At 44.8% G+C, this 142,819-nt stretch overlaps 3 protein-coding genes, 1 long non-coding RNA gene, 2 other non-coding genes and 2 pseudogenes across 12 annotated transcripts; 3 read left to right on the top strand and 5 right to left on the bottom strand.

The window, feature by feature from the left end:
• Nucleotides 1-55,672: 55,672 nt before the first annotated feature.
• Nucleotides 55,673-55,744, bottom strand: TRNAE-CUC (transfer RNA glutamic acid (anticodon CUC)). The gene has a single exon. It is a non-coding gene; the product is annotated as a tRNA-Glu (tRNA).
• Nucleotides 55,745-56,009: 265 nt separating this feature from the next.
• Nucleotides 56,010-56,116, bottom strand: TRNAL-CAA (transfer RNA leucine (anticodon CAA)). Its single transcript has 2 exons — nt 56,079-56,116; nt 56,010-56,055 (listed from the first exon to the last, which is right to left on the bottom strand). It is a non-coding gene; the product is annotated as a tRNA-Leu (tRNA).
• Nucleotides 56,117-70,710: 14,594 nt separating this feature from the next.
• LOC119242688 (syntaxin-17-like) lies at nt 70,711-71,962 on the bottom strand (annotated as a pseudogene).
• A 2,067-nt stretch (nt 71,963-74,029) lies between these two features.
• LOC119243250 (uncharacterized) lies at nt 74,030-82,836 on the bottom strand. Of its 2 annotated transcripts, XR_005124670.2 has the most exons (4): nt 82,798-82,836; nt 82,286-82,399; nt 75,389-75,457; nt 74,030-74,327 (listed from the first exon to the last, which is right to left on the bottom strand). It is a non-coding gene; the product is annotated as an uncharacterized LOC119243250 (long non-coding RNA). The 2 variants fall into 2 exon arrangements; XR_005124671.2 differs by lacking the exon at nt 75,389-75,457.
• Nucleotides 80,737-81,346, top strand: LOC119243248 (translationally-controlled tumor protein-like; annotated as a pseudogene).
• Nucleotides 82,837-83,389: 553 nt separating the features above from the next.
• ZNF692 (zinc finger protein 692) lies at nt 83,390-96,085 on the top strand. Of its 6 annotated transcripts, none has more exons than XM_037508907.2 (12): nt 83,390-83,471; nt 84,095-84,293; nt 84,522-84,553; nt 84,852-85,106; nt 85,595-85,643; nt 85,736-85,861; nt 86,153-86,374; nt 86,462-86,542; nt 86,630-86,708; nt 87,975-88,089; nt 90,629-90,728; nt 90,854-96,085. In XM_037508907.2, exons 2-12 carry the CDS (start codon nt 84,118-84,120, stop codon nt 91,140-91,142), a joined length of 1,524 nt encoding a protein of 507 aa, XP_037364804.1. In that variant the 5' UTR covers nt 83,390-83,471; nt 84,095-84,117; the 3' UTR covers nt 91,143-96,085. The 6 variants fall into 6 exon arrangements, with proteins under 6 accessions (XP_037364804.1, XP_037364802.1, XP_037364805.1 ...); XM_037508905.2 differs by having other exon boundaries at nt 84,095-84,320; XM_054694251.1 differs by lacking the exon at nt 83,390-83,471 and adding an exon at nt 83,550-83,565 and having other exon boundaries at nt 84,095-84,320.
• On the bottom strand, nt 92,818-94,090 carry ZNF672 (zinc finger protein 672). The gene is given in 4 exon segments (XM_037508319.1): nt 92,818-93,065; nt 93,068-93,327; nt 93,329-93,710; nt 93,713-94,090. Coding segments are annotated over 4 exon segments (1,242 nt in total). The 5' UTR covers nt 94,065-94,090.
• A 16,972-nt stretch (nt 96,086-113,057) lies between the features above and the next one.
• Nucleotides 113,058-133,494, top strand: SH3BP5L (SH3 binding domain protein 5 like). Its single transcript, XM_037508904.2, has 7 exons — nt 113,058-113,153; nt 113,610-114,213; nt 120,315-120,377; nt 120,538-120,666; nt 122,148-122,309; nt 123,786-123,959; nt 124,527-133,494. The coding sequence occupies exons 2-7, from the start codon at nt 114,031-114,033 to the stop codon at nt 124,995-124,997; spliced, it is 1,182 nt and encodes a 393-aa protein (XP_037364801.1). The 5' UTR covers nt 113,058-113,153; nt 113,610-114,030; the 3' UTR covers nt 124,998-133,494.
• Nucleotides 133,495-142,819: the final 9,325 nt, after the last annotated feature.

Here is a 142,819-nt window from a genome sequence, read left to right as displayed (position 1 = left end):
TTCAAATGATTCATTTTTAATAGAACAGGAATAACAATGGGGGAGTTTGCAAGGTAAAACAAACAGGGTCAGGAAAAAAAAGGAGCTGGCTTCTAGTTATCCTCTCCCAGTGAAGTCATGTGGATAGCAGACAGCACTTAGTTCTCTCAGCAACAATATGGGACACAGATAGAGTCTCGTCATGCAGGGAAGTTCACCTGAACCTTGGTGTCCAGGAATTCTACAGGGAGTTATTCACAGAGATATGATAAACTGCCAGAGTGGCCAGCCTTACTTTCCAATCCCTTCAGAGTTTAAGATGATACCACATGACCCAAGGCCCAAAACAGAAATCATTTTGCCATAAATAATCTGGGATAGCCCAAGCTCCAGATAAACAAAGACGCCTTAACAGGCAGTGTATTTTAAGGACTTAAAGGATGCCTCCCAGGAGGCAGGCAAGGTCTTCTTTGGAGTAAATAGGGCTTAGACATTCCCCACCTACTGAGTCAAATGCTAACTGCAAACTCCTCACAAAGAGTTTAGAAGTTTATAGGATCTCCCTGGTGGCACAGGGGGTTAAGCACAGCACTATGAAACTAGCCACAGCTTCTGCAGTGTGAGTTCAATCTCCCTGCAGGCCAGGGAGCTACCCACATGGCGCAGCAGACATCTACTGACTCGCCACTGCTCCTCTCAGTGGTGTATTTCAGTCTGCCTATTCTGTTCCCCACTGTCTCTGGTGAATCCTCTCACCCCCTGCACCTCTGGCCTGTACCCCAGTTCTTGTATGCATAAATAATCTTTAAAAAAGAGTTTAGAAGTTTTCATTTTGTTGATCATCTCCTATAAAAATACAAATTATAAAGACTTTGGTTGCAAGGAGTTGGACTTTTCTTCAAAAGTATCTTTTAAAAGTATCTTAGACCATTCTCTCATGACTTCAAATTAGAGTGCACATTTCTTAGTAAGCAATAGAGATGATAAATTGCTGAATCAATCATCCTCAAAATTTACATGGGGAAACCTAAAAAGCGTAATCCATATTCTATACTCATAATTACAGAGTTTCCCAGAAATGTCTGTAGCAAAGTATGTCCAGCTCCTGAAAAATTATGCATAAGGCTGATACACAGAGGAGACAGTGTGGGTATTGCAAGCAGTATTTTCCCACTTTCTAGTCATGTAGTCAGCATAATCAATACTTTTAACAATGAAATGGAAAACAAAACAAAATTTCAGATCATCATGCCAGCAGAGATTCTGCACAGCTCTTAACTTACGTGATTCTGCACAGCTCTTAACCTATATGAGTTTGTTTGTATCTGTGTGTGTGACCATATGTGAGAATGTGTGGTTTGTGTGTGTGGTCTGTATAGCTCGTGTGTAGTATTTGATATGTCTATGATATATGGGGGAGGTGGTGTGTACATGGCATGTGGTTTGTGTGGTGTATGTGTATAGTATGTGGTATACATACTATAAATGTGTAATGTGTGTGGTGAGTATGTAAATAGACTGGGTCCTTTCACAACATGATTTAGTCTCATTGCCCTGCAGTTGGTTGGAGGCAGCATGGTGTCTGATGTAGGCCTGTACTCAGGACAGAAGCCTGGACATGAATCTTGGCCCTGCTTCTCAAGAGCTTTGTGATCTTGAGCAAATTTCTTGATCACAATAGCTCTCAACTCTTTATCTAAGAATTGTGAACATAACAATTGTAACTACCTTGTAAGACTGGCATGAGAATTGACTAAAACTAATTAAGTGTAACGTTCAGTATTATTCTTGGCTCAATGTCATTTATTTTGTTCATTTATCATTCTAATTACTGCTATTATTATTATAGTCGTGATCAAAAATGTTTGAGAACCATGTATTTAGAGAGCAAAATTGACAAAGCCAAAGCCAGTATATTCCATTGGACCAGCCACCTCACTGAACCCCTGAAGAAGGCATGGGGGTTTTGCTCAGTCCAGACCCCATGGTGGAAAGCCCCCCACTGCACTGAGTGTACAGACTCCCCAAAGCAACAGCCAACCACTCACACAGGCTAAAAAAGGCTAGAAATTGCTCTTATGGTGGTGAATTTCCCCCACCATTTCCTAACTCAAAACCTATCTTTTCTAATAAAGGTTAGTATCATTAATAATAACATGTATGGAAAACAGGTACCCCCCGAGTAGAACCCACCATTCCTTCTGTGGAATTCTTGCCAAAAATACATGTCATCACCAAACAATGAGAAAACAGTCAGTCAACAAACATGAACTTAGGCCACAACATGGTGCTTTTAAGAGTGTCAAAGTTATAAAAGAAGAAAAGACTGTGATGCAGAGAAACTAAGAGGACATGTCATTCAAATGCAGGGAGGGATCCTGTGAAGTCAGTGAAAAAGCTTATGAAATGTGAGATCTGTGCTTTAACTTCCTTATTTTGACAACTGTACTATTCATATAAAATGCTAGCATTAAGAGAGGCTGGTTGAAGGATACACCTTTTTTGTTATTTTGGCAACTTTTTGTTCTATATGAATATTTTCTAAATAGTAAGCATATATGTAGTGTGTATGTGTGCATGACTATGAATACAGACATATATTAACATGATCCATCTTGATTGAATCAGTTGCCAAGTTATCAACAAACCACAGGGTTTTACTCTCTTGAGACTCTGTGATTAGTCTGGTTTTTGAAAAAATATGATTCTTCCATTGTAAGTTCCCTGTTGAATGCTTTCATTATCACAGAAAAGTAAATATCATTTTTTTAAAAAGTTTTCTATTGAACCCTCCAGAGAACACTCTAAGTGACACTGGTTAATGAGACTTATTATGGTGATCCCTCAGCCCCTGCCAGTATTCCCTATTCCCAGAAGGCCAGGTTCAGGTCTCACAGCCACACATCAGTTCACAAACTGCCGTCTCCTCAAGTGCAGACAGTTAAGTGGCAAGAGTTCAAGATGGCAAGGTGCTTTTACCTCCATAAATATACTTCTCCAACATGGAAACCATATCTACCATCACCTATCTCCCATCCTAAATCTTGGGAAAATATTGTTCCTCTCTTCAATTTTTCTTTTTCTTCAATAACTGAGTCTCTGTAATTTGAATTCAAAGAGATCAAACTTTCAGATGGAGCAGAAATTCTCTGGAGACCTGAAAGTAATGAATCCCTTGCTACCAAATAAACAATTATCCTCATTTCTTGGAAAAGAGAATAATTAGTCCCAGAAGTAAGAACTCATTAGGTGATTTAGGTGATCACATAAGAATTGATACAAACAACAGTATTTTTATTAATGGATGTATACTCAAATATCAAACTAACAATAATTTATACATGCATATTATTTATAATTCAATCCTCAATCCTCTATCCTTATATTAATAAACTGTAAGGCATTCCTGAGGAAATCTGGCTCATAGCAGCCATCCCAGGCATTTTCTTCATCACTTGCCAGTTTGGACATGGAACAAATTAATGCAAATTAGAGGTAACCTCAGCGAAGCCTTTAGCAGCTACTGTTTACACAAAATACTTTAAGACAGATTATTGGAGGGGGCACATTGTACTTTGATGTACACATATCAAATAAAATTTGGGGCCTCCCTGGTGGCCTAGGGGTTAAGACTCAGCGCTGTCACCGCCACAGCCTGAGTTCAATCCCCCGTCAGGGAGCTAACCCCTGTATGGCACAGCAGACCCCTCCTGTCTCACCCACCACTCCCCTCAGCAGTGTATTTCAGTCATTCCACATTTTCTGTTCCCCACTCTGTCTCAGGTGAATCCTCACCCCCCCCACACCTCTGGCCTATACCCCAGTTCTTTTATAAATAAATTAATAAATAAATCTTTTTAAAAAATTAAAAAAAAAAATAGTACATGAACACAATACTTAGAATACATACATAAATAATAGCATATCAATACAATAATATTTATTAAAATAAAGAATACAGTGCAATAGTAAATGTATTTATATGTAATTATATAATTATAGATAATAAAAATTATTTTTATAAATTTATCTTTATAATATACAAATAAAATTATAAATGAATATTTGCTTGTTTCTTTATTTCAGGCAAGACAGAAAGCAGAGAAGGTAGTGTGTGTCATCTGCTCCTCCATTAAGCACCCTGCCCTAACTCCAAAGGAAACCAGTCAAAATTTGTAATTGTTTCTAATTCCTGATATTAAACCATACCACATAGTTTTATTTTGGGGGGGAAAAGTGTGTGTATTACCATTTGATGGCTATTTCTTAACTTGAATATTCATTTAATGTTTTCAGTGACTTCTCTCCATGTCAATAAATTTAGTTCTACATCATCATATGTAAACTTAAAGCTATGCTAATCATTTTATATAAAGGAATCTATCCCATTATTTCATTCATAATGATTTATTTAACAAATCCTCCAATGGATGGATCACAACTTTCCCAACTTTCTCTTATAAATATAATGCTTTCATGAATTGAATAATGATTTCCCCAGAATAAATTCCTGGAAGTTTATTGTTGAGAGGAAGCAAATGTGTTTTCTTAAAGGTTTTACACATATATCAAATATATTACCAAATTGCCCTCCCAAAAAGTTATGAATTACCTGCCCCAAAAAGTTATGCCAATTATTTTTTTTACAAGCGCAAATCCCTTTCTTAAAATGGTTCCAATTTTAATTTGTTTTTTAATATTTTCTTTGCTCATTGTATTTATTTTATGAGTTGGGAGTTCATTTTTAAGTTACTTTGTAAAAACAGCTATGTTAAGAAAATTTCTTTGCTGTGAATTACACACTTAGGGTAAATGATTTTCAGGCTTTTCTGCCCTCAGCCATTAGGATTGCCCTGCCTGACGGGGCACCTGCATTTTGTTACATTGTTATATTCAGTTGTATTATTTACTTCTCTGGTCGGTGGCTGCAATATTGATATATTCACCAAGAGAAGCAAAGGCAGGAGAGAGGTAAGAGAGAAGGAGAGCACGTGAGAGTCCAGAAAGAGTGAAGACTTGCCAGGGGCTGGCTGGCCTCCTGCCCTGTGCCACCCTCCCGCCCTGTAACTGGTTGCTGCGTTACATGTAAAAGCCTGAGAAAGCCACGGAGGGCTCCAGGACTCTCCCTTACAGGTCTGGTCTGCTCAGATCATAGAAAACCTGCTCTGTGCCTTCCTGGTACTACACACATGTACCCTTTTATTTTGTTTATGCTTGGGTTTGTACACTGATTTCTAATATGTTATTTCTAATTTGTTCTTTCTAAGAACAATCTTTCTTGTATGTTCTTATGTAGTCAATTTTTTGTTTATTTGTTTTATTTAATGGTTAATTGGTTAATCTTATAATTGGTTTATCATATAAAACAATTCACCTATAATTTTAACTAGTACTTTTGCAGTTTCCCTTTTACTTTTATTTTCATTTGCAATTTTAGATAGGAGTATTCTGGTAAGCTCATATTGGTAATAGAGTTTTTATTCTGTTCAAGTATCATAGCAATAGCCAGAGCAACTAGATAACAAAATTTCATTGACATTATTTTTTAAAAAAATTGACAAGGTAGCTCTATTGTCGGGGCCCAGACCTGAGGCCCAGACCTGAACATCCCAGTTCTTGCCTGAAGTAGGTACTGAATGTTAGCTCCAGGGAAGGTTTCAAGTTTCCTATTGTGATGACTGACCCCTTCCCCCTGCTTGCTCCTTGTGGCTTGTTTGCATTGGTGGTCTCTCCTTGTTCGAGATAACGAGACCTCCCCTCTGAACCCTATATAACCTTGTACACGTTCCTGAATAAATGAGACTGGCGATGATCCTGGCTTTGTCTCCACTCCTCGCGTACCCCTGTCCCATACCAAGCCCCTGCTTCCTCCCCTGGGTACCGCGTTGATCTGCCTGTCTGGCCCGGACACTCTGTGAACCCAAATACCAGTGGTGAAGACAAAATACTAGTCAAAACACCAGCGCAGTATCAGAGGCTGTAAAGGGATGTGAGAGGATATACACAACTTGAAAACAGGAGAACCACAAAATTGCCAACAGGTGTACTGGGAAGTTTGGCAGTTTGAGAACAGCCAGTGAAATTGGAAGGGATGATAGTGATTGTCCTATGAAAGACTAGGGACAATTAGGACATGCCCAGAAAACATGAAGGAATAAACCTTGCAGGAAAATATTTCCTTAAGTACATCCAGAAAATAACTTAATATTTCTTGCATTCCCTCCACCCTTGAAGAATGTGGGAGGCTTGTTCCCTGAGCAACAAGCTTCAACCTCTATCATCTACAAAATCTTCCCTACTTTCTGGCCCACCATAGTCTGATGAGCATAGCCACTAGACTTTATAGCTACTGTAAAGAATACTCTGCTGAAAGAGACAATAACAAAAACAAAGAGAAACCCCACCGACTGGGAGAACATTTTTGCACACAACACTAATGATAAAGGACTGATCACAAAAATCTGCAAAGAGCTGATGAGATTCAACAACAACAAAGAAAATAATCCTGTCAAAAAATGGGCAGAAGAGCTAAAAAGAAACTTCTCTGAAGAGGAAATGCAAATGGCCAACAGGCATATGAAAAAACGTTCAACATCACTTGTAATCAGGGAAATGCCAATCAAAACTACCATGAGATACCATCCTACACCAGTGAGAATGGCACATATTAAAAAAACTAGCAACAACAAATGTTGGCGAGGATGTGGAGAAAAAGGAACTCTCCTGCACTGTTGGTGGGAGTGCAAACTGGTCCAACCACTATGGAGAGCTGTGTGGAGATTTCTGGACCTACTAAACACAGAGCTTCCATATAATCCAGCAATTCCACTCCTGGGTATTTACCCAAAGGACACAGAAACATCAATTCCAAAGAACACCTGCACCCATATGTTTATAGCAGCACAATTTACAATAGCTAATCTTTGGAAACAACCCAAATGCCCAAAAATAGATGATTGGATCAAGAAGATGTGTTACATATACACCATGGAATATTACTCAGCATTCAAAAAGATAAACACATGCAATTTTCAGCAACATGGATGGTGCTGGAAGGGATCATGCTCAGCGAAATAAGCCAGAAAGAAAAAGAAAAATACCGGATGGTCTCACTCATAGCAGGAATCTAGAAAACTTAAATAAGGGACCAGGAAAATGAATAACTATAAGAAAGTGAAAATCAAAATCAATAAAAAACTATGAACCAGAGACACTCTATGGAGGGTGGGGGGCGGGGAGGGGAGGAATTGGGGTCAAAATAAGGGTGTTTAATTGTATGGGGAATATAAAAATAAAATTAATTTAAAAAAAAAAAGAATACTCTGCTGAACCTGAATTGTGCTAACATACGTGGAGCTGATGCCAGCTAGGTTGGTGGTCCCAAATGGTACACACCACTTCTCCTCATGGCCTCTCTAGGCTTATCTCTTCTCCTAGTCTACTGCAGACCTGTAAGAATACCAACCCTATTGTAGTGACAGGAGGACACGGAGCAGGATATCTATGATCCGAGCAGACTAGGATAAAGGAGTAATCCTGGAGCCCCTGGTGGCTTTCTCAGGCTTTTATTAAGCTTTACATGCAGTGTGGCAAACAGGTACCAGGCAGGCAGGGGTGCCGGGTGGCCAGGAGGCCACTAGGCCTCCAAGCCCCCAGCAAGTCTTCACTCTGGGCTTCTCTCTCTCTCTCTCTTTTAGCTCTCTTTCTCCCCTTCTCTCTCCTGCCTCTCTCCTGCCTCTCCTTCTCTTGGTGACTATCTCAATACCCCTCCCATAACCCCAGAAGTAAACAAGATAGTTTGCAACAATGTAACAACTGCAGGTACCCCATCAGGCAGGGCAATCCTAATGGTGGGAGGGCAGAAAAGCCTGAAAACTATTTATCCTACACCTATCTTCCTAAAAGAACTCCGATTATAAGGGGCATGGAGTTGACATACCTGGAGGTGTGGGCAGTTAGCTTGGTGTTCCCTAATGGCATTCTCTGCCCCTTTATAGATTCCCATGGCTTCCCTGAGCCCTACTGTACTATAGTCAGGTGAGTTCCACCTACTTTAAGGAATGCGGACTGATGGGCAGGTGCTGAGCTAATGTACCTGGGACTGCTGACAGCTAGTGTGGAGGTTTTGAGAAGCATTCACCCATACTGTCAGGTTCCCCTTCACACATGACCCACTGCAGCGAGACTAACATGCACCTACCAAAAATATTCCATATTGCTGGGTGGGTATTGGGCTAATGGCCCCTGGGGCTGCTGGTGGCTAGCTTGGAAAACCCAGAAGCAAGAGCCTATTTCTGTGTTTGTAGGCATTTGGACAGTCTAAATAATATGCAATCTGCAACATTTCATAGTACCTGCCTGTGACCCAAACCTATATTCCCCTGGCCACTCTCATGCCAGAGCATCAGGGGAAAGACACATCCAGCAAAACCTGTGGAGATCAGAACTAGGCTACAGGTGAAGAATGAATGGCAGTTTGGTGTTTCTGGGAGAACAATACTAGTGGTGTGTCTTGATCAGCCTTGGCCATAAAGTAATTGCAGATCCCTTCCTTGGCTCAAGCAACTGAGGGCACCAGGGGAGGCTTATGCTCTTGCAACCTATTACAGCAATTTGCACAATCCCCACACCACCAGCCATCACCCTGAATAATTGGTCCATAGACCACCATGCCATGACACTTGAGTTTGAGTCAGCCTAATTTCTAATGAGGTTTCAACTAAAAAAATGAAATAGAATAGAAAGCACAGCATCCAGGACAATATTATTTGCCAATACCGTGTGACCTGCCATCATAATGCAAGATTTTCACAGCAAGACTTGGAAGGAAAACAGTCTAGCTGAATCTACAGATATACTCACACAGCATCAAACAAAATGAGGAAACAGAGAAACTCACCCCAATTTATGGATCAAGACAAATCCCTAATACAACAGAATTAACCAAACTACCAGGAGATTTCAGAGCAATAGTATTTATGGTATTTCAGGAATTAGGAAAAAAGTAGATAAACAAAATGAGAAATAAGAACAGATAAAAAGCTCAAAACACAAGTAACATAATAGAGTATACAATAGTTGTACGTAAAAATACAATAGAGGGGCTCACTTTTGGATTCAATGAGGTTGAGGAGTGAATTAGTGAAACAGAAGATAGGGTAGTTGAAACTATTCAAACTGACCAAAAAGAGACATATATTAATGAAATAAAAAGCTCAAAACACAAAAAGCTCAAAACACAAGTAACATAATAGTGTATACAATAGTTGTACGTAAATATACAATGGAGGGGCTCACTGTTGGATTCAATGAGGTTGAGGAGTGAATTAGTGAAACAGAAGATAGGGTAGTTGAAACTATTCAAACTGACCAAAAAGAGACATGTATTAATGAAATAAAAACAACACATGAAATTTATGGGACAGCACCAAGGGATAAAAATGCATGCCATAAAAGTTTCAAAAGGAGAAAAGTAAGAGAAAAAAGGCAGAAAATCTTATGGAAAAACAATAACTGAGAACTTACCAAAAAAAAGGGAAGGAAATAGTTATCCAGATCCAGGAAACTAAAAGCATTCCCGATAAAATAAAACAGATGCATTATAATTAAATTACACTTAGGATAATTTTATAATTAAATTATGCTTACTATAATTTAATTAGACATATTAAAGTTAAAATATCAAAAATTGAAAAGAAAGAGAAACCTAGAATCCAGGCAGAGAAAGCCAAAGAGTGAAATGTAATGGAACACCTGAGTATTACAGATTTCTCAGAAGAGACCTTACAGGCCAGAAAGGAATGTTACAAGCACTTCTATTTAAAAAAAATTTAAAAAAAACTACTTTATTTTTTAAATTATTTTTATTAAATTTATTTATTTATGTTTATTTGAAGTATTATTAGGATAGTCCCATGAGGTATTGCAACAGGGTGGTCCCCAGGAAAGGGGGAGGTTCCCTGCCCCACCCAAGGGAGGGTGGAGCTGAGCAGCAAGAGAAGAAGCTGGAAGAAGAGACTAAGGAAGGAAGGAAGCAGGATGGAGCCAGGAGACCTGGAGGAGGCGCATGGAGCCTAGAGACACGTAAAGAAACTGCACTTGTCTTTTGGTCGTGGACTGGGTGACACAGATGTGGGTGAGACCCGTGGGGAGGTGACCATGGCAGCTTTTATCTTGATGTTGATTTTGCTCTTTTCCTTCCGGGCTTGTCCGGTTGTTTGTGACCCTTTGCTGTGGGTCCCCACTGGAAGATGCTTTAGACTTTTAGCAGGCTTTGGGGCCTTGTTCTGGGCCAATCCCATTTGGATGGACTTTTACCCACGAGGGGATGGGTAACTTTGGGTGCTTCATTTAGAAACTAGACTCTTTGCCTTACCTGTATTGTTTCCTAGTTTAATTAAAGTTCCTTCCCATTAAAGTCTCCTATGTTTTGTGTTGATGCGGCGGATGGCAGAACCCATGTAGAATAGGCAGGTTTGCAGGGTTTGGGCTGACCCTCTCCCTGTCCTATAACAGATTTGGCGACCACTAACTTGTCACATTTTCTCTCCCCTTGATACCAACACAGCATACAAATAGTGGTAGTAATTTTTGCTACTTATCTTAGAGTCTGTTTTTGCATAACTTCCATAGGGATTTTGTCTGTTTTAACAAAAAAATTGGACGTGAGTTTGATTGTGTGGCTTTGTGTGGAGTTCTTCCAAAAAGTTGAAAAAGAGCTGAACCAAGAAGAGGAGAACCTGTTTGCCTTGTTTGTAGGGTTCGAGACCTCCAAAGAAGGTGAGGAAGCTTGCCCCCATTGGCAGGACTGGACAACCCGGCCAACGAAAATGCCCTGGTACCCTCGAGAAGAGGAAAGCCCAGGTGGAGTCTGATGAGACCAACTTTATACCTGAAGCCTGCATCGACCAGATGCCAACGGTTCGCTCTGATCCTGTATGGAATATTTCAACAAAGCCAGCTAAAATTGCTGTTAGTTATTTCTACTCTGTGATTTTATGCAAAAATAGAAAAATGGTTTAAAAGTAGATTTAATTTGCAAACTTTTGCTATGCTGTTAAAGTTTGGGATCAAGGTTGAGAAAATTCGTTTTTGCATAAGTTGAACCATTTTAATGTTTTTTTCCCTGTGATTTTGATATATTTGCTATCTTGTTTTAGCCAATTCTCCAGATTTTTTTTTCTTTTGGCTTGGATAATGGACTATTTTTAAGTAATGAAACTGTCATAGTGGACATTCATGGACAATGCTGCTGACTAATTGTTGCTTCTCTTACACACATTGTAACCCTGAAAAAAAGACTGTCTCCTAAGACTACACCCTGAGATTGTGCCACCATAGATATGGTGGAATAAAAATTAAAAGGGGGGATTGCAACAGGGTGGTCCCCAGGAAAGGGGGAGGTTCCCTGCCCCACCCAAGGGAGGGTGGAGCTGAGCAGCAAGAGAAGAAGCTGGAAGAAGAGACTAAGGAAGGAAGGAAGCAGGATGGAGCCAGGAGACCTGGAGGAGGCGCATGGAGCCTAGAGACACGTAAAGAAACTGCGCTTGTCTTTTGGTCGTGGACTGGGTGACACAGATGTGGGTGAGACCCGTGGGGAGGTGACCATGGCAGCTTTTATCTTGATGTTGATTTTGCTCTTTTCCTTCCGGGCTTGTCCGGTTGTTTGTGACCCTTTGCTGTGGGTCCCCACTGGAAGATGCTTTAGACTTTTAGCAGGCTTTGGGGCCTTGTTCTGAGCCAATCCCATTTGGATGGACTTTTACCCACGAGGGGATGGGTAACTTTGGGTGCTTCATTTAGAAACTAGACTCTTTGCCTTACCTGTATTGTTTCCTAGTTTTATTAAAGTTCCTTCCCATTAAAGTCTCCTATGTTTTGTGTTGATGCGGCGGATGGCAGAACCCATGTAGAATAGGCAGGTTTGCAGGGTTTGGGCTGACCCTCTCCCTGTCCTATAACAGTATTACAATTGTAGTGCAGCCATCACCAAAACACCCATGGTCAACCATTAAAGTCACTGTGCTTCCTTCTTTGTTCTTACCTCCCTCATCACTCTGCCCCCATCTTGGTGCTCTGTTTTGTAGTCAGCTATCAAGGATTAGTTTTCTTTTTTTTTAAGATTTATTTATTTATACAAGAACAGGGGTACAGGTCAGATGGGCGGGAGGGTGAGAGAATTCACCAGAGAGAGCGGGGAGCAGAACAGGCAGACAGACTGAAGACACTGCTGAGGGGAGCAGCGGGTGAGGCAGGAGAGGTCTGCCACTGTACCGACCCACGGGATTCGTAGGCACGAAAAGAGAAGGGCTGAGGATTGAAATGAGGGGCTTGAGAAAACTTGACACTAGCAGATGCTTCTTTATTTTTTCTCTCTCTCTTTCTTCCCTGGCCTTCTCTCTGCTCACACCTCTCTCTTCGCCTCACGCCTCTGTCGTGGTTCTCCTCTTATATCCTGGTAGCTCCTCCCCCCCCCCCCCCCCCGTTCCTCCCAGTCGCATGTGATTTACAGGAAAAACCTGTGTTTTCTCAGAAGGCGAAACGGTAAAGCGAAACTTAACTGATGGCACATGTTGCGCAACACTGCGCATGCTCCGGACATGCCACACTATGTGGCAGACCTGGCTGGCCGGGAATCAAACCCGCATTGCAAAGGCTGCGGACAGCTTCACAGCACAGCGCTCAACCTGCTGAGCCACCAAGGAGGCCCTCAAGGGTTGGTTTTGAAGCTTGTCTTTATCTGACTCTTAGTTTAGTTATTTTATATTCCACATACTAGTGACATCATCCAGTATTTCTCGTTCTCCTTTTGAATTATTTCATTTCACATCATCCCTTCCATCTCCAACCATATTGCTGAGTTTATCTTTTTTGATCACTTAGTATATCCCAGTTTGTTTATATACCACATCTTCTCGATGCACTCATCCCTTTGGGGGCACTTAGTTGGTTTGATATATTAGCTATGGTAAATCGTACTGCAATAAACATGGAGAAATTGGTTTGTGTTTTCTTTTGTTGTGTTGCCTTTGGTTTTGGTATTAGAGTAATGTTGGCTCACAAAGAGTATTTTCAATTTTTTGGAAGATTTTAACTAAGATAAGCTTTTATTACTCTTTGTAGATTTGGTAGAATTCACTCATGAAGCCATTTGGCTTGGAATCTTGTTTTTTGGGGGAGAGTTTTGATTACTATTTCAGTTTCCTTCCTTGTGATTGGTTGTCAGAGTTTCTATTTTTTCCCTGTCAGTCTCAGATGATTGTATAATTCTAGAAATCTGTCCATCTCTTCTAGGTTATTTATTGAATTTGTTAGGGTATAGGTGTTCATGGTAATCTCTAATTACCTTCTGAATTTCTGCAGCATCTGTGGTAAGTTCTCTTCTTTCATTTTTGATACTATTTATTTGAGATATTTTCCTTATTTTCTTGGTAAGCCTGCTGGAGGTTTGTCTATTGCTTTTTTTTTTTTTTTCCAAGAACCTACTTTTGGTTTCCTTGGTCTTTTAGACTGTCATTTAAATTCCAATTCATTTACTTCTGCCATGATTTTTATTCTTTTCTGGAGGCTTTTGGATTTCTTTATTTTTCTTTTTCTATTTCCTCAAATTGAGAGAGATTATTTAAGCTCCTTCTTGTTTCTTGATATGGGGCTGGATTACTACACATTTCCCTCTTGGTACTGCTTTACTTCACCCCATAAGTTTTTTTTTTTTTTTTTATGTCTTAGGTTAATATGTTTATTTTTTTTAAATAATAAATTTTATTTTTATATTCCCCATACATTTGCAACCCCCCATTCTGACCCCAATCCCTCCCCACCTGCCCCCCACTACCCAAAAACTGTCTCTGGTTCATAGTTTTTTGTTGATTTTGATTTTCACTTTCTTTTTTTTTTTTTAATAATAAATTTTATTTTATATTCCCCATACAATTGCAGCCCCCCCATTCTGACCCCAATCCCTCCCCTCCCGCCCCCCGCCCCCAAAAAGTGTCTCTGGTTCAGAGTTTTTTGTTGATTTTGATTTTCACTTTCTTATAGTTATTCATTTTCCTGGTCCCTTATTTAAGTTTTCTAGATTCCTGCTATGAGTGAGACCATCCGGTATTTTTCTTTTTCTTTCTGGCTTATTTCACTGAGCATGATCCCTTCCAGCGCCATCCATGTTGCTGCAAATTGCATGTGTTTATCTTTTTGAATGCTGAGTAATATTCCATGGTGTATATGTACCACATCTTCTTGATCCAGTCATCTATTTTTGGGCATTTGGGTTGTTTCCAAAGATTAGCTATTGTAAACAGTGCTGCTATAAACATAGGGGTGCAGGTGTTCTTTGGAATTGATGTTTCTGTGTCCTTTGGGTACATACCTAGGAGTGGAATTGCTGGATCATATGGAAGCTCTATGTTTAGTAGGTCCAGAAATCTCCACACAGCTCTCCATAGTGGTTGGACCAGTTTGCACTCCCACCAACAGTGCAGAAGAGTTCCTTTTTCTCCACACCCTCGCCAACATTTGTTGTTGCTAGTTTTTTTAATATGTGCCATTCTCACTGGTGTAAGATGGTATCTCATGGTAGTTTTGATTTGCATTTCCCTGATTACAAGTGATGTTGAACGTTTTTTCATATGCCTGTTGGCCATTTGCATTTCCTCTTCAAAGAAGTTTCTTTTTAGCTCTTCTGCCCATTTTTGGACTGGATTCTTTTCTTTGTTGTTGTTGAGTCTCATCAGCTCTTTGCAGATTTTTGTGATCAGTCCTTTTTCATTAGTGTTGGGTGCAAAAATGTTCTCCCAGTTGGTGGGGTTTCTCTTTGTTTTGGTTATTGTCTCTTTTGCTGTGCAGAAGCTCTTTAATTTGATGTAGTCCCAGCTGTTGATCTTTGCCTTCACTATCACTGCTTTGGGTGATGTGTCTGTAAAGATGTCTTTGATGTGCATATCACGTAGTGTTTCTCCTATATTTCCTTCTATGTATTTTATGGTTTCAGGTCTTATGTCTAGTTCTTTAATCCATTTTGAGTTGATTTTGTGTATGGTGTGAGGTAGTGGTCAAGCTTCATTCTTTTGCATGTAGCGACCCAGTTTTCCTAGCACCATTTATTGAACAGACTTTCTTTGCTCCAATGCATAGTCTTTGCTCCTTTGTCAAAGATTAGTTGATCATAAATCTGTGGGTTTATTTCTGGGTTTTCTATTCAATTCCATTGGTCTGTATGTCTGTTCTTGTTCCAGTACCATGCAGTTTTGATGATTATGGCTTTGTAGTATAGTTTGAAGTCTGGGAGTGTGATGCCTCCATTCCCTTCTTTTTTTTTTCAGGAGAGTTTTTGGCTATTTGGGGTTTTTTTGTGATTCTATATGAATTTCATCAATAATTGTTATATTTCTTTGAAGAATGACATTGAAATTTTGATTGGAATAGCATTGAATCTGTATATTGCTTTGGGTAGGATGACCATTTTAATAATGTTTGTTCTTCCAATCCATGAGCAGGGGATGTCTTTCCATTTCTTTGTGTCTTCTTCTATTTCTTTTAACAGTGTTTTATAGTTTTCTTTGTATAGGTCCTTTACCTCTTTTGTTAGATTTATTCCCAAATATTTGATTTTTTTTGTTTCGATAATAAAAGGGATGGTTTTTTTTATTTCTTCTTCTTCAGATTTATTGTTTGTGTATAGGAAGTCTACTGACTTTTGCGTGTTGATTTTGTATCCTGCCACTTTACTGAACTGATTGATGAGTTGAATTAGTTTTTCTGTGGAGTTTTTGGGGTTCTCTATGTATATTATCATATCATCTGCAAATAGTGATAGTTTGACTTCTTCTTTTCCTATTTGGATTCCTTGTATGTCTTTCTCTTGTCTTATTGCTCTGGCTAGGACTTCCAGTATTATATTGAAAAGCAGTTCACCCCATAAGTTTTGGATGCTTCTGTGCTTGTTCTGATTGGCATCAAGATATTTCTTAATTTTTCTTTAATTTCCTAATTAATTTCTTTCAGTCATGTATTGTTCAGTCTCCATGTGTTAAAGGCTTTTCCTGCTTTATTTTGATAGTTAATTTCTAACTATCTGAGAAGATGCTAGGTATAATTTCAATCTTTGTAAATTTGTTGATATTTGTTTTGTGTCCCAGAATGTGGTCTCTACTAGAGAATGTCCCATGAACACTTGAGAAAAATGTGTATTCTGCTTTTGGTAGGGTGCAGTGTCCTGTAAATATCTATAAGGTACACAGGATCTTACACTTTGCTTACAGCTATTATATTCCTGTTTATTTTCTGTCTAGTTGACCTGCCCTTTCGTGAGACAGGTGTTAAAGTCTCCTACCACAATATGTTTCTTCCAGTGTTTCTTTTCTGCTCCTTCATTTGTTGTATCTACTCTAAAGAGTGGCATCTGGTCACTCTAGCACATGCTCTGGCACGGTCTTGCAATCTCACCAGTCTTAGTGGACATTGCTGGGGTCTCACAGGAGGTCGTGAGACCTGATGGCCTGGTAAGCTGTTAATGGGGTCTTATGGGAGGTTGTGAGATCTCTTCCACTCTGGCATAGGATCTGGTGTTGGTCCAGTTCTCACCATTCTGGGAAGGTGCTTGCAGGGTCTTGGTGAAGTTTGTGAGGTCATTCGCCACTCTAAATTCCTTACTTTAGAAACAAAAAAGACTCTAAAACCAGAAAATATGGGTGGGGGTGGGGACTGGTAGGGAGCTCAAGATGAACATGCTTTTAGTTTAAGACAGGTTGTAAGTATAGAAATAGACACACACACACACACACACACACACACACACACACACATATACCCCACATGGGAATCTAACAACAGAAATACCTAGAAGAAACAGAAAACAATAAAAATAAGATCTAGAAACTATACACAAGGTAGCTTTCAAAATACACAAGAACAGAAGAAAAGAAAAAAGAACAGAAACAAATTACAAAACAATAAGAATACAAATAGCAAAATGTCAATAAATACATATATATCAATAATTTTCCTAAACATCCATTACCTGAACTTATCAATCAAAAGGTACAGAGTTACTAGATGGATCAGAAACAAAAAGCAAATTTCTGTTGTTACTGGGAGACCAATCTAAGATTGGATAAATGTAGGCTCAAAGTAAAAGATTAGAAGTTAATCATACAAGCAATGGTACCCTCTTCCCCAAAAAAGGCTGGAGTTGCCATACTTTTATCAGATAAAATAGACTTTCAACTAAAGAAAGGTAACAGATATAGATAGACATTACATAATGATTAAGGGAATATTAGATAAGGAAGACATAATTCTCACCAGATATAGTCAAAAAATGAAAGAGCATCAAAAATAACTAAAATAACTGTTAACAAACCTAAAGTCAGACATTGACAACAATTTGAAAGTGTCAGGGTACTTTAACACCATATGAAAAACCTTAATTTTTTATTTTTTTATTTTTATTTTTTAAAGATTTATTTATTTATTTATGCAAGCACTGGGTACAGTCAGAAGCACAGGAGGGTGAGAGAATCACCAGAGCCAGAGCAGGGAGCAGAACAGGCAGACAGACAAAGTACACTGCTGAGGGGAGCAGCGGGCGGCAGGAGAGGTCTGTGCGCCATAAGGGACCCTCGCCTGGCAGCCAGGGATCGAACTGGCACTGCAGAGGCTGCGGGCAACTTCGCAACCCAGTGCTCAACTGCTGCGCCACCGGGGAGACCCCTGAAAAACCTTAAATAAGGGATCATACCAGAAGAGTTTAATAAACATTTATAAGGCATTCTACCTCATAAAAATGTGAATACACAGTTCTCTCAAATGCACATGAAATATTCTCAAATAATGACCACAAGTGTTGGGTCACAAAAGAAGTGCCAACAATTCAAGAAAATTGAAATCAATTCCATCAAATCAAACTATAAATCAACCACAAGAAGAAAGCAGGAAAAATCTCAAATAAATAACATGCTAGAAGATAACTATTGGGCTAACAAAGACATTAAAGGAGAAAGTGAAACATACCTGGAGATGAACAATAATGAATATATGAGCTCTCAGAACTTATGGGATACAGCCAAAGCAGTACTAAGTGATAAGTATATAGCCATACAGGCCCACATCAAGAAACAGGATGGCTCTCAAAAAAAAAAAAAAAATCCATTTTACACATTAAGAGACTAAAGAGAAGAGCAGGCAAAATACAAAGGTGGTTGAGCAATGGAAATAATAGAAATTACAGCAAATATAAGTGAAATAGATAGCAAAAAGACCATAAAAATATCAATGAAATATGGAGCTGGGTCTTTGAAAAGATAAATAAAATAGGTATCTTTAGCTAAGCTCACTAGGAAAAATACAGAAGACTCTAATAATTAGAATCAGAAATAAAGGCAAGATTACAACAGACATCACAGAAATACTGATGATCATAAGGGTCTATTAGAAACATATTTATGCTAATAAATTTGATAATTTAGAAGGAATGAACAAATCCTAGACACATAAAACCTCTCAAGACTGAATCATGAAGAACATAAAATTTGGCTAGCTAATTACAAGCAAGGAAATTGTAAGTAATCAACAGTTTCCCAAACACAAAGCCCAGAATCTGACGGTTTCTCTAATGAATTCTACTAAACCTTAAAAGACTAACTAATACCTATCTTCAAACACTTCCAAAAAATTGGAAGTGTTTTTATGAGGCAACTTTACCCCGACATTAAAAGCAGACAGGGACAACTTTACCCCGACATTAAAAGCAGACAAGGACATCATACATGAAAAAGAAAACAACAGACCAACACCCTTGATGAATAGAGATGTAAACTACTCAAAAAAATGTTAGCAAATGATTGGACTAAATGATATCAAGGGCCTCCCTGGTGGCGCAAAGGGTTAAGACGTAACCTTTGAAGCTGTCTGCAGTCTCTTCAGCTTGAGTTCAATCCCCGGAGCTACCCACATCATGCAGCAGACCTCTCCTGACTCACCCGCTGCTCCCCTCAGCAGTGCACCTCGGTCAATCTGCCTATTCTGTTCCCCACTCTGTCTCTGGTGAATCCTCTCACCACCCCCCCGACACCTCTAGCCTGTACCCCAGTTTTGTATGCATAAATAAATAAATCTTTTAAAATAAATAAATAAATGATATCGAAGGAGATTTCTTGCTTTGCTCCATGGAGGATATCTGAAAGTCCTGACTGACATGACACCAGAGCATCCCTTGGGGCAAAATTGGAGTGGCTCTGGCAAATCACATACCACCATAGACTACACTGGAACCATTACACACCCCTTGACTGGACAACAATAAGCTCGGTTCTCTGGAAGCCTATGGAGACCATTAGAGACCAATTAAAAAAAAAATCATGAATTGCTGAAAATGAAGTTGTACAAATCTAAATGTTACTATTAGAGACAGATATTTTTAAAATGTGGAAATCTAAAGCAGAAAAAAAAATAACACATAGTGTCTTGAGGCCTCAAAGAAATATTTTATTACAAGAATTGAGCAATTCTCCATAATCTATCAACAAAGACAGAAGTTTTTATTTTCCTATCAGATACAGAGCTCAAATTGTTGGTAAGGAAATTCAAAGAAATAGAAAAAAAAACAACAACACAGAAAACCTGATAAAAAAGACTCACCAAAACAAAACAAACAAATGACCTAAGAAATAAAATTAATGAACAGAAAATAAAAATTGTAGTTTTTAAAAAAGAAAAAAAGAATACAGGATGTAAAAAGAACAATAGAAGAGAAAAAAATCTGGAGAAAGTTATGGAAGCAGAACAGGCCAAACAATCAAATCACTGACTTCAAAGATAATAATGCATAAAGGGACCAGGTGGCAGATGCAATAGAGATTAAAAAAAAAGGAAAAGTAATAAAGACACACTTAAATAACAATCTAAAACAATTAGGAAAGGTGATATAAGAATAATTACTACAAGCAATGGAATGATGTATTCAAAATAATTAAAAGTAAAATATTTAAAAGTAAAAATTGTCAGCCAAGAATATTATATCCTGTAAGAGAATCCTTGATATATTGAGAAACAAAAGCCTTGAGAAATAAAGGCCTTCATAGACAAAAAGAAGCTGAAGGAGTTTGTCAACACTAGGACTCCCTTACAAGAAATGTTGAGAATAGTTCTCCTATCCAAATCAAACAGAATAAAATTCATACACACACACACACACACACACACACACACACACAAAGAAACCTGAACAAGGAAATAGATAGGACCAGAGAACTAGAGACAAAACATAAGGAGCAGACCCTTACATATCAATAATCACTCTAAATGTAAATGGACTGATCTTACCAATCAAAAGGTACAGAGTGACTTGTTGGATCAGGGAAAAACAAACAATAACTCATCTTTGTCTCTAGGAGACTTATGTGAACTCCAAAAAAATACAGACTCAAAGTAAATGATTGGAGACAATTCTACATCCTAACGAGACTTGCCCCCCACCACAAAAAAAAAAAAAAAAAGATGGGACAGTCATACTTAACACATAAAATAGACATGTGGCTAAAAATGGTAAGAAGATACAGGGATGGATATTATATAGGGACCACACAGGGATTATTATAGGGATGGCGTAACACTTATAAATGTACATGAACCAAAAGAAGTACCAAAACCTATTAAGATGACTACCAATAAATCTAAAACCAGACAATGGCACCATAAAAGTAATAGCAGACCTCAAAATCTTAATATCATTAATAAATGGATCAACTAAAAGAAAATATATAAGCTTTAAATGAGGAATTACACCACATACTTAATTGGTATTCACAGAGCACAGCACCCCCCTAAAAGCTAAGTACACATTATTCTCAAACGCATATGAAACATTCTAAACAAAGACCACACGTGGGGTCACAAAATGAGTGTCAGTAAATTCATGAAGATTAAAATCATATTAACTTCCCTGGCCGTAATGGTACCAAACTAGAAATCAACCACAAGAAGAAAGCTGGAAAAACTACTGATATGTGGAGACTGGACAACATAATTCTGAATGACTATTGGTTGATGAAGAAATCAAAATAGAAATTAAAAATACCTGAATAAAAATGAAAATGAAGACATGAGACACCAGTACTAAAGAGGTGTAGCAAAAACAGTATTGAGAGGGAACAATAGAGGCCCTCATTAAGAAATAGGAAGTATCTCAAATAAATAATCTAATCTTAGAAAAGGGAAACCAACAAAACTAAAAGCCAGGGGAAGAAAGAAAATAATAAAAAATTAGAGCAGAAATAAATGAAATAGAAATTAAATGTATACTCATAAAGGGAAGGTTCCCAAGAGGATAAAAGTGAAAAAACTCTAATCATTATAATCAGAATCTAAGAAGAGACGTGACAACCAAAATCTCAGAAATACAAAGTCATAAGAGACTACTAAAAACATCTATATACCAATAAATTGAATAGCCTAAAAGAAATGGACAATTTCTTAGATGCATACAACCTTCTGAGACCTTAACAGGAAGAAATATAAAACCTGAACAGATCAGTTACAAGCAAAGATACTGAAATAGTATTAATGTAGTCTCCAAATTAAAAAAAAAAAAAAGAAGAAGAAAGACAGAAAGCCCAGGACCAGATGATTTCACTAGTAAGTTTACCAAACCATCAATGATGAGCTAATATCACTTCTTCTCAAATGCCCCCAAAAATTCAATAGGAAGGAAAGCTTTTGAACACATTTTATGAGGCCATCCTTAATCTGATACCAAAAGCAGACAAGAACATTGCACACACAAAAATACTACAACCCAAGATCCCCGATGAATACAGATGCAAAAAAATACTCCATAAAATCCCAGCAAGTTGAATTCCACAATACAGTAAAGAGATTATGCATGATAACCAAGTGGAATTTATTCCAGAGAAACAAGCATGGTCCAACATCCATAAATCAATCAATGTAATTCACTAATTCAAGAAAAAGGAAAGATTAAAATCATATGAGCATGTCAATAGATGCAGGAAAAGCATTTGCTTAGATTCAACATCCATTTATGATAAGACCCCATGAAAATTTGGAATAGAAGGAATATTCCTTAACATAAAAATGCTATATTTCAAAAACCCATAGTTAACATTCTCAATAGTAAGAAATTGAAAGCTTTTCCTCTAAGATCAGGTATAAGACAAGAAGCCCAATCATGCCACTGCTATTCAACATAGTATTGGAAGTCCTATCTACAAAAATTAAGCAAGAGAAAGTTTAAAAAAAAAAGAACCCAATTGGAAAAGAAAAAGTGGGTAGCTCTCCGTCCTACCCACCTTTCACTATCCAGCTGTCTCTTTTTTCCTTTCTCCTTTTCCTAATAAACCTGTCCTTTTAAAATGGAAAAAAAAAGTATAGCTCTCATTTTGTAGATGATGATAATATACATAGAATATGTCTTTGATTAGAAAATTACTTATTAGAAACAATAAATATGTAAAGTGGTAGGCTACAAAATTAATTTACAAAAGTCAGTTGCATTCCTATATGCAAACAACAAACTAGAAGAGAAAGAAATCAAGAAAACATCCCATTAACTCTGCATCAAAAGGAATTAAAATACCTGGGAATTAACTTAACTAAGAAAGTCAAACAATGTTCTGTGAAAACTATGACATCATTAAAAGAAATGTAAGACAAAAGGAGATGGAAATATATCTCCTGCTCAGGGACTAGAAAAATTAACATTTTTAAATAATCATCTTACCCAAAGGAATATAGACTCAATACAACCCCTGTCAAAGTTTCAATGATATTCTTCAAAGAAATTGAGCAATGTTACTGAAATAGCAAAGTGATCTTGACAAAAATAACAGAGGTTTTACACACCTAGACTTTAATCTATACTATGAACCTATAGTAATCAAAATAGTATGGTATTGGAAGAAAAATAGACATGTAGACAAGTAGAATAGAGAGCCTAGAAATAAGCCTCTGTGTGTGTGTGTATATATACATATGTGTGTGTATATATATATATATATATATATGTGTGTGTATATATATATATATATATATATATATACACACCTTACATGACAAAGGAGTCAAGAATATATATTAGAGAATGGAAAGTCTCTTCAAAATGGTGTTGGGAAAGCTGGATAGTCACATGCAAATGAATTAAACTCAACCACTCATTCTATATATAAAAATAACTCAAAATTGTTAAAGTCTTGGAAGTAAAACCTGAAATCATAAAATACATAGAAGAAACAGACAAAAAACCCCCACAGCATTGGCTTCAGTGATGTTTTTGCCACTATCACTAATGATACACATTTGCCACTATCTACTATTGATACACAAAATGGATGAATCTCTCAATGTTAAGCAAAACAACCCCAAAGGATACATACTATATTACTCCATTTGCACCGCTAGACTAAAATCTGTTATTATTTTTATTATGAAATTGATACCGGAATTGTCAGGCCTAGTCTCCTAGCCAGGAACAGATCCCAGGCTGCAGGGGCAGCGTTGAGCCCCAGCCACTAGAGCCCCACGGGTTGGTGTTTCACGAAGCCGCAGCAGGAACTTCGCGGACTCTCAGGCAAGCAAGCGAGAAGAGGCAGGTTTGTTTAGAGAAAGAAAAAGTTTATTGAGGAGAAAAAGAACAGAAATAAAGTGGGACTCCCAGGCCATGAAACCAGGCCTGGGAGGGGCAAGGAAGCCAAAGTGGAGTCGTGTCTCAGGGAATATAGACCTTCTTTCCCTAATTATTCTAAAGCTCCACCAGTCCTTTTGTGATTGGTTAGTTCTGCGCTGTTTCACTTAATTTGCTACTGAGTGGGGGATCTTCACATTCCTTATCTAACAGCTTTCTCTTTCCCCATTTGTTACTTCTTTATCTTTATGGCCCAGTCCTCTGGATGAGCATCCCTGCATTGAAGTTAAACAGCTGCCCTTCTAACTTGTCCATAAATTAAACCACTCTCCATTTCTCCAATCTCCGCCTCCCTTTATCACCTGAAAGAAACCAAGGCCAGCGTTAACAATGTTGTCCTTGGTCCTGGGATGTTTGTTTTTCCAGGTGGAATTAGTTACATTCCTTTTGTTGCCCTTATCTCTGAAGCCTTCCTCAATTCTCCGAGGTCCCCTCCTGCAGTGTCCCTAAAACTGCCTAATTTCTAGCTTGCCCTGTGTCTCAAAATAAAACAGAGATCCAGAAAACCAGTAAGGGGAGTGGGGGCATGGATGGCAGGATGGTTTGACACAAAAGGGTATGGAGACCTCTGGAGACCTCGGGAGGGCTGGAGAGGTGCGGGCTGCACATGTATAGCTCAGTGGCCAGCCTCCTTCTGGGCACCTACCAAGAAGTGACCTGAGGTGAATGAGTCCCCAGTGCAGGTGGAGAGGATTCTGCACACAGTAGGAAAGGCATTGGACAGACATGGTGCCTGCTTGTAGGCGGAGGCTGGGGGATGAGTGCTCCCTCACAGCTCTGTAAATGGACTCAAAGATAATGCTGGAGGCACCAAGGGTACTGCAGGACAGGCTGAAGCTATGGAAAGAGCTAAAGATGCTGCAGGAGCACAGGAGGTGGTCAAGATACTCAAGATAAATTGATGATGCAAGAACACGTGAGACCTGGAGGATGAGCACACAACCTGTGAGGCAGCACTCATCAGAGAAGTAAGAGGACCCATATACAGCATTCAGAGATCACCCAGCGGTGACACAGAGATAAAACTGATAGTGTAAGGTAAGGTAAAAAAATATTAGGCTTTTCTGCCACTCCTGCCATTATAGTTGATGATGGATCCCTGCGATCCTGAATGCATGCCTGATGGCGGACACCTGGAGTAGGGTATGCGCATATGTAGATGGGATTCACCTGGGCTAAGACTTGACTTATAAGGGCAGCATCACGGGGACTCCAGCGGAAGATCGAAAGCCAAAGAGAACACCAGGAGGAAGAGCAGAGCAAAAAGAGCAGAGAAGCAAAGGCCACAGAGAACCCAGAGAGCCCAGAAAGAATGAAGACTCGCTGGGGGGTAGGAGACCTGCCAGCCTCCTGGCACCCCCAGGCCCCTGCTTGCCGTGTACCTGGTAAATCCCAATAAAAGCCTGCAAAAGCCACTGAGGGCTCCAGGACTCCCTCCTTCACCCATCTGCTCGAATCTTAGAGAACCTGCCCTGTACCTCCCTGCCACTACAACTGGCGTAAGTTGGCAAGATAATCCGATGCAGTCAGGTGTGGAGCCCTCTGAAGATCTCAGGAGGAACTGAGGAGTAGCAGACTGAGCCTGTGACAATACTGGATGCGTCATGGCAACACAGGTGTAGGGCAAAGAAAATGTCAGGTTTTTCTGCCCTCCCGCCATCAGGATAGATGATGGATCCTTGGGGTCCTGAATGCATGCCTGATGGCGGCACCTGGAGTAGGGTGTGGACCTAGGTAGGTGGGATTCACCTGGGCTAAGACTGGGCTTTCAAAGGTGGCGCCACAGAGACACCAGTAGAAGCTGAAAGAAAAGCCGAGAAAGAAGCAGCAGAAGCTGAAAGAGAAGCAGAGAAGCAGCAGAACGAACGGAAGAGCAGAGAAGCAGAGAGAACGCCGGAGAGCCCAGATAGAGTGAAGACTTGCTAGGGGCTGGAAGGCCTGCTAGCATCCTGGCCCCCCAGCACCCCTGCCTGCTGTGTACTGGGTAAATCCCAATAAAAACCTGCAAAAAGCCACTAAGGACTCTGACTCCTCCTTTACCTGGTCTGCTGGGTTAGATAACATGCACTGTGTCCCTTCCTGCCCTTACAACAGGAGATGGACAAGGCCCAGGAGCTGCGGGAGGAGACCTCACCCGGAGGAGGAGATGCCCATTACGAGCAGCCCATGACCCCTGAGGCAGCAGAATCGCTGGTAAGAAAGAGACCATGATTCAGAGCTTGCCCAGTGTTGACACATGAAAAAGACTAATGAACTTGGAGTGACAATCCCCTAGAAGGAGGAGGAATCTTTGGCAGGTTAATGCTCTGTTTTGGAGACCCTGGGGGTGGATGGTATTTTTTGTAAACTCCAGGAGATAAAAATCAAGGCATGGCTGTTGGGCCTTGGTAGAAGAGCCCAGGCATCTGAGGGAGGAAGCCCTCACCTAATTTTCTGCAGCCAGGTAGAGGAGATGTATCAAAATTTAGAAAGGCAAAATCTGGTGCTGAGACTGGGAAGCCCTGAGCAGCTGTTAAGCAGCCTAAGTATGCTAAAGAAGGCCAGTGAGTCTCTTAAAATCATCTATGGGTGATACCCTGTTCATTGTTGAGGGTGAGGAGCTGAGGAACCCGTCTCTGGGGCACAGAGGGGAATGTGGCTTGTGGTGAATCCCAGAGCCAAAGAGGTCAGGACCCAAGAGAGGCCACATGTGGAGCTTGTATCCATGTGATATCGGAATTGTCAGGCCTAGACTCCCAGCCAGGAACAGATCCCAGGCTGCAGGGGAGGCACTGAGTCTCAGCCACTAGACCACCACTGGTTGGTGTCTCACGAAGCCGCAGCAGGAAGTTTGCAGATGCTCAGACAAGCAAGCAAGAAGAGGCAGGTTTGTTTAGAGAAAGAAAAAGTTTATTGAGGAGAAAAAGAACAGAAATAAAGTGGGACTCCCAGGCCAGGGAACCAGGCCTGGGAGGGGCAAGGAAGCCAAAGTGGACTTGTGTCTCAGGGAATATAGACCTTCTTTCCCTAATTATTCTAAAGCTCCACCAGTCTCTTTGTGATTGGTTTGTTCTCGGCTGTCTCACTTAATCTGCTACTGAGTGGGGGATCTTTACATTCCTCATCTATTGAAGAAAAACAGGCTGGTGCCCACTGGTCTCAGTGCTGACCCCATCTTATCTCCCCCTTGCATAAATATCCCTGCACTCTGACAAAGGGGAGGATGGTGGTCTACCAGGCATGAGTCTGCTGCCCTCCTAATTTGTAAAACACTCTCTGTTTCCCCAAACTCCACCTCCCTTTATCACCTGAGGGAAACCAAGGCCAGCGTTAACAATGTTGTCCTTGGTCCTGGGATGTTTATTATTCCCAGTGGAATTAGTTACATTCCTTTTGTTGCCCTTATCTCTGAAGCCTTCCTTAATTCTCTCGAGGTCCCCACCTGCACCATCTTTGAGGCTGCCTAATTCTCCCTAACTTGCCCTCGGATTCAGCCATGATGCTGCCTTTATAAGCCAAGTCTTAGCCCAGGTGAATCCCATCTACATATGCCCACACCCTACTCCAGGTGCCCTTCAGGCATGCATTCAGGACTGCAGATCCATCATCAATCATAATGGCGGTGTTAGGGGGAATAGGATGTCCTAAAGCTAATTCCATACAGTCTTTGTGGACTCCACCCCCACTCCAGACCAAAGCCAAAAGACATTGGAAGAGACAAATCCCATCACCACCAAAGGGAAGGTTGCTGGAACCTGAGGGTGGGGTTAAGTAGCCAGGTTTGGTATAAAACCAGACACGTGGGCTATTGGGGGGGGGGCGGGGATTCCCTTTTTGGCTCTCCGCCAGCTGTCGGCAGATCAGGTAGGACGCATTAAAGACTTTGTTTCCCAATTTTCTCCCTGAGTTGTACATTTCCTCATTTCCCTTTCCCTTCTAAATAAACCTTTCATTAACCTTTTGTGTGTGCCTGTAGTGGAGTATAAATAAGTCCCTTTTAAGTGCGCGGGTGAGGACCCACAGCCAGGCAACCCGTTTTTACATCGGGGCTGCTCTGTAACAGCGGGAGGGCAGAAAAGCCTGATACTTTTTTATCTTACCCTATTGTAGAGGCAGGAACTGGAAGGGAGCAGGTTTTCTGATCCCTTGCAGACCGGGTGAAGGAGGAGTCAGAGTCCTTAGTGGTTTTTGCAGGTCTTTTATTGGGATTTACCCAGTACACAGCAGGCAGGAATGCTGGGGGGCCAGGAGGCTGGCAGGCCTCCCAGCGCCCAGCAAGTCTTCACTCTATCTGGGCTCTCCGGCGTTTTCTCTCTCTCGGCTTCTGCTGCTTCTCGGCTTCTCTTTTGGCTTCTTTTGGCTTCTCTTTTGTCTTCTCCTTCAGCTTCTCCTCAGCTTCTACTGGCGTCCCCGTGACGCCGCCCTTAAAAAGCACAGTCTTAGCCCAGGTGAATCCCATCTACCTATGCCCACACCCTATTCCAGGTGTCCACCATCAGGCATGCATTCAGGACTTCAAGGATCCATCATCTATCCTGATGGCGGGAGGGCAGAAAAACCTGATGTTTATCCTTACCCTACACCTACAATCCACCCCTCAGGGTTTTCTGCCATACAGTCTATATCCAAGTTATATACACGTTTCTGTTGGCAATATGAACACTGAAGCCATGGCCCATAAAAATAAACAGAATATATCACAATATAACTGAATACATAACAAAACACAACAGAACACAAATAAGTCCAGACAGGGCACCAACCTAGTGGCAAAAGACAAAATTATTGGCACCAGCAGATGATCCACCACTTCTGCTGCCAAAGGCAATGCTCATTCGAGGGAGAGGAACCACTCAGACATCTGCCGTCACACTCCAGGAGCCGTGAGGCTTCCTGGCCTTCTCTGGCTGTGGTCTTGACCACAAGCCACACACCACATCTACCCCCAGGATGCACTCACTCTGGGATTGGCGATTCTGTACTTTGGGGGTAATTGCCCAACCCTCAGGGTTTCTGTCTGCGGTCACTCCAACACTCGGCTTTCATAGCCACCAGTGCAACACGCAGACTGAGGCCAGCCCATTGCACATGCACATGGGTCGGGATCAATGTGAATCCAAGGGCAAGTTAGGGAGAATTAGGCAGCCTCAAAGATGGTGCAGGTGAGGACCTCGAGAGAATTAAGGAAGGCTTCAGAGATAAGGGCAACAAAAGGAATGTAACTAATTCCACTGGGAATAATAAACATCCCAGGACCAAGGACAACATTGTTAACGCTGGCCTTGGTTTCCCTCAGGTGATAAAGGGAGGTGGAGTTTGGGGAAACAGAGAGTGTTTTACAAATTAAGAGGGCAGCAGACTCATGCCTGGTAGACCACCATCCTCCCCTTTGTCAGAGTGCAGGGATATTTATGCAAGGGGGAGATAAGAAGGGATCAGCACTGAGACCAGTGGGCACCAGCCTGTTTTTCTTCAATAGATGAGGAATGTAAAGATCCCCCACTCAGTAGCAGATTAAGTGAGATAGCCGAGAACAAACCAATCACAAAGAGACTGGTGGAACTTTAGAATAATTAGGGAAAGAAGGTCTATATTCCCTGAGACACAAGTCCACTTTGGCTTCCTTGCCCCTCCCAGGCCTGGTTCCCTGGCCTGGGAGTCCCACTTTATTTCTGTTCTTTTTCTCCTCAATAAACTTTTTCTTTCTCTAAACAAACCTGCCTCTTCTTGCTTGCTTGTCTGAGCATCTGCAAACTTCCTGCTGCGGCTTCGTGAGACACCAACCAGTGGTGGTCTAGTGGCTGGGACTCTGGGATCTGTTCCTGGCTGGGAGACTAGGCCTGACAATTCCGGTATCATGGCGACACCAGCAGAAGAACAAGAGCAAAAGAGAACACCAGGAGGAAGAGCAAAGAGAAAGCAGAGAAGCAGAGGCCACAAGAGAATGCCAGAGAGCCCAGAAAGAGTGAAGATTCGTCAGGGGGCTGGGAGGCTTGCCAACCTCCTAGCCCTTCAGACCCCTGCCTGCCATGTACCTGGTAAATCCTAATAAAAACCTGCAAAAGCCACTGAGGGCTCCAGGACTCCCTCCTTCACCCATCTGCTCGAATCTTAGAAAACTTGCCCTGTACCTTCCCACCGCTACAGATAGACTTGGACAAACAATTCCACCAAAAAGCAGAAGTTCGGCAGGTGGATGCTGTGACTATGGGACCTGCAGGTGGGTGGGATCATTTGCATACCTGCAGTGCCAGCAAGGCACAGAACAAACTCTCTATGATCCAGGCAGACGGGTAAAGGACAGTCCTTTTCAGGCTTTTATTGAGCTTTTTACACAATTTGTAGTGCAGCACCCAGCTACACAGCAGGCAGGGGGCCCGGGGAGCCAGGAGGCTGCTAGGCCTCCCAGCCCTCTGTGAATCTTCACTCTTTCTGGGCTCTCTAGTGTTCTCTTGTGGGCTCTTTTCTGCTCTGTCTGCTGTCTCTCCTGCTGCTTCTGCTTCTGCTGCTGTTGCTGTTTCTTATTCTTTGCTGCTCCTGCTGGTGTTCCTGTGATGCTGCCCTTATATGCCCAGTCTCTCAGCCCACCTATGCATGCCCACACCCTACTCCAGGTGTCTGCCATCGGGCACAAGTGTAAGAACACAGGTGTCTATCATTAATACTAATGGTGGGAGAGTGGAAAATCCTGACAGTTTTCACTAACTCAACAATACCTCAGCACATGAAAATCAAAGAGTGGCTGGTAGGCCTCGGTGGTCTAAAGCAGCCTTGTCCACTGCTCAGTACTTGCCAAGGCCACAGTGGGTAGCTGTGCTCAACTAGACAGAGAACTGTTGTAGACACAGCCCAGTGTGGCAACAGCCCCTGCGGCCAGGTTAGAGTGAGGGCAGAAGCAGGCAACAGAGAAGCACAAGGCTGCTTAAAGGAGGAAGCCCTCTGTAGGGTAAGGAAAAATGTCAGGCTTTTCTGCCCTCCCGCCATCAGGATAGATGATGGACCCTTGCGGTCCTGAATGCATGCCTGATGGCAGGCACCTGGAGTAGGGTATAGGCATAGGTAGATGGGATTCACCTGGGCTGAGACTGCTTTTAAGGGTGGCGTCACGGAGACGCCAGCAGAAGCTGAGATGCAGAAAAAGCCGAAAGAGAAGCAGAGAGAGAGAGAGATCACCAGAGAGCCCAGATAGAGTGAAGACTTGCTGGAGGCCTGCCAGCCTCCCGGCCCCCAGCACCCCTGCCTGCTTTGTACCGTGTAAATCCCAATAAAAGACCTGCAAAAACCACTGAGGACTCTGACTCCTCATTTACCCGGTCTGCATGGGATCAGAAAACCTGCTCAGTGGTCCATTCCTGCCTTTATACCCTCGCCAGGTTCTCTGCAGCCATGCAAGAGATGTATCAAAAGGCCAGCTTAGATAAGGGCCAAAAGCTGGTGCCAAGATCAGGAAGTCCTGAGCAGTTAAGCAGCTGAAAAGTATGCTAAAGAAGGCAGGCAAGCCTCTTAAAATCACGTGTGGGTGATGCCCTGCTCCCTCTTGAATAGGGTAAGGTGCTAAAGAAGAAGTCCACGGTTTACAGGTAGGGAACATGGCTTGTGATGGAGGCCAGAGCAGGAGGAAAGCCCACATGGAGAGTTTGCAATCTACAGGCCCCCAACCCATGTGCATGAACAAAGAGTTGGCCTTAGGGATCTGCTTATTACATTGGGGGCTATGGAGGCTGGAATATCAGTGTGACAGCAGTGAGATAACCCCTAGGGATTGGACAATTACCCCCAAAAGAGTATGAAATAAGTGTCCACCAACCTCAGAGTGCCTCCTGGGGTGGATGTGCTACATGGCTTGTGACTGTAGAACATAGAGAAGGCCAGGAGATGTGGTTTTTTTTTTTAATTTAAATTTTATTTTATAGTCCCCATGCAATTACAACCCCCTTATTTAGACCGCAATCCCTCTGTTCCCTGCCCCCCACCCCCATAGAGTGTCTCTGGTTCAGAGTTGTTTGTTGATTTTGATTTTCACTTTCTTATAGTTATTCATTTTCCTGGTCCCTTATTTAAGTTTTCTAGATTCCTGCTATGAGTGAGACCATCCGGTATATTTCTTTTTCTTTCTGGCTTGTTTCGCTGAGCATGATCCCTTCCAGCACCATCCATGTTGCTGCAAATTGCATGTGTTTATCTTCTTTGAATGCTGAGTAATATTTCATTGTGTATATGTACCACATCTTCTTGATCCAGTCATCTATTTTGGGCATTTGGGCTGTTTCCAAAGCTTCACTATTGTAAATAGTGCTGCTATAAACATAGGGGTGCAGGTGCTCTTTGGAATTGATGTTTCTGTGTCCTTTGGTACATACCTAGGAGTGGAATTGCTGGATCATATGGAAGCTCTATGTTTGGTAGGTCCAGAAATCTCCACATAGCTCTCCATAGTGGTTGGACCAGTTTGTACCCCACCAACAGTGCAGAAGAGTTCCTTTTTCTCCACACCCTCGCCAACATTTGTTGTTGCTAGTTTTTTTAATATGTGCCATTCTCACTGGTGTAAGATGGTATCTCATGGTAGTTTTGATTTGCATTTCCCTGATTACAAGTGATGTTGAACGTTTTTTCATATGCCTGTTGGCCATTTGCATTTCCTCTTCAGAGAAGTTTCTTTTTAGCTCTTCTGCCCATTTTTTGACTGGATTATTTGTTGTTATTGAGTCTCATCAGCTCTTTGCAGATTTTTGTGATCAGTCCCTTATCATTAGTGTTGTGTGCAAAAATGTTCTCCCAGTCAGTGGGGTTCTCTTTGTTTGGTTATTGTCTCTTTTGCTGTGCAGAAGCTCTTTAATTTGATGTAGTCCCAGCTGTTGATCTTTGCCTTCACTATCACTGCTTTGGGTGATGTGTCTGTAAAGATGTCTTTGATGTGCATATCACGTAGTGTTTCTCCTATATTCCTTCTATGTATTTTATGGTTTCAGGTCTTATGTCTAGTTCTTTAATATTTTGAGTTGTTTTTTGTGTATGGTGTGAGGTAGTGGTCAAGCTTCATTCTTTTGCATGTAGCGACCCAGTTTTCCCAGCACCATTTATTGAACAAACTTTCTTTGCTCCAATGCATAGTCTTTGCTCCTTTGTCAAAGATTAGTTGACCATAAATCTGTGGGTTTATTTCTGGATTTTCTATTCGATTCCATTGGTCTGTATGTCTGTTCTTGTTCCAATACCTTGCAGTTTTGATGATTATGGCTTTGTAGTATAGTTTGAAGTCTGGGAGTGTGATGCCTCCATTCCCTTCTTTTTTTTTCAGGAGAGCTTTGACTATTTGGGTTTTTTGTGATTCCATATGAATTTCATCAATAATTGTTCTATTTCTTTGATGAATGACATTGAAATTTTGATTGGAATAGCATTGAATCTGTATATTGCTTTTGTAGGATGGCCATTTTAATAATGTTCATTCTTCCAATCCATGAGCAGGGGATGTCTTTCCATTTCTCTGTGTCTTCTTCTATTTCTTTTAACAGTGTTTTATAGTTTTCTTTGTATAGGTCCTTTACCTCTTTTGTTAGATTTATTCCCAAGTATTTGATTTTTTTTGTTTCAATAATAAAAGGGGGCCTCCCTGGTGGCGCAGCGGTTGAGCACTGGGTTGCGAAGATGCCCGTGGCCTCTGAGGTGCAGGTTCGAGCCCGGTCTGAGGGCCGGCCACAGGAGGAGGGTCCCACATGGCGCACAGACCTCTCCTGCCGCCTGCTGCTCCCCTCAGCAGTGTACTTCGGTCCTTCTGCCTGCTCTGCTCCCCGCTCTGGCTCTGGTGAATTCTCTCACCATCCCACACTTCTGACTGTACCCAGTGCTTGTATAAATAATAAATAAATAAATAAATAAATAAATAAATAAATAAATAAATAAATAAATCTTTAAAAAATAATAATAATAATAAAAGGGATGGTTTTTTTGATTTCTTCTTCTTCAGATTTATTGTTTGTGTATAGGAAGGCTACTGATTTTTGCGTGTTGATTTTGTATCCTGCCACTTTACCTGAACTGATTGATTAGTTGAATTAGTTTTTCTGTGGAGCTATTGGGGTTCTCTCTGTATATTATTATATCATCTGCAAATAGTGATAGTTTGACTTCTTTCCTGTTTGTATTCCTTGTATGTCTTTCTCTTGTCTTATTGGTCTGGCTAGGACTTCCAGTACTATATTGAAAAGCAGTGGTGAGAGTGGACATCCTTGTCTTGTTCCAGATCTTAATGGGAATGCTTTCAGCTTTTCGCCATTGAGAATGATACTGGCTGTTGGCTTGTCATATATGGCCTTTATGATGTTGAGTATGTTCCTCGTATCCCAAGAATTTCAAGGGCTTTTATCGTGAATGTGTGTTGCACTTTCTCGAAAGCTTTCTCGGCATCTATTGATATTATCATATGGTTTTTATATTTCTTTTTGTGATGTCTGGATAACGTTGATGATTTTCGGATGTTAAACCATCCTTGTGTCCCTGGAATGAATCCTACTTGGTCTTGGTGAATTATCTTATGGATACATTGTTGGATTCTGATAGCTAAAATTTTATTGAGGATTTTTGCATCAGTGTTCATTAGGGAGATTGGCCTGTAGTTTTCTTTTTTTGCGTTGTCCTTGTTCTGTTTTGGTATTAGTGTAATGTTGGCTTCATAGAACGTGTTTGCTATTATCCCTTCCTTCTCAATTTTTTGGAAGAGTTTGTGAAGGATAGGCACTAATTCGTTTTTGAATGTTTGGTAGAATTCATTTGTTAATCCATCAGGTCCTGGGCTTTTGTTTTTGGGAGGTTTTGATTACCATTTCATTTTTGCTGCATATAATGGTCTGTTTGGGTGTTCTATTTCTTCTTTATCTAGCTTTGGGTGATTGTAGAGTTGTAGGAATTTGTCCATCTCCTCTAGATTGTTGAACTTGTTTCCATATAACTGTTCATAGTAGTTTCTGATTATTCTTTGATTACTGCTGTGTCCATTGTGATTTCTCCTCTTTCATTTATGATCCTGTTTATTTGTGCTTTCTCCCTTTTTTCCTTTGTGAGCCTGGCTAGGGTTTGTCTATTTTATTTATTTTTTCGAAGAACCAGCTCTTGGTTTCATTGATCTTTTGGATTGTTCCAATTTCATTTATTTCTACTTTGGTTTTTATTATTTCTTTTCTTCTACTGGTTTGGGGCTTTTTTGTTGTTCTTTTTCTAGTTCTTTGAGCTTCGAGATTAGGTTGTTTGTTTGAGTTCTTTCTTGTTTCTTGATGTGAGCCTCTATTGCTATATATTTTCCTCTTATTACTGCTTTTGCTGCATCCCATACATTTAGGAAATTGGTGTCCTCCTTGTCATTCAATTCAAAGAATTTTTCAATTTCTTCTTTGATCTCCTCATTAGCCCAGTGGTCTTCCAGTAGTGTGGGTTCAATCTCCATAAGGTAGGAGAGTTCCTTGGAGAAGGCCAGGAAATCTGATGGCTCTTGGTATGTGGCAGTAGGTTGCCATGAGTTGAATAGAGTGTTTCCCCACCTTGCATGCAGCAGTGTCTTCAGCAGCAGACCTGATGGACCATCTGCTGGTACCAATAACATTTTTGTCTTTCACCACTAGTTTGGTATGCCCTAACACCTAAATAGACTGGCCTTAGTTGCATGCTGTTTTTACAGTTTGTATTACTTTTGTGGGTTATGGTTATAGTATTTCACACTTTTTGCCAAGGGAAACTTATAAAAGAATAACACGTGTGGCTCCCCTGTGGCACAGCTGTTGAGCGCTGGGTTGTGAAGCTGCCTGCAGCCTCTGCAGCGCCGGTTCGATCCCCAGCTGCTGGTAAGGGTCCCACATGGCGTGCAGATCTCTCCTGCTGCGCCTGCTGCTCCCCCAGCAGTGTACTTCGTCAGTCTTCCTGTTCTGCTCCCCTCTCTGGCTCTGATGAATTCTCTCACCCTCCTGTGCTTCTGACTGTACCCAGTGCTTGTATAAATAAATTAATTAAAAAAATAAAATATTGAGTTAAAAAATAAAAAGAATAGCATGAAGATTGCGAGAAAAATCCTGATGGGGTGGATTATGGAGTTAATTAAGTGAACCAGGCTTTTTTATGCCCTCCCACCTCTAGTCTCTACAGCTACCACCTGTGGTCTTGCACTCCACCTAGGTTGTGTAGATGCTTTCAACAATTGTAGGGTATGCATGCATGCCTCTAATTATGAATACCTGTACCCAGAGAGCATGAGGCATGCACATATGTAAGAGTGGACTCCTGTGGCTATGCCAAGAGGTGAGGGATAAAAAGGGCACCTCAGCTCTGGTGCTTAGGACCACTGTGAGGCAAAACTACAAGACCACATGAGGAGAGAGGGGAGAGAGGCTGCCTGCCATTCAGCACCCCCTACCAACCCCTCCCGCCTGCCTCCTTGCTTGTTAGTCAAGCTGCCCAGTGTACCTGTGTACCTGGTTCCCTGATCCAACATTAAAGGCCTGTAAAAATCCACTGAAGCCTCCAAAATTCTCTTTTAGTCTGTGAGAACCAGCAGTGAACCTACCTGGCCTGGGATGTTTGCACACCACCATCTAGTATGTCTTTATTGAAGAAGTGTCTGTTTAGCTATGCTAAAAAATTTTGATTGGTTTGTTCTCTTGATTTCTATGAGCTCTTTGTAAAATCTGGATATAAGCCTCTTATTGAAAGTATGATATGCATATATTTTATCCCATTTGGGTAGGGGTCTTTCTGTTTTAATGATAGTTTCTTTCACTATGCAGTTTTTAATTTGATGAAATCCCATCTGCTTAGTTTTGCTTGTTTCTCTTAAAGCTTCCCTCTCCTTCAGGGATACCTGAAGGGGTTGGATGCCGATGACCCAGCCTCGGCAAAATGTCATGTCAGGAGTCCCTGAAAGGATGAGACAGCCTGGGTGAAATTTTAAGGGCTAAGGGGAAGGGGACGAGGTAGTGAGGAGACACTGACACTCGGTGAGGTGCAAGTATCTTCTACTGAGGGGCTCAGCAGGTCTTTTTTTATTCATTTTTAGCAAGCAGTGAGATGACATCACAATATGCATAGAGGCAAAGCAGAAACAATCAGTGCATTCTTTCCCCATAGACTTGGCTGCTAGGTGCTCTCAGCAAGAAGGCAACCTTCAAGGCTAATAGATAAAAAACTAAATATTACACTAAAACTCATTATTTCTGTCTAGACAAATACCTAAGACAGTTGATAGCCACCACTACACTTCTATCAGCTAAAGCCCAAGCATCAAAAGACTCTTCTATTCAGAAATATATGCTAAACACTACGTAATATGCACATCAAAGACATCTTTACAGACACATCACCCAAAGCAGTGATAGTGAAGGCAAAGATCAACAGCTGGGACTACATCAAATTAAAGAGCTTCTGCACAGCAAAAGAGACAATAACCAAAACAAAGAGAAACCCCACCAACTGGGAGAACATTTTTGCACACAACACTAATGATAAGGGACTGATCACAAAAATCTGCAATGAGCTGATGAGACTCAATAACAACAAAGAAAATAATCCAGTGAAAAAATGGGCAGAAGAGCTAAAAAGAAATTCTCTGAAGAGGAAATGCAAATGGCCAACAGGCATATGAAAAAACATTCAATATCACTTGTAATCAGGGAAATGCAAATCAAAACTACCATGAGATACCATCTTATACCAGTGAGAATGGCACATATTAAAAAACTAGCAACAACAAATGTTGGCGAGGGTGTGGAGAAAAAGGAACTCTTCTGCACTGTTGGTGGGAGTGCAAACTGGTCCAACCACTATGGAGAGCTGTGTGGAGATTTCTGGACCTACTAAACATAGAGCTTCCATATGATCCAGCAATTCCACTCCTGGGTATTTACCCAAAGGACACAGGAACATCCATTCAAAGAGCACCTGCACCCCTATGTTTATAGCAGCACTGTTTACAATAGCTAAGCTATGGAAACAACCCAAATGCCCAAAAATAGATGACTGGATCAAGAAGATGTGGTACATATATACCATGGAATATTACTCAGCGTTCAAAAAAGATAAACACATGCAATTCGCAGCAACATGGATGGCGCTGGAAGGGATCATGCTCAGCAAAATAAGCCAGAAAGAAAAAGAAAAATACCGGATGGTCTCACTCATAGCAGGAATCTAGAAAACTTAAATAAGGGACCAGGAAAATGAATAACTATAAGAAAGTGAAAATCAAAATCAACAAAAAACTCTGAACCAGAGACACTCTATGGGGGTTGGGGGCGGGGAGGGGAGGGATTGGGGTCAAAATAAGGGGGTTGTAATTGTATGGGGAATAAAAATAAAATTTATTGAAAAAAAAAAAGAAGACTTCTATTCAAATGGCCTTCACCCAGAGACCAGCTGCTTTCTGGTTATCAGCTAGCAGGGTTTTCTACCAAGAAACTTCTTTTTTTTTTTTTTTAATTCTTTTTTTAAAGAGACATGTTTTTATTTATTTATTTGTTTGTTTGTTTATACAAGCACTGGGCACAATCAGAAGCACGGGAGGGCGAGAGAATTCACCAGAGCCAGAGCGGGAAGCAGAACAGGCAGAAGGACCGAAGTACACTGCTGAGGGGAGCAGCGGGCGGCAGGAGAGGTCTGCGCGCCATGTGGGACCCTCCTCCGGAGGCCGGGGAGCAGCCGGGGATCGAACCGGTGCCACAGAGGCCGTGCCTGTGCCACAGAGGCCGTGGCAGCCTCGCAACCCAGTGCTCAACCGTTGCGCCACCGGGAGGCCCCTACCAAGAAACTTCGTAATACAGTTAATTTCATTTAAAAACTTTCCTAAGAAACTTCTAAAAAAAGAAGGACTTACTATAATTGAAGGACTTACTATAATTGTAAGTGTAACAGGGTGGTCCCCAGGAAAGGGGGAGGTTCCAGGTTCCCTGCCCCACCCAAGGGAGGGTGGAGCTGAGCAGGAAGAGGGAAGCTGCAGAAGAGACTGAGGAAGGAAGGAAGCAGGATGGAGCCAGGAGACCTGGAAGAGGCACATGGAGCCTAGAGTCACGTGAAGAAACTGCGCTTGTCTTTAGGTCGTGGACTAGGTGACACAGATGTGGGTGAGACCCGTGGGGAGGTGACAATGGCAGCTTTTATCTTGATGTTGATTTTGCTCTTTTCCTTCCGGCTTGTCTGGTTGTTTGTGACCCTTTTCTGTGGGTCCCCACTGGAAGATGCTTTAGACTTGTAGCAGGCTTTGGGGCCTTGTTCTGGGCCAATCCCATATGGATGGACTTTTACCCACGAGGGGACGGGTAACTTTGGGTGCTTCATTTAGAAACTAGACTCTTTGCCTTACCTGTATTGTTTCCTAGTTTTATTAAAGTTCCTTCCCATTAAAGTCTCCTATGTTTTTGTGTTGATGCGGCGGATGGCAGAACCCATTTAGAATAGGCAGGTTTGTGGGGTCTGGGTGCCCCTCTCCCTGTCCTATAACAGATTTGGCGTCCAACGTGATTTAGGACAGAGCCATCCGTGGTTAGTCAGCCCCATGGGGAAATTGGGCTTCCCTATGGCACTGGCTACCATAAGCGCAAATGTGATTTTTGGTTTCTCCGGTGTGTTTGTTTCATATGTCGATTTGCTGTTGAAAAACTGGCTTGGGCTTTGTGAAGATTCTGTGTGTTTGTGTGTAATTTGTTTGTAGTGACTTGCTAAGAGATTTTGATTTTGTGGAAATTGTTCTGTGCTGGTTTTACTCAAAAGATTAGGCAGTACATTGGACCATGTGGCCAGATCAAAGATGGCGTCTGAGGCCACTTGGAACTTTTTTTTTCTTTTCTTTTTGTAATCTCTGCTGTCTCATTAGCATTTCTAAAGGCAATAATGGTTCTTCAGTGGTATGTTGCTTTGTCTTTGGCTACTTCCTGCTCTCGGCCTGATGGATTTTGCAAGCCATTTGTGGAGCAGTGGTGTTTTAATTAGCAAATGTATGCCTGGGTGTTAAGGAAAGAGTAGCCTTAAGCAGTAACTGGTAATCGCTGGTATCCTTGATGGATTCTTGGAGATAACTTGAATTTTTGCAAAGTCTGGATCAGAAAAATTAACAAGATTTTGTCTGAGTCTTGAAGGATTTGCTACTGTGAATTTGTCTACACAATTTTTTTGGGCATGTTTGCCATTTTGAATACTGGATTTGTTCAATTGCTGGTGTAAGACAAGATTCTAAGTTTCTGCTTCCTACTGAGGAAGGTCTGTTGTGGAAAGCACTCTTTAGGGTGCATCATGTAACTGTACCAGGTTTTCATACCTGTGTTGTTGTTGCCCCTCCCTAGTGTGGGGGAGGTGTAATCTGTGCTTAGATGTTTACTCTGCTCTTTCAGCTTCTGTCCCAGAGTGGCTAACAGAAGTAAGGAGATGACTCCTTTTAATTGAAAGTTAATTACTGATAATTTGATTTTGCTTTTTCAGGTTCTATTCCAGGAACCCAAGGAGTGCCTGCTTGGTGGCTAACAAGAGATGACTCCTTTTGCTTGAAAGTTAACTGTTACTTTTATTCTTTCAGTTGCTGTACAGAATACCCCAGGATTGACTTCTAATAAAAAGTCTTCAACACTGAAAACCCTAAGGTGATAAACAAGGTCATGTAACTCTTGTGATTAATAAAACTTTTCCTTCCTATTTCCAAAGTCTTAGGTTTGCAGGATGACAACTGGAAATTTTTCTGCCAGCAACACTCCACATTTTTTTTGGACTTTGACATTTTTTTTCTGAGCCTATGGAGTAAAACTGCAGTTACATAACATATTCTACGTGGCATAACTTAAAAAAAAAACTGTCTTTGTCTATACGTTGTATGTCTGTATGTCCTTGTGTCTAACTGTCTTGACCTCCAGTGATCGACAAATTGGTATACATGGTGCCCATAGACATTGAAAAAAAAAAAAAAAGAGTCTCCAGTTACGAGAAAAATAAAGGTTATGGTTTGATTGTCAACATTGTGCTACTGAACTAAGCCGGTGCCTTCATAGAGATTGAATATTGTTGTTTCTGTTAATTTTCTGATATTTATGGCAAAGCTTCCCAGAAATCTAAATTCAAGTACAAATTTGGTAGCCTGTCATTTGGCTGATGCAAGGAAATTTTGTGGAACCTCAGTAGAGCTCCTGAGACACTCCACAAAGTTTCTCCCTTTCCTCCTGGGAAAGGCATTAGATGAATTTGTTCTATTTGGCTCACCTAGTAGAGTAAAACTAGAAGGGAAGCATTGTCACTTGGGAAAACGGGTAATAACACCTTGACCTGATATGGATGTAAATTGTCAATGATGATTGTCACCTTGTAATATTGTATACTTCAATTGTTTAATATCTACAGGAATTGTTTCTGAAAATATAGGGAGAAAAGGTCTCAACAGATTCCTATTGATGGAACCGTTGAGAGTAAAACTTTTCAAAGGACTGAATAGACCTAGAAATACACCTGACATTTACTAAGGTTTCTTTGACATAATACTGGAAATTTTTTTATGCATTCTGTCCTGAATCCACGAAGTTTTTGTTTTGTTTTGTTTTGTTTTGAGTAACCAGGATCTGCAGAAAGGTTGCAATTTTTTTCCAGCAAAGCTAACTTGTCACATTTTCTCTCCCCTTGATACCAACACAGCATACAAATAGTGGTAGTAATTTTTGCTACTTATCTTAGAGTCTGTTTTTGAATAACTTCCATAGGGATTTTGTCTGTTTTTTAAAAAAAAATTGGACGCGTGTTTGATTGTGTGGCTTTGTGTGGAGTTCTTCCAGAAAGTTGAAAAAGAGCTAAACCAAGAAGAGGAGAACCTGTTTGCCTTGTTTGTAGGGTTCCAGAGACCTCCAAAGAAGGTGAGGAAGCTTGCCTCCATTGGCAGGACTGGACAACCCGGCCAACGAAAATGCCCTGGTACCCTCGAGAAGAGGAAAGCCCAGGTGGAGTCTGATGAGACCAACTTTATACCTGAAACCTGCATCGACCAGATGCCAACGGTTCGCTCTGATCCTGTATGGAATATTTCAACAAAGCCAGCTAAAATTGCTGTTAGTTATTTCTACTCTGTGATTTTATGCAAAAATAGAAAAATGGTTTAAAAGTAGATCTAGTTTGCAAACTTTTGCTTTGCTGTTAAAAGTTTGGGATCAAGGTTGAGGAAATTTGTGTTTTACATAAGTTGAACCATTTTAACATTTTTCCCTGTGATTTTGATATATTTACTATCTTGTTTTAGCCAATGCTCCAAAATTTTTCTTTTGGCTTGGATAATGGACTATTTTTAAGTAATGAAACTGTCATAGTGGACATTCATGGACAATGCTGCTGACTAATTGTTGCTTCTCTTACACACATTGTAACCCTGAAAAAAGACTGTCTCCTAACATTGCACCATGACATCTGTGCCACCATAGATATGGTGGAATAAAAATTAAAAGGGGGGATTGTAACAGGGTGGTCCCCAGGAAAGGGGAGGTTCCAGGTTCCCTGCCCCACCCAAGGGAGGGTGGAGCTGAGCAGGAAGAGGGGAAGCTGCAGAAGAGACTGAGGAAGGAAGGAAGCAGGATGGAGCCAGGAGACCTGGAAGAGGCACATGGAGCCTAGAGTCACGTGAAGAAACTGCGCTTGTCTTTAGGTCGTGGACTAGGTGACACAGATGTGGGTGAGACCCGTGGGGAGGTGACAATGGCAGCTTTTATCTTGATGTTGATTTTGCTCTTTTCCTTCCGGGCTTGTCCGGTTGTTTGTGACCCTTTTCTGTGGGTCCCCACTGGAAGATGCTTTAGACTTGTAGCAGGCTTTGGGGCCTTGTTCTGGGCCAATCCCATATGGATGGACTTTTACCCACGAGGGGACGGGTAACTTTGGGTGCTTCATTTAGAAACTAGACTCTTTGCCTTACCTGTATTGTTTCCTAGTTTTATTAAAGTTCCTTCCCATTAAAGTCTCCTATGTTTTGTGTTGATGCGGCGGATGGCAGAACCCATGTAGAATAGGCAGGTTTGTGGGGGTCTGGGGTGCCCCTCTCCCTGTCCTATAACATAAGGACTTACTATAATTGTTGTCCTGGGTTGCTTTTCAGGCATGCTCATGTATAACAAATTCTTTCCCATTGTCAGGCAGGCCAAATTTACAGTGTTTAATTTTTTAGCAGGTATTTCTTAGTGCCATTTACTTACAGTATTCAATACGTATAATTTATTGCCCAATGTACTTTCCGAGAAGTTTTTTCTTATGTGAACAAGAACAAAAAAACAAAGGGATGTTTATAGGTTATAGATTAATCTTCAGCCCCAGGGTGTGAGGCACTAGGAATCTTCAGCCCCAAGGTGTGAGGCCATTTTCTTAGCTGCTTGCCAGTGTCTTACCTGGCTGGGGCAGCAAGGCACCCCACAATTCCCACTTTTTTGTTTTTGGCCATCATTTGCATAATTTGCAACTCAATACGAGTCTGATTGATAGCACAGAAAAGCAATTTGGTAAACAATGAGAATGTTATAGAGCAACCCTGATATTAAACTGGTTCCTGGCTGTGGGTCCTCACCCTCACGCTTAAAAAGGACTTATTAATACTCCACTACAGGCACACACAAAAGGTTAATAAAAGGTTTATTTACAAGGGAAAAGGAAATAAGGAAAATATACAACTCAGGGAGAAAATAGGGAAATAAAGTCTTTAATGCGTCCTACCTGATCCGACGACCTGGAAACCCAAAGTCACCCAAAGTCACTCTCAGAGCTGGCTGGACGCTGCAAGCTGGCGGAGAGCCAAAATGGAGAGAGCCCCCCCAAAGCCCACCTGTCTGCCTTTTGTATCCACCTGGCTGCTTAACCCCACCCTCAGGTCCCAGTCACCTTCCCTCTGGTGGTGATGGGATTTGGAGTTCCCAGTGTCTTTGGCTTTGACCTGGGGTGGGGGTGGAGTCCACAAAGCCTATATGGAATTTGCTTTGGGACATCCTTTTCCCCCTAACAAGAAGAGAATCAAAATAATCATGGTGACAAGCAAAATAATACCTATAGCAATAAATGATTAAAACCAGGCAGCGTTAGTGGTGTAGTGCTGTAAGGAAGCCAGGAAGGAATTGGCAATCTTGGCAAGAGTTAAAGAGGATACATAAGCTAAACTAATTGCTTTAATATTATTCTGAAGATAAGTAAAATCTAAGGAAGTACTTGTATTATTCCAAACCCCTAGCAAATGATTTTTAACGTCATTTCATGAAACAGAAGAGAAATTATAAACAAGTGGAATAACACAAATTCATTTGTAATCAAAGTGACATGTAGGGTCAAGCGAATTTTTATGCTGAATTTGATTACCAGTATACAAAAGTGTCTCCTCTAGAACATTTAAGTGAGTCTCAAAATTTTTTATCTAAGAGCATAAATATTAAAATCATCATACCAATATTTCTTTAGATCTGCAGGCAGTAAAAGGGTTGATAAACAATTACAAAAACAATTTGTCTACATTATCTCAAGCACAATTTAAATTAACAAGCAAGGTTTCACACAAGGGAATAGAGGGAGGTATGTTACTGCGTAGCGTGGCAGAAGATGTTGACGAAGTAGGACTGGTCTGTGACTCTTCAAGTCACAATCGGCGAAGAGGAGAAACCAAGGCGTCGGATTAGTCTATCCGGGATCCAGATGGGTGAATCTGCGTCTTGTAGAAAAATACAAGCATAGCTTCTCCAACAAGTTAAATGAATTAAAAAAATTTTTGAAGGCAGAGGAGGTGTAAGCAGGTGCATTATCTGTCTTAATAGCCTTAGCCTTTTCTGCACAAGCAAAGCAAAACATCAAATGTTGAGACACATCTTTAAAGAATATATATACATTTTTAGTCAAGGAAAGAAAAATACTTTAAAGATACATTTAAACAGAGTAGATTATTAATATTTAACATTATAACTTTAATGCATATATGCTTTGAATTATATCATAAAATTTGAACTAGTTTCTGTATATCAAAAATTTTGGATCATGATCTCAAAATTTGTTTTTATGAAAACTTATTTAGGCGCCGTTTATAATTAGTTCTCCAGAGGTAAAAAACAAAACAAAATAAAACAGATACAGAGATCTCTTGATATACATTTAAAATTTTGGCCATGTGTATATACTTTAAGAGATAGTTATTTTACCAGTATGTGTGAAGATATTGAGATTTTTGATGAGTTAAAAGCTAAAATCTGTACAGAGAATAAGTGTCTAATCTTAATTATTACCAAAGTCCTTGTGCTCAAGACCACAGCAGTCACTGCAGTTTTTACTAACTTTTTAGATAAGAAAATATTTTTTGAGTTTATATTTTAAAGAAATGATTCTTAGACTTTAGGTTGTCAACGCTTTATCTCACTGAGAACGAGCATATTTTAAAACAAAAAAGAATACTATTGGGCCTCCCCGGTGGCGCAGCGGTTGAGCGCTGGGTTGCGAAGCTGCCCGCAGCCTCTGCAGCGCCAGTTCAATCCCCGGCTGCTCCCCGGCCACCGGAGGAGGGTCCCACATGGCGCGCAGACCTCTCCTGCCGCCCGCTGCTCCCCTCAGCAGTGTACTTCGGTCCTTCTGCCTGCTCTGCTCCCGGCTCTGGCTCTGGTGAATTCTCTCACCCTCCCGCGCTTCTGACTGTACCCAGTGCATGTATAAACAAAACAAATAAATAAATAAATAAAACATGCCTCTATTAAAAAAAAAAAAAAGAATACTATTATCGAGAACAGAAGAGGTAAATTTCAGTCAGTCTGCCTGTTTTTAGGCTTTTATCAAAATCTGAGGCTTAGTATTTAGCTCAAAAATGTCTGTATTACCACTTTATATTTTACCAGATAAATTAGTTTTAACAAGAAACTCAACCTTTTACAGGTCCAATAAGTAAATTTAAAAGCTTTTATTCAACCAATAAGCATTCCGTATAGCTTGTTAGCAAGTCCAAAGTAACTCAGCAGTTTTTACCTTAGACAATCTGGAATTTAATATCAGAAAAACACAGGAAAATAGAACTTTTTTCCTAGAATGAACAATGGGAGTGAGAGGAGGTAGAAATGATTTGTCCCTTTGTGTATTCTTTTTCTATAATTCCACTATGCCATATTGATCATAAATGAAGGGGAAAATGTAACCCAAATTAAAAAAAAAATATCCTGAGATTGGAATAAAATGTACAACCAGGAATTGCCTGCTTAGATAAACATGAAGAATAAATTCATATTTTTTTAAAAGTTATTAGGCAAAGCAAGCCATATTTTCCATGTTGGAGAAGGTTACTGTTTATTAATTTATTTTTTTAGATTTATTTATTTATTTATACAAGCACTGGGTACAGTCAGAAGCATGGGAGGGTGAGAGAATTCGCCAGAGCCAGAGCGGGGAGCAGAGCAGGCAGAAGGACCGAAGTACACTGCTGAGGGGAGCAGTGGGCACGGCAGGAGAGGTCTGCGCACCATGTGGGACCCTGGTTGGTGGCCGGGGATTGAACCAGCACTGCAGAGGCTGCGGGCAGCTTCGCAGCCCAGCACTCAACCACTGCGCCACCAGGGAGGCTCATAAATTCATATTTTTAAGGCTTGGGGGCCAAGTCTGACCTGAGAGCACTGGACCAAAACCAGTCCCTCTTTTTGAAACTGTATGACCATCTACCTTGGTTCCAGCACTTGGCCCCAGAGCACTTCTTGCAGGCAATGCAAGCAGCAGTGAGTGGTGGGCACTTTATTGCCTACCACCAGTGGCCCCACTGGGAGTCAGGTTGCTGGCAGAGGCCAGTAGCAATGGCAGATGGCAGCGGTTCCTCTACCACATCACCAGGGCATGCAGCAGAGAGGCCCGTAGATTTGATGCCTGGATCATGAAATGGACCAGTAGCAAGCGATGAGCTGATTGATAAATGGTCTAATCAGTCATAGGATTGAAACTGGTCCAAGAAGGTGGGGGACCCTAGGAGAGAAGATAAGGCAGGAGAGAAGGCCACTTGGGACTCTGACTCTGGCACTAGGGCTCCCAGACTCCTGCACTATCTGAGACTTTCTTGGGCTGGACACTCACTCGCTCAGACTGGATGCTCTCCAATGCCTCTAGTAACTGACCTCCAAAGAGAAGCTGAAAAGCTTCACAGAGAAGCCAAAGAGCTTTGCAGAGGTTGGGCTGGTGCACCTGCCTCCGGCCTGTCTCTGTCATCACCTGAAAGGACCACCAGACTTCAGGCCCGGTGTCTCAAAGAGCTGTAACTCTAGTGACCGGGTGACCGGCACTATTGCCTAATGCTGCCCAGCACTGTTGACAGGTAATTGACCCTCTGTGTCTGGGTCACCTCTGGAAGCTATTAATCATCCAGCAGCATCACCTCCCAGTGCTGCTGCCTCCTTGCTGTGTGGTCCAGCATCTGGTGCTATCCATCCCGACCTTCAGACTATGGATAAGAGTGGCTGCAGCATCATCTAAGCAACACCACCAGTGAGCACCTCCAGCTGCAGTGAGTTGGACCCTACTTGCCAGCTGCCATGAGATCCAGGCCTTCATTGGCATGATGGTGTCATCTTGGATGAGTGGCTTTGTTTAGAGTTTTTCGACACTGGATACTAACTGGGTGAGATAGCCAGCCACTTGGTGCCTTGAGAGCTCTTTGTTTCCCCTGTTTGTTAAATAACCCCTCTGTTGTTATCCCCTGAGTCTGAGTGATCTTGCAGTTGTGCAAGTGGATGAAGAACTCAGTGACCTATCCTCTGCTGGGCACTATCCTCTGGAGGTTATAATACCACCCCACATGGCCCTGTTTAATTTTCTCCTCTGCCTTAGAAAATGTTACAGAGGGGAATGTGGTGACAGATTGTATTAGTCTATTCAGGCTACCACAATAAAACACAAGGGACTCGTGGTTTAGGCAACAGTTCTGGAGCCTGGAAGTTCAAGATCAAGGTGTCAGCAGAGTTGGTTCCTCCTGAGGCCGCTCTTCTTGGCTTTTACATATCCTTTCTATGTCCACACACTGTCTTTTCCTCTGTGCACCCATCGCCACTATCTCTGAGTCCAGATTTCCTCTTCTGATACCAGTTATATTACATAGACCTCACCCTAATGGCCTTATTTTAATTGACCTCTTTAAAAGCCCTGTCTCCAAACACAGTCACATTCTGAGGTACTATGATTTAGGACCTTAACACATGAATTTTGGGGAGAAAAATTCAACACAACATTGATAACAGCTTCAACAAAATCAATCACAAAGCAAATACCTTTCACAGGTTCCTGGAGGGAAGGTATGACTATGACCCATCCCTCCATGGAGTTGAGGCAGAACAAATGAAACCCCATCTGAGGTGGGTATAGAAATGTAGGTTCACAATCTGGCAACTCTAACCTCAATTAGCCTTGGCCATCTCGGGCTTGGGAAGTTGGTAGTATGGCACGCACATGTCAGAGACTGTTGATATTATTGAATAATGCACTTATATTCCCTATCCTTACCCCATCTTTTTTCCATGGTCACAGAGTCAGGTCTTCTCACTGCAACATTCTTTCAACACTGAGGGTGGAAGGGAACATCCATGTGGTGTGCAAATCCCTCCCTGCCTCCTTTTCCCTATTGGGCTGAGCAATTCAGCTGCAATATTCCTTGAGTGGTGGCTGCAAAGGGGAAGCACTATCTTCACAACCATGTGCCCAGGCTGGCTAGTCTTCTCCTTGCTCTGCAGTGCCCAAGTACCCAGTTCCTCAATAGCTAGCATGTCAGGTGTTGTGACAACTCTCATATGAAGAGCAGATGTGACTGGCCCAAGACAGGTTAGAGACCCCGTGGCACAGGGAGCTGGTGCCAACAGGAAACCTTACAAACACAGGTTTGAGAGTGGGTTTAAGTGAAGAAGGCTGGGATGTGGGTAGTTGTCTCATTTGTACTCTCAATCTAATTTGTGGAGGTGATGAGCAGCCATACAGAGGTAATTGCCATTGAAAGAAAAATTTATTTCTGGAGAGAGTTGACCATGACCTTTATTGGGGTTTCAGAGGAAAAGGCAAAGCAGAGGAGAGTAAGCAGCTTAGTATTGACTAGTTTGGAAAATTACGGTGTGTTATCAGAGTGGGTTATAATGCCAACTGTAGTTGCATGGTGCCTGGACCTGGGTGATTTAGAGCAAGAGAAACATTGACTTTGTGTACAGGTGGTGATACAGTCTTGAATCACTCAGCTTGCACAAGAAAGGAGAGTTCCAGGCAAACTATTTTGTAGGAGAGAGGTAAACATTTTGGCAACAGTTTAGCCCCATGATTAATGAATGGATGTCAAATAGTTTTACAGAATCTAAGAATCCTCAGAACAGCATTCAGAACCCAAGCTGAGAAGCACAGGGATGTGTGAGAGCCCTTTCCCAGAAGCCAGCAGGGCGGAATCTGCCCCAGCTTATTTTGTGGCACCAAGTTCATCCTCAATGTTTTATGTTCATAATGGGCACAGCAGCACCTGTCCTGCCTGCCTAGAAGCCTATATAAAGTATCCCAAATGTAATTGGGATGGGAGAGCACCTTGAAGAGTCAAAAGTAACCTGCTAGTTTGGAGATAACTAGTGTTCATTGAGGAGAATATGGTGTTTATTTGAAACCCTGAATCAGTAGCTGGCACAGGGGTCCTCATAAAGGGGTAATCCTGCCACAGAGAACAAGCATGAATACAGAGAATGTTGTCTGGAGGATTGGGAAGAAGCCTGTTGGCTCCAAAAAGGATAAGCCCAGAGCAGCTTCCTGGTGCACTTTTCAAGCCACCTCTAGGACTGAAAGCCAGCAGTCTCTGAGAAAGTAAATAAGAAAACTTAGCGAGGTACAGGCAGCGGTGGTAATGACCACAGGAACACTGCCCCAACTCCCTCTTGGCTCTGCCACCACTACTATACTGATGAGGAAGCTTGGCATCCAGTCTTTGAATACAGGCCAGGTGTGGCCCCAGTGAATCCCTTGGTATAGAAAGCCCACTGGGAAACTGGGAAGGCTGATAGCTTCCTTGTCCTTGCTAAATCTCTGACTCACCCTATAGGCTCTCTCCTGAGCTCATCAGGAAGTCTGGGCTCAAGTTCAATGAGAACAATGAGTCACCCAACAAGCTGACATTTTTGCTGATCAACTTGGTATGTTGGCCTATGAGAGAAGTACAGGAGAATACACCTCTTGGGTTGTCTAGTCCAGGCAAATGAGGAGAAGCCAACAGAACAGCTCTTCCAAGACTCACTGCTGAAGGCGAGCCTCACCTGGAATATTCTGCTCAGTGCTCTGCCATCCTCCAGCCTCACTCAGCTGCTCAATGTGACCAGGTTCTGTGGAAGGCCCAGGTCTACACTGGCTTCAAAGGCCAGGAGAAATGTGTCCCACCCTGGATAGGAGGTAGACTTCCCATTTCCAGGGCTTCTAGATCCATAGAGAGCGCCAACCCTCCCTTTACAATCTCCATTATCCACAATCCACAATCTGTCCAAGAGTGAAAGGGACACTGAAATTGGCTGCAGGACATAGTCCTGGTTGGGACACACACAACTAGAAGCAAGTGGGCTAACCTGAGCTGGACCCAGAGGCTAGGGCCCTAAGTGAAATACGGCTGATCGCTATTTACTAGGATTATATGTGAAGGGCTCAGAAGAGTGTGTGTATACGGGGAGTGGTGCTGAGAGTTAGCTTTTCTTTCATTATTAGAGCCAAGAACAACATTTTTAAAAAATTATGCTTATTGAAGTAATGTTGATTTATAATACTGTATATAATTTAGGGGTGTGGCTTCACACCTCTACAAATGTATGTTATCACACCACTCCCACCACTGAAGTCTCAATGGTCCCCTATCATAGTCCACTGAGCCCTCGCCCCACCTCTCCTTACCTCCCATTTGGGTAGCCTCAGTTCTGTAGTCAGATTTGTTTTGTCTATTCCTATGTTTTGTTCCTCTATATTCTAAATAGATGTATGAGTGAAATCATCGGTATTTGTCTTTCTCCTTCTGACTTATTTCACTTAGCATAATCCACCCCAGTTCATTCTGTGATGTTGAAAATAGCAAGATTTCAACTTTTATTTTTTTATAGAAGAGTACTATTCCATCATTTGTATATGACACATCTTAATTCACTCACCTGTCATTGGGCACTTAAACTGTTACTGGAACTTGGCTATTTAAATAGTCCTGCAATGAACAAAGGAGTTCTTCAAATTAGTGTTGTTGTATTCTTGGGTAGATGCATGAGAGAGGGATTGCTGGATCATGTGGTACATCTATATATATTTTTTACACTTTGAAAAGACAGCTTTATTAGGAAAAGGAGAAAGAAAAAAGAGAGGTACCTGCATAGTCACAGCTAGGCAGGAGAGCCCACCTATTTTTAATGGTCGAGAAACCCAAAGAGAGCATTTTGAACACTGTTGGAGCCCATTTTGCCAGAAAACCCTGACAGCTCTTAGGGGCCTGGCTGAGAGTGCACATGTCATTCCAGTCTGTCTGATTCTGTTCCCCACTGTCCCAGCTGGAAAACAAAGGCTCTCACATAGGCTCCTGGTTGTTTAGACACCAACACCCCACCCCCATCCCTTGTGGTCTCTCTGCACATGGTTAGTCATGGCCAAGGTGTGGGACCTCAACGTCAGGGCCCACAGATGATCAGGGACCCGCTGAACACAGATGCCCACTACAACGAGGCTATTACCGAGACCCTATATGGCAGCATCTCCTTTCAGGAACCCCAATGGGAAGTGGCATGGATATCAGGGTCTCATTTAATATATTTAAAACGGTCTCTACTCTTTGTTCAGCTGAACAATACCGTAAAACAAAAAAGAGATAAGGAAGGGAAATCGATAGAGCTGCCATGTGAACCTGGTCATGGGCCCACATACCAAGAATTCCAGGAATGCAGAAACAGTGTGGCAGGATGTCTCCTGTGAAGAAAGTCCACTAAAGCCGAATGTCCCAGCAGAAGACAACCAGCAGAGACCGACTCCTCCAGTCATGAAAATCCTCCAAAACTTGCTATAAAAGGGAACCAAGTATTTCAATAAATCCACCTTTTCTGTTCTCCACTCTGTCTCTACTGAATTCTTTCACCCCTGTACCTCCAGTCCCACCCCTATATTAGTTGGCCACAGTGGGGAGTTGAGAAATGGCATGGGCTAAACAGTTACAAACAAGAATAGTTATAGAAAGATTAACTAGGTAGAAATCCCAAAAGAAATGGGGAAAAGGGGGGAAGAAGACTTTCCAAATTCTAGAGAGCCTCAGAATCACCAGGGGGCTTGATATGCTGGGGCCTATCCTGAGTCCCTGGTTCAAAATATATATATGGACTGGGGCCTAGAACATGCATTCCTGACACATTTTCCAGGGCCAAGTGCTGCTTTCTGTCTGGGAGCCCCACTTTGAGAACCTCTGGCTAAGGGACAGACACATCATGAGGCTACAAGTCCTCTTCTCCCTGAGCCTTATCAGCTCTCCTATTCCACTGATGGGGGGGTTTACAGGGTGGTACTTGCTAACTTTCAGCCTAGGAAGATGTCTCTGGGTCACTAACCTGGCCACGGACCATGAGATCTGAGACTGCAAAGATAAAATAAACTTGGATTTACTTCCCCTCAGAGTTCTGTGACCCACCTCCTGCAAAACAGGCTGCAGAAAACAAGAGAGCAATAGGTATTTTGAGTCTTCAAGTGATGGACTGGTGATTGTTATGTGAGCAAACAGGCCTCTTCCTTCCCCAGCAGCATCTTCTCCATTCCTCCCATAACTATTACTCAGGGTAAAGCCATTAAAATTCAAGCCAAGGACTTTTTGAAAAGGCAGAATGGAAGGCAGGAGGAAGTTAACAGGGGATCTGCATGGTGCTGCATGTCCTGTGTTCACTCTTCTGAGCTCTTCTCCAAAAGCATCATGGAAGGGCCTGAGGGGGCTGGTAAGAGCTCCAAATCTTTGTCAGTTAGGAGTTCTGTGTGAAGGTGGCCACCCTACAAGGGGACGTGTGGGAAGTGTGATTGAAGGCCACATATAATCTCATGTTCAAGCCTTGGATTCCAAGGAGCTGTACCCACCCAGAGTTGATACATTTTTCTGATTTGTCAGCCCAAAGTGGTTCCTTTCTCTATCTTTTTAGGAACAAAGGACCACCTACCTGTCTTGCTGCCCTTTTGCCAATAGCTTGTCTCCTGAGCACCCAGGGCAGAAGCAGTCTCCTTAGAGGGTGCAACCTCTGTCCAGTCACGCGGCCTACCTCTGCCTGCCCTTGTATAGCAACACACTTCTTTCTCCCTCTTTTGCCTATTTAGGTTAAAGAACTTAAGTCTAGTTCTTCCTCATCCTTTTGATGTCATTTTCATGAGATATGGAGTTGGTGACCGGGGTCTTTGGGTTATCTCTGAGAAAAGTTTTAGCAGAGCTCCCCTTTCAGTGGCTCAAGGCAATTTTACCCAGGAGACAAGATGTTTGCCCAGACAACAAGCAGGCGAAGAGTACATTTTGAAAGGACAGAATTATTAGGAAAAGGAGAAAGAAAAATAGAAGCACTTGCACAGTCTCAGCCGGCGGTAGAGCTGTGTTTTGCCTGTGCAGAGATTGTATTGATTCAGAGTCCTGCACAGAAATTGTACAATACTGTAAGATAAGCAAGACTGCAGCCATTTTGGGAAATAACTGCCATCTCAAAAGGGCACAGCTAGGTTTCGTTTCTGGGCAGAAACCACAACATAAGGAGAAAGGAAACCTAGCTGGCACCATGAGAGCTATCCTATCAGGGTGGACCCTGCCCCAGGTGTGAAAAGTCCCCGCATCCTGTCAACAAAGTACAAAAACAGCTGGTTCCTCTGGGAGGGGGTCCCTCTCTCAACCAGGTGAGACTGCTGTGTCAGTACTCCAGGCAGAGTTGGGCCCTAGCTTAAGCTAGCAATAAAGCCTTTTTGCTTTTGCATCTCTGGATCCGTGTGGTCTTTGGGAACCCCGGATAGAGTTGAGGCGCCAACTCCTAACAATACAAAATTCTTTTTTGGGGGAGGGGTTTATTCTTTTGTGGGGTTAACTGCTGCTAAATTAATTACTTCTAGGATGTAGTTGTGTTGAATCGTACCAATCAGTGATTCTCTACATATCTCCACATCCCCACCTCTGGTCTGTGCTTGGGGATACTTTCTATGGCAGCCATCAGACTCACTACAGCAGTTGTTGCCGAAGGATTTTTCTTTTCTATAGTGGGTTTAAAAACAATGTTAATCATTTCTATCCCCACCTCCAGTTTCTGGTCATTTGATGTCCTCGTTCTAAATTTTCTACCCTCAGCCTCCATCATTTTGATTGAATAAGACTTAGAGGATAAACGGCCAGCCTTCAGCTTAGAAAGCCTCAGTCAGAACTGGAACTCTGCTCAATCTGATCACTAATCGTGGCGGCGCTGTGCTCCACGCTAGGCTGGATTATGATAAACCAACTGCCAGGGAACAGCACAGTGCAGCAAACTCTTTGTCCAAGGCTTGGGATCAACTGGGAGGCCAGGTTATAACTGAGGGGGAGGGGGAGATTTATCTTCACACAGTGCTACCCTGGAGTGCGCAGGGAAAAATGAATACCTTAAAAACATCAAATTAGTCAAAGAAGCTCAGAGTAATTATAAAAATGTTAAGAGGATAGAACTTAATGTGATTTAAATGTTTTATTATCAAAATGTAATATTTTTCAGAGACATCATAATAGAAAAACGAGCAATGAAAATTTCTGGAATAAAAAAGAAATTTAAAACAACCATAAAGGGTATTTGGAGGCACAATGGAGAAAACTTGAATGTGAATATCGAATGTTAACTTTCTCAGGTACGACGAAGAGTGGAAAAATGTCGTCTTCAACTTTCAAGTGGGGTGGATGTTATAGGACAGGGAGAGGGGCAGCCCAAGCCCCGCAAACCTGCCTATTCTAAATGGGTTCTGCCATCCGCCGCATCAACACAAAACATATGACATTTTAATGGGAAGGAACTTTAATAAAAACTAGGAAACAATACAGGTAAGGCAAAGAGTCTAGTTTCTAAATGAAGCACCCAAAGTTACCCGTCCCCTCGTGGGTAAAACTCCATCCATATGGGATCGGCCCAGAACAAGGCCCCAAAGTCTACCACAAGTCTAAAACATCTTCCAGTGGGGACCCACAGAAAAGGGTCACAAACAACCAGACAAGCCCGGAAGGAAAAGAGCAAAATCAACATCAAGATAAAAGCTGCCATTGTCACCTCCCCACGGGTCTCACCCACATCTGTGTCACCCAGTCCACGACCAAAAGACAAGCGCAGTTTCTTCACGTGTCTCTAGGCTCCATGCCCCTACTCCAGGTCTCTTTGCTCCATCCTGCTTCCTTCCTCAGTCTCTTCTGCAGCTTCTTCTCTCGCTGCTCAGCTCCACCCTCCCTTGGGTGGGGCAGGGAACCTCCCCCTTTCCTGGGGACCACCCTGTTACATGGAGACCGGGGACGGGCCCGCACGCGCGCTCGCGCTCTCCCCCCGCCCGCGTCTCTTTCTCCCGCCCGCGTCTTTCTCGCGCCCTCGCCCTCCCTCCCTCCCCTGTCCCCCTCCCTCCCTCCCTGTCCCCTCCCTCTCGCTCCTCTTTCTGTCATCAATCGCGAAAAAGACAGGGAAAACTTGGGAAAGACCAACCATTAGATGGAACCCTTGCGTTCCATGCGTCCTTATTTTAAATATTTCCACTTATTTTCAAAATAAAAAAGGAAATGTTTGGGAGAGTGAGAAATAACCTGATTTCTTTCGGCTGCAACAATTGTCCAAGCTACGGGGAGGCGCTAAGACTTTCCTCAGCCACCCCCTAGGTGGCCTTGTGCTTCGCTGGAGAGGGGTAGAAGCGCCAGGTATTCGTGGCAGCCCGGATCCTTTGGTGCTGCCACAGAGCTTAACACCCTGCTGCCTCACATGAGTCGCAAAAAAGGTTCACTTGACACAACCTCACTCCGCTAAAGAAAAATTTTCAAATGTGGGTTTCCTCAAATGAAGGGGGAGAAAAGAGTCATTCCCTGACCGGGAATCGAACCCGGGCCGCGGCGGTGAGAGCGCCGAATCCTAACCACTAGACCACCAGGGAGGAGATAGGTGGTAGCTCTCAAACTTGCTAGACTAAGACTACCGCGCGTAGTATGGCGTACTTAAATTTAATTGGGTGAATTTTAAAGCTCTAAAAAGTTTTGTTCATTTCTGTTTAGGCAGCTCTTCACCCACTGCTGGTAGGGAAAATGAGCAAGAAAAGGGTGGCAAGCAATAATAGAGGCTGAGTATGGACGCTTTCCACCAAAAGAGAAATGTGTACAGCAACTAGGAAGTCTCAAACGATAGGCGTGTAAAAGTGACCGTGTCAGAAGTGGGATTCGAACCCACGCCTCCATCTGGAGACCAGAACACCCGTAGGTAAGGACTCTCGCCTTGAGTCTGGCGCCTTAGACCACTCGGCCATCCTGACACACGCTGGCCCGCCCGTCAGAGCAGAGCCTGCTGCCTGTCATCGCCCGCCGCGCCGCCCGCCCCACCCCCGGCGTCCGGTTCGCGCCCAGCCCCTCCGGGCCCGAGGTCCTTCCGCGGAGCCCAAGCTGACACCCTGGCCGCGGCGCTCCGGAGCCCGCCCAGCCCGCCCGGCCCGCCGTCCCGAGCGGGGATCGAGCTGCCTTCTGAAAGCCTGAGAGGTGTCGCTAGAGGAGCGTTTGGCCGCCGGGGCAGGGAAGGCGGCAAGAGGCGAAGGGACGCGGGGGAGCTGGTGATGGCCGACGCGCCACGCCCGCCCGCCCGGGAAACTGCGGCTGGCGGGACGAACGCGTGAAGCACGGCCTGCCTCGGAGCGGGCGGCCAGGAGCGCCTGCGGGGAGGAGACGTCTTTCTGCCTGGGGCCTGCCCTTCGCGGGCCGCGCCGCGGCCTCTGCCGAGCCACACACCCCAGTTAGAGGTCACGGGCACTCGTGCTAAAGAAAAAAAATTCTGAAAAATAGAGTCTCGTAGTGAGGGGGGTGAGAGGCTCGACTCAAATCCTAATGCAACAAAAGTGGGCATTTATAGCCAGTATGGGGTGACTGGTCAGTTGATGGAAAATTAGTGAGAGAAAACATCGTTTTTGGTCAGATTGGAATTTCTTTTCAAAGAAACTAACAGGAATCTTGCTGAAAGCCACCGCGGTCAGCGCTCAACTGGGGTGACTGACAGTGGAAGATCAGGATCCGGTTAGATAACCAGGGTGGTAAGAGGGATGTGGGATTCTGGCTAAACAACTTAGCAGGATTCTTATAAAATGTGACAATCCAGAGGCACAGAATTTCAAACGTCAGGCCTAGTTGAAAAAGATTTCAGGGGAACCAGAGTTGAGGTTGCTTAAGGAGAGACTCTTTGTCACCAGAGATTGCCGCCTGGGTCAGGAGTTTCCAGATCAGAAGAATCTGGCACAACCCAGGGTTGGATGGAAATCTCAGGGAACCATTTAATAAGGTTGAAAACTAAGCTCCCACTCCTTGCTTAGCAGGCAAATTTGGGAGGGGAACTGGGCCACAGTACCCACCACCATGATCAGAAAAACCCGCCCAGTTTCAGGAATGCAGAAGTAGGGCCAGGACATGTTTCTGTGTCAAAAACCAGTGCCTGAGATCAGACATCCCAGCAGATAACTAGTACAAATTGGCATCCCAAGTTAAAAAGCCTGAAAACAGTATAAAAGAGAGCCTCAAATCGTTTTTTGCCCCCTCCATCCCCATCTCTTGCAGGGTATTTCAATAAATCTGCCTTTTCTGTTCTCAGCTCTGCCTCTGGTTAATTCTTTCACCACCACCACTCCGGAGCCTCACCTCATTGTTTCTCCCTACTACAGGAAGAGCAGGTGGCCTTTGCATGGCAGACAACAAGAGTGCAAAGACAGCAATCGTGCTTTAGTGTCTATGGGAAAGTCCAACTCTTCTGTTCCAAACCAACTATCTTTCATTTATTCATTCATTTGTGGACTCATTATTGAGGGCCACTGAAAATAATACAGGTGACTACAGAAAGCAGCATGGAGGTTTCTCAAAAGATTAAAAAAAAATGGATCTACCATATTTTATTTACCAATAATTCTACCCCTAGGTATCTACCTGAGGAATATGAAAACACTTATTTGAAGGGATACATGTACTCCTATGTTCAATGCAGCGCTATTTACAATAGCCAAGCTATGGAAACAACCTAAGCACAGAGACAGATGAATAGATCAGGAAGATGTGGTAATGTATACCCAAAGGAATACTACTGAACTTTAAAAAAAAAAAAAAAAAAAGATAAACTCTTGCTATTTGTGACAACATGGATGGAACTGGAGAATATTACGGTAATGAAGTAAGTCAGAAGGAAAAAGAGAAACAAAACAAAGGCTCATATACAGTCAAACCAATAAAAACCCTAGAAATATGACTATAGAACTGAGACTTCTGGAGAGGAAAGGGCAGTAGAGAGTATATAGTCAGGAGGGAGCACAAGCGACAATGGTGGAGGACTATGGCTGTTTTGGTGGTGGGTGTGGTGATAACACCTGAAGGGGGAGATTTTATACCTCTAAATGATATGAACTGTTGTAAACCAATGTTGCCTCAATAAAATATAAATAAAATTATGAAAAGTTGATTAGTGAAAAAAGTTAAGAATATGCAGAGTAATATTTTTTAAAAATTGTATTAATATAAAGTATAAAAATAAAGTAATAATCTAAATTGGGCTCAGAACAACTCTCACAAATAGGTTCACATAATTTTTCTTTAGCATAAAGCTTTCCAGTGACTTCCCATAGCCCTCTGCTAAGAACACCACTTCTTAAGATGGCCTATGAAGCCGTTCCTATCTGGCCCCTGCCTACTGCTACAACTCATCTTAGACCATCCCCCCTTCCCAAAGCCTTCTGGTCTGGAGAACTATTTCCCCAAGTTCACCTCATTCTCTTTTTACCAGTGGTCCTTACTTTATATTATAAATGCTCCATTCCAGGAATTATCTTGCTCCATTCCAGGACTCCTTCACAATGACTACTTGCCTAATTTTGCCATCCCTTCCTCTCACAAGGGACTCCAGAATTTCTATAACCAAAGATATAGCACTTGGAGAGAGGGAATGCAGAGGTATATATTTTTTCCAGCTGTATTTGCCTAATAAAAACATTGCTGATTTGATTTGTTCATTTGAACTTTGGGGGACTGACAGGAATTATCAGGGATTAAAGTTTTTTAATTTTCTCCTTGGTGCAGACATAGCTTCTGCTGGGAAATTTGCTTGACACTCCCAGAATCGACTAGGTACCACATACTATTGTGTATTTACCTGTATCAGAGAATCAAGGTAACTTTACGAGGTACCTTTACAAGGTACTAGGGTGTCTGTCTCTTCCTATCTCTTCTACTAGCCTATAAGCAAGCTAAGAGTGCAAACTGTTTCCTCAGGGCTATAGCCCTAAAGTCATATTTTCTGGCACACAAAAGATGTTCAATAAATATTTTTGACCAAAAAAAGATAGATAGATAAAAGATAGATGCCTCTTCCCCGGCAAGGCAAGTGCTAATAAAGGAGACAATGAAGGAGCTAACAAAGAACACAATAAATATAATGACTGTGAGGACAGGGGCACTGGAGTAAGGCCTCTCTGAAGTGACTTTTTCTACAATGATTTTCAAAAAGTAAAACACATGATTCTTGTGCAAATATATGATACACACATGTGAAGACTTAATTCATTAGGGGGTCCTTATACTATGTTATAACTCAAAGGAGATTATGAAGAATTGTTTTAATAGTCAGTCAAAAGAATGTGGAAGAGATTGTTAGTAGATCAAAGACAGGTTACTATCCCAAAGGTAAAACTGATTTTGAAGGTTATGATTTATATTTTGGGGTTACTCTTTTCCGCCAGAGAGAAATCAGATTCATCTCTGGACAAATTTTATTTACTGTGCTATAGATACAAATCTTTGGCCTTAGAAACCATTACTGTCGTTTTACTATCATTTTCTACAAATTAACCTCTACCTCTGAAGAATTATAATAGCTAAGTAAATAGAAGTTAATCAAAGGTGCGTACATACTCAGATAATCCCCAAAATATCTGCTAAACATGAAGTGTTTAAAAGAACCAGAGTTGTACAATAGTTTAAGTGGTTACAAATTTCATTCAGGAACTATTGCAATAGGGGCTAGAAACCTCAGTATAGAACTGTCTTCAATTCTAAATACAGCAAGGACAAATAGGATTTAATTAAGCAGCAGGGTATGGATTAGTGGATGGAAAATGGCTAAGAAGAAACAACATGGGGAGGGAGATTCTTTCTAAACTGACTATTGAGCAACCATCCCAAATCAAGTAAGTTCATTGTCAGTTCCCGCAGATCAAGAGATTTTGGAGCCTTCAGTGTATTTCGGTCCTTTAATGCTCAGACAGGGGACCACATACACAGGCAGGCAGACAGAGCAAGAGACTCTGAGAGGTAGAACTACTCCACTGCCCAGGCCCCTTTACATTGTTAAGTGCCCATAGCCACACTACTGATACCTTGCTGCAAATGCAAAGCCCATCTGCTGTTTGCTAGATGTCTCAATGGTGGAAAAACACAGCATTTCAAGGTATGGGCTGTCTGTGGAAGGTGAAAAATAGCCTGATTTTAACTCATTTTCCTTACTTATATTTATAGATATATGGGCTTATTTCTGGGCTCTTAATTCTATTCCAGTGGTCAGTGTGTCTATATTTATACCAGTACCACACTGTTCTGATGACTTTTAGTGTAGTTTTATAGTAGTGATAGGAGTGGGGGCGTGTAAGATTGGTGTCTGCACACATATATTGTTTATGGCCTGTCTGCTCTGAGTTAATTTTCCAGCCCAAGGACACCTTTGCAGGAGTGTGGGAAGCCAGTGCTATCTGAAGGCAATCCTCAGCACAGTGTGATGAGCCTGAGGCCAGGTGTCCAGGAGGGCAATAAGGAGCTCCAGGGGCTGGACATCACAATCTCCTGGCAGTGGTGAAGGCCTGCTTACTGCTGAACTCTTTGTTCAACTTACTACAAAAAGGCAGCTGGAAATGAGATGTTAAGGCATTTTCTTTAGGATGTTAACCCCCGCCCCCTCCAGATTGCTGGCTGTCTGATTAAGCACACTCGAAAGATTCAATCCTGTCTTTATACTTTATTGGCATTCTGTGGTGACAGGTGGCCCCAACTCCAGTCTTCCAGTTACAGTACAACAAATTTAAAATTGGTGTGAGTCTTCCAACTGTGTTCTTTCTCCTCACAATTGTTTTGGTTATTCAAGGGGCTTGCAATTGAAAGGGGAGGCAGGGATAGTGGGCAAAGTCTGACAACTTGAAGGAGCAGAGGGCTTGTGGGAAAAGGCTGACAGGCACAGAGCTGGCAGGTGTTGATACTGGGCAGCAAGGGGCACCAAACCGGCCAAGGACACTGCCCAAATATTTTACCAGTCACTGTCTGAGTTCTTCACCCACGCACTATTGCAAGACTACTCAGCCTCAGAGAACAACAATAAGATTTATTTAACAAATCAGGGAAAAACAAAGAGTTACTGAAGGCAAAAATGGTCACTGCTCACCGGAAGCAGTGTTCAGTGTTTTTAAGTCCTAAACAAAAAAGCATCTTCCCCCCACTGAGGCCTGGAGCACGCGGCCAGGATCCAGCTCATGAAGACAGCAGAAGACACCCAGGAGATGCGCCCGGAGCTGCCGAGACACCCCAGCACAGGACCGGACAAGCGACACTCAAAACAGCAGGTGCAGCAGAGGAACCACCCAAATGGCCACCCTCACAGCTCAGCGAGGTGCCTGGGTCCGGGTCTTCACCGTCCCTTCTGGGCTGCAACAGCAGCAAAACCAGGAACAGTTTCAGTCGCTTGGTGTGGGGTAAGCAGAGGGGAAAAGCGGCAGGATGGTCCGCCCTCCCACTGCGCATGCGCACTCAGCCAACCGGCGCGGCGCCGTGCGGCGTGGCGTGCGTGGTGTGCGCGTGTGGGTGGCGTAGCGCGGCGCGGCGGCGGGGCGGGGCGGCGCGGGGCGGCGCGGGGCGGCGCGGGGCGGCGCGGGGCGACGCGACGCAGAGCGCCGTGGAGTACGGTGACGGCTGTCAGCGGAGCGCACGAGGACACCAACAGCCGCTAGAACCGGTAATGGGCCTACCCGGGATGGGCTGGTTGCGCGACACTTGGCTCCTTGCAAAGCCTCTGAGCTTTCCCTCTCCCAGGCTGGCTGCTGAGGCCTCTCCGCGTCCTCCTGAGGCCCACTCCAGCGCGCTGGAAGATCCGCGGGTGGCGCCTGACATCACTAACCCCAGAATCGCTTTAGACACGCAAACGCTGAATGCTCGTCTGCTGAATCCAGAACACCGAATGTTGGGGGCCCTTCCTCAGTCCCCCGCTGAAAATGCGATACTTTTTAGCATTTTCCCTGGGGCGCTCTCTCTTCACCAGCAACCCCTCCAGGGGGCACCGGCTGTAGGAGTCTGTGGCTTCAGCCACCAGCACCGCCTGGGCTCCGCTCCCGAGCCTGCGGGCTTGAGCTGGCAACCGCAAGAGGGGTGTGGGGAAGGAACAGCGCTGGTGCTCACCTCACACCGCCAGGTATGAAGAAGGCTGGGGGGAGACAAAATAGGGCAGTGGAGAGGCAGGGAGCAGTGGAAAAGTACTCCAAAGAAGGAAAAAGCGCCGGGGAGCTTTTGAGAGGGGTGGAGGGTCCCCAGAAGCCCTGTAAAAAAAGAACCCAGCGCCATAACCCTTGGCTCCTTCCTTGGACGCCCCTCCTGCTGTCAGGAGTTTCTCTTGCAATAAAATCGAGCTTACTAATCTTCAGCCCGGCGTGTGAGTGATTATTCCTCAATCGCTCGGACACAAGAACCCACCCGTTCAACACAATACAATTCTAGATAAATTTGATGACTTTTATTTCCATTTCTATCAAAAAATTAAAAAGCTCTTGGAACTTTGTTAAAGTTACCACTCCAGTAATGTCAACAGTAAGTGTTCCAGTCTATGAACTTTGTTGGGAATATCTGCATTTTTTGGATGTTTAATTCACTTCAGTATTGTTTTATAGTTTCCAATGTGCAAATATTTCACCTTCCTGGTTACTTTTTTTTTTTTCCCCCCAAACCGCCCTCCCCAAATGTTCACCATGCCCTTGGGACACCCGTTTAAGGTTGGAGGAGGAGCAGTTCAGAGAGACAGCAGAGGCTGCAGCAGCCAGGGTAGAAGCGAGAGAGTTTAGAGAGGAGCCACGGGGTGATTAAGGGGAAATGGAGGATTGATTTAGGAGGAAAAATTAAAGGAGCTAAATCCGTGGCGCTTGGCTCAGCGGTGACTAAGCGCAGACGGGATAATAGCTTACAAATGTGTGAAAGGTGTAAATACCAAACGGGGGGAGGGGAGGCGTCTCAGCACACCAGGGGAGCTAGGACCGGGGTGGTGGGGGTGGGCGGCTGGGCAGGTCCCCAGGAGGGCTGGGGACCCCTGGGCGACTGCCCGGTAGGGCGGGCCCTTCTCCATCAGGGGTTCAGAGGGATCCCGGGCTTCTAAAGCAGGTTCCGTCCCGGGACGCAGCTTCGCAGGGCTGGTGCTGATCTCCACGTCCCACTGCCGCCCTGCACCGCGCCACCTTCTCGGGCTCGGCACCGAACTCGCGCCGGCGGCGGCGGTGTGAGCAGCACGCTCACCGTGTAACTTCGCATCAAAGGGCGGGTGTGTCAGGAATGTCAGGAACGGACTTCGTTGCCAATTAAAAAATATTCCCGCCGGGGATCGCGGGGTCTTCGGGTTCTGCGAGGCCCTCGCGCGCCCCAGCGCCGCTGCAGCTCGGCGTCAGCCCGGGGCCGCGGGGCCCTGGTTACATTCTGTCTAAGTATATTTTATTCTATTGGCGAGATTGTAAATGGAATTATCTTAGTTTACTTTCTGGATTATTTATTGTTATATAAAACAATTTTGTGTGTTGGTCTTATAACCCTTCAACTTTGCTGAATGTGTTAGTTTTAGTAGTTTTTAATTCTTTGGGATTATATATATATATATATATAGGATCACGTGCTCTGCAAGTAGGAATAGTTTTACTTCTTTCTAATTTGGATGTTTTCGCTATCTTTTTGGTACATATTTTACAAACTGAATGAGATCAGAGATTTTGAGTTACAACAACTGAATAAATCTTTTTTTTTAATATTAAATTTTATTTTAATACTCCCCCATACAATTGCAAATGCCCCATTCTGACCCCATCCTTCCCCTCCCGCCCCCCACCCCCAAAAAGTGTCTCTGGTTCATAGTTTTTTGTTGATTTTGATTTTCACTTTCTTATATTCATTTTCCTGGTCCCTTATTTAAGTTTTCTAGATTCCTGCTATGAGTGAGACCATCCGGTATTTTTCTTTTTCTTTTGGCTTATTTCGCTGAGCATGATCCCTTCCAGTGCCATCCATGTTGCTGCAAATTGCATGTGTTTATCTTTTTTGAATGCTGAGTAATATTCCATGGTATATATGTACCACATCTTCTTGATCCAGTCATCTATTTTGGGCATTTGGGTTGTTTCCAAAGCTTAGCTATTGTAAACAGTGCTGCTATAAACATAGGAGTGCAGGTGCTCTTTGGAATTGATGTTTCTGTGTCCTTTGGGTAAATCCCCAGGAGTGGAATTGCTGGATCATATGGAAGCTCTATGTTTAGTAGGTCCAGAAATCTCCACACAGCTCTCCATAGTGGTTGGACCAGTTTGCACTCCCACCAACAGTGCACAAGAGTTCCTTTTTCTCCACATCCTCGCCAACATTTGTTGTTGCTAGTTTTTTTAATATGTGCCATTCTCACTGGTGTGAGATGGTATCTCAAGGTAGTTTTGATTTGCATTTCCCTGATTACAAGTGATGTTGAACATTTTTTCATATGTCTGCTGGCCATTTGCATTTCCTCTTCAGAGAAGTTTCTTTTTAGCTCTTCTGCCCATTTTTTGACTGGATTATTTCTTTGTTGTTGCTGAGTCTCATCAGCTCTTTGCAGATTTTTGTGATCAGTCCTTTATCATTAGTGTTGGGTGCAAAAATGTTCTCCCAGTTGGTGGGGTTTCTCTTTGTTTTTGTTATTGTCTCTTTTGCTGTGCAGAAGCTCTTTAATTTGATGTAGTCCCAGCTGTTGATCTTTCTCTTCACTATCACTGCTTTGGGTGATGTGTCTGTAAAGATGTCTTTGATGTGCAAATCCCGTAGTGTTTCGCCTATATTTCCTTCTATGTATTTTATGGTTTCAGGTCTTATGTCTAGTTGTTTAATCCATTTTGAGTTGATTTTTGTGTATGGTGTGAGGTAGTGGTCAAGCTTCATTCTTTTGCATGTAGCGACCCAGTTTTCCCAGCACGATTTATTGAACAAACTTTCTTTGCTCCAATGCATAGTCTTTGCTCCTTTGTCAAAGATTAGTTGACCATAAATCTGTGGGTTTATTTCTGGATTTTCTATTCGATTCCATTGGTCTGTATGTCTGTTCTTGTTCCAATACCATGCAGTTTTGATGATTATGGCTTTGTAGTATAGTTTGAAGTCTGGGAGTGTGATGCCTCCATTTCCTTCTTTTTTTTTCAGTAGAGCTTTGGCTATTCGGGGTTTTTGGTGATTCCATATGAATTTCATCAATAATTGTTCTATTTCTTTGAAGAATGCCATTGAGATTTTGATTGGAATAGCATTGAATCTGTATATTGCTTTTGGTAGGATGGCCATTTTAATAATGTTTATTCTTCCAATCCATGAGCAGGGGATGTCTTTCCATTTCTTTGTGTCTTCTTCTATTTCTTTTAACAGTGTTTTATAGTTTCTTTGTATAGGTCCTTTACCTCTTTTGTTAGATTTATTCCCAAATATTTGATTTTTTTTGTTTCGATAATAAAAGGGGTGGTTTTTTTGATTTCTTCTTCTTCAGATTTATTGTTTGTGTATAGGAAGGCTACTGACTTTTGCGTGTTGATTTTGTATCCTGCCACTTTACTGAATTGATTGATGAGTTGAATTAGTTTTTCTGTGGAGATTTTGGGTTCTCTATGTATATTATCATATCATCTGCAAATAGTGATAGTTTGACTTCTTCTTTTCCTATTTGGATTCCTTGGATGTCTTTCTCTTGTCTTATTGCTCTGGCTAGAACTTCCAGTATTATATTGAAAAGCAGTGGTGAGAGTGGACATCCTTGTCTTGTTCCAGATCTTAATGGAATTGCTTTCAGCTTTTCACCATTGAGAATGATACTGGCTGTTGGCTTGTCATAGATGGCCTTTATGATGTTGAGGTATGTTCCTTGTATCCCAAGAATTTCAAGGGCTTTTATCATGAATGGGTGTTGCACTTTGTCGAAAGCTTTCTCAGCATCTATTGATATTATCATATGGTTTTTATATTTCTTTTTGTTGATGTGTTGGATAACGTTGATTGATTTTCGGATGTTAAACCATCCTTGGGCCCTGGAATGAATCCAACTTGGTCGTGGTGAATTATCTTATGGATACATTGTTGGATTCTGATAGCTAAAATTTTATTGAGGATTTTTGCATCAGTGTTCATTAGGGAGATTGGCCTATAGTTTTCCTTTTTTGTGTTATCCTTATTCGGTTTTGGTATTAGTGTAATATTGGCTTCATAGAACGTGTTTGGTATTGTCCCTTCCTTCTCAATTTTTTGGAAGAGTTTGTGAAGGATAGGCAATAATTCATCTCTGAATGTTTGGTAGAATTCATTTGTAAATCCATCAGGTCCTGGGCTTTTGTTTTGGGGAGGTTTTTGATTACCATTTCAATTTCGCTAATTGTAATTGGTCTGTTTAGGTGTTCTATTTCTTCTTTATCTAGCTTTGGGTGATTGTAGAGTTGTTTATTGAGGATTTTTGCATCAGTGTTCATTAGGGAGATTGGCCTATAGTTTTCCTTTTTGTGTTTATCCTTATTCGGTTTGGTATTAGTGTAATATTGGCTTCATAGAACGTGTTTGGTTTGTCCCTTCCTTCTCAATTTTTGGAAGAGTTTGTGAAGGATAGGCAATAATTCATCTCTGAATGTTTGGTAGAATTCATTTGTAAATCCATCAGGTCCTGGCTTTGTTTTTGGGAGGTTTTTGATTACCATTTCAATTTCGCTAATTGTAATTGGTCTGTTTAGGTGTTCTATTTCTTTTTATCTAGCTTTGGGTGATTGTAGAGTTGTAGGAATTTGTCCATCTCCTCTAGATTGTTGAACTTGTTTCCATATAACTGTTCATAGTAGATACTGATTATTCTTTTGATTTCTGCTGTGTCCGTTGTGATTTCTCCTCTTTCATTTATGATCCTGTGTATTTGTGCTTTCTCCCTTTTCCTTTGTGAGCCTGGCTAGGGGTTTGTCTATTTTATTGATTTTTTGAAAGAACCAGCTCTTGGTTTCATTGATCTTTTGGATTGTTTTTTTTAGTTTCAATTTCATTTATTTCTGCTTTGGTTTTTATTATTTCTTTTCTTCTACTGGTTTTGGGTTTTTTGTTGTTCTTTTTCTAGATCTTTGAGCTTCGAGATTAGGTTGTTTCTTTGAGTTCTTTCTTGTTTTTTGATGTGAGCTTCTATTGCTATATATTTTCCTCTTATTACTGCTTTTGCTGCATCCCATACATTTAGGATATTGGTGTCCTCCTTGTCATTCAATTCAAAGAATTTTTTAATTTCTTCTTTGATCTCCTCGTTAGTCCAGTGGTCTTCCAGTAGTGTTGCTTTTAATCTCCATGAGGTAGGATAGTTCCTTGCCTTCTTTTTATGATTTATTTCTAGTTTGATGCCTTCGTGGTCAGAAAAGATGGTTGGTATGATTTCAATCTTGGTGTATCTGTTGATGTTTGTCTTGTGCCCCAGTATGTGATCGATCCTGGAGAATGATCCGTGTGCGCTTGAGAAAAATGTGTACTCCGTTTTTTTTGGGTTTAGTGTTCTATAGATGTCTGTTAAGCCCAAATGCTCTAGGTCCTTATTTAGAGCTTTAGTTTCTTTACTTATTATTTGTCTTGTTGATCTATCCATTGTTGATAGTGGTGTGTTGAAGTCTCCCACTACATATGTGTTTTCTCTGATGTCTGTTTTCAGAGAGGACAACAGTTGTCTGATATATTTTGGTGCTCTTTCGTTTGGTGAGTATATGTTAATGAGTGTTATTTCTTCTTGAAGTATTGTCCCCTTAATCATAATGTAGTGACCATTGGGGTCTCTTTTTATTTTTTTGAGTTTGAAGTCTGTTTTATCTGATATAAGTATAGCTGTTCCTGCTTTCTTTTTTGGCCCATTTGCTTGTAGGATTGTTTTCCATCCTTTGACTTTGAGCCTATTTTTATCTTTTGTAGCTAAATGTGTTTCCTGGAGACAGCAAAAGGTTGGGTTTTGTTTCTTAATCCAGGCTGCAACTCTGTGTCTTTTTATTGAAGAGTTTAGTCCATTTACATTTAGAGTTAATATTGATATGTTAGCATCTGTATTTGCCATTATGTTTGTCTTTCCTTGATTTATTTATTTATTCTTTTAATAACTTTTTTTTTTTTTGGTCTTCTTTCGTTGTTATTCGTCCCTCTGAGGTTCTGGCTTTAGGATTCCTTGTAGTATTTTTTGGAGTGGGGGTTTAATCGCAATGAAATTCCGGAGTTTCTCTTTGTCTGGGAAGGTCCATATTCTTTCTTCATGGAGGAAAGAGCTTTGCGGGATAGAGTATTCTTGGTTGGCATCTGTTTTCTTGGAGTCTGTTGACTATGTCCCTCCACTCTCTCCTTGCCCGTAGTGTTTCTTCAGAGAAGTCTGATGTCAGCCTGATTGGTTTTCCTTTGAATGTAATCTGTTTCTTCCCTCTTGTCAGCTTCATTATTTTTTCCTTGTCCTGGATTCTTGGGAGCTTTACTATCATGTGTCTTGCTGTGTTTTTCCTTTCGTCGTGGAAGTTTGGTGTTCTTCTTGCTTCTTGTATATCAATTTTCAGCTCCTTCTTCGCATTTGGGAAGTTCTCTTCAATTATATCCATGAATATTTTCTCTGTTCCTACATCTCTCTCCTCTCCTTCTGGAATTCCTATAACTCTTATATTTCCTTTCCTCATGGAGTCAGATAGTTCCGAAGTCTTTCTTCATTCTTTTTCCTTCGTACTTCTCTTTCCTTTTCTGTTTGGTTCTTTTTATTTCTGTGTCTTCAAGATTACTTATTCGTTCTTCCATTTCATCTATTCTGCTTTCATTGCTTTTCCCAGAGTTCTTTAGTTCCTCCATTAATTCTTTGATCTCCTGCATTTCTCTTACTTCCCTCTTTAGGGACTCAATTTCCTTCTTCTGATCTATCACTTTTTTAATCATGGCAATTTTAAATTCTCTTTCTGGAAGGCTCAGAAGTTCTTCCAAGTTGCTGTCGTTGCAATCTGGGGAGTGGTTTTCTTTTTGTGGTGTGCTTCTTTCCTGAGGAGTTGTTAGGTTGCGTGTGGTTCTTCTTCTCCCTACTGTCTGTTTTCTAATTTGTCGTATGCGTTGGGACACTGTGTTGCTCGGACTGACTGACATCTTGGGTGAACTTCTCCGCTCCCCTCTGGCTCTTCCAGGAGCCATCTCTGTCTTCTGGGGGAGCTTTCTGCTGGTTTTAGGCAGTTTTTACTGAAGAAATGTCCCTGTTCTCAAATGGCGAAGCGGGATGCAGTCCCTGCACCTCCGGTTTCAGACACACTCTTCTGCGCCCCCGGTCTGCCCCGGACGTGGGTGCCTGCTCCCTCTGTGGGCTCAGACTGCTGGTTGGAAGGGGCCTGGCGTGGAATAACTTCCCGGCTGGCCACTGGGTCCTCCAGAAGCCTTCTGCCCTTTTCAAGCAGTCTTAAGAAATTTCCTGTTTTATGGGGTGTTAGTGACTTTTTTTTCCTGGTCGCTAGGTGGCGCCAGAGATCTCTCCTATTGTCCTTGGGGGGCTGTTTTTCGCCTCCCCCACCCGTGGGACAGGGAACAGAGCGGGAATGGTAGGGTACACCTCAACAGCTTTGGGGTGCTGTGTCTGCCTTGTGCCCCACCGTCGTGGAGAACCCACGCCCCGAATTTTCGTGCCCCGGGTCTCAGTTCAAAGCCCTCAGTTCCAGGACGCGGGCTGTAGCCCAGTTCAGTGGCGCGGGAATGGCGCCTTTTGCACCGCTCCCGTGCCTGGGCGCCTGGTTCCTGCTTACTCAGGGAAGGACCTTCACCTCAGTGAGGACCTCCGCGCGTCTCCCCGCAAGCCTAGGTCGCAGGCGCGGGGACCTGGGCAGCCGGGATCCTGGTCCGCGTTTTCTTTTCAAGCGTGCCAAGCGCGCTGCTTTCCCGCGCAGGCTTACTGGCAGCCCGGGCTGTGTGCGAGTCTCCCGGGGTCTTTGTTCTTCTCTAATGGCGCCCGGAGCCGTTCGCTCACCGCCGTGGCGGATCCTGCAGGGTTCGCCTCAGCTCCCGTTCACGGGGTGTGGTGGCTGCAATAGTTCCTTTCCACTCACAGTCCCGCTTGCTGCGTCGTTTGTTCTTGTTGGTCGTTTTAGTGTGTTGTTTTCCTCTTCTCTGCCGGTCGGAGAGTGCCCCCTCTGTGGGCGGGGGAGGGGAGCAGGGTTCTGCGCTTCCCTCCCTTCTAGTCCTCTTTTATGGCCAGTTTCTTCTTCGGGTAGTTTGCTGGAGTCGTCCGTTTATCTTCCGTGTCCCAGTTCTCAGTGGGACCTGCCGCTTTTCCTCCCTATTAACTTTTTTTAATGGGAGATCTTACTCGCAGCGTCTCCTCGCCGCCATGTTGCTCCGCCCTCTCTGAATAAATCTTGATTCTATTTTGGGATTCTTGTCTCATTCCCTATTATATGCAAATATACTAATAGACTATACAGGTAGCTAATTTAGAAACTTAAAACATTTTGCTTCCTCTGACTTAGAGATAGCAAAAAGAAAAATGCTTGAAATAATTTACTGCATTAAATGATAGACATTACATTTCAAGGAAAAAAAAATTCAGAAGCTAGAAAACAAACAGGAGCTAGTACTGAAAGCCTACAAATCAAGAATTCCAGAACAAACACATTTCAGAATCAAAGGTTCTTAATACAAGACAATATGGTGAGGTGGGTTTAGGGTGAATAGAACTGAACATTTAACAGTGAATATAATGTAAGACATACACATATTCTCAATGATGCACATCTTAAATTTACATTATAATGCGATATTACTTCATTTTTTAAAATTATTGAGAAAAGAACAACTTTTACATGGAAAAAGTCAAAAGTTGTTTAGTACATTGCTCCAGAGGGCAAAGGTCCCACAGGGAAGTTCTTATAGGGAAGTATTTACTTTCCATTAGGAAGAACTTCTAAGAGCTAGAGCCTTCAAATGGAATGCAATATGAAGTATCTCTCCATTGTAATTATTCAAAAAGAGGCAGAAGGCCATTATCTGAGAAGTTGGGGCAAGTGAATAAGGATTAGATTAATTGGTTTCTTAATTTCTTTTCCATATCAGTTGTGAGGTTATTGGTTTAGGAAACTGCCAGATGATGGCTTAAATGATGGCTTGATCAACAAATAACTAAGAATTCGCTAGGAGACAGAAATCAGTGACCAGTTGGTTAAGCTCAAATTAAGTCAGTTTTTAGGGTTTCCCATGATTCTGCAGCATTTTATCTCAGGGAATTTCAGGCAATGCACATGAGTTAAAACTATAAGGATTAGCTGCAGCTTCAGTCATATGAACTATTCCACCAGCAGTCATGGATCTTGTCAAACCACTGTAATAAAGTTTCTTCATCATTAAATTGTCTAAGTTCTTCTACAGATTTCAAGTGGAGTTGAAGAAATCCTGCTGTTGCTGTTGATGCTTCTTCCATAACAGGATCTATCATTATCTTCAGAAGGCCTATGTTATCTTTTCATTTGTCAAACAAAACTCCATTTCTGAATATTGTAGAGGAATTACTGAAATGTATGTCCTACATTGACATGCTTGTATTATAACTTCTCCCAGATTCTGCATCTTTGATACTTCTCAAAATTTACCTCAGCTTTCTTAACCACTCCAGATCTGTTGGGATTACTATCTTAATAAATTTCTGGATAGCTGGTTCAAAGCAGTGTAATTTTACATTTTCTTCATCTTCAGACATCCTAAAAAGATGTTGTATCACTTCTACTTGCAAAAACTGACTTCTCCACTCCTAGAGAAAAATCTAATGCCACGCTGCCCTCCAGGCATCTCCCCCATGAGTAGGCACAACACCCACAGTGCCAGTCAGAGTCTGACACCCCTGAAGCAGCGTCCTGTGAATCCCACATAGTGTTTTTAAATGCAGGAGACAAAATACATAGAATTACCAAGGAAACATATTGAAAATGTTACAAAAATTGTGATACTAAATTTCTGATAGGGTAACAGTGCTCATAATAACATTTAATAGCAAGATACAGATATTATCTGCAACAACTGTAATGTGATATGAAAATGAGTTTTATTAACAACAGTAGATCCTATTAATAATAGTGGTTTTCTGTCTTCACACTAATAGAAAAAGATACTCAATTTCAACTAAAGTTAATATAGAGACATAAATTGTTTCTATCCAAATCCATGGGCCCCTGAACACCACGTTAAGAATTCCTAAAGGGGAGAAAAAAAAATTGGTATAGAGTAGATAGATGTGTTTGGGGTGGAGACATGGGGACAGGGGAGGAAATCTTTTTCCCAAGAAAGGGTTGGCTATGGACAGGAAACGGTACATCCATAGGGGCAACAGCAAAGGCTTCCTGCCAAGGGATTAAGACTCAGAGGGATATGGTGGTGAGGGTGTATAACAAGGAAATGATGAGCCAGTAAAGCCTAGACCAGAAGGTGGAGGGGGGAAAGGAGGAAGAAAGCGGAGGACGTCAATGGTGAAAGTCTGGAGTCCCAGTGAGGTCAAAAGTGGACAGGAGGGAGTGAAGTAGAAACACAGTGTTAGAAAGATGGTTGAAATGCATAGAATATTCTGTGAGAGTTGCTGAAATGTTACCAGGCAGCAGAAGACACTTTTTAGAGCTGCCTGGGAAGGATTTGGGAAAGCTTTAAAGAAAATGAGATTTGAAATTACACTATTAATGTTATATTTTCTAGATTCAGTCATCATAGACTTTTCAATTAAAAAATTAAATTCAGTAAATTTTTTTACACATAAACTAAAATTTGTACTTACCAAATATTATACTGTTTTAGCTTCCAAGCAAGTAGTGATATAAAATGCCAAAACTAACTCAAGTTGATTTTCTATCTTGACAATCACTGTGATATGGTTTATTTCAAATGCGTATTAAGTAGACGTATACAGTATACATGATGTCTTAGGCCATGGAGATAAAAGGGCACTCACCATGCCCAAGGTGAGTGCAAAAAGTACCAAGGCAAACTGTTAGGAACTTACCTCGCAAATGAGCAAGTGTAGGTCTGTGTCCAGAGCCAACTTAGCAAATGTACAAATTACCTGTCATGTAGAACCTATTTGTTAAAATGTTAAGAGGTGCACTGGGGTTCCTGTTCTGTGGTGCCACCTCACATTCTCGCATTAAAGAACTCCATTCCACAAGGCAGCAAACACGAAGTCAAGTTCTGAGAACCCGATTCCGTTTATTTGTCTTAGAAGGGGGTGAGGCTGGAGTAGTCCAGCTTCCTGGATTCTAACCTCCCATGCCTGCTTGGACTGCTTCCTCACCCACGGCTTCCCTGCCAAAACTTCAAATGTTTTGTTTGTCCCTCCTGGACATTTAGCTCTGGACACTCTTTTCCTCTGTAACACACCTACGGCCCAGATGCACTGACACCTGCTATGGCCTGGAGCCATCTGAACAGCCAAGTTGTAGCTGTAGAGCCGAGATTCCCCACATCATCCAGGCGGGACAGTCCTTCCGGCCAGTGCTGACTGCAGGAGGCCGCCTCCCAGCCACACGCGGAGGACGCAGGGACCGAGGCTGCCCGAGGAGCCGCCGAGCGCCGGGCAAGCGCTCCGCTGTGGGTGCCCCCGGGGGCCCCTTACCCCGGCGTCAGTCGAGCGCGCGATCGGTCGAACAGGCACCCCACACCCCAAGCAAGGGAGCACCGCCACCCAGGGGCGTCAGCACGTGAACCAACGCCGCAGGCCCGGGAGCACCGTGATGCTGCGCCAGCCCCTAAGACGTGGCTCACTGCCGCGGCGTCCCGCTCCGTCACGCCCGCCACCGCGGCGTGGAACCTCCAGACCCCGGCGGGACCGCGCTGCCGCGGCCCTGCCGTTCAACGCCCCTAGCCACGCCCTAGCCACGCCCACCCCGCTGCCTTCACAGAGGACGCGGGCCGGCCAGGGCCGGCTGAGACTGGTTAAAGGGAGCAGGCGCCGCCTACTGACCGCTAGGGGCGGGGACCGACGCACAGGCCAGTGAGAGGGGTGCCGAGAGCTGGTGGCAGGACGTCGGAGGAAAAGACAAAGGGCTGATGCAAATGCAGTGCACCTGCGCCGCTGCGCATGCCCGGAGGTTCTGAAATTTAAGGCATAAACTGCCTGAGGACTTCGCCTTCACTTCAAAGGAATCTTCTCAAGATGTGAGAACTGCGGGTTTATTTCACGCTGCAGCAATTGGGCTCTTCCCTTCTTGCACCAGCGACTAGGAGATGATTTTTCTATTTGGAGAGGAGAGTTATTGAAAATTCAGAGGGTACAGTAATAACATTAGATTTGGCTTTTCCCAAGGCAGGAGATAAAAGGGGGTCAGGGTGTCAACTAGAACCCAGGAAAAAATGTCAGAAGAATAACTATTATGTAGCTCTACGTCAACCCCTATGTCTGGTTACTCAGTTAATCATGGGAGACTTAGGAACTTCACTTGTCTAACTCAAAAGAGAAAACTACAAAAAGCTCAAATTTAATTCAAGTTTGCAACAGGATGAAACTCTTAAAAAACCTCAGATTGGGCTGAGAGCAAATACAGAGACTCCCTTCCTCTCCATGCCAAAGAAGGTAGTGCTCTTCTTCAGGACTTAGAAAGGAGGGGAATAGTGACTATTTTTACAGAATTGGTTCATCCCTTACTTCAGTGATGAAAGAAAATTGAGAGGGTGTGAGAAAATAAGGCATTTCAATGGAGAGGAGTCTGAGAGTTTTATTGTTTCGCACAGCAATGAACTGACAGAACAATGGAATGGAGTAAAGGAATGTATATTATCTAAGAGTAACCAAGAATGATGGAACCTGCTTTTGATTTCATTCACTGGACATAGGAAGTAGGATTTTGCCAACCTATTAAGGGACCATGAAAATTCTGCTCTTTTGATGTTAGGCTTATGCCTGCATTAATGAGTGAAGTACATAAAATGTGGTGATTGATTGTAGGATAAATGAAAATTATCAGGCTTTTCCGCCCTCCCAATCTTAGCATTAATGATGGATCCCTGCAGTCCTACATACATGCCTGATGGTGGGCACCTGGAGTAGGGTGTGGGTATGCATAAGTGGGCACACCTGGGCTGAGAGACTGGGCTTATAAGGGTAGCATCATGGGGACGCCACCAGAGTAGCAGAGAGAAGAACCATCAGAAAGACAGAGAAGCAGAGACCACGAGAGAATGCCAAAGAGCCCAGAAAGAGTGAAGATTTGCCAGAAGACTGCTAGCCTCCTGGCCCCTGGACCCCCCTCCTTGTAAAAGCCTGAAAAGCCACTGAGGGCTCCAGGACTCTTCTTTACCTGTCTGCCTGGTTCATAGAGATCCTGCTCTGTGCAATCCCGCCATCACGGTGATCTTCCTACTTTATACTAGGAATGAAAGTATCAAGTTAACTCTTTTGTGCCACAATTCAAGAATATGGTTGTAGAGTAAATGGAATTAATCAGGCTTTTTACACCACTAGCCTCTAGTGATCACCTGTTACCTTGATCCTGTTAATGCAGGGGGAGATTGGGAGCATGGGTGCAGGGCCTGTGTGCCTGATTGTGGACACCTGGAGTATGAGTGTGGCTCTGCGTAAATGTGCAGCGTAACAACAGAAGAGGTGAGACCATGAGAGAATGCCAGGGAGAGCCCAGAGAAAGAGTAAAGATTTGTGGGAGCTGGGAGGTTCAGTAGCCTGCAGGCCTCCCAGCGTCCCCTGCCCTGCCTGGCCTATGTCTGCCTCCTTGTGTGCCAGCCTGCCTGCCTGGTGTGCCTGTCAAAAATGCCACTATGGTCTCCTGGATTCTCATTATCCATTTGCCCGAGCCACAGTGAACCTGCCCTATGCTTGCTAGAACTACAGTGGTATAGACCAGACACTGGGATCATCCTAAGAGTAGCTCATGATTGGACACCGTGTAGTTTGGGCTATTTAGTTCATAAAGGAGAAGTCTGAGAGGGCCTACAATCACATTACAATAAGAAACTTATGAGTAAATCAGTCTTAAAATGATTTACAAGAACTATGAATGCTATAATGGCACCAGAAGGGGGCACAGTAGGGAAGAGAATGACAGAAAGGATGTTTCCAAATGGGTGATCTTGGAGATTAGATTTGCATAAGGAGATGGCCACATGAAGAGCTGAAGAGTGAGCAAGAACTCTAGAGAAGGTCCCAGAGGACAGGGACCAGTATTAACATCTCTGTAGTGGCAGGAAGGGCACAGAGCAGAATCTCCATGATCGGGCAGATGGAGTAAAGGAGGAGTCTTGGAGCCCTCAGTGGCTTTTGCAGGCTTTAATTCAGATTTACCAGGTACATGGCAGGCAGGGGACCAGGGGGCCGGGAGACTGGCAGGCCTCCCAGGCCCCAGCAAGTCACTCTCTGGGCTCTCCAGCCTTCTCATGACCTCGTTCTCCGCTCCTTTCACTCTGTTGTTCCCCCTGACACTGCCCTTATAAGCCCAGTCTCAGCCCAGGTGAATCCCATCTACATATGCCCACACTCTATTCCAGGTGCCCACCATCAGGCATGCATTTAGGACCACAGATCCATCATCAAGCCTAATGGCAGGAGGGCAGAAAAGCCTGATACTTTACTTATCCTACAATCTCTATAAAGATCTTCCCGAGAGAGTAGAGATGAATCTGACTGCCCCATTGAAGTAGGTTGGAGCCTGACTTATATACTCCTCAGGGTACTCACTTTTCTAACTCGATTGGTGGTCCATTTTAGTTGAGTGGCACCTATGGAGGCTTCAATTATATTGGCCCATTTACCAATTGGTGCAAGTTGAACAGCACCAATGTGACCAACCTGACCTATACTGAGGTTGGGCTTCAAAAACTGAACACCAAAAGCCACTTTGGCACTGGTGCAAGCTTGAACCTGATTGGTGTCCATAGGAGCACCAATCAGATTGGTCCATATTCAATCCCATGCTGGTTTCATGGGCTCTTCAGTTTCTCCACTTTCAATTCTTGTTATCATTTCTATGGTGATCAGTTGGATGAAACTTCTCTCCCCCAATCATTGTCATTTGTAACCAAAAAAGTAAAACAAAAAAATCAGCCAACAGTTGCAAAAAAGTTTAAGCTTTTCTCTTTCCCTTAAATATTTCAGACCTTGAACAGGTTCACCAAACCAATGATTTTGAGTGTCTGGCTCATCACATTCTGGGGCTTTCTTTATTCTAGAGTGATGTACCCAGGGTTATATACCTACAAGTTTCAAAGAAGTATGAGGCGTTAACAACACATCACAAGGACCATTTCCCTGACAGTTGGGTTTAGGCAGCTCCACTCTGCCAGGTATTCAGGAAGACCTGATAACCAGGTCTGAAAGGATGCAATGGTTTGACTGGAGGCATGGAAATTCTAGGAAGTGCAATGCTATATATGTTACGGTCAAATCTTCTGAAGGTGTTTTATGTACTGTTTCATCTTGAATTCTTGTTCTATTTCCAGTGTCACGTTCAAAACTGAGGCTTGGAAGGGTTTTCCAAAGACAACTTCCAAGGGGCTTAAATTCAGCCAACTTCCCCACTTCTAGGCACCGATTTTATCTGATCCGAACACAGTTGGATAGTTTTGGCATAGTTGGTGCAGTTTTTCATTCAGCCCTGATACTCCCTTTTAACACTCCAGTTTTGCCAATAAAGCACCCCCACACAAATGAATAGCATTTTATTCGGGATTTGAGGGACATCAATGTGATAGTCCAGGACATACATGCAACCATGCCAAATACTTACTCCCTGGTAACTGCCATACCTGGAGATTTCTCCTACTCCTCAGTACTGGACTTGAAAGATACCATTTCCTGCATCCCAGTAGATATCCAGGATCTCTTTATTTTGAATGGCAGGAACCTGTGTTTTAAAGCTCTGCCACTATTGCTGTACTGTTCCTCTGTGAGGATTTAAACATTTTCCAACTATATTTGGGGAAATACTGGCCAGAGATTTCAGAAAGGCCCAACAAAAATGGAGCACATTCCAGCAAATTGTGAATTATTTGCTATAAGCCAGTCTTTGACTATAAATCTTCTCTGGACAATAACATATCAGTTTTAAGTCATTTAGCAGAATGTGACTACAAAGTGTCACCACATAAGACAAAGACATGCAAACAAAAGTTAGCATACTTGGGATTTGAGATCAAGAAGGGCAAATTAAGCATCATGTCTGAGAGACAGCAGGTCATTTGAGCTCTTAAAGTCCCTAGCATGGAAGGTAGTTAAATGGATTTTGGGCAATGACTGGATTTTGCAGAATTTGGATCCCCAAATTTGGGCTAATAGCAAAGCCCCTATATGAAGCCCTCAGACCCCAGACTCTAAACCTTTGTTTTGGACTCGTGAATGTCAACGGCCTTTAATAAAATAAAAGGAAGGCTGATCTCAGCACCAAACTTAGACTGCCAGATTCCAGAAAGCCATTCCAACTCTGTGTTTGGGAGACAGGGAATTGGCCTAGGCATGCTAATCAATTATTAGGGCCAGTTGTTTGTGAGCTGTAGCTGCCACATGTGACTTCTACATGAAGCAGAGAAACCGGCCTTGGATCGTTAAAAACCCTGTGTACATCACCCCAGAGGGTGGTTGTAGGGAGACTAAAACCTTTTGGTTTTGTGAAGACCTGACCTGTTAAAGACCTGAGCTATTTAAGAAAATGACAAAAAGCATTAATTTTTTTTCTCTCTCAGTTTCTGTTGTCAGATACCCAGGATTAGCATCCAAGTGAATTCTGAAAACCCTATGATGATGAATTAGGTTATAAGCCTTCTTTTGTAATTGCTTTAAATTTTATTCTGTTTCAAAAGTCTAAGGTCCATAGGATTGAATTTGAAACTACGTGACCTCTGCTGACAAGACTCCCAGCTTTGGTAATTTGATTTTGAAACTATGGGGAAAAAAAGTTGATTTTGATTTTAGATTTTCATTTCTGATTTTTACAATTTTGATTTTCTGAAGAATTTATATAAAGGCCTACATTTTATTTTTCCTTTTGTCTCTTTGGAGTTTTTTCAAGTAGTTCTGTAGTTCAGGTTAACAAACAGCTTGGTTACTTTGATGTGAGCAGGCAGTGGTAAAAAGAATCTAGTCTCAGAAAACTAGAGTTTCTCCTATAAGTATATGAAGGAAAGCTCTTTGTCTTTGCAAATATGAGTAAAAGTGCAGTTCCATAAAATATTCCACATGGGTTATCTGCAAACTAAGGGAGCTGTGTCTATACATCTTCCCTTGTGTCTCCAATTATTTTGGCTTCTGGAGGATGAAAATTAGTATAGACAACATCGATAGAAGTTTTCAACTCAGAAATATGATAGGAAATTTAATAGTTTGGTTTGAAACATCTATATCTTTAAAATTGTGCTATTGAGTGAAATTATTTTTTCACCTGTGTCATTTGTGTTGGGTACATGCTGCACAAGGCAGCCTGAGGTGAACAGTTTAAGTCATGAAATGTGGGGTAAAATGGAAATTGTGAAATTAGAAGCTTTGAAGGTTAAGATTACAATTCTGGAATTGAAATAATAAGGTTTGGTGGAAGGAAAACGGTTACTTTTGGAATGAGATAAATGGAAAGGGTCTAATTCATTTCACATTATGCTGGTAAGATGTAGTTGGTGTTTTTAATATCTTAAATTGTCACTGTTGGAATAATTAAATGATGTTTTTTAAATTATGACAGAAATTTTCAGAAATATAAAATAGGAAAAATTGGTAGTCTTTTGCTTGATTGAGCAGAGGAAATTTATGTAACCTCAGGAGAGTTCCTGAGACATTCCTTAAAATTTCTCACTTTTGGGCTTCCCTGGTGGTGCAAGGGGTTAAGATGCAACCTGTGAAGCTATCTGCAGCCACTGCAGCATTAGTTTGATCCCTGGCCAGGGAACTACCCACATGGCGAAGCAGACCTCTCCAGACTCACCTGCTGCGCCCCTCAGCAGTGTATTTCAGTCAATCTGCCTGTTCTGTTCCCCACTCTGTCTCTGGTGAATCCTCTCACCCCCCACACTTCTTGCCTGTACCCCAGCTCTTATATGCATAAATAAATAAATCTTTAAAAAAATTTCTCGGGCCTCCCTGGTGGCGCAGCGGTTGAGCGCTGGGTTGCGAAGCTGCCCGCAGCCCCTGCAGCGCCGGTTAGATCCCCGGCTGCTCCCCAGCCACCGGAGGAGGGTCCCGCATGGCGCGCAGACCTCTCCTGCAGCCCGCTGCTCCCCTCAGCAGTGTACTTCGGTCCTTCTGCCTGCTCTGCTCCCCACTCTGGCTCTGGTGAATTCTCTCACCCTCCCACGCTTCTGACTGTACCCAGTGCTTGTATAAATAAATAAATAAATCTTTAAAAAAAAAAAATTCTCACTTTCCCTACAGGAAAGACTAGATTAATTGGACCTATTTTTACATTTATCTGGCTAATTGGCACTTCATGGGAAGTAGTCCTGCTTGAGAGAAATGTTTCAGCTTAGCCTATATATGAATATTAATATTTGTGGTCTAAAACTCACTATGTGAATATGAAGTTTAAGAGAGGTTGAGTCAGTTTTTTCCATCAGCCCCCCCTTCCCTGAGCACTGCACTGGCTGTATCATGCTGACTCTCAGCTCTGGGCTCCTGCTAAGCTAGCACCACAGTTCTTTCCCTCTAGTGCCCAATATGACTATCTACTGAAACCTCACCAGCTACTGCAAGATGCTTTCTGACATCTACAAGATCCTGGAGATTGAAGATGGGTATGCCTACAGGTGGAGAAGAAGACAGTCAGTAGGACAGAGGGCGACATTTTTGATTCATGAATAAGTAGAAATGCTTCCGCTGAAGGCCCTGAGGGTGAAGTTACGAAAAGCACAGTAATTATTTCAGATGATATTGCCATGAACCATCACTTGCAAGAAACCAACTTCACAAAAGAAGCCTACAAGGAGCACATCAAAGATTGCATGAAATCAATGAAAGGCAAGTTTGAAGAACAAGAGGCAAGAATTAGTAAGACCTTTTATGACAGGGGCTGACAGAACAAAGCAGGCACATCCTTGCTCATTTCAAGAGCTACTAGTTCTTTTTTTGGTGAAAACTTGAATCCAGATGGCATGGTTGCTCTGTTGGACTACGATGAGGATGGTTTCATTCTAGATATGATTTTCGTTAAGAATGTTTCAGAAGTGGAAAAATGTTAACAAATTTGGCACTATTTTTGATCTATAACCTGTCATCATATCTAGCTACTGTTTTTCATTCATATACTAGGTCAGTGAACTGGGACTGATGTAATCTAAAAATTTTCATTTATTTTGATCTTGAGTTATTTGGAGTTGAGGAATTAAGAAAAATATGTTCTGCAGATTGTCTAAAACCAATGTTCATTTTAAATAATACATATATAAATTCTTATGTGAAACTTAAGAGTTTGATCTGTTCTGAAATAATACTGCTTGTAGAATATGGTCGTTCAAATTTCCTAGTCAACTATATTTTTTTAATATATATTCTTTAAGATTTTTATTTATTTATGCATATAAAAACTGGGGTGCAGGCCAGAGGTGCAGGTTTGGGGGTCAGAGGACTAACCAAAGACAGAGTGGGGAGCAGAACAGGTGGATCTCCTGAAACAATGCTGAGGGGAGCAGCACGGGAGGCAAGAGAGGTCTGCTGGGCCATGTGGGTGAGCTCCCTGGCTGGGGATCAAACTCAGACAACAGTGGCTGGCAATAGCTTAATAGTGCTGAGACTTAATCTCTGCACAATATTTGAAGCCCCTCAATTATATTATTATCAGATTTTTAATTTTGTTCTATTTCAGGGTTTACATAGGAGTGAAAGAATATAATACATTTTTGTTTGATATGTTACTGCTGTTTTTTGTTTGACTGTTTTAATTCAAGGAATTTTTTTCTTTTATCTGACCATGATCTGCAGCAACATTAAATTGTACTTTGTGAACAGAATTGTATTTGCATTTTCTCTTTCCTTGATACCATTATAACATGGAATATTACTTATGGCAATCTGACACCTTTGCATAATTTCAACAAGTTTGATTTGTTTATCCTTAACAATTAGAAATACAGGTACATTATTGATGCTGTGATATGACTGTTACAGTTGACATCTCCCGGAATTGAGATTGTGCAGAGCCAAAAAGAAAAGAGTCTGTGACCTTGCCTGCAGGAGTCTAGAGTCTTCCCAGCAAAGTAGGGTAGCTTACCTCTGTTGGAAGGCCCCAAGGCCTTGAGAAACTTGAGAAGAGGAAATCAATAGAAAGGTACAAATGTTACAGGTGGAGTATAGTGAGATCATCCTGCGGCATGGCTCCCGAGACCTGTAGAGGCCAAATGTTGAGAAGTAAATCTAAAATCCTTGTATGGAACGTTATAACAATGCCAAAAGAAATTCTGCTTAGTTATTCTATCCTATGAGTTTATGCAAAAATAGATCAAATAGGTTGGGATTAGATTTAGCTTAGCAATGCATAGCACATTGTGTGTGTGTGTGGGGGGGGGTGGATGATGGCAACATTTACTGAGATAGGAGAGAGAGAACAGGAATTATTAAGTGTTATGTGTTGACCATAGTTATATTTCACAAAATATCAACTAGTCCCTATGAGCTAGGCATTGCTCTTAAGCTCTTAATTCAATTATCTGAGGGGAGTCACTGTCTTTGGTGCGACTGTGGAGGAGGGTTCAACAAAAGAACCAACGAAGGAGGAAAACTTACTTAAGCGTGAAATCCCAGAAGCCAACCTGGGGTGGGATGGGTGGGAGTTTGGAAGGATGGTCTGCGTTGTCAGATGTCACTCTAAGGCAGAGAGGCAGAGACTTGACCCCTGCACTTGCTAACATGGCTGCAAGTGACCTGGAGAGATGCCATTCCAAGAGCTCGGCGGAAGGTCAACTGAGTATAGAACGGAAAGGAGGAAGAGCCCACGGAGGATCTACGCTACTTTTCAGCGGACTTTGGCTGCAGGGTCTAGAGAGGGCTCGAGCTGGATTATGACTGACAGTGCGGCACCTGTTTGATTGTTGGCAGTAACCAAAATGGAGGTGGAGCGGGGGCGCTGAGGACTAAGAACAACGGCAGCAGCAGTGTCCCCGGGCAGGCCAGTGGGCCGGCGGCCGGCCACAAGCGAGGACGTCACACTACCTGCTGCACCCCGCCCCGGCTCTCCCGGGCAGCGCTCCGCGGGACGCGCCGGGCCCTAGTCTCGCGGGGCTGGCGCCCGCGCGCCGACGCCGGCGCTGGAACCACGACTCCCGGTGGGCCTTGCGCGGCCCCAGTGCGCAGGCGCCCGCGGGCCTCGGACGCCCCCTCCCCTCCCCGGTTCCCGGCTGCATCTTCCGACGCCAGAGGGACGGGCTCTTCTTAAAGGAGAAACGGCGGAGGCGCGTTAGGTGGGCCCAGTCCTGACCGCTCTCGGGCTTGCGCGCGAAGCCGAGGGAGCGCAGGCAGCGCAGGCGCAGTGGGGCAAGGGCGGGTGGGTGCCAGGTAAGGTCTGGGCCAGGTGGGTCGCGGCCGCGGCTGCGGGCGACCTGCGAGCCGCTTTGGGGATTGGCCTGTCCCGCACACTAAGCGGGCGGTCAGGACGCCATCCCGGCCCGCGGCCCGCCCCCGTCGACGCAGGGTGAAGAGCACTCGGTGCAAACGGCCCCGCCTTTCCCCACTTAGCAGCGAGAGGCCCCTGGCCTCCCCAGGTGGAAGTGTGACCCCACCCCACCCCTCCCCACCCGCGGGCTTCACGGCCCTTCCCATAGCGCCAGCCTCACACTTAAGTGGGCACGGGCCAAAACACCGCTCTGACCTTGACCCCCTGGCCCTGTTTCCCTCCTGGAGGCACCGCCCCATAGTGCTGGTTACCAGCCTTGTCCCGGTGGTCCAGGCCGGAAGGCAGCGCAGGCAGTCCAGGTGATTGGCCTTGACCCAACTGAGTGCTGAGGGAATTGATGCCCGAGCGCAGGAGGAGCCTGAGCTTTGGGCCATGGACTGAGTGGACCTCATGCATGTTGTGTCCCCCCAGCCCCCTCCCGCAGGCCGGTGCTCATGGCCGCATCCCTGGCAGAGTCGTCCAGCAGGCGACGGGAGAAGCGGAGGCAGCTGGATGCTCGCCGCAGCAAGTGCCGCATACGTCTGGGCGGGCACATGGAGCAGTGGTGCATCCTCAAGGAGAGGCTGGGCTTCGCTCTGCACTCGCAGCTTGCAAAGTTCCTGCTGGACCGGTTAGGGCCCAGGGTTGGGACTCTGGGGTGGGTTCCCAACCCCTGGCCAAGAGCTGGCCCCCTCCTTACCACCCCCAGATTTCTCGTTTTAGCAGAGTGGCTTTTGTGATTTGTGACCTCTCGGGGTCCTGTCCCTAGTGAATGGTTCTTTAGGTATGTGAGTGTCCAGAGCTAAAAAGACAGCTGCCAGCTGGGCCTGACCTGACCTGCCTCTTGTTCCCCTGGTAGGTACACTTCTCCAGGCTGCGTGCTCTGTGCAGGTAGGTAGGAAATGGCTGGTGGCAGGGACTTGGGAACCAGAGGGGGAAGGGGATGACATGTGTGACATGGATACATCCTCCCCAGGGTAGGTGGATCAGAGGGAACCCTTGAGTTTGGGAAGAGGTGGGAAAGTTAGGGAGTCCAAGGTAGAGAAGGGACCTTTGGGGGGTCTGAGCTCTGAAGAGTGGTAACTCCCAGGTTACCCAGGGAGTTGGAGGGACAAGGCTGTCTGGATGTGGCTCTGCAAGGGGAGAGAAGGGAGTCTCTCAGTTCACCCTTTTACCCTCACCCCTCCAGGTCCTGAGCCTTTGCCCCCCAAGGGTCTGCAGTATCTGGTACTCCTGTCTCATGCCCACAGCCGAGAGTGTAGCCTGGTGCCTGGGCTACGGGGGCCTGGGGGCCAAGATGGGGGACTTGTGTGGGAGTGCTCTGCTGGCCACACCTTCTCCTGGGGCCCTTCTTCAGGCCCCACACCTCCAGAGGAGCCCAGGCCAGTTCCCCTTCCAAGTACTGCCCAGAGAAGCTGGTGCCCAGAAAAACAGAAGCCTATAGGTAGGATGGGGAAAAGAAGTTGTGGAGAAAAGGGAGGGGGAAAGGTTTCCCATTTTTTTTTTGTAGATAAGAACCCCGTTCACTCAGTGGAAGAACTCTATGCTGACAAAGTATATCCTCAAATATATTTTTAGGGATAAAAGCAAAATAGAGAATAGAATGTATGGTATGCTGTCAGTGGGAAAATAAATGGGAGGAGAATATGTATTTGTATGTACTTATTAGCATAAGGTATCTGAAAGAAACCATGTTGCCTGTACTAAGAACTAAGTGGCTGCTGTCAGTTTTGGAAGGAGACTTTTCATTGTACAGTATGGTTGTTTTTAACCATGTGAATACATCATTGTTAAAACAGCCCCTTTGACGCCAGTAGCCTCTGCCATCTCCTCCTTCCTGAGTCCTCCCACCACCTCAGACCTTAGAACTCTCCCTGTCCTCATTCCACTAGCCCAGAGTTCCTTTCCCTCTGACTTTCACTGTGCCAACAGGTTTGGAATCTGAGCATAGTGAAAGGAATCAGGAGACCAGGTTACCCAGGTGAGGCTGGAGGTCAGAGGGTCAGGATAGACCTGGGTGGACAGTGGGAGTGAGGGAGCACGACCTTAAGCTTGCTTTCCTTGAACTTGTAGGGGGATGGGATCCCCGCTGGAGACCTTCTTGCCCCAAGGAGAAGAGGAGGAGGAGGAGGAAGATGATGATGAAGAGGAGATGCTTAGTGATGCCAGCCCATGGACCTACAGTTCCTCCCCAGATGAGCAAGTTGGGGCTGAGGGCGGGAGCATGTGGCTGGGGAACTCAGAGCTTTGCATACTTAAGGGAAGAGCTTATTGGTGGCAGGGTAAGCATCGCAGAAGGCAGAAAGAATTAGAGACTTCGCATTGGGTGGAAAGGGGTGATTTTATACCCAAAAGAGGTATGAACAGAGAGCCCACAGTAGGGGTAAGATTGTTTCAAATTTGGGCTATTTGCCATTTGGGGTCTGGGGTTGGACTGGGGCTCGCTGAGTGGCAGGGATAATGCCTTCCTCCTCTTCATTCCCCATTTAGCAGTGAGCCAGACGCCCCCAGATCACCCCCTTCTCCTGTTTCCCACACACTTAAGGATGGGGAGACACCCTCTACCTCAGCAACTACCCCTACTCTTCTTGCTGTACCTCCCTCATCAGCATCCTCATTGGGTTCTGGAGCTCCTCTTCCTATGGATATGGGGGTACAGCCAGAGTTCAGTGGAACCACTCAAGTGACACAGCTGACTGAGCCCCTGGCCAGGTAATCTCATGGCTGAGACAGAGGTCAGGGTCATCTGGGATGTGGCCCTTCCCTCAGAGCCCTCTACTCCCTCTTTGCTGCCCATAGCCCTAGGAGTCAGACCCAGTCTACTCTTTCTGTGGCCTGGGATGAGACTGACACTGCACAGATTGGCCCCAAGAGAATTAGGTAGGCCTGGGGATGGCATCAGGATGGGGACCAGAGGTGGGGGCAGAGGGGAACTCGCATGACCCCCCTCCCCCATTCTTCCTCCAGGAAAGCTGCCAAAAGAGAACTGCTGCCCTGTGACTTCCCTGGCTGTGGAAGGATCTTCTCCAACCGGCAGTACTTGAATGTGAGGGTGGTGTGAGGGGTACACTTGGGCTCTGAGAGAGAAGCTGAGGTAAAGGAACCTGGGGTGCAGCAGAATTCACAGCCAGGAAGAGAAGATTGGGCTGGCCACGCAGAGCTTGCCTGTAGTTACAATCACCAAACCAGACATCTGGTAATAATGCAGAAAACCAAAGCTCCCTGCCTGGACTGCTTGTTGCCTGGCTCTCCCAAGAACTGTGTGGCGGTGACAGTAGAGGCATTCCTCAGGCTTTTGGGGTGCTAGCTCCTATTCTAAGCCCTTGATGTGAGTCTTTTTCTCTTCATGACATCCCCGTGGAATAGGTGCTAATACTATTCCTGGTTTGCAGATGAGGAAGTTGAGGTACCCAAAAAGGTGAAGAATTGTCCAAAGCTCCTTGGCTAGTGTGTGATAGGACTGGAGTTCCTAATTCCACACTTACTCTCCCCCTGCTGGCTTGAATGGGTACTCCTAGCAGGAGAAGGAAGGCTGCACTGTCCCCACTCTCACTCCTCTCACTTGACAGAGGGGCAAGGGTGTCAACCACACTGTCAGCGAGCACTCTCACCAGCCAGGTGCTGTGGCTGCATGAGGGCCCAGACCAGAGGGACCTTGAGGCATGGGGAGAAGGGAAACCAGGGAGTTCCCAAGTGATGGTAAAACTGCGTTGAGAAAAACCATTCAGCAGGGCGGGTCAGGTGTACTTGTGCCTGTTGTGGAGGAGAAAGTGACATTATGGAAAAGGTGAAAGCCACACACCAGGAATGTGAAATTAGGTCAGATCAAAATGGGGTTAGCACACTACCCTTAACAGTGGTCCAGGTTGAAAATGTGTGTACTTCCAAAGAATTGAGTAAAATCATATATACCCATGGTGAGCTATTAATAAACTATAGGTGATCTGGGTAATGTTGTTGTACATTAACACTAATCTGGAAGAGGACAGTCATATCCATGTGTTTCCGGCCTCAGAGACAGTGAATCTGTATTTAGGGAACCAGAAGTGCCAGCATAGTGGTACTTTGTACAGGGTATTGCAAGATGAGGGTGTGGCAAGGGGATGAGATCGTGGAATATGAGGGGAGAGTTTGGGTTCAGGGATGGGATTGGGGTGATTGTTGGGTTTAGAGATGGGATTGTAGTTAAAAGGTGGTCAGGATGACATGAACTGACAATGACAGAAGAACTGCTAAGAGATGAGAGAGAAGGTGGAACTGCTGGGTCATTTCTGGCAGTCTTCCTGAAGAGACCACCTGCTTTCTTCCCTAGCACCACAAGAAGTACCAGCACATCCACCAAAAGTCCTTCTCCTGCCCAGAGCCTGCCTGCGGGAAGTCCTTCAACTTTAAGAAACACCTAAAGGAGCATGTGAAACTGCACAGTGGTGAGTCGTAGAAATGCCTTCTCACCTCCTCCTTGTGGGTCTCTTTGTTTCTTCCATGGGACTCATTACCTCCCTTTCTGTGGAACCTGTAACCTCTGAGGTCCACTTCACTCCCCTCATTTTCTGCAGATGCTTTCATATCCCTCTGTGGCGTGACTACCACTCATCCTGTATTCTCTGTGCGTTAGCATCTGCCTGCTTGATGCTTTTCTCAGTGCTGGGATACAACAGTGAACAAAATAGGCAGTCCTCACCTCCTAGAACATCTGCGCCAGTGATGCAGGGCTATGAAGAGATGTGGAAGCAGGGGAAAGAAGAGAGTATGAAGGAGAACTTGATGTGTTTTTGTAGAAATGGAAGTATTATGAGCAGAGACCTAAGTGAAGGGAGGAATGGAGACCTGTCCATGCCTCTAGGCAGCATGTGGGAAGGCCCAAGCTGTCATCTGCATGGTATATTCCAGGAATAAAGAAGAGGTTAGGAAGGAAAGCAAGAGGTCAGATAGATGGTTGAGGTCTCCAAGACTACCATCAGGATGACTTTATTGATGCCAGGGTGAGATGGGCACCATGTCAGGGTCTTAAGTAACAACTTTAAAAGGACACTGCATTCACAATTGTGGAAAATAGGGAGCTGTGGTAGTGTAGTGCTTGGTGATGATGGCCTAATATGCTGGTGCAGCTGATTGGGTGAGAAATGGCTGGAGGCTAAGGGGGAGATAGAGCCCAAAGACTGCTGTGGGCAGGGCAGATTGGCCACAGGAAGGATGGGCAGGGGGTGTGGTGGGTGACTTGGAGGATTTCAGCCTGAGCAGTTGGGCAGAAGGTGACATGATTTCCTGAAAATGGGGTAGAAACAGTTTTCAGGAAAGGATCTTTTATTTGGGACATGCTAATGAGACATCTTGGAAGGCTGCGTAAGAAGTGTGTTCATTCTGAGCATGAGTAGTGTTGGAGAGCACTAACATGGACAGGGTGAGGTAGGTGGAGAAGAGGCCTGAGTGTGGGGAGTGAGGTGGGTGACAAATGATATCAGAGAGGCAGGTAGAGAAAGGGCTCTAGGAGGGGAGGTGTGAGCTCTGCCCAGGACCAACCCAGTAAGGTAAAGGTGAGAACAGGCAACTGTCATGGTGGTGGGAAGCCATCCTTTACCAGATGGCATGATGGCAGGTGTCGAGGGAGGTGACAGTCGGAATGGAGTGGGTTCAAGGCAGAGAGGAGCTAAGGAAGTAGAGACAGAGAATATAGACTCTTGGAAGTTTTACTGTGAAGATGAGCAAAGAAAAGGATTCTTAGCTGTGAGCTCAGGGCACAGAGATGGAGATGGGACTGTGTGCACAGATGGGAAAGACTGATGCTGGGGTGGGCAGACAACCTTGTTGGCGGGAAGGGGTGTGTCTCAGAGAGCAGCCATCAGGGAGCAGGGACTATTCTCATTTGTGGGCACAGAAGCAAGTGGGATGCTGGGTTAGGTGGAGGGAGGATGTGGGCATTCTCTCCTCGCTTTTCTCTTCTTGGTGACTTAAAACCCAGCATTGCTCCTGAAAGGCTGGTGGAGAGAAAAGGCAGTATGGAAAATGGCCTCTGGAGTCTAGAAAAAAGGAAAGTGAACTAACTGGGAAAATGCAGAGGCAAGGAGGGTGGGGTGCCCTTGAGACTTATGGTTGTAGATGAAAGAAAAGGCAGGAATGGGAGTGGAAATGTGGGTTTTTTTCCACTCCACTCAGCAGACATGCACTGGCCTGAGGCAGGCCAAGGTTCTGTTTAGTCTGACTTGGACTCTAGCTAAGTAGGCAGGTGCATTGGTATGTGAGTAAAGGCAAGCTACAAAGATAGCCCCAGAACTGAGAGAAGGGTGGGGAGATAATGGGAAAGTACCAGGATGATGGACTGGCAGCCTAGAGTCACAAGATTATTACAGCAGGACAAGGTAGGAGACCTGGCTAGAATTAGAATTCTTGGAATTGCAATTTCCAGGTGATGCAGTGTTGGGAAGTGAAATGGAATAGCAGCAGAGAGGATGGGAGATTGGGTCACTAGGTCAGGGAATAGAAGTGGAGGGCTGGGTATGGAGCAGACAGACTGCAGTAGGAGTAGAAGTGGAGGAGAGGACCTGGGACCAGAGTCATGTCAGGCACAGATGATGGGGTAAAGGCCTAGGAGTGTGTTTGTGGACTAACAGTGGTGTTTATAGAGTGGTGGGGGACAGAGGTCTAACGGATGCCTCAAGGATGCTCCTCTGCCACAGGCCCTGAGGTCAGGAGATACAGGAGAAAACCACAGCTGGCCTGAGCAAGCTGCCAGATACAGGCATCAGGCAAGTGCTGTGAGAACAGGCAGGAAGGGCAGATTCAGGGAAAGAAGAGGGGAAGCTGATGGCTGGTGGCCACCGAGCTGCTGGCAGCTCTGTAGGACCCTGTTATTGGAAGGCTGGGAGATGCAGGTTCAGTGGGAACAGTCCTGTGGGGTTGGTGGGCAGGGGTTCATAGGAGGGTCCAAAGCTGAGGATGAATGCTGGGGTGTCCCCTATGTACCCACAGACACCCGGGACTACATCTGTGAGTTCTGTGCCCGGTCCTTCCGCACTAGCAGCAACCTCGTCATCCACAGGCGCATCCACACTGGAGAGAAACCCCTACAGTGAGTGTGGAGTGAGGGGAGCTGAGAGGGAGGAGCTACCCTGGCGGCTGGGGGCAGGAGGAACCCCTGGGAAAGTCAAGACAGGCTGAGGCCTTTCCTTTCCTCTGCTGCTGTCTCTGGTTCAGATGTGAGATCTGCGGGTTCACCTGCCGACAGAAGGCCTCCCTGAACTGGCACCGGCGCAAGCACGCAGAGACAGAGGCTGCCCTGCGTTTCCCCTGTGAGTTCTGTGGCAAGCGCTTTGAGAAGCCTGATAGTGTCACAGCTCACTGCAGCAAAAGCCACCCAGCCCTGCTCCTGGCTCCACAGGAGTCACCCAACCCATCGGAGCCCTGTCCCAGCATCTCTGCCCCTGCTTTCCAGGGGTCCAGGCCCTTTCTGGCTCCTCAGGCTCCAACCCTGCTCCCTCAGTAGTGAGCATTCCTTGGGCTTTGGGAAGCCAAACCCCTGGAACTGAAAAGGAACAAGGAGAAAGGCAACTACCTGGTGCTCAGGAACTAGGGTGACAGGAATCATGCTGTGGACAAGACTGGGCTCTGAGGGAGCCAGACTACTTTAGTCTTCTAAGAGGACAGAATAAACCCAGTTTCTCACATGGACATGTGTGGGCACAGCATTGTTTTGGCATCTGTGGCACAGGAACCCTGATTCCTTTGGAAATAGGCTCTGCTGGAATGTGCATGAGTCGTGAATTGCACGACTCTGGACACCCCCGGCCCCCTTCCTACCTTCTCAGCTTCACCCCAAGGATCCAGCTTTCTTCTGCAGTTTACTTTGACATTTTGCAGCCCTTTCCTGTGGAATGTCACACCACTCTTGGACTCAAGCAGGGCAGGCTGTGACAGTATGGAGAACACTGGGTCATTCCAGAGGGGCAGGTTGGAGCAAAAGCAGAAGTATGTGATCCTGTCCATTTACTTGTTCTCCATAACCAAGAAAACCAAATGAATAAGCTCCCAAAGAGTCTCACCTCCCAGTACAAAAAGGAGGGGGGCTGTATGTGCAGGACCACTGAGATCTATCTAAGGAAGGGGTGAGAGACTGTAGGACATCGAAATAGCCTAGCTCTTGGGTCACTCCTAAAATCTGCAAAGACAGTAGCCTCAGGCTTGACAAAGGTGCCTCTTGGTATCAGGAATCCAAACAACTCTTTAACAGTCATAGCAAAAATATCGCTGGCCAAAACCAGGGAATTTTCCATCCTGGGGAACCTCATTTCCCTATGACTCCAAACTTGATTGGAAATAGCATTCTGATGCACTGCTTTGTGTGCCTGGTTTTGTAGACCTCTGTGGTCTTGGCCCAAGTCCCAGGCTAATATCCCCAACCTGCCAGGAGAACACTGGCCTGAGAGGCCCCTCGATCTGGACACTATCAGGTTTGGCTCATGGGATGATGGGCAGCCATGCTGAAGGCTCCCACCCATCTGCATGTGGATGGGTCAGATCCACCAGGCCCAGGCTGAGTGCTTCTGGAGTGGAAATCCCCTTCCTTCCTGAAGTGAGCTTTCCCATAATATCTCTGCCTGCAAATTTCCCATCTCAGAAGCTGGGGGAGAAAGCAGCAAAGAGACTAAAGAGTGGCACCAAGAGACAAGAAGTCCATGGGACAGGTGGGATGTGACCATGGCCACAACTGATTATCATCTAGAGTCAGGAAAGCAAAAGTACCTGGGGAGGAGAGGTTGATGGTACTCAGGCTGGAAAAAGGAGATGGACAAGAGAAGACAGAACACAAGTGTGAAAACAGGAAAGTAATTCCTGAGAGCACAGCAGCAGCCAGGGGACACACCAATACCTGGGCTCTCTTCCATGAGTGGGGACTGAGAGGTATTCCCAACCTACTGGCTGCACTGGCATCCCAGTAAGAAAGGATGGGAAAAGAACTTGGAAGGGAAGCAGGTGTAGGGGCAGAGCATGGAGCCAGGTGAAGGTCTTCCAGCAGAGAGGAAACACAGCCATACTATCCATAGACCCACATGCCGGTTGCCCTGCTGTCCCTGAGGTACTTGCCCAGCTCACTTCAGTGATGCCTCTCAGCAGTTCTCTCTCATCTGTGCAACAAATGCTGGCTTTTCCTTTCTGCCTGCTCAGCAGATGAGGGTGGTACCAGCAGTACCTTTGGGGGCAGCAGTGGCAGCTGCAGCTCGAGCACGAGTATGGGCCTGCTGGTGCTGTGACAGGGAACGGCTGTGGCTAAAGCACTTGCCACACTCAGCACATTCTGCAGGCTGCTCACCCAGGTGCGTCTTGCGATGCAGTGCCAGCTTGGAGCCCACACTGAAGGCCTTGCCACATTCAGGACACTTGTGGGGCTTGTGGCCAGCATGGTTGCGACAGTGTGTGTGTGCCTGTGCTTGGTGAGATCTGAGCGGTCACTGAAGGCCCGGCTACAGTCGGGGAATGGGAAAGGCCTCTCACCTGTGTGGATGCTCTGGTGCACCACCAGGTCCGAGCGCTGCCCAAAGGTCTTGCCGCACATGGAGCACGCGTGCGGCCGCTCACCCTGGTGGCTGCGCCAGTGGCGCAGCAGCGTGGAGCTCTCACTGAAGCGGCGCCCGCAGTCACCACAGGCGAAGGGTTTCTCGCCTGTGTGTACACTGATGGCGCACCAGAGTGGTGCTCTCCAAGAAGGCTTTGCCGCACATAGGGCACTTGAAAGGTTTCTCACCGGAGTGCGTCTGTAGATGTGTCGTCAGGGTGGAGCTCCTGCCAAAGCTCTTGCTGCACTGGTGCAGGTCCAGGGCCTGTGGCTGCTGAGGCAGGGAGTCACCAGTGTTACGGGCCACATGGGCACATGTGTGGCTCTGCAGCCTTGCACTGCTGCGGAAGGCCCGTGGGCACTGAGCGCAGTGGTGGAGCTGGGTGATAGGTGCGACAGAGGGTCCCCACGGGTGCACCCGCTCCTGGTGGAAGCGCAGTGCACTCTGGCAGAAGATGCGGGCACACAGCTGACATCGGCAGGGTTGCTCTGGTGGATGGGGCGGTGTAGTAACAGAGCAGGGTGATGTGGGAAGCGGCGCCCACAGGTGCGGCAGGAACAGGAGTGTCTGAGCCGCTGGTATTCACTTTGGTGTAGGTCAAGTCGGCCGCTGTGATGAAAGCTCTGGCCACACTCACTGCAGATGTAAAGCGTCTGGCCACTGTGGGCACGTCGGTGGGAGCAGAGGTCTGCAGCCCCCGTGCAGCGCTTACCACAGTCTAGGCAGCAGAAGCAGCTGTCGCCAGCATGGGCATATTCATGCCGCGGCAGCACAGAACTGTAGCAGAAGCTCTTGCTGCACTTGCTGCATGCATAAGGCCTGCTGGCCACTGCTGCCTCTGATGCAGGGAACATTGTAAGGTCCTGACCACGACACCTGTGGGGTGCAGGCTGTAATCAATCCCACAGGAAGGTGTGCCACTCACACTCCCAGGCCTGTCTCATATAGCAGTGGGTTTCTTTCAGTTATCTTAAAGTCTGAAAAGGGAGCAGTAACAGAAAAGAGGAGGCATGGACAATTGGCTGCAGATTCCAGGGTCCCTTCCCTCACAGGTAGGTGACGTGGCTATTATGGAAGAGGACTGCAGCTAGGTTCTTCCTGCATCTTGAGCCCTGCCAGGAGAAGGGAACTGTGAGTCCAGCAATACCCTGCAACAGCTATAGTCTTTGGGAATGGCAGGGTGAGCACAGACTCCCTATTTCTTGTAACTTCCTAACCATCTCTCAGATACCATTCTCCAAGAGGAGGCAAAGCCTAGAAGAAGTATTCTTGCCTAGAAATTTGAGATGGAGAGGAGTAGCAGGTCCTGAGCAACCAGGAAAGGAAAGGGAGATTCGGATGTGGAGCTCCCCACCTCTCCCAACATGAGCGCCATTAACAGATTCAGGAAGAAAGAAGGTGTGCCCAGCCTGTATTCTAGCCTTAGACTAGGGATCTTGGCCCAGAGATACACTAGGAAAATACCAAGAAGGGATGGGAAGTTGAGACCACATCAATACCTCCCCTGTGAGACCCAATTTTCTTGTATTACCAATGTTAACCCAGCCATACCTGAGCTAGAAGGGCAATGAATTAAAGCATAAATCTGTACAGCAGAGGTAACCTGGGCAAAAGCTCAGAAAAGGCTGGGGTCTATTCAAAGGAAAGAGAAAAAAATGTATTGCTTTTTCAGAGTCCAAAGCTCCTAGGCTTTGGACAGTGTCTGATAATCAATCCATACCAGTGCACAGTCCAAATGTTCCCTGGCCTAGCCTTGAGAAAGCAACTCAGGATCCAGGAAAGGGAGCATGGTTAATACACAAAGAATATTATCCAAAGTTGATAGTATTATCCAAAGAGTGATTTTCACACATTCAGGGAAGGCTGGGGAGAAGAAAGGGGCATCCTTTCTAATTCTTAGGGCATCCGAGTTTGCAGACTTTCCTCACCATCCCAGCTCCAAAGATGTGCAAACTTAGTTGTAGAGAGGCCCCTTTATGGGAAGGAAATTTGCTGTTATCTTTATTTCAAAGGTCTGACAGGTCAGACTAGGCAGCTCTCTAGTAACAGTCAGTCTTTGTGCACAGAACCTCCTGTGCCTGCTAGTTACAACACAAAAAGGCATACTCTTTTTCAGCATACTGTCCTCACCACTGTTTCTCCAAGGCCCATGGATCAGTACCCAGTTCTGCTCAGTGATATACTAGAGATCATGTAGTCACTAGTTCAGTATAGTTCAGTGAAACAGGTCAGTGAGAGGAAGGAGTGGCTAACCCTCATATTTGCAGATGGAAGCTCATCATTTGCAGAAGGAAGCTAACCCTCATATTTGCAGATGGAAACTTTGGTTTAAACATCCCATAGATGGTTCCTCATCTTTTGGATGCAAATGTGGTCAATTGAAGAAAGCCTTAAAAACCACAAACCTGCAGGGGTGGGCTCTGGTGCTTCTGCTGCCATCCACATTGGGAAGGAGTGGCTGATGTTGGATGTCCTTTCATACTTCCAGAGCAGGATGTGCCGTGCCCTACAGGGGTGAAGAGGGACAATGTGAACTTACACTGTGCAGAGGGCACAGAGGCAGGGAGAGAAAGAGAACTATTTCCTGGAGGATATTTTTTTAATGGATATTTTCAAATATAAAAAATGAGCATCTCAGGGCCACCCCTGGTGGCGCAGTGGTTGAGCGCTGGGCTGCGAAGCTGCCCGCGGCCTCTGCAGCGCTGGTTCTATCCCCAGCCACTGGCGAGGGTCCCACCTGGTGCGACAGACCTCTTTTGCTGTGCCCACTGCTCCCCTCAGCAGTGTATTTTGTCAGTCTGCCTGTTCTGTTCCCCGCTCTGGCTCTGGTGAATTCTCTCACCCTCCCATGCTTCTGACTGTACCCAGTGCTTGTATAAATTAATAAATAAATCTTTAAAAAAAAAAATCTCTCTACTGTTGTTTCATTTATTACATCCTTCCACTATGGTTTTTTTTTTTTTTTTCCCGTCTGGAGTATTTTAAATGCCAGACATATTCAATAAGGATGAATTTTAAGCATAATCTGTAAGCAGAAGCCCTCCTGCAGATCTGAGAGCAAACTTAAGAGTCAGTTCTTCCAGAGGGAACTTTCAACTCAGCACTTGGGCGCCTGATTTCTAGATGGTTGTAAATTCAAAGGGATGCTTTTCCTCAAGATTGATTGGTTAATCCAAATGCCAAAGATCATGACCTGTGAGGTCTTTCCACCTCACTTGGAGTCCCTGGAAGTTGTGGCAACTCTGAGGCCAAATTCCTGGGACTCTGTCCTCTGCTAGTCCACTGCCTCCTAGTATATGCCCAAGGAAGGTAACACAAAGGCATAAACACAAACATGCACATATAAATAACTTATAGCATTTTCCTCCATTATAGATGTTGAGTAAGGGAGACTCTGGACTAGGTGCAAGTTTAGTGCTTGAGTGCCAGGGTGCACCCTTCAAATCTCTTCTGTACCTCACTCCATGCTGGAGCTTGCCCTGGAAGTGTCCGAAGAATTGATGTTCATGGGTCCAGGTTTGTACACCAGTTGAGAAATAACAGCCATCACACCAAATGTGAAAGCAAGCAAGTGTGGATTTATTGAAGCAAGAGGAAAGAACTGACAGCAGGAGGGGTCTGAGGGAGGCTGTCCATTTACTCCAGCCCTGGCTATGACTATATGCTGCCAGACTCCTGTTGCCCGATGTACCGGACTATCGATTAGGCACTAGGTGGTCAGGAAGTTTTGTGGTGGTTGTTTTCCTGTTCGTAATTATCCTGTAAACTGGATCTTATCTAGATGGTGGCTAGCTCAGCAACACTTCAGCAAAACACTTCTGTTTTTCTGGGAGCTGTTTTGTTCCTGCATTGTTTAAAATCACTGTCCCATGTCTGACCCTTTCCAGTTCCTCCAGTCCTCACGGTCTCAGAAGCCAAAATATGACTTCTAGGTTGTCTTAACCACCACCTTATAAATTGTTTTGAAGTGGTTATACCACAAAATTTCCTTTACTTTAGAAAAAATTAAGTACAAGGAAGGCTTGGAAAGGGGGAAGATGGTAATTATGTATGAATTGGTGAAAAGTCCCAATTATTAAATACGCCAGAGTATTTTAAGCATTTAAAAATTACAAACATCTATAAATACCATACATTATAACTAATAATAAATATTAAGATAACACTAGTGGGAAAAACATTCTAATAAAAGTTGAAATTTGTATAAAACTATTTTTAATAGATATTGTAGGTATGTCATGCCATATCTATAACCAGTCACAAATGACAACTAATGAGTATTGAATTTAGTACCTTTACTTACTCTCTACTGTGAGAGTTTAGTGTTTTTTTTTTTTTTTTAAGATTTATTTATTTATTTACACAAGCACTGGGTATAGTCAGAAGCGCTGAAGGGTAAGAGAATACACCAGAGTCAGAGAGGGGAACAGAACAGCCAGACTGATGAAGTGCACTGCTGAGGGGAGCAGCGGACGGCAGGAGAGGTCTGCACACCATATGGGACTCTCACCCGGAGGCCAGGGATCGAAGCAGCTGCAGAGGCGGCAGGCACTTCGCAACCCAGCACTCAACCACTGCGCCACTGGGGAGGCCCGAGAGTTTAGTTCTTAACTGTGTCCATCAATCAGTATAAAATATATTCTTCCCTGGTTGTCTGTTCTGCTGGGTCAGCATTTCTGAGATGGGGTGAAGAGATAATCATTTAGAAATTCCTCCATCTTAAGGTCAGAATTATGTAAAAATGGTCTGGGCTGCAGGAGTGGGTCTGAGGAGAGCTAATCTAGTTGGGCTCTCTACTATGGAAGCCACAAGCCACATGTGACAACTGAGCATTTGTAATGTGGTTGGTCCAAACTGAGATGTGCTAGAAGTGTCAGATACACTCCCAATTTCCAAGACTTAATATAAAAAAATGCACACTATCTAGTTAATAATGTTTAATGTTAATTATATGTTTAAATAATGATGTTTTGGATATATTGGCTTATGTAATATATTGGCTTACTCACATTTTACTTCTGTTGGACAGTACGTAACCAAATAGCCTTTCCAAATCCTGGAGCAAGATACAAAGGGAAGCTGGCCTACTTCACAGTCTCTGGAAGGGTTTGCCTGGGAAGAGGTCAAAGTCAATGAACAACTTAACCTCACTAGCCAAAGCCATTCCTCCCATTTCCCAGGACCTTGGCCCCTGGCCAACTTCCTCCAGAGGCTCTACTTGCTCTTCTGAAAAGTGGTGTCTGCTGCCTGCTATGAGACCTGGGACTTGAAATTGTGGATCATGCAATGCCTCTTCCTGCTACTCTCCCAGTTGTTTCTAGCAACAACATATAAGCTCTTCCTGCTACTCTCCCAGTTGTTTCTAGCAACAACATATAAGGATTCTTATGTGTCCGTATATCATCCCTTCATCCTCCCAGTTCTCTGAGGTGGGTACTACTGGCTAGCTCCACATGATCTGAGGTTCCCCAGCAAGCCTGGTTAGAGCCACCCAGTATAGGCATGACAGACAAGTCATGGGCAACAGCAGGCCAGTCTTTCCCCAGCAGACCCCAATCCTTCTGGGTCCTAGCTGGTTGGCTGGCTGGATCTTATGACAAAAGAGCAGATGCCAGCATCAGACACTGCTCCACAAGGATCAGGATCTGTGTGCTGTGTGAGCCATGTTTGTTTCTCTTGGCTCTACTGGGGGAAGGAAACGCTAGGTGTTAGGAAGTGCATCTGGAAGCAGTAGCTGCATTTGAGAGAGAGGATTATTCTGCTGGCCTGTCTATGTATCCTTGGCCTCATCACCCCCTCAACCGCTGCCGGGCCCAGCCCTAAAGACACCATAGTCTCCAGGATTCTGTGATACCTCTAGAAAATACCCCTAGAAGACACTGAAATTTAGCTTCAGATTGAAGAAAATTATCCATTTTTCCCTCTTGGGGTGGGGGATTAGGTAGATGGAAAAGTTTCCCTGGTTCTCTGGAGCCTTTCCTTTTGTGATTCCTTCATTGTTCAATTCAATGATTCTCAGAAAAGTCTGGCTGAGCACCCTCAGACATCTCACCTTCCATTCTCTTACTTAGCTTTATTCTAAATCAGTGAAAGTAACAGTAAATATAAATTCCCATCTACTCTGGCAAGACTTCAGCCCCTTTTCAAGGCCCTGTGCTTAAAGAGAAGTTGCTGCTCCAAGCTTCAGATCCAGTCTCACATATTTAAGGATTGGAAATAGGAATGCTCACATCCTCCTAACTCCAAACGTCCTCATCTTGATGCACATACATTCTTTTGGAAATTTTGACTTCACAAAGATTTTCCTGTTAAATCAGATACGTGGAGAAGGTATTTATGCTGACAGCAGAGGACATACTTAGCAGGAGAGTTTATTCTGTGTCTCTAACACATGGGGAAAAACTGCACCTCTAGTGACCAGTGTTTTGTACCATCCATGGGCCTAGCAACAAGTTGGGCACACATAAGGCAGTCAATGCTTTTTAGAAATGACTACAATTTATTTCTGGAATACAGTTCCCGAAAGTTGGGTTCTTGGAAGACAGGGCATCTCAACAGTTATCTCCCATTCTGCCTACCTACTGCATATCCTGCAATCACCCTGCTTTGGTTGACTGAGTAGGAACTGTGGCCTTTTAACAAACCGCAAAGGCATTGCTAGCTGCATGGAAGGCCCAGGGACTGCGAGTGTCAGAACTCCTGCCGGAAAAAAGAAGTGAAAGAAGCTATTATAATCCTTCTTATGAAAAGAAGAAAAGTGAAAATATGTGTAAGACTGAGAAGTGCAATTGCTGACCTTGCAGGATTTGCTTTCCTCAGGACAGTTTCTCTGAAGAGGGACCCCTAAATAAGATCTTTGACTCCTATCTGTACCCTAAACATCCTATACATTCTGCAGGACTTTTAAATGCTCCCCGATCCTCAAAGAACCCTCCTTCACAGGACTAGGAACAGCGCGGGCTCTTGGCGGCCCGCCGTCGCACCACCCCGGGAGCGCCGGGAGCGCGGCCTCTGGTCGCCCATCCAGGGCCTGGGGCCTGGTACCAGCCCGCGGGGAGCCCGGCCGCGCGCACACGGGGGGCGCGCCTGTGCCGGTGCCGGCGCCTTTCCAGCGCACAGCCGGCGCGAAGCCCCGTCAGCTCTCTCGAGGCGACCCGCTGCGGCTCTGCCCTCGCCGGCCCCTCGCCGCGGCCCTGCCCCCGTGAGGCAGAAAGGCCCGGGCGGCCGCCGCCCTCTGGAAGCGGCTCGGCGCGGCGGAGTCCGCGTCCAGGGGCCGCCGGCCAGAAGGTCCCCGCCGAGGCTGAGCTAGGATGGCGGAGGGCGCCGCCGGGGAGAGCGGGCGCGCGGGGGCCGGGAGGGGCCGTCGCTGTCCCCCGCGCCCCCACTCGCCAGGGCGGCGCTCGCAGACGCGGGGGAGCGGCCCGGGCGGAGGGGAGAAGACGGCGGCCTGATGCCCGCGGCGCCAACTCTGCCCTCCCGGCCCGCGGCCCCCTCACCGGCCTCGGACTAGCTCCCCGGCACCGCGCACCCCCGCCGGCCGGGCCTGGGGCTGGGGAGGGGACTGCGGGCCGCGCGGCCGCCGCGGGGAGGGGCGGGCCCGGAGTGGGATCCGGCGCCTCCGCGCCCCGGTTGCCTGGCTCGGCGGCCGCGCGCCGCGACTGCTGGCTGCGCCCGGGCCGAGGGCTCCTCCGAGGTCAGCGCCTGGCCGGTTCCGTGGGGCTGCGGGGCCGCGCAACGCCTGGGCCCGGGAAAGGGCGCTGAGCCGCGCGCCGCCTGCGCCCGCCCTCCCGGGCCGTTGTGCGCGGCTTGGCTGTGGGCCCGTCGGGGCGCGAGCAGTTGTTCAGCGGGACTCGGTGCGAGGCAGTAGGTGCCCGCGCCGAGGGGACTCCGGGGTCGCGCTCCACACGTTCTAGTAGTAACTTAGCAACTTGACGACTTCCTGCGGGGAGGCTAGATGTGCTGTCATCTCGCATAATCTTAGCGCAGCCCTGTCACAGGGGCTCCTGCGAGGCCATGATCTGCCCGAGGTCGCAGTGCCGGCGCCGGGTCTGCCTGCTCGGCTTGCCACCTGCCTCTTGCAGTTCCTAGACTGAATTCCCAGTCCAATGTTGAGGATTCGGTATCATCTCACACTGACAGGCGCTGCTAGTGTTTTCTGGAAATGCAGTAGGGACCTTGACAGTTCCCTTTTTTATGGCTGCCTCTCACCGGGGCACTCCCAAGGATGGCCTTCAGGGCCTTTTTTTCTACCTGCTCTAGTTTTCCCTTTTGTACCACTCATCCTGTAACACATCCAGGGCTGCTGCGCCTCTGCTCAGTGGGGTCCTAAAATGTATAGTTAGACCCACCCGTCCTTTCCCCTGGTTTAGCCTGGAATATTCTGCTGAGCTTTTATTTTAATTACACCCTGTCCCGACCCGTGGGGCACGAAAAGAGAAGGGCTGAGGATGAAATGAGGGGCTTGAGACAACTTGACGCTAGTGCATGCTTCTTTATTTTTCCTTTTCCTTCTCTTATTTTTCCATGTCTTTCTTTTCCCTGTCTTTCTTACTTCCCTGGCCTTCTCTCTGCTCCCCTCGCAGAACTCTCCTCTCTCGTGATTCTCCTCTTAAATCTCTTTTCTTCTCTCCTCTCTCTCCCGCGTTCTCCTCTTATATCCTGGTAGCTCCTCCCCCGATACCTCCCAGTCTCATGTGATTTACGGGACAAACCTGTGGTTCTCCGAAAGCTAAACAGTAAAGCGAAACTTAACTCATGGCACGCATACACAACACGGCTCCAGACAGCTCCTCCTTTTTTCTTTTAAATGAGACACCTGGCCTGTCTTAGGTTGGCACATCCCGTGACCAGTCTTACACGTCATTGCTAATCCGGCACACTTGGTCTGGACCGCTGTCTTAGGTTAGTCTGGACGGGCTACGCTCTTACCCGTATTTGGCTCACAGGTTCTCTACTAAGTTGACCCATCCAGGTGCCACTGGGGAGTCCTGATCGAGTACCATGGTGCCAAGTGCTTGCCTGACCGCAATAGCACGTTCTTTGTTTCGCTTCCGTAGCTGACGGAGAAACCATATGCCGAATGCACAAACAGCAAAAAGTCAAGAGCTAAGGCTACTACCCTGCCCCAAGCTTGCAACTCTGGGAGGAGTCCTCTAAATCAGGCAATGAGACCCTCACCCGTAACAGGGATAACACAAATAAAACGGTACAGAGGGTTACAAGATATGTGAGCAGTTAACAAAAGTGTGTCTATCCCTTCTTACATTAGAGCTATCTGCTGATTAAGCATAAAAAGTCCATTTCGCAAATGTCCATTCATATCTTGCTGTGTTGATAATGCAGAAGCAACACTGGCAGCTAAATTGTTTATAGTGTCAGCATTTGTAGCAGTTTGAGTGACAGCGACGGCGGCAGCAGCCGCAGCCACCGCTATTGAAACGGCGACAATAGCTGCAGTGATGCTAAAATCACGTCTCCTCCTAGGTAGAACAGGGGAAAGATGTGCAGAAACATCCACGGGCATGATTAAAATAGAAGGTAGACGAATGATCACCGCCCTCTCCGCAATCCAGGCCCAGCAGGCAGAGGGCGCAGGGCTCCGCTGAACAGTTCAACACAGTGACATTTCCTGTATTATTGGAGAGGACAAGAAAGAAGGGAGGGGGCAAACAGACAGCAGCAGACAAACTCTTCGACCCATTATTCTGGACACTAACGGATTGTTCAAGGTACTGTTTGTGGAGTAAGTGACATTATATAATTTCACCTCACCCTGGCCCACCAGGGCAAAAGGGCACCAGTCCAGACATGAACGATTATTACATACACAAATATCCTAACAAAGTCTCACATAATCATACAAACTAGCCCGAGCTTTCCAGGGTCTAATAGCTTCCTAACACCACTTATTAGCATTTTCAAAATGCAAGCTGTTTATCGGTAGGGAGGCATCAGTGTTACCTAGAATTCTGCCAGCTGCAGTCATCAATTTTGCTAGGAACTCCGCATATGGTTCTGTTGGCCCTTGAATGACCTTTGTTAATTGAATGTCAGCTCCTCCTCTATCTCCTATTGCCTTATTCCAATTGGCACTATTGACCTGATCCTACTCCAGAAACCACTTACTAGTGATACTAAAGGTCTCTACAAATCTTTTAAGAATTTTTCTTACTAAGAGAAACCCCAAACTTTTTAAGGAGAGCTTCCAGGGAAATAACTAACCGACCCTTGGACATTGAATTGCCCATGAATCCCAGCTACCTACCCTTACTTGCCGGCTCACCATAGCTGGTCCTTCCAGCGGTTCCTTCGTTCTTTTCGTGCCCCACGTTGGGCGCCACCTGTCCCGACCCGCAGGATTCGTAGGCATGAAAAGAGAAGGGCTGAGGATGAAATGAGGGGCTTGAGACAACTTCACGCTAGTGCATGCTTCTTTATTTTTCCTTTTCCTTCTCTTATTTTTCCATGTCTTTCTTTTCCCTGTCTTTCTTACTTCCCTGGCCTTCTCTCTGCTCCTCTCGCAGCACTCTCCTCTCTCGTGGTTCTCCTCTTAAATCTCTTTTCTTCTCTCCTCTCTCTCCCGCGTTCTCCTCTTATATCCTGGTAGCTCCTCCCCCCATACCTCCCAGTCTCATGTGATTTACGGGACAAACCTGTGGTTCTCTGAAAGCTAAACGGTAAAGCAAAACTTAACTCATGGCACACATACACAACACGGCGCATCCTCCGGAGGGCTCCAGACAACACCCATTGGTAAAGTTTAGGCAAGGAAGTGGAAACAAAGGCTGCAGGCCTGGGGTGATGAGGGCTTGAACCAGAGAGGGATGAAAGTGGGACAGGAAGAAAAGAAAAAGCAACGTACCATACACAGATATGGTAGTGTTAAATAAAGGATGACTAGTTGGTAATTCCAAAGACTTCCAAGGCAGATAAATGATCTAACTGGGAAATTTCTGAACTCACTGTTGTGTTTAAGGGACACTGACACATTTACCAGTGACAGAAGAGTGACTAGGATGAAGGGGCTTAGAATATTTAACCTGGAAAACAGAAACCTGTAAATGATCACTGTACACAAAATTTGACAAACTGTAAGGTGACAGAGGGCTGGGTTAGACTTTTAGGCAACTCATCGCATCCATAAACAGAGCGGAATGTTTGATACGTAGTCATTACATGAATAAATCAATATAGATAAATAAAACCAAGTGTCTTCTGGTTACTGCTTATTTTTTCCTTTTTTAATTGAAAAAATTTTTTTTGTGAACCATCACCATATTCCCTTGTGTTCAGCCCTCCCCTGTCTGCAACACCCCCTTGTCCCCCCATGCCTCAGGTCTATGGTCAGCAAGCTAATTTTGATTTTTTCCTTTTGTTTAGTTTCTCTACATTCCACATATAAGTGAGACCACCTGGTATTTATCTTTTCCATCTAATTTTGGCTAGCATAATTCCCTCCAGTTCCATCCACATTGCCACAAATGGCATGGACTTAGACAGCTTTCTTTTGTATAGCTATTGGGAAGAATGGAGAGAAAATAAAGGAAAGTGGATTTTTGTTCTGTTCTGCAAGTGATTACAGAGGGGAATAATAATTAGAACAGTAATATTAAGTGCTGTGAGAGAAACAAGGTCAAGGATGAAGTCGTGTGCAAATTTTGTCAAATTGAATGTATCAGATGCAAATGTTTGTCTTTCCTAAAAATATACTTCAATAAATGACAATTCCCAATGTGGCCGTGTAAATATTCAAGATATTGATGGAGATAAATGTCTTCATATATATTTATGTCAGGTCTTATTGTAAGCATTGGTGGATACAGTTGCAAATTACCAGATGAATCTCCCAAAAGTAAGTTCTGAGCATGTCATAAATGTTTAAAATGCTCAAAAACTGTCAAATATTTGTATTAACCACCAAATGAAGTTTACTCTCCATGAGTTATATCGAAGCCCTCTTCCACCTGTTCCAACCTGCCTTTCCAGTCTGTTCTCTTCAACTCTGGAGGAATCTGGATCACTACTCACTTACCTTCTACATTCCTCTCAGGCTGGAATATTCCTCCTCCTCCTCCTCTCTTTGTCAAAGTCCTGCTTATCCTTCATGTTAGCCCACCTCAAAGAATTGCTACATCCAGCAATTCTGCATTTATTGAAAGCTTATCCTATACAAGAGGCACAAGACACTGTATCTGTACTTAAAATCTTTTGCTGTATACTGTAGAATCAGGTGCTGATCTTATCTCCCCTACCAATTGGTAAGCTTGAGTGCAGTCTTATGGTGTGCACATTTCTTAGCGCCTGCTTATGTGCAAGCAAGTGGCATGAGTATTAAGAAACAAAAGTTTGTTTCTGAGTCCTCTGAGGAATGCTGTTGGAAGGCAGACCTCCGAAATTCTGCCATTACATCACAGCTAAGTATAAAGTGGATTAAAGCTATAGCTGAAAAACCAGGACAATTTTGCTACAAGTCATCAGAAATCATCATAGATCAACATATAGCCAGGATTTTATACCAGCGTCTGTGGATCATGAGATTTTTCATCTGAGAGCTTTCTGCTTATGCAGGTGCTAGGATTGTGTTAGAACCACAGGATTGGATGAACAGGAAAGTAGTGTGTTCTTGTTTCAGACAGAGGAGAAAGTGAAGAGGAGATCAGAATTCTGTGGAGGACGCTGAGTAGGGCAGGACAGGAATTCTAGGAAGTGGGGGTAGTACAGGTGTTGGGAGAGGAAACTCAGAAGTCTGGCTAGTTTGAGGTATCACTCCTTTCCACAAACCTTTCTGGAAGGCCAACTGAATCTACACTTGGATGGGCAACGGGAATAAACAAACATCATGTGGCTTTAGAGTATGGCTAGGGGAATCCATGCAACACTCAAGAGTTTGGGCTTCTATCAGGATGTAGAGAAAGACACACAATTGTCAGGGTTTGTAGCAATTAGGAAGTTAGAGTTGAAAAAGTAAAGCTGTGAGAGTGGATGTTATTTCTCAGAGAGGCTATAGGTGGATGAGAAGGGTCTAAGGGTCAACCCTAGAGAACCAGTTTCCAAAAGGAGTCAGGTACAGGAAGGGTAACCATTAAAGGCTTTGAGGAGGAAGAGGGTCAGGATTCCGATCCCATGTGAGGAAGTGGTGGTCAGTGCCCAATGCTGGAATAAGTTCATGTCATGGCAGCATCAGTGTACTGGGCTTGGCCAGAGGGCATTCACTGTCAATGGTTTAAGAAGAGATAGAAGGGGAACAAAAAGGAGGGAGTTAAAATATATTTATTGGTGATGCACATGTGGAGGACAGAGTATATGCTTTACACTACAGCCGTGGCAAGTGAGTAGAGCGATGGGTGTATGTGGCCTCTTGTCCGGAGCCGCCTGGACCATGCGCCATGTTGCGCATGTGCTCGATGAGTTAGGTTTTGATTTACCGTTTCGCCTTCGGAGAAACCCCTGCGTTTTCCTGTAAATCATGTGAGACTGGGAGGTACGATGGGAGGAGTGACCGGGGTATAAGAAGGGAACCACGAGAGAGAGAAAGATATACTGCGAGGAGACTGTGAGGGGATACTGTGAGGGGTACTGTGAGAGGAGCAGAGAGAAGGCCAGGGAAGTAAGAAAGACAGGGAAAAGAAAGACATGGAAAAGTAAGAGAAGGAAAAGGAAAAAGAAGCATGCACTAGCGTCAAGTTGTCTCAAGCCCCTCATTTCAATCCTCAGCCCTTCTCTTTTCGTGTCTATGAATCCTGCGGGTCGGGACAGCCTCTTTTCTACCTATGGCCTCTGCATCTGTGTGCACTTGGCTTCTCTGTGCACCTATGTGTGTGTGAATGATTTGGATAAGGCACCCCTGCATGACTGCCTTGAGACAATGGCCGACATCACGAGGTGGCTAGGGACACCTAGGTAACTTGACTGAATGTGTGGTCAGGGTCCGAGACGGTCCAGGAGTAGACCAAAAATTATGCCATGCACTTGCACGGGAAGTACTCCCTGTACATGTGGCCGACATGTCCTCCCCTGTCTCCCATAAAATTGAATACCCTTTGATCACTTTGAAACCCTGCTCCCCATAAGATGAACACCCTTTATTTCCCCTGGACCCTGCTTCTCCTGCCATTGTCACCTAATCAATCACGCTTGTTCACTATTACTTAATAGCAAGAGGGCTGTTACTGAACAGCAATGTCTTGCCTTGCAAACACTAAGTATTCTAACCTCAAAGGCACACCAACAAATAACTCCACTGATGTCAACTGACAATTTCCCAACTGTGGAAAGAACCAACTGCAGAAAAGTGAAATTCAGAGGACTTTTCTTAACCTCAAATTGCAAACAGGCTTTTCTGCCCTCCCGCCATCAGGATAGATGAGGGAACCCTGTGATCCTGAATGCATGCCTGATGGCGGGCACCTGAAGTGGGTACACCTGTGCTAAGACTGTGCTTTTTAGGGGCGGTGTCATGGGGACGCCAGTAGAAGCCGAAAGAGAAGAAGCCCGAAGCAGAAGCAGAGAATGCCAGAGAGCCCAGATAGAGTGAAGATTTGCTGGGGGCTGGGAGGACTGCCAGCCTCCCAGCACCCCTGCCTGCCACGTACCCGCTGAACCCCAATAAAAGACCTGCAAAAAACCACTGAGGACTCTGACTCCTCCTTTACCTGGTCTGCATGGGATCAGAGAACCTGCCCCATGTCCAGTCCTGCCCCTACAGGCTTCTTCCCTTAGCCAATCTTGGGCTCTTCTCATACCTGTCCCTTCCTCTACTCTAGCCATTCTCTCTGGGCTGTGGCCCTGGGAATGCTGGGCAGTATACAGGCTGCTTTTGGCCACCAAGGCCCACTGGCCATGCCTTGATTTTCATCTCCTGGGGTTTACTAATAATACAATCCACCTCCAGGGTCCCAAAAAACATCACATGAACCTGCCAAAGTTCCTTCGCCTTTTGGCGGGATTATCAGTCCATCAGATTTTTTCCTACGTCAACAATGGGCGAGCTCCGAATCGTGGTCCTCTTTTTCCTACGATTCTGCTGCCTCGGGAGTCGTGGGTTGGTCCTCACAGGCTGTCTCATCCTCCACTCAAGGTCTTGTCCCGCAGCTCCCAGACTTGTTTACCTCCTGTGCTCCAGCAGGGTCTTTAGCTTTTCTTGAAGCTCCTGGACTTTGGCCACCTCCTGTGCTGCCATGGCGCCTCCAGCTTTGTCACAGGCTCATGGTCTGTTACTCCTCAACCCCTCTTGAGGTCTTTGGAGGGCTCCATACCCATCTGCATCAAATCACCCTGCCCACTCTACGTCACTTGTTGAAGCAGGAAGGCACAGATCAGGGTATTTATGATCCGGGCAGATGGGTAAAGGAGAGTCGTGGAGTCCTCAGTGGCTTTTCAGGCTTTTATTGAGCTTTTACCAGGTACATGGCAGGCAGGGGTGCAGGGAAGCTGGGAGGCCAGTCAGCCTCCCAGCCCCTGGAGAATCTTCACTCTTTCTAGGCTCTCTGGAGTTCTCTTGTGGTCTCTGCTTCTCCTGTTCATTTTGTTGCTCTCCTTCTCGTTCTCTTTCTCTTCTGCTTCTGCTATTCTCGTTTCTGCTGGCGTCCCTGTGATGCCACCCTTATAAGCCCAGTCTCAGCCCAGGTGTGCCCACCCATGTATGCTCACACCCTACTCCAGGTGTCCACCATCAGGCATGCATGTAGGACCACAGGGATCCATCATTAATGCTAATGGTGGAGGGTGGAAAAGCCTGATACTTTTTCACTTACCCTACAGAGGTATAGAAGTTTTATGAGGTGTAATTGATATACAAATTCTCCCACATTGAAATGTCCAACTTGAAAAATTTAGACACACATAATATCCCATAAAGTCCTCACAAGCAAGAGAGAGAACACATCCATTACTCACAAGTTTCTGTGTACCATTCTGTAATCCCTCCCACCTCTTCCCTATGTAATCACTGATCTGTCACTATACATTAGTCAATTAATATGTTTAATTATCAATTGATGGTGCTACTTGTTAAATATCTGACTGATGGTAGGAAAAAAAGACAATAAAAAGGTAATTTATATTCACAGAATAAGTAATTTTTAAAAACAGAGGTAATTTTATTTAGGTAATTTAGAGGGAATTTGTATGAAATTAAAAAGTTATCAATATGAATTATGAGAAAATTTTATTTTACTGAGAAATAGTTGATTTGTGATACCACCTAGTAACTGGTTGTAGGGACAGGAGGACACAGAGCAGGATTTCTATGACCCGAGCAGATGGGGTAAAGGCGGAATCCTGGAGCCCTCGGTGGCTTTTCAGGCTTTTATTGGGATTTACCAGGACACGGCTGGCAAGGGGTGCCAGCAAGTCTTCATTCTTTCTTGGCTCTCCGGCATTCTCTGGTGGCCTCTGCTTCTCTTTCGCTCTTTCTCTCTAATTCTGCTCTGTTCTACTGGCGTGCCCCTGACACCGCCCTTATAAGCCGAGTCTGTCAGCACAGGTGTATCCACTTACACATGCCCACACCCTACTCCAGGTGCCCACCACTAGGCATGCATTCAGGACCGCAAGAATCCATCATCAATCCTAATGGTGGGAGGGCAGAAAAGCCTGATACTTTTTCACTTACCCTACACTGGTAGTGTTATTAATATCTCCATATGGCTTTCAGATATTTTTATTTCATTAATTAGTGTAGTCAGCTGGGGTTGGTTATTTGTGCCAGGGAATGGCAGGGGTACACTTGTGGCAGGGAAATCACAGTGACCTGTGTTGTCCAATACATTAATCACAGATACATCTTAAAATCAATCACAAATTTAGTTCCTCAGTCACACTAGGCAACATTTTAAGTTGCACTAGGCACATTTTAAGTTCTCAAGAGTTCCACACATGGCTAGTGGCTACCACTTTGGACAGTGCAGATACAGAAATTTCCATCATCACTGAAAGTTCTATTGAATAGAGTTGATTTACAAGACCCTTGAGGTACACTACCTATAGTGGAGATATAGAGGATCTAAGCTGAAGAAATGGCAATGAAATGGAAAGAAGGAATCTCTGAGATACTTAATATGATAGGATTAATTTAAATTTTTTTCTAGCTTTTTCTCTAGGGTTAATGGGCAGATGGTAAACCATTCACCAACAAAGTAAATATAGAAGTAGAATTTGGGAAAAGGGAATGAAATCAGATTTGTACCTAGTGAGTAAAAGACAATCCTCAAATAGGCCAGCAGTCTGAGAAGCTGCTGGATCTCTGAATGTAATCATGGGGAGTCTGGAAAAAGACAAAGTTCCCATGAAGGAGCAGTCATACGTAGGGGTGGGGTCATGTACTGGGGCAAGGGTTCAGAGAAAGTAGGCTTCATGAGATGATCAGAGGCTAGCCTCATGGTTTAGGAAGTACTGGCATTTAGGGAAAGGTTTTCAAAATATGAGTGCATCATGAATTCAATAAACTAGGTTCATACCAGCATTAAAAAATGTATAGTACAAAATATTAATATGCTTTGTATATGATGAGTAAAGATCTTTTCCAAAACTTCTGTTATGAATATATTTACACACATAAATGTATATTGGGTTGCAAGGTAAGACATTTTTCAAGATTGTGGTCCAATTAGTTGAATGGTACTGATTTATCAAATGAACAGCACAATCTATAAGATACTGATGAAATAAATTGATGCCCTTCTCATCACCAAAATCGTGACACATAATAAAAACTAAGTTAAGTGATACTGCATGAAATAATGCATCTGGATCAACAGGCTAGAGAAGTAAGAGGAAGCCCTGGAGAAGAGTGACTCAGATGCTAAAGAAAAAACAACCCAGTGTTAGATATCAGTGATTAGGTGATACTCAGAGCAAGGATGACTTATCTCTGCAATTTCTGTTGACTGACAGAAATGGAAGTAAATGGGAGGTGAGGAAGTGAAGATGAGACAAACAAAAATAGAAATTCAGACATCTGTTTTGTACTGAAGACATAAATGTTCAATATGGACCTAGAGGACATTATGTAAGAAAGTCATGCTCTAGGACTGTGCCATCCAATAATGGAATCACTAGCCACATGTAGCTATTTAAATTAGAATAAAATTTAAAAATGCAATTTCAAGTGCTCAATTAGTACATGTGGCTAGTTGCTACCATACTACAGAATATAGAACATTTTCATCATTGCCAAAAGATCTACTGGACAGTGCTGCTTTAGAAAAATTTTAAATCATCATGTCTAGGCTGACCTCAATAAAACAAGACAGAGCACCCTAATCACATCCTATGGAAACATTATCCAAATCTAGGAGCAAAACTGCTGGGTACTGTATTACAATCCAAACACAAAGGGTCATCTTCAGTCTCAGTGAATGAGAGTTAATCTTGGGAGAAATGAATGGCGTTATCAGGGAGGCTACTGAACCTCTGACTGTGATCTAAGGGCAGTGTGGACATTACATGTGTTCATGTTTTCCCATCAAATGCAATAAAGAACTAGGAAAAAAGCAGCTCATGATTGCTAATGACTGAATGTGCAGGGAAAATGAGCTGTGAGGCAAACTATAAAGACAATTAGATAGAAGTAATGAACAGGAAAAGTTGGGAGAATAAAATGGTAGGTAAAATGGGGTCTAGTTAAAATCCAGTTTTACAAAATTAAAGTAACCGGTAAAGAACATACCCATAAACTGTCTTTGATTTCTATATGGAATGGTTTATGTATTACACCTTAGTTACAAAAAAGGAAAATGACAGAGACTGAGGCACTACTATCCATCAGGTCTATCCATCTGAGACACTGCTATTCAGGGTCCCGCTGACTCAATGGAGAAAAGGCATTTTAAACGCAAAATTTCTGATGTTTTAGGATAATCTCTTTGAAATTACTTTTAAAGTAACATATTTGGCTGTACTGATTTTTTTTTTTTTCTTCTTCTTCTCTGTGGTTACTCATGGGATGAGATGATAAAGGGAGGGGAATCCAAAAGGAAGGGAAATTCGGACCATTGCTTTCTCTACCTAAGGTGAAACCCTGAGCTGGCTCTGGAAACATCAGACCTTATGCAAAAATAAGATGTCCTCTTGAATCCTTTCCCTCTGGCCTCGCCTGGTGACGCCTAGAAGTCAGATCACTCTGGCAAGGCCTTTTCACTGATACACAGGGCATGTAACACACGGCTCCCCTTTGGAGGCTCAGGGGCACTGAGTGTCTAATGAATGCTCACCAGGTAACGGGCGACCCCACAGCAACGGCGTTCCATACCGGGGCCTTCCCGAAAGAGCTGGGAGGCGCAGCTCCGAGCCCGCGGTGAAGGCGGAGCCGTCCACGTAGACGCCGTTACTTAAGGGTATCACTGAGGTCACCAGAAGGGAGGGCACCCACTTCTGGAAAATCACCTTACAACTCAGCCACGCAGGCCACTCCTCCCCGAAATCGGGTGAAGCCGACACAGCCGCCGGCCACCCCAGGTGCACTTCCGGCGCCCCTTCCACCTTCCCGGGCGCGGCCGGCCGCGCTGTCCCGCCCCCAGAGCCCCGGAGCCGTAAGGCAAGATGGCAAATTTCTCCCCGAGGAAAGTAGCCACTCTTCACTTTATTTTAGCACTTCCTTGCCGATGAGACGGCCTCAAATTTCATCGAGCCTCCTAGTTTTGTCATCATAGCATGCTCTTGTTCCGTTTCCCTTCAGTCGCGGTGGACAATGGGGGCAGATATGAGCGCAAGGGGAGCCAGAGCCGTGCGAGGCGCCATTTTGTACGGAAAAGGAAGGCAGGACGGGAGGAATCTTGGGAAGTCGGTCTGGCCGGCGCCTCGAAAGAGCGCAGGAGGGCGGGGCTGCCGGATGATGTGTTTCCGCTTCCTCTCGGCCTCGTCGTGTTTGGTTGGACCGGCTTGTTGCGGGGAGGAGGGGAAGCTTGTTTGCGGTAGGGGCGGCTGCTCACGTAAGGTAAACTGAGGTAAGACAGCGCGAGGGGCTTCGCCGCTTGGCTGTGTGGGCTGTCTCGGGGCACAGTCCTTCGGGTTGAAGGAGAATGTGAAGTTGGAGACGGGAGGCTCCGCTTGAGCGCGTAGTTGGAGAGACGGGGAGGTGGCATGGGGTGGGGGCCTGCGAGGTGAATTGCAAAGCCTGGCGGGGGTGGACTGGGAGGCGGGAGGGGAGGGTGCTTAGGGATGGAGGAGCGGGTGAGAGCGCTTAGTGTGGAAGGCCTTGGTAAGGATGGGACTGGGGCGAGGGTCGCTGGGACACGGGAAGAGTAGGACCTCAAGTCCTTGAGGGCTGAGGAAAGTTGGGGTGGGATTATGGGGGATGTGGAAAGAAGAGCTTGTAGCCCTTGGGGAGCTAAAGTGTCAGAAGGCACTGGTGACCGACGTTCTGATGCTGACCGAGTACTTAGCCTTTGTTTTCTCTGCAGTTCCCCAGAGACTGTCATCCCGCGGCCTCGGCTTGGGCCCAGCTTCTCTCTCCAGCTGCTGCCACAGCCTGGAGGCGCCTGCCTCCGCCTTCCCGAATGGTGCTCCTCCTCGCAGGCTACGGCCCAGGATCCAGACCCCCTTATCCCCCCTGCCTCGAAGTGGTTTATCTGCGTCTGCCCCAGTGGACTTCCTGTGACAGGGAGGGAAGAACTTTTGCGCAGACAAGGCTATAGTTCTAGGAACCACACTGACGCCTTGAATCTTGGCCTCTAGCAGAGTGTGAGGTTCTACCTGTACCCGCTTATCCCACCCTGTAAGAGAAACCCTTGTCACCCAGAGCTGGGGAAACCCCAGGCTGGGGCCCTGGTCCCAGCATGTCAGTGCTGTCTTGTGCATAGTGTGTCCCCTCTCCCTGTCAGCATGGCTGAGCTCAGGCAGGTTCCAGGGGGGCGGGAGACCCCGCAGGGGGAGCTCCAGCCTGAAGTTGTTGAGGATGAAGTCCCTCAGAGTCCAGTTGCAGAGGAGCCCAGAGGAGGTGGAAACAACAGCAGTGAGGCCAAATTGTCTCCAAGAGAGGAGGAAGAACTGGATCCTAGAATACAGGTGAGATAATAGATTACAAAGAGACAGGGAGGCAGGTTCCAGCTTTCCTGAAGAACTGTCAGGTGAATGAGTTAGATTTATTTCTTCCCAGTGCACTGGGACAAGAAAGGAAAATTAGTTTATCAATGAATCGTTGCAATGCAGCATGACAAGTGCTGAAAGGGTTATGTGTTAGGAGCACAGAGGCGGCCTAGCCTGAATGCCTGGGGTGTGTTGCTGAAGGCTTCCCTGAAAAAGTGAAGTGGCAAATTGGCAGCAGATATAGGAGCATACTTTAAGTTAGAGAGTAGGGCTGTTCTTCTTTCCAGATAAGCAAAGGGACTGTTGGCTCAGATGTGACATGAATGAGATGTGAGTGGAAGTCCCTTTGAGATTGGGCAGGAACCTTGAATTTTTCCCCTCTCTCATCTTCTCGCCGGTGCCTGCCAGGTATGTTAACATCTGTAAAAGGTGAGGTCTTTCATGTTTTATAAAGGTGGCATCAGGTTTAGTCCTGTAAGGAAATCCCAATGTATTCAGGAAATTGTGTCTGTTGTGCTCAGATCTGAGGACCGTGGGCCCATTGAATGAACAGAAGAGCTGATTTATCACCTTGGCGCATGTACAGGCTAATTGGTAGGACAGGTAGATCTTTTTCAAGGAGACTTCATAATAGTGGGGGAGGATGGCACCATTAGGAGATGCATGGCCAGCCAAGGCTAGATTGTAGTGTTTCCAGGCACTAGCTGGGAAGGGCTCCCAGCGGAGGCTGCTTGGGCAGGTGAAGGCCAAGGTGCTCCTGTGTGTTTGGGATCTGAGTCTGTCATTTGGTGTGGCATCATCTCCAAAATTCTGATGTGGTGGTGGTGACTCACTCCACTGTAGGTGAGCAAGAGCGTCCTAGGACTCACATTCCTAGGCTTCTTTGTCAACAAGCCTTTATTAGGTTTATTCATTGAGTAAGGAAAAAAAAGTCAGAGCTGGTCCTCACATCTTTCCTGCCCTCTTGTGGTGAGTATCCCCTGGATGTGGGTAGGGAGTGGGAGGCGGACAATTGTGTCCTGCTTATAGGCTTACAATGGAGCAGTGGCAATCATTACTTCACTGGTGTGGGTCTCTGTCTCCTGGGCATCACATTGAAAACAGTTCTCCTGTTAATTTACAAACTTGTCCTTTGAGGAAACAGGTTGTAATGCAAAAAGCCTTGGGCAGAAGGAGTGATCTGTGATTTTCAAGGAAGTCACATAACCTTCCTGAGTCTCTAGTTTCTTCATCCGTAAAATGAGGGCTTGTCTCACTGACTTGCACAATTCCTTACCTGCTCTGACAACAGTCCTTAGATTCCTTAGATTCTGTGCTTTCACAAAGTCTTTTGCTTATCTTTTTTTAAAAAGATTTATTCATTTATGCATACAAGAGCTGGGGTACAGGCCAGAGGTGGGGGAGGGAGGGTGATAGGATTCACCTGAGTCAGAGTGGGGAACAGAACAGGCAGAGTGACTGAAACACACTGCTGAGGGGAAGAGTGGCAAGTCAGGTGAGGTCTCCTGCCCCATGTGGGTAGCTCCCTGGCCTGAGGTTGAACTCGTGCTGCAGTGGCTGCGGATAGCTTCATAGGTTGTGTCTTTTTTTTTTCTTTTTTTTTTTTTAATAGAGGCATGTTTTATTTATTTGTTTGTTTGTTTATACATGCACTGGGTACAGTCAGAAGCGCGGGAGGGTGAGAGAATTCACCAGAGTAAGAGCGGGGAACAGAACAGGCAGAGTAATGAAGTACACTGCTGAGGGGAGCAACAGGCGCAGCAGGAGAGGTCTGCGTGCCATGTGGGACCCTCCTCCGGTGGCCAGGGAGCAGCCGGGGATCGAACCGGCGCCGCAGAGGCCGCGGGCAGCTTCGCAACCCAGCACTCAACTGCTGCGCCACCGGGGAGGCCCCATAGGTGGGGTCTTAACCCCTTGTGCCACCAGAAGCCCTGCTTATCTCTATGAAAGTTTATAGGTAGCTCTTTGGGAAACGACCCCTCCCTCCCTCTGGAGGGAGGGCCATTTGATGCACTTAATACACCTTTCTGCAACTTCCTCCAGAGGGAATCCACTTGGGTTTCTTTCCTCAGTCCCTCTGCTCCCTGGTATTTTGCCAGTACCCATTCAGGCGAAGGCAGTAGTATGACGAATCACTCTTATGCTGTGCTTTCCTGTAAAGTAGCCACAAGCCACTTATTATTACTTAAAACTGCAGAAATTGAAAGATGCAGTTCTTCACGTGCTGTTAGCAGTGCAGAAGTAGAATTTTCTGTCATTATAGACTGTTCTATCAGATGAGCTCTGTGAGGGTGGAAGAGTACTGAATAGGCATAAGATTCATCTTGTCTATGGTAAGCTTCCAAGTGTAACTGAAGCAAGAGGAGCAGGCAGACCCCAGTCTCTCTTAACTAAATTTAAGGGCATGTTGTGGAATATTGTGGTTGTGTAGGGAAGAAAACTCCTATAGAGAGGTCTACCTCACTGATGACACACTGAGGCTAGACCAGTACTCCTGCTTTGTGAGGGATTCATTGTTTTCTTCAGGACAGGCAACTTTCATGGAGGGTGCTTGTGACGTTCAGCCCCTCTGTATTGGGACTCTTCTGTATGAGGAGATTGAGGTGTGTGTCTTGTGCAGTCCCCTTTAGTGTTGACAGTGCACAAGACCATGTGCCTTGATAATACATTTCAGAGCTTTAAAGGGACATCGATTTTTCTGGATTTCATTGCTTTCCTTGTGTTTACATCCACTGATCCATCTGGACCTACCAGAGATTTTTGAAAATACTTCTTTTTTAAAAAAAAAAGGATTTATTTATTTATTTATACATGCACTGGGCACTGGGTACAGTCAGAAGCGTGGGAGGGTGAGAGAATTCACCAGAGCTAGGGCAGGGAGCAGAACAGGCAGACTGACAAAATACACTGTTGAGGGGAGCAGCGGGCATGGCAGGAGAGGTCTGCGCGCCATGTGGGACTCTCGCCAGCTGGCCGGGGATTGAACCAGTGCTGCAGAGGCTGCAGGCAGCTTACAGCCCAGCGCTCCACCGCTGCGCCACCAGGGATGCCCTGAAAATACTTGTTCTTAAGCCATGTTCTGGCATGCGGATTCTTTTATTGGGTGAGGCAAAAAGTCACATGTGGCTTGGGTGAATCTGCCAGACCAAGGATATCCAAAGGCAGAGATTCTGTTTAAGTATTTCCTAGAACTCCTAGAAATGCTTGCCTGTGGGTGAAACTTTCTGATCTGGGAGATGAGGTTTTTTGATGAATGGGTAACTTGTGTCCCCTTTTTCTGGAAGGGAGCTCTAGGCCTACCTAGAGTATGCTGTCCCCCAGAAAAGGCCTCTAAACTGTCTCCATGTCTTGATCTTAGCATAGTTCTCTGAGGATTCCAGCCTGCTCCTTGGCTTTCAGAGAGCCAGAGAGTCCCAATCCCAGGGGAGGGATGGCGGGTGGCACTAGTCATGCCTGACTTTGACTTTATACCTTATGTCTTCTAGGCTCTCTTTGTAATGGTGTGTTTTCTCAGATGTCTTCTTATTCACCTTCTCAGACTTCCTGGGTAAATTCTGTGTCCTCATCAGGAAGTGTTGGTTTAGCTCCCCTAGGACAGCTTTTTCTGAGTCCTTGGGCTAGACATTACCCAATCTTTGCCAACTGACCAGACTTGAGTGTTTAAAAATGGCCTGTATGAGATCCTTTCTGAGGGGTGGGGATGTCTGCAGCCTGAGTGTCTATGCCTGTGGCTCAATAGCCTGGCATCAAGGGAATGTGCCTGGCATGCTCTGGGAAGGTCATCTTCCCTGCTGGCTGCCTGCTCACTGACAGATGATGTGTACTGACTTAGACTCCATTCTCCTCGAATTCTGTTTCAAGCAGGTGCCAGGAGTCCCTGGTAGAGCAGGCCAAATGGAATGTGTTGCCAACTGCTTCCTGCTTATCCTTTCCCTGGGTATGCCCTGGTCTGGCTGTTCTTCCTTGCCTATCTTGCCCTCCAATCTGCCCTGCTCCCCAGTCTCCTTGTCCTGTTAGAAAGCTTTGTGACTCTTGAAGCAGACCTTATCAACAGAAGACTTTTAATTGCTGGAGGGGCTCTGTGGGTATGAGCTCTGTGGGTATGACATGCCTGCTCCTGCCTTTGGTCAATAACCAGAGCATTTCATGTCCTTTTTCCAATGGGGATGACTTATGTAGAACCATTCACTCTGATAATCTTGTCAGGATCAGGGAGCCCTTTGGGATGTGGAACCAAGTAGGATCCAGTCCATCTTGATACTTATTGGAAACATCATAGAGGGACTATTACCCGCCTCCTTTTCTCTCCCCAAACCATTTTTTATTGCATCTCTGAGGCCTTTCCTTGCCCCTTCTAGATGATGGTAGTTCAGTTTTCTCTGTGGTGTCTATCCAGGGATGTCCTTAGTATTATCCAGATGCTTAAGCTCCAGTCCTTGATATGGCTCAGCTCTGTCCTTGATGGGCACCATGTGCCAGTGGTCAAGTTGAGATGTGCCTAAAGTGTCAAATGCACAGGGATTTCAAGGGTGCAGTTAAAGGCATTGTTATAATTTTTACTTACTCGGTTTTCCTTTTAATTAAATGTGACTGCTAGAAAACTGAAAATTCCATATGAGGCTCCTGTTATTTTTTTCTGTTGGACACTTCTGTTCTTGAAAATTAGGTACCAAATCTGCGGTTCATATCCTTGTTCCTAGTTCTGTTAGATGTTTGTGTTCTTTTTACTGTGACTAGGGTATGTTTCTTGGTTTTGTACAGTCTTACTTGCTCATTCAAATTTTACAGGGCTCGAGGAGGAGACATCAGTGGAATAAAAAGGCATGAAACATAGGGTTGTTGGAAGGACAAAATAAGCGATGGCAGTGCCATTCACTGCGAAGTGCATATCAAATCTGGGCCATGGGCAACAGGCAAATGTCAGGCTGGCTCATGTTGGCCTGGCTATAGGCAGATAACAGGCATCTTTCTGGATATTGCTCCTCTTAGAGAGTATTGTTTGGGTCTTGGAATTTGACCAAAAAAGAGGAAAGGAGGATACTTGAGACCACCACCCCTCCCAATGCTCTGTCATGTTGCTGAAAGGCCCAGAAGGAAGATCTTGGTGGCTTTGTTACTACTTTTTTCACTCCTCCAGCCAATGAAGTGCTCAAACCAGTAACTTTTCCCTGAGGAGGATCTTCCCAGAGGACCTGGGTTTGCAGTCACCTTACTGGCCAGGTAGGCCTAGAGGCCTTGTTCCCTAGACCCTTGTGATTCTGTATTCTACATTTCCTTGGGATCTTCCTTTTTCTCTCTCACCTTGAATACTTGAAGGGCAGACCTCATCAACACTTTGGATGTTGTTTCCTAGGCCCCTCCAGGCATTCCCCACATTGCTCAGATCTGTCTTTCTAAACCAGACCAAATGGCGCCAGGCTCTGAGGGAGTTCCCTGCCATCAGGAAGTCCTGGTTTCCCCTCCCCTGTGCCCAGCCTTACTGACTTGTCATTTGACAACCTGTTGGCCCCAATACCTGCCCTTTTGATTCTGTGGCCTGGGAGCAGGTGCTCTGGTATCCTGCCCTGACCTACCACCCAAGGAGGTAATCTTGCTGCCTCCCAGCATGACCATCCCTCATCTGGCTCCTCATATCACTGAGGGGCTGTTGCTTACTTGGCCACGAGCTGCTACTGCTTTGTGTTCTGAATTCTGTGGTCTGGTGGTGCTGAGTTGTGCTAAGTGTGCTCAGTAAGTAGCCCAGGGCATTGTCCTTTCTCTGGAATGGAGATTCCTGACTGGCGTATAATGAGGATGTGGAATGGTCTCATGGAGATGTGTGCATATGAACATTCCTTTCTCTGAACCTTGAATTCCTCATTTATAAAGTGGGATTTTACTATCTGATACACAGGTGGACTTGCGAGGGTAGTGGGAAAGTCTCCACCAAGGGGGCATTCAATAGTGCCATCCTCCAATAGTGTTGTCCCTCCCTTCCCTGGCTGGGTAGGCTTTCCCTCTGAGCACTGTGCTCCCATCCCAGCCAGGTAACTGAGGCTGTTTCCTGGGACTTCTCTAACCCTCTGCCACTCTCTGTGCAGGAGGAACTGGAGCATCTCAACCAGGCCAGCGAGGAGATCAACCAGGTGGAGTTGCAGCTGGATGTGAGTTTCTCCTTTTCTTCACGCCCTTGGGCTGGTCCCAAGGTGTTTCTCTTTCCCTCCCCATTCTGTACAATGGTGGGGGAGGGATGTGTGTGAGAAATGAGGGGCTGGGCCCCACACACTTGCCTTTCTTCTGCCCACATTTCTATCCCTTTGCTAGGAGGCCAGAACCACTTATCGGAGGATCCTGCAGGAGTCGGCAAGGAAGCTTAACACACAGGGCTCCCAGTTGGGGAGCTGCATTGAGAAGGCCCGGCCCTACTATGAGGCTCGGCGACTGGCTAAGGAGGTATGGCCTGCTGGCCCATGTCCCAGGAAGGCTGCATACAGAGCCCGGCCCTGGACGCTTCTGTATCTGTGGAGTGTCAGACAGAACGCCCTTTCTCATTTCTTCTCTCTTTCCTTTGGTTCTTATGCCCCGTTTTTTTTTTTTTTTTTTTTTTTGCTTATCCCTTTACCCACCTTCTTCCCTTTTTTCTTTTAACAAATAATGTGAACTCACTATTGAAAGACTGTAACTGTAACTGTAAAACAAGATTAAAAGAAGAAAGCCAAGATCTCTCCAAACTACCACATGCCTGCTTCATGGTTTCTGTACCTAGGATTTGTAGTCAAGTATGGTAAGATGCCAGAGGCAGCGACTATGCCTTGAGAAAAGAATTTATTACTTACAGTCTCCAAGAGGAAGGGGCAGGCCACTCCCTGTGGGGAAGTCCCTGGATCAGTCAGAAAGCAGAGGACAAGAGGGGAAAGCTTGGCTCATAACCTTTATTGTGGTTTTCATGGAAAGGAATGGGTCAGGCAGGGTAGGCTTAGGATTTGAGCAAGTTTGAGTTTGGATAGTTTGAGTAACTGTGGTGAGCGATCTCTAATTTTCTGGTACCTATCCCTGGTATGATTTAGGGGAGGGGAAATACTGACTTGATGTGTGAGAGTTAGATAAAGGAGGTTTTAGATTGGCTGGTTTGCAAATGAAAGATGTTCTCATTTTACCGTCTCTTGGAATTAGTAGCTCTGGGAGGTGCAGCAAGGCTTCCAAGATGTCAAACCATGAAAGATCACAAAGTATGAAAAAGATATAATTAATATGGCATCGATAACCTCTTAACGTTTTGGAGGATATATTTCCTAACAAGATGAGATTATACAGTGTGTGCTATTTTCATTCATTTATTTTACTTAGTATTATGACACGGTTCCATGTCAATAAATGCTCATGTCATCAGTTTTAAGGATTGCTTAACGTTTCCTCATATTAGATAACTATTATTCATTTAACCAATTCTTTCTAACTGAAAACTCAGGTTTGTTTCAGTTTTGTTTGATAAACATGATTGTGATGAGTATGTTTGAGCTCTTTGATTATTATTATCTTCAGCTTTTCCTCTACTGGAGGTGCGAGTCTCACAAGTATACTTTCTGTCCATGTCAGTAACCACCTTCCAGCTAAAGTGCTGTGAATTTTTGTTTGTTCTCCCTAGTGCAGAAATTCAACAGCCTTTGAGAGTGTTGAATTTCACATGCACACTCTCCACTGAAAGTATCATTCTTTTCAATCTTTATTCCTGTATTTATCTCTTTTCTTCCATATCTATACAAACTATTCTTTATAGAATGTTGCTTCCTTAACATTTATCCTTGTTATATGTTGGCAGGGGAAGCCAACTTTGCAATGGGTCTTCTTCCTTCTCTTGTCCTTGCCCAGGATGGGTCACCAGGGGTGGCTGGGGGTCAATTAGGGCCTCTGTCCTGATGGCCTTCCTCCTCCAGGCCCAGCAGGAGACACAGAAGGCAGCACTGCGGTACGAACGGGCTGTGAGCATGCACAATGCTGCCCGGGAGATGGTGTTTGTGGCCGAGCAGGGCGTCATGGCGGACAAGAACCGGCTGGACCCCACTTGGCAGGAGATGCTCAACCATGCCACCTGCAAGGTGAGCCAGACAGTGCCAACAGGTTCCTTCTGCTGGTGTCAGCACATGCTCTGCTATCTCTTCATCCCATAATCCTCTTCACTCCTAACTCTCTTTGGCCTTTCTTCAACTTTGCTTCTCTTTTAGGTAAAACCTCCTCCTTGCTCCCTCCTGTGTGACCTTTAGTGCTTTCTGCATATTTATTTCCTTTTGACCTAAAATGACTTTCTAGGCTCTTCTTGAACCTTTGACTCCAGATGTGTGATAAATCCACTGGATGGGTTCATCCCTGCTGGGTGCTCTGGTTTCAGCTCCCACATTTTACTGTTTTTATCTATGATCCCTCACTTCTGTTTTCCAAATGTGCTTCCTTGCTATTGAGGTCTGCTAAAGTAATCTGGATTTTTGAATAATCTGTATTATTCTGGAAGAATAATCTGTGTGCTATTTCTAAGCTACTCAAAGGGGACTAGGAGCAGGAAGATCCCTGGCATCAATTCCAGTCTGCCATTTTTGTCTTCTAAAGGGCACTGTCTTGGTCCATTTGGGCTGTTATAAAAATAATAACAGACTGGTGGCTTAAACAACAAACATTTATTTTTCATAGTTCCAGAGGCTAGGAAGTCCAGCATTACAGCACAGGCACATTTGGTGTCAGGTGAGGGCCCACTTCCTGATGTCTTCTCACTGTGTTCTCACGTGACAGAGGACACAGGAGTTCTCATGGGCCTCCTTTATACAGAAGCTAATCCCATTCATGAGAGCCCCCCAGCTACCAGTCTCAGAGGGCTCACCTCCAGTAAGTAGCTTTACCTGACGGGTTAGGATTTCAACCTGAGAGTTTTGTGGCAATACAGACATTTAGTCTATAGCTGCAGGTGCCAGCTCCTAAGAGCTGCTCATGTCTGGAGGTTCTCTTTGTGCTCCTTCATCCAGGCCCACAGTCTCACACAGCAGTAGCTCCATTTCTGTTACGGAGCTCACAGAAAGGAGTGGTTGTTGAGCTGTGTGTAACTGACTGTGACAAGGCTCTGGTCTGTGCCTGCGCAGAGTATGGAGAGCTCAGCTGCCTGATCATGGTACGCAAGGTATCTGGAGCCCTCTGGAGCTCCCTGCTTAGGCACAGCAACCTAGAGACCCCAGTGCAGAACTATGACTTCCCATGCTGGGACTCTTCCCATCCCTCCAGTCCCAGCCCCCGACTCTGAGGGCCCTGAGAACTATGGCTATGGTAGGTGAGCTCACAGACACTGCTGACTCAGGTGCGAGCAGTCCAAAGAGGAGAGTGCCCTCTCTTCGTAGCACCAGAACTGGTGCAGGTAATGTCAAGCAGGTGCAGGGACCTGCTAATTGTGTCTTGGGAGATCAGAGTTCTCTCCAGGCTGTATAGACAGGATCACTCCAGGGTAATATTTGGAGTGGCAGCCTGGGGCAGATGATGGGCAAGAGCTGTGGGTCCCAGCTCAGTGATATCTGTCCTCGCCTCTACTGGGCCAGGTGAACGAGGCGGAGGAGGAGCGGCTTCGTGGCGAGCGGGAGCACCAGCGGGTGACACGGTTGTGCCAACAGGCTGAAGCTCGGGTCCAATCCCTGCAGAAGACCCTTCGGCGGGCCATTGGCAAGAGCCGGCCCTACTTTGAGCTCAAGGCCCAATTCAGCCAAATCCTGGAGGTAGCTGACTGGAAGAGGGGAGGCCAGGTAGAGGGGCGGGTGGGGAGGGCCTGGCGCGGAAAATGAGGCATCCAACTAGAGGGGACTCTGCTGCCTCTCTGGGCCATCCTCCAGATCACTGGGACAGGTGGTAGCACATGTGTTCAGAATGTCCTGCAGCAATGGGAGGTGGGGCGGGGGGGGGGGGCGGGTCCTGGCAGAGGATGGAGTTGAGAGGAGGTAAAACTAGAGAAAATGAGGATGGGGGGGAAGCCAAGGAGAGTGGGGAAGAGGAATACCCTGGATGGGTAAGGAGACAGTGGGGAGAGGTGAAGTGATTGGGAATGAAGGTCTAGGAGGGCAGTGGGGCTCGGGTCAGGAATTGGATGCGGGTGCCGGAGGAGGAGCAGCAGCAGCAGCTGGGAGGGTTGGAGTTGGTGGAGCACTGCAGGCTTGTGGGTGATGCACAGGGCCCATGCACGGGAGAGGAGGCTGCAGTGGAGTATGCTGAGTGCGTCTGACCGGCCTCTTCAACTCCAGGCCCTGTGGAGAGTTGCCCCAGGGTTCACTCTGACCCTCCCTCTGCAGGAGCACAAGGCCAAGGTGACGGAGTTGGAGCAACAAGTCGCCCAAGCCAAGACTCGCTACTCCGTCGCGCTGCGCAACCTGGAGCAGATCAGCGAACAGATTCATGCCCGGCGCAGGGGCCTTCCCCCTCACCCCCTGGGCCAGCGGCGCTCTTCCCCAGTAGGGGCTGAGGCCGGGCCTGATGGAGGCGAGGATGGGGATAGTGGCATCATCGAGGGAGCTGAGGGTGGGGTGCTGGAGGAAGGGAGTAGCCTGGGACCAGGTCCAGCACCTGACACGGACACACTGAGCCTACTGAGCCTGCGCACTGTGGCCTCGGACTTGCAGAAGTGCGACTCAGTGGAGCATCTGCGGGGCCTCTCTGACCACGCCAGTCTGGACGGCCAGGAGCTTGGTTCCCAGATCGGGGGCCGCCGGGGTAGTGACAGTGGGGGCCGTGGAGGCCGCCACCAGCGCAGTGTTAGCCTGTAGCCCTATGATTCGGGATGCTGGTTTGTCTTACCTCCACTGGCTCTTGTAGGGCGGTGCAGATGCTAGGCTCCCACTCCTCAGGTCTTTGTTTCCCTCAGAGAGGTCACATCGCACCCCTTCAGAGGTCTTCTGACTCACATCTTTGCTTCTCCTGCTGGCTCTGCATAGTCTGTCTGATACCCTTTGCTGTCCTTTCTCTGGTTTTTATCCTTTGATCTATCTGACTTCCCCCCCTCAGGGAACTTGGTTCAGAAGCCACAGGGAGACCTTTGGAGAAGGTGGGTGCTCAGCCTGAGTCCCTGCATCTCAGCCTCAGCCTGACCATCCTTCTCATAGTCCCCTCCCATCTCACCTCTTGGTTCCTGAGGGGCTGCTATGGATGCTGCTAAGCCCTCCTGGCACCCTGTTCCCCTGTCGTGTGTCCTAGCTATCCTGCGTGTAACCTGTAAGGCTCTCTGTGGGTTGTGTGCCTCTGGAAGACACTGCTCCTCCTGTACTTTTCAGCGCTTACTCCTCATGATCTAAGCCACTCTCCTTTGTGTGCCCCAGAGCAGGACTTGAAGGGTGCTGGCGTCAGGGTAGTTGAAACCCAACCCTAGCGTCAACATAGGGGAGGCTACCCACTCTGAGCAAGCTCCCATGTGGGTAGTGTGTGCCAAGGTGCTAGTCGGTCTCTAACTGGTTTCACTTTGGGTGGAGATGAAATGAATCCTCCTGGTTAAAGTCTCCTCCATTCCTGTATGGAATTAGGTTTACCTTTTTTCTGGGTAGAGGATGCTGAGTTGAATCGCAGCTCCCTCTCTTAGGGTGGAGTTAGGGAATTTGGTGCTCAACTGCTCTCTGTACCCCAAACCAAACAATACCTACTCCGGGATCCCTTGGGGTATGCTCAGCTTTGGTGTCTGAGCCTTCCCTGATGCAGGGAAGTGTTGGTTAGGCTGAGGGGAACTGCCTTCCACAGAGAACAGCTCCAGGTATCTGGTGGCGCTGCCCCCCAGGTGGGAAGTCACATTGGACCGGGATACCTCTGTTGGACATATCCTTCTGTTCTACCCCAGTCAGGCTGAGAGCTGGACTCTGGCAGAAGAGCTCCTTCCTAGCCTGAGTGTCGCTGCCACCCGACTGGGAGAGGCATGGGCCTTCTCATGAGGGTGTTTCCTTGTCTTGGGGTGTGGGCAGGGTGGTCACAATGAGAACCTCTGGGTTTGAGGTGGCCAGAGGTAGAGGGAAGAAAGCGTGCATGCATGTGCCAGTGTGTGTGTGGGAAAGGGTCTGCCTCTAATTTTATTTAAAATAAAATAGTTTATGTAACAGTAAAGTTCACTGTCCCTGTCAGGGGAGGGAGGAGGAGAAGGGGACAAGGATGGGCTGGGGGAAGGGCAGGGTGATATGGAAGCCTGTCTTGGTGGGGTGTCAGGGGTGGCTTCTGGAGGTGAACCTAGGCTGTGTGAGAAAGGAAGGTTCATGGCTGAGGGGCCGGAGATCAAGGCCAATTGTAGGCTGCATGAGAGGTGGTACCCTGCTGTGCTGTGTGGTTGAGCTGGTGATGGGTGTATATGGGGGTGGTCTCTGGCCATGGAGGGGTCTTCAGGGTGGAGAGGAGTTTATCAGTGACATTGTGGTCCAAATGAGAGATGAGGATGCTGGAAGAGTATGTTCTGGACTGTTCACCATGAGCATGAAGGAAGGGAGGGACAAAAACGGGGTTATGGGATTTAGCAACTGTTGGGACGTCTCTGTTAAACTTGAATTTCAGATAGACGAGTAGTTTTTGCCTCTTACAATGCTGAGGCTATCCTTGACTGAGTTACTCATTTGTGTATCTGAAGTTAAAACTTAACATCGATGTAAGAGGACTCCTGAGTCAGGGATTGACCTGATGTAGACAGGAGGGTTTGAGCATTTGGACTCAGCCTGTGAAATAGCTTCAGGGGAGGGTTGAGACCTTAATGAGTCATGAAAGTGGTGAGCTGGAAAGTGAAGACTTTGGATGGAGCTGTATAAGGCGTATTGGAGCTTGGTGTGAGAGGACCAGCCAAAGGATGGAGTAGGTGCTCCCAGGAAGTGGGGAAACCTTGTGAGAAGAGTGTCTTGAAGGCCCAGGAGGGCAGGGTGGTAGAGCAGTGAAATTGGTAAGACCAACATACCAGAATGTCCCATCTTGAGCCACTGCGTCCTGAGCACACTTCTCAGGGCTGGGATTGCCTTTCCGAACCTGGCTTCTGACTTTAAGAGGAAGATAAGTGTGATAAAGCAGATGAGTGCCAAAATGTTACCTGTATCACTGGAAAAGCGTGGCCTAGGTCTTCAGGTGAGTGGGTTTCTGAGCTGACACCCCGGGGTCACACATCCTACCCTGGAAGTTCAGGACCTGTAAGACTCTGGGGTGTAGGAACCCCAGAAAAAAGGGTGGGTGTGCCTACTCAGTTTCTCCTTGCAAAGCAACCTACCAGATAAGCACCTGGAGGGTTAGGTATAATGGCTCTTCTGTGTGGAAGAAAATACCCAAAGCAAGGGTGACTCCTCCCAGGCTCCTCTTCCCTGTCCCCTCTTACTCAGTGTGTCTTGACACAGGCATGTGCACTTAACTGTTTTTATCGCCACAACACCATTACCTTCCCACATTGCCTTTCTGCAGGTGGGAATCCAGATATAGTGGGCTTGCCCATTCTGCATTTCTGCTTTTACCATTTGAATCTAGAGTTCAGACTTAAGCCCTTGAGTGAAGTAAAATAATCAGGGCAATAAAAACTGACTAAAGAGGGTTGCAGTCAAGGTCGTGTCTAGAAGGTTTAAGAAAGAACAGGGAGCTTTGATTTCACAAGAACTAGAGTTGAGAAAGTAAAGAGAGTGGGTATAGTCACCTCTTAAGTTTTACTGGAAAGGAAGTGAAGTATTAAGAGGATCAAATGATTTTGTTATAAAGTGAGCATGAAATGGTCAGGTTGTGGGGTACATGGAGTTCTGACCTATGTCCCCAAATAAGCAACTGGCCGCATTGTCCCTGGTACCCAGGAGCCTAATAGATTCTCAGTAAATACCTTCACATCTCCATTTTACCAGGTACTTAGTATCATGACTTAGGAGGTCAGGTTCACTAGCTATAGTCCTAATATATTTTCATACTTCCAAGTGGGAGTTCTTGAATTTTTTATCTCAGTCTTGTAAAATGAGCAAGTCCTGGTGTACCTATCACTATACCAGGGCATTGTTACCACTTCTCTGCAGCTTCTGGATGCAGTGACCTCCTACAGAGGTCGCTTTCTAGTTGTGCTTGACAAGAATGATCTTCATAGAAGACCTTACTGAGTATTGGGTTTCTCGCTCTGATTTTTGACAGGCCTAAGGTTATTCTTTGTCTGCTTCTGTAGGCACCCTTCCCTGGGGAGCCTGATTTCCTGGCTCTACCAGCAAGGTCAGTAGCCATCGGGGAGCAATCGGACAGCAGCCTGGGTCTGCTGCACCCTGTTAGTTAAAGAGTTTATCCCGCAAGATCAGCCTGGGAGACAGGTCATGGTGGGGTGGAAAGTGGTTGAACCCCATTCCCTCCATGGGCCTCTTGGCATCTGTGGCTTGTTCTTGGAATCACCCCACTCTGTAATATGCTAGACCAGGTGTGTGGACAATGCCTGTCACTGGAGATCATATAATGATCTCCACAAGCAGTGTCCACTGCTTGTGTCTGTACTCAGAATTCACCTTTCTGATCATCTGTAGTGTCCTCTACCACTCCTTAACGTCCTTGCATATTCTCTTGGGATATTCCTTTGGCTTTCCCCCTTCACCATTCCTGAACCCCAGGCTACCACACTACTTTCTCTGAACGTAGGGAACCAAGGGACCATTTCACTGGCTGGAAAATGGATGTGTGTAGTTTACATAGTAGTTTGCACCAGGGTCTTTCAGAGTACAAACACTGGCATGCGTTGTTAGGAACACCAGAAAGTGTGATAAACCGTGGGTGGGGTATCCAAGTAAAGAACAGTACAAATAGGTAGCGGGTGATTCAGGGCAGTAAAAAACATGACTGGTCAAAGAAGTTACTGGAAGCTTAGGGAAGAATAGGAGGCTTTGAGCAGGGAACCATTCTCTGAAGCTCTGAAATAGGCCCCCCTACCCCTGGCCACAGACTGGAAGCCCCCCTTCTCCACTCTGGTGGTCTTACCCCATGCGTCACTCTTCTGAAGTCCGAGCTCCTGCCAGGGCCTATGTCTCATCTTGGTGTACTCGGGGCCTGGCTTGGGCCTGGCTTAAGGTGTTCTCCATAAACATCTGCCCAATGACTTGCTTATATTTGTGCCATTCTTGGCACAGATTTCACCCTTATCAACCCACCAGTCTTCTGCCTGCCTCTTGTGGACTTTTTGACTAAACATCTTTATGTGTTTCTCATCTCCCCACCCAGGCCTGAATAAATGCACCCCACTGAAGTTCCTCAAGGCTCTTACTGTTGGACTAAACCAGCGTCACCCCTGGTTTTAGCCCTTACTCTGTCTCACTCAACTCTTAACATAGTACAGTAGACAATATGTGGCATTGTTACAGGGCATCAACCCCAAAGAGGGGGGTCTGTTGCCCACTAAGGAAAGACTTCATCAGAGAGCCCTAGTTGTAGTTGAACCAGGCAATGCTTTATTAGAGAGACTCATGCATGAGTATTGGGAAAGGAGATAAAGCCTGGCTCTTTGGGAGTTAGGAGAGATTTAAAGAGGCAGGAGGAGGAGGGCAGCAACATGGCTTGTTCTGGGATGGGCTACCCAGGAATCTGCAGATGGGTTACATTCCAGCTGCCCATGTGTCCTCTCAGCCTCCTACCTCCAGGAAATTGCAAGGTCACTGTTGGTCAGAATCTAATACTTAACCTATTGTGGCCCCTGATGGTCAGTGGGGTGGGCCAGGACTAGTTCCTCCAAGTTTTAGTCCACTTGCTCAAACAGGACTTGGGGCAACTCATCCTATTAGCTCAATGTTTGTTTGTTTTTTTCCCTTGGCTGTCTCAGAATTGCCATTTGTCATATATGGTCTATCCTGGGCCACTTGAATATGAATGGGACAGCTGTAACCCAGGGCTGAAAAGCGCTGAACATCTTACAAGAGGGCTGTCCTTGACTTGCCTGTGCCATAGGGGCCATGTGCCCTTCGGCATGTCACTCAGTTCTTCTGGACCTGGTGTTCCAGCCTGCAAGGATGGGTTCTGGTCTAGGTAGATAAGCTCTCAGTGGTATTTAAGGTTATCTAGTTATCTAAAGCACTAAGGTGATTCAGTGGAGGAGTTGGGGTCTGTGAGAGGTGCTTTGATGGACAATGTGAGGTGGTGGATGTATTTGCAGATAGTGTCTGGGGTCAGAGCCTGAGAAATCCACTCCAGAATTGGTTAGGGCCCAGACCAGAGGCAGGGAGTATTGCTTGAATGTGAGGTGATAACCAGCCACTGTGGTCAAGGAAATTGGGGATATTCTTCCCCATGGCAGCCAGGTGGCATTCACCACACTGGGGATAAACCAGCTGACTTATTGAATGGAGTGGGGAGGGTGTCAAAATTTGTGTTTTCACTATTTAGGATAGAGAAACATTTTGATAGAGAATACAATGGAGACCAGTCATGGAATTTAGCAGAAGATAAACAACTCCCTCAGCTGCTGTTTCATCTCACATGCTCTTTGAGCTCACGCCCTGTCCCTTTTCCTCCCTCCTTAAGATTTCTGTGGCCAACACCAAAATGGAGGGCCTGCTTCACGCCACATAGCAGGACATTTAAATTGTTCTAGTGTCTCCTCCAGAGGCAAGGCAGGAAATCTTACAGAGGTTGGGGAGAGAGAGGATGGAAGGAATTATGAGAGCAGCTGGCATGGAGGAATTACTGATGGGAGGTTCTTGGAGTGGTGCTGACACAGGTTGCTGCTATTTAGGAGAGAATGAAGCCCTCACATAACATCACTTTCTTTTAACCTCAATGTGGCTACTGCAATAACATCTCCTTGCAAAGGAGAAAGTATCTTCATCTCTCTTCCTCCACAGTGCCATTCCTCTGTACCCCAGGTGGGGAGTGTACAGCCCCTGCTTCCATACATTTGGCATTCCTCCAGCTGATTTTTCACTCACACTATCCCTCACCCCATACACTTTGGGTAGGATTTCCAAGACCTCAGATCACACACCCCTCTTTTGTCCCTTAAATAGTTGCATTTAGCAGACTGCTAAGTGGAAGAGACCTGTCAATAATGACGGAAAGGAGCCTTCAGGTGAGCTAATGACCTTGGATATACTTTTTTTTTCTTCCTGAATTGAGTTAGTTTTTTAAGAAATGTGTTTTGAAAATATCCAGAGAGAAGGTAACCATCAAAAAAAGGGAGAATTGGGAAGACAGGCAAACTGATCTGGAAGGGGGATGAAATACAGTTTTCAAGTTTCAAATACAGGTTTCAAGAAAAACCACTAGAATTGAAAGTGACAGAAATGGAGCTGCAAAGGAAGAGAGACCTGAAGATACATGTACTGAGCTGAAGGTCAGAGATAAGAGAAAGAAGAAGAAGAAAAAAAACCTAGATGACTGAGCCAGAACCAGAAATATTGGTCAGAAGTGCCTGTGCTCACTGACTGAGCACAGGTAGATTTTTGGCCCTCCATGTCTTGACCTGCCTCAGCATTCCTAATTTTGGGGCCTTCCTAGGACATTCTGCAGCCTTCTGCCTGGACAGAGATTGATGGCTTCTTTCATGGGGAAACCATTGGCAAATCTTTTCAGACATACTCCACCCTCTGTTGGCTTCAATAGTATTTGATATCTAGTAATAGTGTGCAGATTGAGGGTTATTACCCTGGACCTCCAACCTAGGATTCTTTGCTATCTGTCACATAAAGATAAATTGTATTCTTTGTGTGAAAGAACTTTAATAGGATTGGTGTGCATCATGAAGAAAGGGTGGTAATAGTTTTCCAATAAAACACCCAAAGTTACCTACCCCCTTGTAGCTAATGCCCAGCCAAACAGGGCTAGCCCAAAGTGGGGCCACTGAAATCTGGCCATTTACCACAAGTCTAAGGCACCCTCTGGAGAGGAACTATAGGAAGGGAAAGAAATGGGCCGTGCAAGTCTGGGGCAAAAGGAGTAAATTTAAAGTACAAATCAAGATATTGGCTGCCATTTTCAGCCTCCCCTTGTATTACCCACATCGTCCAATTGTCTCTGTCTACATCCATGTCTCCCAAGTTCCTAGTGCAAGTCTAAAGCCCAAAAATGAGTGCTCCTTTCTTCACATGTCTCCCTCCTGTCCCTCCAATTCCTCTTCTCCAAGTCGTCTTTAACTTCCCCTGCTCACTCAGCCCTATCTTTCATTAGGTGGGACAGGGAACATGTAACCTCTCCATTTTGTGGGCATTCCTCTCAAACGATAGGAAACCAGATGCAGTGAAGGCCCATGGAGGGCACAGGGTAAAAGAGTTGTCAGGTTCCATGGAGGGCACAGGGTAAAAGGGTTGCCTTCCCAGGCAATTCTTGAATTTCTTGGAAGTAGCTATTCCAGGTAGAAAAGGAACCCAGGCTGTTGTTGGGGAAGGAGAAGAGAGATGTGCCTGAGGACATACCTGAGGGTCCCTCTGTAGTTTGGCATCACAAATCCCATGAGGATTTGTTTGCCTGAAATTCAGCCAAAGCTGAACCAGTCACTCTTTTCTTGAGGACTTGTGGGTTCTAAGAATTTTAATTGCTTCTTTGTAAGGCATGCTTTTTCAGTTATAGACATAAAAATCCTACAGTAATGTGAAGCAAATGAAATGTTTTTCACCCACTCTTCATCTTAAACATGGCTAAATAGAACGTATTACTAAGAGATACTATCCCAGAGAGAATTTTTCTAGAACCCTGTTTCCTAAAATGTATTCTCTAGACCAGCAACATAACGATCACCCAGAACTTACTATGAATGCACACTCTCAGGCATTACTCACCGCAGAAGTACTGGTTCACAAAGTCTGGAGTTGACACCCGGCATTTGTTCTGCAAGACCTCCAGATGATTCTGGTGCTCAGTGAAGTATGAGAACAAGCAGAAAGAGAGGATGAGGCAACCGCATATGGGGTTCCTAAGACTTGTCACTTCACTTACCTTTTATTGGCCAAAGCAGGTCACCTGGCCTAACTTCTAACCAGTGGAAAGTACAGCTTTACCATGTGCCCTGGAGGAAAGGTCTGGGGTATTTTGTTCTATAGATAGGAAAAAAACAAAGGCCATGAATACTTACCAGTGGTGGTGCTCTATTTTCAGAATGCATGTCTAAAAAACAGGGCCTTCGGACTATAAACACAGTACTATTACCACTTTTGTTTCATCTTATTAAAAAACAATTTACATATTTAGAGATCTTATTGACATTATCAATTGATTCTAGATTCCAAAACAGTTTACACAAAATGAAGGGTATTTATAGAAATAAAGTACCAAGAGGTATTTAGCAAAAGGTTAATTCAGGTAAAGCTACTTTCTCTCAGGGGAAGGAGGGACAGGGTGGGGAGGACTATCTTAGTATGTAGAATATCTCGATGCTGAATAGAAAATAGTAGATTGATTTAGAATTATACTTTTGGGAGAGGTTAAAACTGCACTAGGTAGTAAATCTGGAGGACCCTACATGAACTCCATCTTGAGACTTTTTTCCCTTTTCTTTCTATTTTTAACAACTGTTAGGTCAAATTAAAATATTTCTAATTGCCTCGTAAATGCCGCTTTACAGTAAGTGGTGTTCAGACACTAAACAAGCCTTAGACATCAAGTGTGTTAGGCACCTATGGGATTGTCATTTCCACTAGTCACATGGGCACATGATTAACACAGATTCTAATTTAGTGGGTCTGGGGCACGTTGATTGGAATAAAAATATCAGTGATAGTTAGACAAAGAATTTATTAGGTAATCAAAGTGATGATTCAAACTGGAAGCCCAGGAAGTAGTCTCAATTTGTGATCTTGTTAATGTCCCAGAACCAAGAGTGGCTCTTTGCCCTCTAGAGAAAGAATTCACCAGAGAGCGCTAGGTACACTTGAAACAGGCAAGGCTTTATTAGAGATTCATGCACAAGAGGATCAGTACTGAAAAGGAAAATTTAGTGATGATAGAAGGTTAGGGAGAAAGCAAAAGACACCAAACCTAATATAGGAATCTGCTCATACGCACATAGAACAGGCTGCACATACACATTGTATGACTAATGATTTGCTTTCTTTAAACTAAAACTCTTGCTTTAAACTGAGATTCCTGCACTGATAATACCTGAATGCATGCTAGACATTGATGCCATTGATGTACCAGGGTAAAGATAATCAGAAGGCTAATAATGAGTCCTGGGGTCTAAAAGTAACAGATATCAGAAACATCAGTGGCAATGGGCTGTTTGCTCTGGCTGTCTTTGTTTAATGCATGAGAAGGCCAGTGCAAGAAGACAGAACGGTCTCCTCTGGGTGCTATGCCCACCATTCTCTCAGATCAGTAGCAAGCAATCTGAAAAATAAAAGTGCTTATAGATTCAATTCCTGTCTTTGCTTATGGGCTTTTGGTGGCAGCGGGAACTGATGCTGCCAGCAACGCGGTCTGTCACAAAGCAAGGCGCGAGAAATGCCTGCCACCTTCCTAAGAGAAAGAGAATCCAGTCTTTCCGACACTGGCACTGAGCCATCATCTCCAGGGGCTACAGGTGAAGATACCAGAGCCCAGGTGCTTCTCCCATATTCACCTCTGCCAGGGCCCCTACTTGGGCTATCGATGCCCATGCACTGGCCTTGAGTATGTGGAACCCTCTGGCCTGTGCCCCCATCCCCCCAAGCCTAGCCCAAAGAGGGCTAGGAATGACATCAGGAGAAACGCAGCACACGCCACCAAATCAATTCCATCTCCTGGGTGTCCTCTGGTAGCTGCAATGTTGAAAGTTTTCCATGAAACTCTCTGGAGAGGGGCCTGATGTACTTGTATCTGCTGCGATCTCTGTTACACTTGAATCATTCCTGCCATCCATGTTGTGTTCCATTTTGGCCATTCCATTTATTTTCTTTCATCTCCCTTCCAACTCTTAATTAGATGAAAGTTTATCCTGTTGCTTCAGATGCTATATTTCACATTCTTTAAAAGATAAGGTACAATCTTAATATGCATAATTAAGTGTGTTTTCCTAATGATCTTACTCCATTTTTTTCCTTCCTCCTCCCACATGTCTAGCAGCCTCCCCACTACTGTATCTTTTTTTTTTTTTTTTTTTTTTTTTGTGGGACCCTTGCCGATGGCCGGGGAACGAACTGGCCCTGCAGAGGCTGCAGGCAGCCTCGCAGCCCAGCGCTCAACTGCTGTGCCACCAGGGGAGGCCCTACTGTATCTTTGTTTTTTGATGATAGAATTTTTCTTTCACTTTTTTAAAAAAAATGAAGTGACTTCACTGTCCATAGTTAAATTCTCTTCCTGATTGTTTCATTGCTGCATGTTGGACATCAGGTACACAGAACTGGCTTGATCGTGAGTCTTGGTGCATGACTGTGAAGGGTCTAATTTTCCAAAATGGCCACATGCTTTTGACCCCATACCTTGGCTTCTTCTTACAATGTGATGTGGGAATTTTTTCCTGCCCCTCCCCATTGGGGAGGGTGGGACTTTTTTCACTCACCTTGATGCCAAGCACATCTTATAGTTGCCTGCTATAGGGAAACACGTAAGTATGCAGCCTCCTGTCTGGCCCCTGCTTGCTGATGCTCCTCATGAGCCTAGAGTGGACATGAAGACCAGCACTCTGCTGCACCACAAGGATGGTGGGGCAGAAGGCCAGGCTGTCCTGTGTCCGGAGCCGTCTGGAGCATGCGCCATGTTGCACATGTGCTCGATGAGTTAGGTTTCGATTTACTGTTTCGCCTTCAGAGAAACCCCTGCATTTTCCTGTAGATCACGTGAGACTGGGAGCTAAGGGGGGGGGGGAGGAGCTACGAGGATATAAGAGGAGGACGTGGGAGAGAGGGGGGAAGAAAAGAGATTTAAGAGGAGAACCATGAGAGAGGAGAGTGCTGTGAGGGGAGCAGAGAGAAGGTCAGGGAAGTAAGAAAGACAGGGCAAAGTAAAAGAAAGGTAAAGGAACAATAAAGAAGCAAACGCTAGCATCAAGTTGTCTCAAGCCCCTCAGTTCAATCCTCAGGCCTTCTCTTTTTGTGCCTCCAAATCCCACGGGTCGGCACAGTCCTGCTCTCAGGTGTCCAAGTCTTCCAGATGAAACCTGCAATATCGAGGAGCAGGGGACAGAACTTCCTGCTTTAGACTGTTGGGACTCCTGGCCACAGGGATCCAAAAATTGTGTCACTAAGTTTTGGGATAAGTTGTCACTTGGACAGTACTCAGAGGCTCAACATTCTGTCTGTGGCCATCTGCTATTTAGTTTTTTCATAGTTACTTGTAAAGACATAATACCCACCTGCATGCACACCTTCCAGAACAAAATCTGGGACCTTGACTATAGCTGACAGACCTGTACTCCACCCACCATTGACCCACGCCCTGCCCCCCTTCACCCTCGAACCATCTCCTGGAATCTGGCTCCATCATTTCTCTTCTCCTTTTTATTTCATTTTATTGCATCAGTGGCTATCCTTCAGAGTGTGGTGGTTCATTAGTTGAGGCTGCTCATCTAGCCCATGTCTGATCCATTGCCATGTATTCATCCAGTTCCCTATGGATGGCAATTTGGTTGTTTCCAGGTTTTTCTGATCATGAGCATATGAATGGCCTTATGCATATCTCCTATTCTGATGTTATACAATTTTTCTTGCTTAATACCCCAGATGTTGAATTTCTGGATTATAGAACAAATGAATATTCACTCTATATGTGCATTTTTTATATGCCCATATTTTATATGGCTCCATTCAATAATGATGTTTTATAAATTTTGTATGTTGGAAATTATCTCCCAACTTACAAATTACCTTTCCACTTTTTAAATGGAAAATGTGCAACATCTTTAATGTCAGCATAGTCAAAGTTATCTTTTCCTTTACAATTACAGATTTTTTTAAAAAGATTTATTTTATTTATTTTATACAAGAACTGGGGTACAGGCCAGATGTGTGGGAAGGTGAGAGGATTCACCAGAGACAGAGTAGGGAACAGAACAGGCAGACTGACGAAATTCACTGCTGAGGGGAGCAGCGGGCGAGACAGGGGAGGTCTGCCATGCCATGTGGGACCCTCGCCAGCCAGCCGGGATCGAACCGGCACTGCAGAGGCTGCAGACAGCTTCATAGCGCTGCGCTCAACTGCCTGCACCACCAGGGGAGGCCCCAATTACAGATTTTTAATTGCCCAATAAATTGCTTTTTAAACTAAGTTTAAAAAATTATTTGCTTATATGTCATACTAAAAGTTTCAAGTTTCTGTTTATGACATTTAAATACTTAATCCAACTGGATTTGATTTTTCTATGATGTACTTTATGGACATACAAATTTGCCTTTTTCTGTGTGGATAAGCAGGTTTCAACAAATCCTTGCTCCACTGATACTACGTCATCTCTCTCAGAGGGTCCATTCACTCCTTTCTGCCTTTGAGCTCCTCATTGGTTTGTGGCGAAGTGTCTGCTCTGCCACTGCAGGACAACAGCCAAGTTCTCCTCCTTCACGCTCCACCTGTTCCATCACAGAGCACGTCCTCCCTGCTCTTCTCCCAGAGATCCCAGTGTTCACAGCCATTTTCTTCTCTGGGTAATGTTTGATATTACCTTTGAAATGTCCCTGGAGAAAATGATTTTAATTATGTTGACTCTTTAGATCAAACTGGGGAGAGCTTCTGCCTTTAGTGTGTTGTATGTGCATAAATTCCATTCATTGAGTCAAGTTGTAGTGCCAGGAAGGAAGGGCACAGAGCAGGTTTTCTATGATCAGAGCAGATGGGTAAAGGAGAGTCCTGGAGCCCTCGGTGGCTTTTTCAGGGTTTTTTTTTTTTTTTTTTTTAAGCAGGTAGTGCAGCAACCAGGTACATGGCAGGTGGCAGGGGGTGGGGTGGGAGGAGGGTGTGCCAGGAGGGTGGTAGGCCTCTCAGCCCCAGGGCACTCTTCACTCTTTACTGGGCTCTCTGGCATTCTGGCTCTTTTTCTCTTGCCTCTGCTTCTCTTGGCGAATATAAATACTGCAGCCATGGCCAACAGGAGTAAACAATACAACCCAATATAACAATGTAACAAAATGCAGGTGCCCGCCATCAGGCATGCACTCCTAATGGCCAGGAGGGCAGAAAAGCCTGAAAATCGTTTACCCTACACAAGTCCTCTTCAATATCTCTTAATATTAAAAGTTGTATAACTTACCCTGTAAAATTCGTTACCATACTGTCGTATACTCGTTTCTAATAGTTGATACTTTTGATACTCTTTCAGATGGCATCTCCTCCTTAATTGTGCATTGCATATTGTAAGGTCAGGAATGACCACTGAGCAGGTTTTCTGATCCCATGCAGACCGGGTAAAGGAGGAGTCAGAGTCCTCAGTGGTTTTTTGCAGGTCTTTTATTGGGGTTTACCAGGCATATGGCAGGCAGGGGTACTGGGGGGCTGGGAGGCTTGGCAGGCCTCCCAGCCCCCAGCAAGTCTTCACTCTATCTGGGCTCTCCGGTGTCTTCTGCTTCTTTCTCAGCTTCTCTTTTGGCTTCTGCTGGCGTGCCTGTGACGCCACCCTTAAAAGCCCAGTCTTAGCCCAGGTGAATCCCATCTATCCATGCCCACACCCTATTCCAGGTGCCCGCCATCAGGCTTGCATTCAGGACCACAGGGATCCATCATCTATCCTGATGGCGGGAGGGCAGAAAAGCCTGACATTTTTACCTTACCCTACACATATATAATACTACATTAAACTATTTTGCTATACTCATTATTTCTGAAAATTAATGCATGGATTATTTTGGAATGACTATGTCATCTACAAGTGATGACAGTTACATTCCTTCTTTCCAGGCCTTTGCCTTGTGTCTTTTTCTCTCATCCAGCAGTTGGCTAGGACTTCTAGTAGTGTGTTCAAGAGAGCTGGCAATCCTGAGTCATCCCTCTCTTCTATGTTTTACTTAGTCTGTTAACAATAAATTATGTACATACAGTTCTGTCATTAAGTCTTCTTTGCACACCTACCATAAATCCAAATTTGTTGTAATATATTATGTTTTCTATTTTTTTTATTTTATTTTTTATTATTTTTTTAAATAATAAATTTTATTTTTATATTCCCCCATACAACTGCACATGCCCCATTCTGACCCCAATCCCTCCCCTCCCGGCCCCACCCCCCAAAAAGTGTCTCTGGTTCATAGTTTTTTGTTGATTTGGATTTTCACTTTCTTATAGTTATTCATTTTCCTGATCCCTTATTTAAGTTTTCTAGATTCATGCTATGAGTGAGACCATCCGGTGTTTTTCTTTTTCTTTTTGGCTTATTTCTCTGAGCATGATCCCTTCCAGCGCCATCCATGTTGCTGCAAATTGCATGTGTTTATCTTTTTTGAATGCTGAGTAATATTCCATGGTATATATGTACCACATCTTCTTGATCCAGTCATCTATTTTTGGGCATTTGGGCTGTTTCCAAAGCTTAGCTATTGTAAATAGTGCTGCTATAAACATAGGGGTGCAGGTGTTATTTGGAATTGATGTTTCTGTGTCCTTTGGGTAAATCCCTAGGAGTGGAATTGCTGGATCATATGGAAGCTCTATGTTTAGTAGGTCCAGAAATCTCCACACAGCTCTCCATAGTGGTTGGACCAGTTTGCATTCCCACCAACAGTGCAGGAGAGTTCCTTTTTCTCCACACCCTCGCCAACATTTGTTGTTGCTAGTTTTTTTAATATGTGCCATTCTCACTGGTGTAAGATGGTATCTCATGGTAGTTTTGATTTGCATTTCCCTGATTACAAGTGATGTTGAACATTTTTTCATATGTCTGTTGGCCATTTGCATTTCCTCTTCAGAGAAGTTTCTTTTTAGCTCTTCTGCCCATTTTTTGACTGGGTTATTTTCTTTGTTGTTGTTGAGTCTCATCAGCTCTTTGCAGATTTTTGTGATCAGTCCTTTATCATTAGTGTTGTGTGCAAAAATGTTCTCCCAGCCGGTGGGGTTTCTCTTTGTTTTTGTTATTGTCTCTTTTGCTGTGCAAAAGCTCTTTAATTTGATGTAGTCCCAGCTGTTTATCTTTGCCTTCACTATCACTGCTTTGGGTGATGTGTCTGTAAAGATGTCTTTGATATGCAGATCACGTAGTGTTTCACCTATATTTCCTTCTATGTATTTTATGGTTTCAGGTCTTATGTCTAGTTCTTTAATCCATTTTGAGTTGATTTTTGTGTATGGTGTGAGGTAGTGGTCAAGCTTCATTCTTTTGCATGTAGCGACCCAGTTTTCCCAGCACCATTTATTGAACAAACTTTCTTTGCTCCAATGCATAGTCTTTGCTCCTTTGTCAAAGATTAGTTGACCATAAATCTGTGGGTTTATTTCTGGATTTTCTATTCGATTCCATTGGTCTGTATGTCTGTTCTTGTTCCAATACCATGCAGTTTTGATGATTATGGCTTTGTAGTAGAGTTTGAAGTCTGGGAGTGTGATGCCTCCATTTCCTTCTTTTTTTTTCAGTGGAGCTTTGGCTATTTGGGGTTTTTTGTGATTCCATATGAATTTCATCAATAATTGTTCTATTTCTTTGAAGAATGACATTGAAATTTTGATTGGAATAGCATTGAATCGGTATATTGCTTTTGGTAGGATGGCCATTTTAATAATGTTTATTCTTCCAATCCATGAGCAGGGGATGTCTTTCCATTTCTTTGTGTCTTCTTCTATTTCTTTTAACAGTGTTTTATAGTTTTCTTTGTATAGGTCCTTAACCTCTTTTGTTAGATTTATTCCCAAATGTTTGATTTTTTTTTGTTTTGATAATAAAAGGGATTTTTTTTTTATTTCTTCTTCTTCAGATTTATTGTTTGTGTATAGGAAGGCTACTGACTTTTGCGTGTTGATTTTGTATCCTGCCACTTTACTGAATTGATTGATAAGTTGAATTAGTTTTTCTGTGGAGTTTTTGGGGTTCTCTACGTATATTATCATATCATGTGCAAATAGTGATAGTTTGACTTCTTCTTTTCCTATTTGGATTCCTTGGATGTCTTTCTCTTGTCTTATTGCTCTGGCTAGGACTTCCAGTATTATATTGAAAAGCAGTGGTGAGAGTGGACATCCTTGTCTTGTTCCAGATCTTAATGGAATTGCTTTCAGCTTTTCACCATTGAGGATGATACTGGCTGTTGGCTTGTCATAGATGGCCTTTATGATGTTGAGGTATGTTCCTTGTATCCCAAGAATTTCAAGGGCTTTTATCATGAATGGGTGTTGCACTTTGTCGAAAGCTTTCTCAGCATCTATTGATATTATCTTATGGTTTTTATATTTCTTTTTGTTGATGTGTTGGATAACGTTGATTGATTTTCAGATGTTAAACCATCCTTGTGTCCCTGGAATGAATCCTACTTGGTCGTGGTGAATTATCTTATGGATACATTGTTGGATTCTGATAGCTAAAATTTTATTGAGGATTTTTGCATCAGTGTTCATTAGGGAGATTGGCCTGTAGTTTTCCTTTTTTGTGTTGTCCTTATTCGGTTTTGGTATTAGTGTAATGTTGGCTTCATAGAACGTGTTTGGTATTGTCCCTTCCTTCTCAATTTTTTGGAAGAGTTTGTGAAGGATAGGCACTAATTCGTCTCTGAATGTTTGGTAGAATTCATTTGTAAACCATCAGGTCCTGGGCTTTTGTTTTTGGGGAGGTTTTTGATTACCATTTCAATTTCGCTGCTTGTAATTGGTCTGTTTAGGTGTTCTATTTCTTCTTTACCTAGCTTTGGGTGATTGTAGAGTTGTAGGAATTTGTCCATCTCCTCTAGATTGTTGAGCTTGTTTCCATATAACTGTTCATAGTAGTTACTGATTATTCTTTTGATTTCTGCTGTGTCCGTTGTGATTTCTCCTCTTTCATTTATGATCCTGTTTATTTGTGCTTTCTCCCTTTTTTCCTTTGTGAGCCTGGCTAGGGGTTTGTCTATTTTATTGATTTTTTTCAAAGAACCAGCTCTTGGTTTCATTGATCTTTTGGATTGTTTTTTTAGTTTCAATTTCATTTATTTCTGCTTTGGTTTTTATTATTTCTTTTCTTCTACTGGTTTTGGGTTTTTTTTGTTGTTCTTTTTCTAGATCTCTGAGCTTCGAGATTAGGTTGTTTCTTTGAGTTCTTTCTTGTTTTTGATGTGAGCTTCTATTGCTATATATTTTCCTCTTATTACTGCTTTTGCTGCATCCCATACATTTAGGATATTAGTGTCCTCCTTGTCATTCAATTCAAAGAATTTTTTAATTTCTTCTTTGATCTCCTCATTAGTCCAGTGGTCTTCCAGTAGTGTGGTTTTTAATCTCCATGAGGTAGGATAGTTCCTTGCCTTCTTTTTATGGTTTATTTCTAGTTTGATGCCTTCATGGTCAGAAAAAATGGTTGGTATGATTTCAATGTTGGTGTATCTGTTGATGTTTGTCTTGTGCCCCAGTATGTGATCGATCCTGGAGAATGATCCATGTGCGCTTGAGAAAAATGTGTACTCCATTTTTTTGGGGGTTTAGTGTTCTATAGATGTCTGTTAAGCCCAAATGCTCTAGGTCCTTATTTAGAGCTTTAGTTTCTTTACTTATTTTTTTGTCTTGTTGATCTATCCATTGTTGATAGTGGTGTGTTGAAGTCTCCCACTACGTATGTGTTTTCTCTGATGTCTGTTTTCAGAGA

Source organism: Talpa occidentalis, unplaced genomic scaffold, assembly GCF_014898055.3.
Source record: "Talpa occidentalis isolate TD23 unplaced genomic scaffold, MPIMG_talOcc4v2.1 talOcc4.13, whole genome shotgun sequence".
Lineage (NCBI taxonomy): Eukaryota > Metazoa > Chordata > Mammalia > Eulipotyphla > Talpidae > Talpa > Talpa occidentalis.
Note: the sequence above shows the minus strand (reverse complement) of the source record. Positions and strands in the feature narration are given on the sequence as shown.

Bases quoted from the DNA above. Each gene is read 5' to 3' on its own strand.
- ZNF692 (XM_037508905.2), top strand. From the start codon at position 84,118: ATGGCCGCATCCCTGGCAGAGTCGTCCAGCAGGCGACGGGAGAAGCGG. The intron at 84,321-84,521 runs GTGGGTTCCCAA...TTCCCCTGGTAG, and splicing joins CCCAGGGTTGGGACTCTGGG to GTACACTTCTCCAGGCTGCG. The intron at 85,107-85,594 runs GTAGGATGGGGA...CTGTGCCAACAG, and splicing joins AGAAAAACAGAAGCCTATAG to GTTTGGAATCTGAGCATAGT.
- SH3BP5L (XM_037508904.2), top strand. From the start codon at position 114,031: ATGGCTGAGCTCAGGCAGGTTCCAGGGGGGCGGGAGACCCCGCAGGGG. The intron at 114,214-120,314 runs GTGAGATAATAG...CTCTCTGTGCAG, and splicing joins AACTGGATCCTAGAATACAG to GAGGAACTGGAGCATCTCAA. The intron at 122,310-123,785 runs GTGAGCCAGACA...CTACTGGGCCAG, and splicing joins TCAACCATGCCACCTGCAAG to GTGAACGAGGCGGAGGAGGA.